General features: G+C 36.2%; 1 long non-coding RNA gene and 1 other non-coding gene across 3 annotated transcripts; one reads left to right on the top strand and one right to left on the bottom strand.

Moving 5' to 3' along the window:
- Window positions 1–40,060: 40,060 nt before the first annotated feature.
- On the bottom strand, window positions 40,061–118,232 carry LOC143665531 (uncharacterized). 2 transcript variants are annotated; one of them, XR_013167039.1, is made up of 3 exons: window positions 118,091–118,232; window positions 109,954–110,045; window positions 40,061–42,517 (listed from the first exon to the last, which is right to left on the bottom strand). It is a non-coding gene; the product is annotated as an uncharacterized LOC143665531 (long non-coding RNA). The 2 variants fall into 2 exon arrangements; XR_013167038.1 differs by lacking the exon at window positions 40,061–42,517 and adding an exon at window positions 74,498–75,415.
- On the top strand, window positions 46,440–46,546 carry LOC143665868 (U6 spliceosomal RNA). The gene has a single exon (XR_013167263.1). It is a non-coding gene; the product is annotated as a U6 spliceosomal RNA (small nuclear RNA).
- Window positions 118,233–125,774: the final 7,542 nt, after the last annotated feature.

The following is a 125,774-nucleotide window of genomic DNA, read 5'->3' as shown; positions in this document are numbered from 1 at the left end:
TCTAATCAAAAGCCACCACCCACAATTGGGTACATCACAACTCCATGGAAACAATCAGAAAGATCCCACTCAACAATATTGAAAGACGATTAAAGGACATGGCTTTTCTGGGGTACATAACAGCTTCAAACCGGCACAGTCACTAAGAAGATAAGTACACAATTAAAAAAAAAGATTGATGATAACAGCCCAAGAAAATTGTTGATATATGCTCCACTATCTGATAATACATATCAACTAGAGATCTAGGCTAGAAAGCGGGATTTTGGTTTGAAGCTCTTTTACAGTCCCTAAAATCCCTGCTTGTTTAAATAAGTGGTTAGGACCCCTTATTTAACAAAGAGGTTGAGTCAGCAAGCCCACATCAAAGAATTTAAGAAATAGTTGAATCTTAATTCTCATTCGAATATTCAAACTCTTCTCTATACCTAACCCCATCTCAAACTAATTGCTTCAACACTTTGTTACTTTTGTTCTTAAGTGATCTTTTACTATTTTGAATTACTTTCATATTTTCCCTGTTGGCAGAACATAGCTCATATTATAACAATGATAATTAATGAGATTTTATATATTTTGTGTACAGTGACACACTTTTACTGCCCATTTAAGATATATAATGCTCTGTTCTTGGCTTTGGATATAGAAGTGAAAAGTACAGGTAAAATTTCCACCATCACCATTATTACATTGTATTAGGGAAGCATGAAATAAGTTAACATTTGTAAATATATATTCAATAACAAGCCCATACTCAGAAACACACACACGTATATGTAATTTTTAGAAAGTGACAAAAGCTATGAAGGAAATATGTAAAAGGATAAAAATGGAAGGTTGACAGATGGAAAAAAGTGATACTTTAAATAAAAATGTCAGGAAGCCCTTTCTCATGACATATGCAGGGATCCAAACGTATGAAAAGCCAGTTATAGAAAGAAACAGAAGAAAGTGTTTTAGATAGATAAATTATCAACATAGAGACCCAGGGAAGGAGAAGACAGTATGGAGAAGCAAAGCCGAAAAAAAAAGGAAAAAATAAATAAATAAAACTTCTTGATCTTAGCTAAAAGATGGCATCTTGGAGTCAGGGCAGGATAAAAATCCATTTACTTATTATGAATGTAATGATAAATTTCAAATATGCATTTTCAGCAATTCCCACTACCAGATCCAGTTTGCAGTTCCAAGAGCTCCTAGATGCCACTTAACTTCCTGGGCCTCAGGGAGCAACCAGATAGATGCCTCCCCTAATTGGCTTTCCAGGCCTATTAATGAGAGATACCATAGCTTAATCAGAAATATCTAGGAGGTTTGGACTGACTTTCAGAAAGGAACAGTGACACAACTCAGAAATGTAGACTATTATTTCTGCTTGGGAGATATTGGTACAATGGGACATGGGATGGGATGGAATAGGAAGACAAAGGATTCTTTGCTCTTTGTCTAAGATCTGGTAGTTCTGCATAGTCTATCTTTATGAGTTCCTACTTTATCTAGTAACTTATTGGGTGTTCTTTGGAAACTGAAGGCAGCTCAATTATGATTAACCTTACATTTGTTTTCTCTTTTTTAATACTCCATTTCATTTTTATATCCACTATTGTTACCATAAAATCTCCCCTAATTTCAAGATGGAATATTAGATTGGATTCCATGCCTCTATCAAAGTATTAAGGATCTCGTTGTTGAAAGTAAGTGGTGTGGTTTTAAGCCCTGATTTATCGTGACAGAACGGTTGAACCATTACTAAAATTTTCATCTTCATTGATTGGGATGGGGTAAAGATTCAAGGCAAAGTATAGGTCGAGTGACTATTGCCTAATATCTACATCACAATAGTAAGAAATATATGGACTGGGACATTTAGTATTCACTTTTAATGACATGGCAGGATTTGCAGAAAGAAAGTGATAGTTTGATTTCTGCTTTAGGCTATGAGGAAGTGACACGTGAAAGAGCAACATTTCAGGAAAGAGTTAAAATGGGTTAAATATAATAATAATAATAACAACAACAAAATCATCACCACCACCATCATCATTATCATTAACAACAACATCATCATTTGTTGAGGGATTCAGAAAGCTTCTTAGCAAGAATAGAAGAACGGATAAATGTTGAAGAGAAGAGAAACCCAATGATGCGAGCCAAATTTTCTGCATGTTGCTTTTCCTCTTGGCATTCATTAATTTCCATCTTGGGACAAGAAGCTAATAAGCCTAAAAAGGAGTGGCTACTGAGAAGCCAAGAATCCAGTAAAGCTTCAGGAAATATCCTTAGGCTGTCACAGAATTTATAATTTGAGAACCCTAGAAATTGAAGCAGCCCAGGGTTTGATACATAAAGTTTCCAGAGGGGAAATAAACATAGAAAAGTGAAACTAGCATTTAGATTAAATTTCCTCTTGAGTCATTTATGGCAGAATGGTCTGAAAAGCAAAGCAAAGTGTTCAACCATCTCCATGGTGCAGCTAAGACAAAAATTGAAATTGAGGAAATACCAATCAGGAGGGACCTAGTAATACTCTCCAGGCTTTCTGTTGCGACCTAGGAAGGTATGGGGAGAAGGAGTATGTACCAATGGTAAACCAAGCCTTAAAGAAACTAAATAAGCCTTGAGTCAGCTAAGTCCCATAATTGGTTGAGGAGATCTAAAGCTATAAAGCCTGCTAGAGGAAGGAGAAATATTTTCTATAGGAAGATGACATAAGCCAAAGTAACTAAAAATGTCCATACACAATGTTTACATCCAATAATCAAATCAAACAAAATATAGCAAGCATATTAATAAAAGTAACACAAAAAGGTGAAGAAAGAAAAAATTATACCCAAATCTAGAAATTGGGTATATCAGACAATGATTTAAAATATGTGTGCATAAAGGAATCAGATGAGATGATGAAGAATTTTGGCAGTTTTGGAATCTATTGGTAAAAATCAATAGTGCAAAAGAAAGCAAGATGGTAATAAAGCTAAAGTGTTTTAAGATATTATTTCTTAAAATTTAGGAGAAGCTGAATCACTTGGAGTAGTGTTAATATGCATATTCCAATTCAGCGCATCTCAGGTGATACTTATGAATCTGTACTTTTAATTAGTTCACCATGATGGCAGTACTGCTCATCCAGGGACCCTCATTTGAATAGCAAGATTCTAAGACATTTGGGAAGAATTAGAAGTGCTAATTGATATTAATCTCGAACAGGTGAAGAATACATGTTTAATCTCCAAAGTAACTATAAACAATAGGCCAGCAGTGAAAATAGGAAGAATGATTTAAAAGATCTTCATCACTTCAAAGGAATAAAAGAAAGGAAAGAAAAAAAGCATAAAACAAGTGAAATGATAATTTAAAAAATGGAAGAAAAAATATAGACCAAGACATATTAGTAATTACATAAAATGTTAATAATATACTGTGCCAAGTAAAAGGCAAATAGTATCATTATAACTTTTCTTTAGAAAAGGCAATTTGAATATAAGGACACAAAAAGATAAACCTTAAAGGGATGGAAAAGTTATTCCAAGGATACAGTAATCAAAAAGAAGCTTATATAACTATAAAGAGAGCAAAGTTAACTGTAAGACAAAAATAGCTATCAAAGAATGAGTTATTTTTCATAATGATGAAAAGTTTAACCCATCAAAAAGATATAATTGTACTAATTTTGTATGAGCCTAATATCATAACTTCAAAATATTAAACTAATACTGACAAATTAATAATAATAATGTTTAATATTTATAATTATATGAATTATATAAACAATAATAATATTAATAAAAATTTAAAAACTAATAGATCTACCAGCATTTTCTATCATCTGCAGTCTTGTGTTGCAGAAGTGCTATTATTGGCAGTCATTTTGGTCAGGTAGATAGGGGTTCCCCTTTTGTATCTAGATCCCATTCATAAGAGGAGAGCTGTGCTCCAGTTAGGACAAGCAAAAAAAATACATGATCCCCAAATTACCCCAATGTCAGCAGACCTGTAGGGTGAAAGTTCTATGCCTGGAGTGGCAAGTCAAGAATACCAGAGGCTAGATTCCCCCAGTACCCACTCTTATAGCAGAGGTAACACTGTAGGACAAGTGGGGCAATTCTATCCCCCTCTTCCCAGCTTTAGTGCAGTGGAGTAGAGCTTATGAGAAACAGGCTGATCCTAAGGATAGACACATCCACAGCTCTACTTCAGGTGACTGACTTTATGTGGAATAGGGCCTGAACAAGGTCATACATGATGGTATTGCCAAACATCAAGGATATTTTGTTGTCATGCATTTAAGGGAGTTGGTAGATCCTTTAATATGGTAGAAACAACCAACATAGCAGAGCAACTATAGAGATCCAGTTAAAGAAGCAATCAATAAGAAACTTTCTGGTTTCACACTATTCTTTAGCAGTCTGGAAAGTCATTTTTATGAGCTAGACTATACCTACTCAAATGCAATCAGGGCTCCCAATTAAGGAAAGCTAAAAAGTATTTCCCAAGCCGCACACAGATCCAATGACAAAGGATCATCTCTTTACTGGCTCAAAATCATTCATAAAACACTGGCTGTACGATAAGTTACTCTGACTCAAAGACATAATCTAGGAATTCAGGCTTAAAAATGAAATCTCACTAATTACTGGTGGTCTAGAAGACTGTGAAGATGCCCAAGGCTGCACATTTCCAGGAACTACTGGTGAGAGAAACTTTGAGCTACTATTGCCTGGATGAACATGGGGTATTATTGTATACACAAAGAACTGTGAAAACAGTCTGTAAGTCATACACACATCCAAAGGTAAAGGGTGAAAATATAACTGACTAAAGGGCCTTCAGCACAGTATTGACTAATAAATGGTTTATGTGGGCCCTAGGAATTCATACTCAAAGACAAAAACAAGGAAAAATATCTGAATAGAGACATTAAAGGCTGAAAACTATGGGGAAAATAGAATTCACAAAACAAAATTTGGCTAGCCATATCACTAAACAAATAAAAAATAATAAGCAAAAAAAATAGGCTCAGAGAATGGGGTAGGTTAGTATTCAGAGTTGATGCACTATATTATCTAGAATTCCCAACTTTCAACGAAAATTGTAAAAAATGAAGAGGAACAGAAAATTTGTGATCCATACATGGTGGGTGGGGAAATCCAGCAGTGGAACTGTCTTTGAGGGTACCCAGATGCTGGACCTGAATGACACTGAGTTAAATATGCACAAAGAAGTAAAGTAAATGATTTTTGAAGAAATAAAGAAAGATATAGTAACAATGATTCATCAATAGGGACCATAAAGAAAGGGAAATAAATTATATATAGATGCAAAAATAACAGTACAAAGTCTAGAGGTGAAAACTCAATGATTAAAATGAAAAATTCACTAAAGTGACTGAATAGTATATTTACGTTGGCCAAACAGTAGACTTGGTTTGAAGGTTGATAATGCATTCTAAGCAAGGAAAGGAAAAGGGACGAAAAATAATGACCAAGATTCAGAGGAATGTGGGACACTATTTAGCACATCAATATACATGTAATGGGAATACCAGAAAATGAAAAGATGGAGAAAAAAGCAGAAAGAACATTTAAGAAATAATGGCTAAAACTTCCCAAATTTGATGAAAAATACTAATATATAAATCCAAGAATCTAAACAAACTCCAAGTAAAATAAACACAAAGAGACCCACACAGGGACTACGTAATATTCAACATGTCAGAAGCCAGAGATAAGGGGAAATCTTGAAGACAGCAAGAGGAAAATACTTCAGTGCATACAAGGGAACCCCAATAAGATTAACAACTAACTTTTCACCCAAAACGATGAAGGCCATAAGGCAATGGGATGACATATTCAAAGTAGTGCAAGAAAAATGAAATCAACCCAATCATACTGTTTAGGAAAGTTAGATTTAATAATTGAAGGTGAATTAATGACATTTTCAGATAAATAAAAATGGACAGACGCCATTGATGGTTCACTTGTCTTATAAGAAATACCCAACAAATTTCTCCAGGCTGAAAGCTATGACACCAGACAGTAATTCAATCTGCAAGAGCAAACAAAGAGCTACTGTAAATAATCAAAAGGATTGGCCATTTTTGGAAAGTAATTTATTTCCTTTAGATCACTCATATAATATTCAAGGAAACTAGAAAAACAAAGTTTTAGAGGAAATAGTCTTCATATATTTAGTTGTGAAAAAAATATTAGCCTGTGTACAATTATGGATTAAAAAATACCAATGGGGGATCAACTGAAATATTTCTTGTAAAAATGAAAAACAATCTAAGGATTAAATTTAACTTATTAGTACAAATATTGTTGATAGGTGCTTTGCTAGGCAATTTCTTATATGATATCTCTCAATGTTGGATAATCTTTTAAGGAAAGTGTCAGAATTCCCCATTATTAATTGTTTTAAACAGTTCTTTCCTAAGAAAGCATACCATGTGCAATAATTATGGGGTGAAAGAAAATTTGACAAATTATGTGATTAGTTTTAATATCTCAATTCCATGCTTTTCTCTACCAAATTTTATGGACCCTGGTACAGTCCCTATTGCAATACTAATGTTAAAAGAGAGTAATTAAATTAAGGATATTGTACCCATATATTGAAAAGCCATAATATTATTGATTTAATGAAGTCTCCTGATAATACTACAATATTTGACAACATATCATTTCCATAGACTATGCCTTATAAATCTGCTCATGAAAGACGGTCATACTCTTTAATACGAAGATATGCTTTTTGTTATTTTGTTTTAGTCTGGTTTTGGTTTCTTCTTTTGCTAGTTAAAAATTACTTCAATTGCCTTGCAGTTCACTTCCCCAGACAAAACCAATACCATCCATAAGTGTTCTGATGGCACAGCAGCTAGAATGAATGTGCCATAGTTTGATTGGCAGTTCTTTAAGTTGAAAAATGATTATGCTTACTAACCTGAAATGGCTTATCTCTTAAGATTTATTTCATTACATAGAAAGGTTTTTTAATTTTGTATTTGGTTTCCCTAAAACCTTGTACTATATTTAATGTCAGGTGAAATGTAAGTCACAGTACCTGCTAGACATGACACATAAAGGCATATTGTGTGTTTAATTGGCTAGAATTTTGTAATAGATTACAGGAACTTAAGATCACTTTTAAGGTTTGTTTTAAATGCAGCAGTTTGCTTTTGTTCACATGGGTGTGCGTAAAGATCTCTGTAAAATCTTTCTAAATTGGCAATTACTCCCACATGAGGCTCATTGACATGATAAAAAGAGGCCACCTGCAACTGGAAATCCACAATAAAGACAATGATTAAAGTCCTTGGGCATTGTTTAGCTGCCAATGAATATAGTTACCCTAAACAAAAGGAAAAGGAACCATCTTCAAAAAATGTGTTCAGCATTAATATTACAATGACAGGACAACTTTTCTTAAACATGCCAGTGTTTGTATACTATAAGCATGATCTTTCAGAATTGCAATGCAGGCATGATGAGTATTAATGTCCCTTGCTTGGTGGTCATGTCCTCATTGAGATGGTCCCCCTACAAAGTGTTATTTTTTAGTGCAGAGCTTTATATGCATGTGTATTGAAAATGTTTTCTAAACATGAAAATCTTACCTTTAAATCCATGTGTATTGAAACTGTTTTGGAAACCCGAAAATGTTATTTCTTTCTTCATGTTTTCAGCCTTACTGTTAATTTTCCCATTGTCCTATCCTCAGTCAAAATTATAGCAATGCTTATTTAATTAGAAGTGTATTTTTCAGTGCTTTTTAAGGCTTGCTTCCTTATGAAATGAGTAAGTTCTGAGTCAATTGTGAAGATAGAATACCAGACAGATAAAATCAACAGCCCGAAGCAGCTTTAATTGTTCATAAGGTTTCAATCTACTAGGCAAGTTTTTCACTTTAGTTCCATATAATAATCCAGGAGAACAAACGGCAAGGAAGTAGCCAGAGATAATCAGTTCCCAGGGAATCTTCCAGTGCTTCATTATAATTTACATTAGTTGCTAATGAAAACGACAAAAACAGAAAATACTCATTGAAAAACTTGCTGACATGCTGTCATCCTCTGCCATCAATTGCTTTTAACCTAATTTATGTGCATCAAATTGTCCCCCTTAAAATTTTAGAGGGCCCACTATGGTAAATTGGAAGTTTTTTTGTTTAATAAAAATATTGTCAGATAGCAACAGCCAGTTAGAAAATTGGATTTGGAATTTCCCTTTGTGAGTAATTAGCTATTAGCATCTCTGTTCTCTTTATGCATATAATTAACTCTTCTAATCAAATATTTCTTCTTTGGCATTAAGATAATACTATGAGCTTTGTCATCAAATATTATACTTCCTTTTCATGACAAACCAACAGGTGAAATAAATTGTTTACTCATGGGATTTTTACCTATAATGGGAAACAATCAGAAAAAACTGACTGTAAAGAATTTCTAATGGTAAGGTTTCTTTGTAAAAGCATTTTAGTTCTAAATTTCAAATTTGAATATGCTATTGAGATTCTGAAATTGCAATCATGTGTTTGAAAATTTGTATATGAACAAACTTTTGACTGCTTAGCTCTATGCTATGCCTTCATGTCATTTATCAAAATGATTCAACTAGTCTGGTTCATTGCCCATCATTCAGGGCTACAACTCAGAGGTATATTTATATAATTAAAAGTAACTGTTTTTAGAAAGTGGAACATCTAGCTACACTGCTTAATTTTGGAACATATAATTTAAAATGGAAATTGAATATTTAACTGAACTTATAAATTTAATTTTGAGTAGGCATGATCTTTTAAACAAAAAATTAATTAAATGTTTATTTCTGAATCAACAATATAATCATTCTTTTTTAAATGCAATTTTATTGAGATAAATATTTGCATACCATATAATTATACGAAGTGTACAAGAAGTGGTTCACAGTATCATTATATAGCTGTGCATTCATCGCAATCAATTTTTGAACATTTTCATTACTCGAAAAATAATAAAAATAAGAATAAAATAAAAAGGAACACCAAAAATAATCATACTCCCAATCCCCTCCTATTATTTATATATTTTTGCCTTTTTTTTCCTTACTCATCTGTTCATACACTGGATAAAGGAAGTGCCAGCCACAAGGTTTCAACAATCACATGGTATACCTTAAAAGTTCTATAGTTATTCAGTCATCTTCAATAATCAAGACTATTGGATTACAGTTCAATATTTTCTGATACTTCCCTGTAGCTACTCCAATACACCAAAAACTGAAAAGGGATATCTCTATACTGCACAATAATAATCTTCAGAATAATCTCTTGACTCTATTTGAAATCACTCAAATCTATTTGAAATCTCTCAGCCACTGAAACTTTGTTTTGCTTCATTTCTTTACCCTCTTTTAGTCAAGAAAGCTTTCTCACTCCCACAATGTCATGGCCAGGCCCATCTCCTGGATTCATGTCCTGCATTGGCAAGGAGATGTACATCCCTGAGAATCATGTCCCTCATAGGGGTAAGGGCAGTGAATTCACCAGCAGAGTTGGCTTAGTGAGAGAGAGGCCATATCTGAGAAACAAAAGAAGTTCTATGCAGGTGACTCAGGCATAGTCATAAGTAGGCTTAGCTTCTCCTTTGCGGGAATAAACTTCATAGGGATGAATCCCAAGACTGAGGGTCTGCCCCATCAGATTAGCAGTCCCTAATGATTGTGAGAATATCAAGACTTTCACAGGTGGGGAAGATTAATATTTCCAACTTTTTCCGCAGTCTCTCAAGGGAACTTTGCAAATACTTTTTAGTTTTCTGCTCATATTACTCTGGGCTGTATCAGGGCATTACATCAACCTGCACAAACCAACAAGGTTTCACTCCCTATTCAATTTATGGTGTTCAAACAAGCTGACCATACAAGTTAAAATAGATAGTGTACTACAAAAAATATATAAATTTTGCACCAAATAAACATCTCTTCCTTTGGGCTCACACAGAAGTTGAAGTTTCACAATACAGTCAATATTATCCTTTACTCTTCAGTCTGTTTTACCTTAGTCCTAAGCAGATCAACTTCATTCCTATCCCTAATTGAAGTCTGATCACATTTTCAGTGTTTTTAACAGTTGCTGTATGGGGTAATGCTGACTTTCATAGCTGTTGAACTCTAGCTCTGAGTCTCAGGTGTCACATAGATACCCAAAATTCCAGGGAGTGACCAGTTATACACAAAAATCTCAACATCTTGGAATTCAGAAATAACAATTACAACTTTGGAACAAATGTGACTGCTGTAAGAGCTTACCATCTAGAAACTTTTACAATAGGCTCTTGACCTGAAGTCTCAGAGTTTACAAATTATGCTTAGTCTATATTAGTGAGGCATTTTAGTATTTGTCCTTTCATTTCTGGCTTATTTCATTCAGCATACTGTCCTCAAGATCCATTCACCTAGTTGCATGCCTCACTACTTCATTCCTTCTTGCAGCAACTCAGTAGTCTGTTGTATGTATATACCACAGTTCCCCCTTCCATTCCTCAATCAATGTAGCCTTAGGCTACTTCCATCCATTGCAAAACATAACTATAATCGCTTAAATGGTGGAGGTTTGCAATGTATATTAGTGACTCCCAAGTGACCTTAAAGAATTATATGAAATAGTATACGACTATTATATTTGATACTGGAAGCAAGAAAATGTTAAAACATCTTTAAAAATAATAGTGCATCAGAAAAATGTTGATCCTATTAATAATTCATGTATACATTTTGTTCAACTAAAGCAAATCACTGTTATCCCAGACAACAATGTGGAAAGGGCAGGGATTATTGTAGCAAATCCAAGCATTTGGCCCATGCCTCCCTAAATAATTATAAATCTTATAAGAAGTTACTCTTGTCAAGACCGCTAGTTGATTATGGCTGTCAGCTATATATATAGTACAAAAGGACATTTTTAAGAGAATAATTCGCCTTGCAGAGTTTCTAACTTAACCTGAAGCAAAGCATATCAAAAATCTGTCTTTAATACTGGTAGAATAAAGTAGGAAATTTCACTTTCTCTTTAGAATAAGGATAAGAAAAATTCTGACTTTCCCTGAAAAAAATTTAAATTCTATAAAACTCAAGAAGAGATACTTTAGCATATCAAAAACATTTTACCCAGTATTATTTGGTCACTTACCTCAGCATATTATTTATTTTTTGGTTATACAATAGAAGCTTAAGGTACTAACACGTAGTCCATTCTCAAAATAAAAGATCAATTTACTCATATGATTTGATTAGTCAATAAATCAGATTCTGTGAATCTTTAAAATTAAATTATACATTAATTTTTATGGATTTGCATATCAAATGCGAGAAAAAAAATTTTTTCTCTAAATTGACATTTTTTTCCTTTCACAATATAAGTTGTTTACTGTGCCATCCAATACATTCTGTGGATGTGTACTTAGGGAAAATAAATTCATTTTAATATTAGTGTTAGAAAACCATAATTAGTAAATCAAATCTTTTCTGGTAAGGCTGAGAGTATATTCCAAAGCCAAACAGAAATTACTCTTGTATTTTCAGATATGGCTCCCTTCCAATACCGCAGATAATTCAGAATTGACTCTGAGTGTATGTGTGAAAAAATCATTCTTGACAAATTATAATTAACCCCTTTTATTATTCCAATTAAAGGAAACTAACAAGCAACAAATAACATAATTTCAAGTTTTCTTTAAAAATCAGTGCCTTCATATGTAGCATGACAAATATCTGAGCAAACAGAAGAAATTTGATTTTAAACAGGTAGTATTACAATGCACCAATAGAAAGGGATAAGATTTGCTACCATTAACAAAGAAATTACTCCAAATGCATCTTTAATATACAACAATGGAAGAAATATGACTTCATACTAGTGAATTAACAATTTTAATTGTTTTGAAATATTTAATAGTCATATCAAAACACTAATTTAGAATTAAATGACTGTTTTTAAGCTTCACTTTCACAAGTAAAGAAAAGCAATATAAAGGTCAATGTTGATACTCAATGAATCGTGGGCCTTTCAACAATAATTGACAGTATGCAGAATAGTCATTTCTTTTATATAACTCTTTTAATCTAGTTTTCTTAGTCATTTACTGACAGTGTCCATATTCTCCTAAAGCCAGTTACAGGAATGAGAACTGCATAGCTGTAAATTGTGATCTGTTTTTATAAATTGTGCCATGATGTATTCCCACATCCTGTATAAACAATAGGAGATTCAGGGAAAGACCTTAGCCAAAATTGAATTTTAAAATTATTTGTCCTCACAGATAAAACAAAATCATATCACTTGTATGTTCAACTGTTTAGCCTATACATGCCCTTCCAATTTACTAAGCACTTATTGAGTATCAAACAGGTATCAAAAATATTGAGAGGTATAGGTGGTATAAAAAGGACTTCTGATTTAGAGGAATTTATAAACTTGGTGGGATATAATATATTCACAAAAACAAAGTGGTAGAAGGCTGTGGACATTATGACAAATAGAAAGTTTGTGTGTTACATTACTGTAGTTATCGTAAAAATGAGAAAGGAATGGTCTTAACATTTTAAGAAAAAACTTATCTAATACTTGAGAATGAAATTAGCCTTAAAGGGAGAATAAAAGGACTTAATGAATTAGAAAGAAAAATGAAAAGTATCCCAGAAAGTACAACAGAGAAGAAGCAAATCTAAGAAATCAGGATTTAATATGGCATGTGGGTCTAGCAGTAAAGGAATTTCCTTGTTGGGGAGTGGTGATAGATAAAGTCATATCCAGATTAAGAAGATTCTGAATAGTCATTTTCAAAAGCTGAAAATGAGGATTCCTCATCATTCTGCTGCAGGAAGACAGTGATGGACTGTCTTTGAGGTCTGTGTTTGGGGAAATTAAATTCTGCCCCAGCAAGTAAGCAGAATCTCCAAAATAAGCTTATATCTGTACCAAGCATGTAGAGAGTTTGTATTTAAGCAGTTTTTGTTCCTGCAACTTATTCATTTCTAGAATTTTTATTTCTCTTTTTCTTCTACATGCACACAGTTCAACACATTATCATTAGCTCTCATTTACCTGAACTATTTTTGACTAATGAAGTTCTAAGCAATTGAAAATCCCAAAAGAATTTGTTTTGGCTTTAGCACGTTTAGTAAGATTTATAAAACCATATTTATTTCAGGAAATATTTTTGTTGCACTGATTTGAAGTGCATTTATAACATAGATTGGCTTATGTTGTAACCACATCAGGGTTATTTTTTTCCTCCCCGAACACATCAAATTTCTGCTTCTTTCTACACCTGGGTCCAAGCCAGACCCATACCAGGAATGTTAGCTTTCACTATTATCACATTCTTATAATTTGCCAAATATTGTGCCAATTTCTTTTCATTGATTAGTTCATTCACTCTTTGCAACAATCCTATGATGTTGACTTGATACCCAGAGAGACCCGTAACTAATTAATTCTAGGTCATGAATAATCTATATATTCATCTTTCTTCTACCAATGAAAAAATTGATGCTCACTGAAATCTGGTTGAATAAATAATTGATGAAGAGGAAGACAAAAAGAACACAAAAGACCCAAAGTAGGTAAAAGGAAGCAGCAAGAATGTACACTGAAAAATTTACTATGAATGCTTGAAATAAGCTGAGACTTATACAGAAATGGCCATGTCTGAACAGTTGCTATAATTAGTCACGTGTTTACATTGTGTTTTATGAAGAAACGATGCAATACTAACTTTTTCAGGATTTAGTTTTAAAGAATTATCAGAATATCTTAGCCCATTAGAGGTGATGTAAAGCATTTCTTGCAGAGAGACATGACTTATGAGGTGTAGGGCAAAATAGTTGGCTACTAACCTAACATTTCTGTTGAAATAACTGGCCACAGAAATCCTGAAAATAATCAGAACTCTCTCTTAATTGGAAATGGATGATTTGCACAAGATGTTGATATAAGTTAGCAAGGATACATACAGTTTTTTTTTTTTTTTTTTTTGCATGGGCAGGTACGGGGAATCAAAGTGGGTCTCCTGCAAGGCAGGCAAGAACTCTGCCACTACTACTGTTACACGTCCCATACAGCTATTTTAAAACCTGTTTCATTGGTTTTAATTTGGGAGGAAGGGAATTGTAAATACAGTCCCTCCAATCCTGTCTGAGATAATATTGTTTACACTTTCATAAATTTTATTCCTTCTTATTCTCCGAGAAAGACAAGATTATTTTAATGTCTTATATGAGGATGTGTATGCTCAGAGGAGTTATAGGCAAAAGATCAAGTGTTTATTAGGTAGTAGAATGGGAATCCAAATAGTAATTTGCTTGATTAAATACCGTATGAGGTAGGGCGGGTCATGATGGCTCGGCAGGGAGAGTTCTTGCTTACCATGCCAGAGACCTGGGTTCGATTCCCAGTGCCTGCTCTTGCCAAACAACAACAACTACAAAAAACCGTTTGGGGTAGTTGGCAGTTGACCAGTACGGCAGTGTGAGGCACTCCAAGATTCCATTATCCCACAGAATTTTTGAACAATTAGCAAAAACAAACAAAGCCAATTTCCTCAAAATTCTAGAAAACAGTTACAGGTTTTCTAGACAGTTAGCAGTTAATGACAGGGTAATTGCCAACTCAAGACAATGCAACTTAAAAAAAATGGTAGGAGAGCTGGCCACGGTGGCGTTGTGGCAGAGTTCTAACCTGCCATTCCAGAGACCCAGGTATCTACCAGCATTGGAGAAGATGTGAGAAAATAGCAATGCAATAGATTCATGGTTGATGGGACTGTAACATGGTGCAGCAGCTATGGAATACAATTTGGAAGTTCCTCAGAATGTTAAGTATAGAATTACCACCCAACAGCAGCTGTCGCACATCTAATTACATATCCAAAATATTGAAACAGGGACTTGAAGAATATGTACTATCCTCATAGTAACAGTATTTGCAATTGCCAAAAGGTGGAAGCAACCCAAGTGTTCATTAATAGATGAATGGATAAAATATTTTTTATACACATACAATAAAATAGTATTCAGCTGTAAATAAAAATGAAGTTCTGATACATTGTACAATATGAATGAAACATGACGGCATCATTTTTGAGTGAAAAAACACACACAAAAAGACAAATATTATGTGATCTCACCAATATGAAACAATTAGAACAAATAAATTCACAGGGTCATAAAATAGAATACAGGTTACTAGGGGGCTAAAGTGGTAGTATGGGATGGAGAAATAACACTTAATCAGTACAGAATTTCTGTGTGGAGTGATTAAAAAGTTTCAGTAGTAGATGCCGGTGATGGTAGATGGTGTGAATATAATTAGCACCACTTATTTTATGCTTGAATGTGATTAAGAGAGGAAATTTTAGCTATATATGACCTAAAAAAGCATAGTACTATACAGTACAAGCAGTGAACCCTAATGTATACCATGGAATATAGCAACTAGTATAATCATAGTGATGTTTCATCTATTATAACAGACTTCACACTAAATCAAAGTGTTAATAATAGAGAAAAGTGTGTGTGTGAAGGGAGGTATATGGGAAATCTATACTTTCTGCATGATTTTTCCGTAAACCTATAAATTCTCTAATTTAAAACAAACAAAACATATTACCTCCTTCCATTATGCCATACTGACTAAGAAAGGATTTGATAGTTTCTTGGGTGTGGATTAAAAACAGGATTTGGAAATTTAGTAAGACTGCTTAGGAGGTACTTTATTTTTGTTCAATGCAAATCCATTAAATAGCATTTTCTTCTAAATGATCATAGGAGAAAGGATGAGTTGCTATTTAGGTTTAAGGAGAACCAAAGTTCAAAGGCCTTATTTAATGGGTGCAGCTATTTTTAGTTTCCACTTATTTTTGTGACCTTCTTTAAGTCTTGGTCAAAATAACATTTCTTTTTACATTTGTTATGCTAACTTTGGTAATTGATATTTACCCAAGTATTTATGTTGTATTAACATAAATAAACAATTTACATTTTATTTAAATACATAAATTTATTTATTTATTTGAAACCTGCTGATCGTTGGTTGAGGATTCAGGTCCTGAAAAGAAATTTCAAGGTCTATTTCACCATCTTCATATCCTTCATTCATTTTTTTCGAAAGGTGAAATATAGTAAAATGGGCACCATTGGTAGAATTTTGAAGGAAGGACAAGGAAATGGATGTCACAACAGGATTGTATAACTTAAGGTGATAATTCTTAATTAACATTTCTGTTTTATTTTACCTTGAAATTTGTACTTTATGCTAATTACATGTTCCCAATCACTTTAAAAATAAAACTAACATTACTTGTTCATACTATACCACTTCTTCCACTATTTCTTCCTTTAATGAAGCTGAAAATATAGCTCCTAAGACTATTTCAAACCTTTGAATATTTTTCCCCAGGGTTACACTGTTCCAAGTTAGAACTGCCATTAGCAGGTATGCATATGGTGACATTACATAATGCTGTCTCACGCTCAGGAGGAAATATTTATTTCAAAGATGAAACTATCGATTGCTGCAAACATTATGTACCTACTTTGATAATTCTGTTTGCTTGGCAATGAATTAAATAGTAACTATTTGAATTCTCCTTAATTAACAAAACCAATTAATTCTATGTGACTATTGAACATCTATGCTTGACAAAGAAAAATTGTTAATCATTCTACCCAAGCTATATTAAGCAAAGTAGTGGGTCTGAAGAAGAAGTGAAGAAGCAAAGTAGAGTAGAACAAACCTTAAAGAAATAATATAAACTAAAACAACAATGAGCCAGGAATTATAGAAATTTTATGTCAGGAACAACAGATGCAAATGATTCCTAAAGATGTGGAAATTTTGGGTAAAGAGTGAAATATTGAAAAAGGACTATTTTATAAGGTCTTATGATGATTAATATAATTAGTAAAGCTTTGCCATACTAATCACAGAGTTTACTCTAGAGGTATTTACATATTTGTGTGCGTGTGTGTGCATGTGTGTGTGAATTAATAGTGACTGAAAGTTATATAGGAGCATATCTGTCTTACATGTTTACATTGTGCTTCTTTTATTAAAATTGTGATACCTTTCAGATTTGAATCTTAACAAGTACAATAGACTTAGTATTCACAAATTAACATGATGTTTCAAATATTCATATTCAACCTCAACATTACATGACAAAATGTAATTGGAAATTTTACTAATATAGTAATTTGAATCATCCTTAATTTCAGACTTGTGTTGACAAAGTTGGTGGTCTACCTAATACTTCATCTCAGTTCCACTTTCTGGTTCTTTTCTTGTCATATGCAGATTTTATGCTTATTTTAGTTAGGAAAGATCTCAGTAAACAGAAATTACACTAGATATTGTACATCGAAATTAATGTAATATGTGTAATCACGAGTATATATAAATATTGGAAAGACAACAAGGGTGAGTTTCATATTAGATTCCAGGAGTGTCCCAAGACCCCAGAACTGACCCACTGAGGAATCTACTAATTATGTCATTGTCAGAAAGGCAGGGAATCAAGAAACCTACTCTAGTACAATTTACTTCAAGATGACACCACCATAGCTGTAATGCAGAAATCTGGTTAAGAATCTACATCCCATCTCTCAACACCCATGAAGACTGGAGGTTGGAGTCTGTTGTGGAAAAAAAAAACATCAGTGAGATGGTATCTACCATACCTATTTCCTTTAATTCATGTGGAATTCTAATAATTGTCAAAACCTAATTTGCATTCAGAATTGTAGCCACAAGGGATTCTTGGGAAAATGGATTACTAAGCTCTGCAATACAAGGCAGCACACTATAAAGAGGTGGGAATGGATGCTGAGAGTTAATGGGTCATATGCTACACAAATCCTGGAATCATATTTGAAAATTTAAGAACCTGTAAAGATTTTAGGATGATTCTGCTCAATTGTAGAGGATATTCTAAGTGCATACTTATTTGGTGTAGTTAAGCTCATTTAAAGAGAAAGTAAAGACTGGAAGAAGATAAAAAAAAAAAAAAAAACTCTTCTTTTTATTGCTTTTGTGGAAAAATGCATAGTCTTACAGCAAACCAGAATACTGAAGGCCTTTAAAGTAGGTTGTAAACATCCCTGGCAATATTCGAGATTATTTAGGGGAATGTAAGAACATGAATATATGTTCATGTTTTAATCTCATCTTTTACATTTATATATGTTAAATATGATATACAACATACATAATTTATGATTACCGCATATGCATTTATTTAAAATCATATATTGAAGGCACATGCTCAAAAATGTTGCAGTAATGGTGATGTTTGATCAAAAGTATTTGGAGATCACTGGGCTAAAACAACCTTGTTTAGCCATTTGTGTCATTGAATGATTATGCTAACCCTCAACAGCATATCCTCTTTAAAGAGATTCAGTACATGTTCTAGAGAAGGTATAACTTAAAAATTTTCAGACAAGAGGATTACTCTTACCCCATATTATTGAAACATAGTCTTTATTTGGTGAGATGCTGCATTTTATTGCCTTCACAGGGTCTTATAGTAATGGAAACTGGTATAAAGCACCTTGCATGTCTTATGCCTGAAAAACAGCAGAGGAAAAAAAAATAAAGAAAAAGAAAATGCTCTTCAGGCTCGTTTTATTTTCACACAAAAGTGACAAAAAAACAGTCTCCACTGCCTGATTTCTCAAGCACACTTTCCACCTCTCAAACAAACAAGAGTTTAGAGGCTATTCAGAGCTTCCATTCTTTGGCAAAATGCGCACTCATTCCTTCCTCATCAGGCTGCAGGTATAATCTGCCGTACACAACTAGATGTATAATGGCATTTTTGCAACCTTGGACTGTTCTCTAGACCCTGGCCACCTACACTGAGCAATAAGAGGACAAAATTGAAGAAGCTTTTTAGCTTTTATAGCTTATTGATTTTTATGTTTTCTGATGTATTAGAGCCATTTTTCAAAAATATCCTCCTTACCTTGATATCTTGAGTGTGGAGAGAGGATTTCACATTTATTAGCTTTGCCTCGGTTATAAATCTAGTGTTGCCTTGGTGTGTGTGAATGCACGCCTGCGCGCGCGCGTGTGTGTGTGTAATCTCAATGTTATCTCAGAGATATAAATGGCTTGATATAAAAAAAATCAAATTCTCAGAGTAAAATTGAAAGACTGGTGTGCAAGTGTCACATAAAAAGCAGACAACAAGGAATATACCCTTTCCAACCAAGTAACAAAGATGGTTTAAAAAAGTACAGTTTTTGGACTGCAGCTGAACTCACAGATGCTCAATACTTTTCAAATAGAAAAGTTCTATCATAGGGCGGGCCGCGGTGGCTCAGCGGGCAAAGTGCTTGCCTGCTATGCCGGAGGACCTCGGTTCGATTCCCGGCCCCACCCCATGTAACAAAAACGGAGAAACAGAATACAATAAAACAAGAAAATGTTTAAAAATGTTTCCCTTTCCTCCTTCCTTCCTTCCTTCTATCCTTCCTTCCTTCTCTCTGTCTTTCCTTTTAAAAAAAAAAAAAAAAAAAAAAAAAAAAAAAGAAAAGTTCTATCATAATGGAAAGCATATAATGTGGTAAATACTTTTTTATTATCTCTGATCATCCATGACAGCATTAAATAAAGAAGTACAACAGAATCTCCAGTGGGAGTTGCCTTTTCTCAGAACTCAGACATCAAGAAAAGGTGTGAAGCATTTCATGGTAAAGGCACTTTGAAGTTTTGCATTTTTAAAATAATTGGTGCAGAAAAAATTATTTTGCGGTAGCATAGCTCACTGTCTCGTACAAAAGAATTAATATTTCTCTCTTTTAGAGAAAGTTTATTGATTCATAGTCAAGAGTTTAACTTGAATGTATACATGCAACCTTTAAAATGGATTAGGAGCACATTGAAATGCCTCCCCGCTTTTATTTTTTATAAAAGTACATTTTATCACGTATTAATACTCAAAAATCTTAACAATATACACTCATATTTAAATACAGAAGAAAACTAAGTATACCAAAGGATTTTTAGAAATCCCAAGTCTTCCTCACCTCCCCAAATCTTTTCTATTACTCTGACACAATGACTAGACTTATTGAATTTTATTTTTTTAGTGGGGGTCATAACTGTTTTCTCCAAAAGTTAGCTATTAAAATACATAGCTAAAATTAAGTTAAATATGTATTTCTGCTTTAAAATATTCCAATATTAGATTTGTTTCCTACTTACCATTGTTCTTGTTTGCAAGTTGCCGGAATGTGATGTATTAGAAAGGTAATGAATTTTAAAAAAGGGAATTTAGTAAGTCACAAGTTTACATGTTCTAGGACTGTGAAAATGTCCAAATTAAAGTAAGGCTATAAACTGTCCAATCTAAGGCATTCAGGAAAAGATACCTTGGTTCAAAAAGGCTGATGACATTCAGGGCTTCACTATCAACTAGAAAGCCACACTGCAAACATGGCAACCTCTGTTAGCTTTCTCTCCAAGTCTCTTGTCTCATGAAGCTTCTCCAGTGGCAGTGGTGTTTTCCTTCTTCATCTTCAAAGGTCTCTGGATACCTGGGTTCTAAAGCCTTTTCCAAAATGGTCAGCTTTTAAAGGGCTCCAGTAAGCAATCCCACCTTAAATGGGTGGAGACACATCTAATCAAAAGTTACCACCCACAATTGGGTGGGTCACATCTCTAAGGAATAAAAAAAAAAAAAAAAAAAACTTCCATCCAGCGATATTGAATGAGGATTAAAAGACATGGCTTTTCTGGGGTACTCAACAGATTCAAACTCACACTCCAGTGATTTAAATAAATCAACAAAGATCTGCTAAACTTTCTTTGATAAAGGGAGTGGGAAAGATAAACTAAAGTAACAGTACCAAGTCAACTACTACATGACTTTGGTAAGATACCAAACCTCTTCAAGGATTAGATAGTTCATCTATAAATTGAGAATGATGATATTTAAACATAGGGCTGTTTTGAGATTACTAATGTGATTTAGGTGAAACACAAAGAACCCCATCAGGGGCAAAGTGTGTGCACTAAAAAAACAACAAAAAAGGACAGCACTTTTTCTTGATTGTTCCATCTCATTTCTTAGGAACACACTTGATTCATCAGATACTACATTTGGAAAATGGGTCTGCTGGCTGCTAGGTATGATTGAGATGAAGGAAAGTAGAAGGAAGGGTGTGGAACTTATATAAGGAAATTAATTGAAACTATATGAAACAGAGGAGAATAAGAGACTTGGAGAGAAATGTGGTAAGTACACTTGGACAATTTCAATTGCCTTCAAATCTCATCTAGGACTTACCATGAGCTTTATTTTCACATGTTTAGACTTTTTGATAAAAGCTGTACAGTTTGGAGTTGCTGTGACAATGGTTTATAAACATCTCTTTTAATCATAATGTGACTCCCGCTATCTTCAGGTATTCAATAACAATGGGTCTCTTTACATTATTTCCTTAGCATCAGAAGTTATTGAAAATTGTCCACTTTAATTATCTCAGTAATATCTTCTGGGAAAGAACAGTCTGCTGGAGTAGAATATGCCCCCTCTGGTCTGCTTCAATGAACCAAGGTAGGGGTCAGGCATGATGTGTAGAAAACTGTCACTAGAATACTTAGCAACTGTGTTAAGGCTCTGCATAAAGAGTAGGCACCTTTAGACTCCTTATATAATGGGAGGAAATCTCCATATGGTCTCTACCTTTCTTCCAATCCCATATCTTCTTTTATTCCTTTAAAGCAACTGCAAAGCATTGCTCTCAGTTCTGCTTTAGGAGCAGAGAACAAAGATGATCTGACAGCCCCTTCTGTGATCATCCAACAACAGGTTTCTGGAGTCCAGCCCAGTCTTTGGAATTCTCACTGAAGTTCTGAGCAGTAGTAAAATCCCCTTTGCCTGACCCTGATGGCTTTGACTTTAATTTTTTGACAAGTAAGTTTGTTTTGAACAAAAGACTGAGAGAAGAGGATTGGACTTGAAGGGAGTGAACTTTCTAATACATTGATTGAAGGTAATACAGCCTTGGGTAAACATTGACCTACTGTTCTCTCAGCTCACTAGCTGAATGGATTATCTGCCAGATGTACACTGGTTGTATAAACTAGGGCTTTTCAAGTATGGTTTAGCTTGAATTTTCTTAAAGAGTCTGTAAATCATCACTGTTTCTTCTACTGCTTATGTTTACCTTACCTTATATCATTTGCTTGATGTAAATACCCTCCTTTCCATTTTTCTCAGCAAACATTCCATTGTACAATATTAAGTGTCATATAGCTATGGACCAAGCTAGTCCAGTGAAAGAGGATGAGGCAAATAATATGCAAATCAGAGCTCTGGGACAATAGGAGACACAGACATAAACTGGGACATTCTGGACATACTGAGACGTATGGTCACCTTAAATTATAACCCATTTTTCTTTTTTGTATGCTGTATGGTGGGGTCATGTTTCATTATTTTTCTGTGTGAGTATCCCATTATTATAACACCTATTCATAATCAATTTTTTTATGTTATCTATTAGGAAAGTTTAATGATTTTGGCAATAATGAGTATGAATATAATTATTTAGATATAATTTCATTTAAAAGATCTGCTGTAGTGGTGAGCTGGAGCAAGAAGGGCTCACAGCCTGAGGCCAAAAGAATTGGCTTCTGCTCTGATTCTAACCATGGCCTAATAGAAGTTATGGGTTAAATATATTTAATAACACCTTCTCTGACTGCACAACATTTAAATTCATGGGAATTAAATGAGATAATATATTGGGAAACGTTTTATAAGCTGCACAGCATCATCAACATTTTTAAAATATTATCCATGAACTAAGTATGCTTAAGCAGAGAACGTGGATTGGTGTCACAATACAAAACCCCACATATTTGAAGAATGTAATCCCTAATAAAGGAGAAATTTTGTTCCTGTAAGACCTGAAATTCACATTACCAATCATAATTCTGTTTTTGGTAAAATATTCTTTGCTTATTCTCTAGAATCTGTTATAAAGAGAGAAGGAACTTACAGCTCTTAAAGATTTGTGGATCATCAACCTACCTCAAACTAAATCTAGAAAGCAAGGAAATTGCCAGCTTGCAGGAAATTGTGAAGTGGTTTTGTTATTTTTATATAATTTCTAACTATCTCCAGGAAGTATCCCACAGTTACCTATATAATTATGTGTTTTTAAATAGCAACTTTTGTGGTTTGAAGTGATATAAACCCCATGTTCTTAAATCCAATCCATTTCTGTGGTGTAAGCCATTGTAAGCAGGGCTTTTTGATGAGCTTACTTCAGTTAATGTGGGACCCACCTCTGTCAGAATGGGTCTTAATCCTCTTACTGGTGTTATTTATAAAAGAATGAAATTCAGACAAAGAGAAAAAGCTATGGAATCAAGAAGTTGAATCAATGAAACCCAGAAGAGAAGGGAAAGAGCAAGAGATACTATCATGTACTTTGCTTTGTGGCAGAAGAGCCAAGGATTGCCAACAGCTGGTCTTTGGGAAGGAAGCATCACCTTGATGATACTTTGATTTGGACATTTTCTTTTTTTTTTTTTTTTTTTTTTTTTTTTAAAGGAAAGACAGAGAGAAGGAAGGAAGGACAGAAGGAAGGAAGGAAGGAAGAAAGGGAAACATCCCCAAACATCTTCTTGTTCTATTGTATTTTGCTTTTCCGTTCCTTGTTACATGGGCTGGGGCCGGGAACCGAACCGAGGTCCTCCGGCATAGCAGGCAAGCACCCTGCCCGCTGAGCCACCGCGGCCCGCCCCTGGACATTTTCTTAGTCTCAAAACTGTAAGCTAATAAATCTCCATTGTTTAAGCCAACCCATTTCATGGTATTTGCTCAGAACAGCATAGGAATCTAAAACACCAACATACAGCTAAACCTTACTATAGCTAGATAGTTAATAAGTTACTTATTGAAATTTCCAAATTCCCACTATGCATGGAAGTGGAATAAACTACAGAGGAATGAGTTGGACATTTTGGATTCCTGTTTCATCAAGGCCCACAGTTGCATGAAACACTTTTATAAATCTCATATTTACAGGTAGCTCCTGTTGGTCCTATTTCTGTGAGGACTCTAACTAATACAGGGTGGGGGCCAGAGAAAACTTAATATATTCCATGGGACATAATAAGGAAATACAAGGTCCTGCTCCCAAATAGCTTGCATTCTAATGCAGATTAATAGGCAGTAAACATGTACCAAATAAATAAACATATTGCTTTTGGTTTTGTTAAAAGGAAAGACAAAAGTAAAAAAGACATGTTACAGAGCTTGCCCATGTCAAAAAAAAAGATGCAACACAGAGGCTGAGGGCGAGTTTAAGGAGGATCAGGATCAGGGAAAGGTTTTCTGAAGATATAGCATTTTAGCTTAGTCTTAAAGAATAGATATGAACCTCCAATGTGAAAAGCACCATAAAATATATTTTTAAAAAAATCTCATGACATGAAATACTTTGGTGCATGAGGAATTAAAAAAAAAACGGAGTAAGGAAAGCAAGACGTAGAATATAGGAGTTGAAATTAGAGAGAAAGACCAGGGTTGTGCAGTACTGTGCTAATTTGAAACTGTTGTGTACCCAAGAAAAGCCATGTTTTAATCCTGATCCAATCTTGTGGGGCCAGAATATTGTTCAGGGTGGGGAACTTTGATTGGAGATGTGGTGTGGCCAGTTGTGGGCTGGATCCTTTGATTAGATTATTCCCATGGCGATATAATCTGCTCAGTTGTAGGTATGTCCTTTTGATTAAATGGAGAAGTGACCCCACCCATTCAGGTGGGTCTTGGTTAGTTTGCAAGAGTCTTTTAAAAAGGGAACATTTTGGAGAAACTGAGATGCAGATGCTTGGAGAACAGTTGCTTCAGAGCTGACAGAGACATGGAAGTGTGAAGATGCTTGGAGTACCAACAGAGACAGCAGCTGCCTAGACATGGGCATAGCTCAGCAGATGTCACCATGTGCCTTTCCATGAGAAGCTAAGGAAGCCAGAACCCAGAATTGTGTCCAGGAGGAGCTAAGTGAAGGCTCACAGACACTTAGAGAGGAAACCACAGGTTTCAGAAGCTGGAAGCAAAAGAAGCAGGAACAAGGACCTACACATGCCAACCACATGTCTTCCCATGAGTCAAGCTTTCTTTTCCTGGATACCTTGGTTTGGACATTTTTCTGACTTTAGAAATGTAAACTTCTAACATAACAAATTCCTTTTATGAAAGTCATCCCATTTCTGGTATACTGCATTCCAGCAGCTTTAGCAAACCAAAACAAGCACCATGCCACTTTCCGGACATTTGGAAATTATCATTGAATGAGGGTGGGGTCTACTGGCATTTAGTGTCTAGGATCCACTGATACTAACCACCTGGTGTGTGAGGACAATCTCTCACAATGCAGAACTGTCCTACCCAAAATGACAACAGAACCTTCAACAACCCTATCCTACTGAAGAATAATCATGGGCTTTTAGTTCATGGGAAGGGGCTAAATGCAGTGAGCATAAGTATAACTGTTTAATCATTGGAGTGACATATTTTGAATTTCATTTTAAAAATAGACTGCTAGCTATATGTGAAATGGATGGCAGAATAACAATAGTAGCAGTGTTTTGGGAGGAAAATTGTTTAATTTTATGACTGAAATAGCACTATGTACTGTGTTTCTTCATATGAAATGGATTGCCACTTTTTTCTGATCTCCCCAGTTGAATATGTGCATTAACTGAAATTTGAAAGATTATTTGTAAATAATGAAATGTTATTTTAGTTCTTATTTTATCATCTTTGGGATTTCCTTGTCACCATTGCCCTAAATGCAAATCAAATATTGAATTAGATAGCCTCAATCTCTAACTCTTCACAAACTAAAAGGAAAATGCTAATAATCTGTGTAAACCTCAGTGACTAAATTATAGTTTTCATTAGTATTTTAAAAGCCAACACTAAATTTTCAATCAAGCAGCACATACACTTTAACCCTGTGATTCATAATAACATTCCTGACAGATAAAAGTCTGGCTTGAAGCACGTGACTGAGCTGAAACTTCTATCACAATAGACTGCCTCCTGCCCTTGCTAAAGTGGTCCCATTACCTTGCTTTTTACATTCAGATATTGCATAGGTTAAATGTTAGACTGTGGGTGATGATCCTCTCCTTGTCTTCTGGCCCCACTGCCTGCTGTATCTATTAATCCAAGATCTCATGTCATTACTCATTCATTACCAGAACCAAACTACTTCTTGCCTAGTCCCAATAAAATATGTTCAAATCCAGTTAATACTTTTTTCTCTGTTTGAAAAATTTCCTAGTAGAAACTATAAAGGATTCAACCTGGAGTAACATATACCAGCTGTGTGATCTGCTAAAATAGGGAGTCATTGTAGAATCACACAAAAATTACATGATAAAATAAAATCAAAAAATTCACATCAGGATGGGACCATAGAAATTGGTTAGTCAATATGCAGTAAACACAAATATATTTAGGGGAAGGAAAGTTATCAAAACAAGTGAAGTGTGGGCCCCAATTCAGTCTAGAGAATCTAGGGTTCTGTTAACAGAAAAGGGCTGCCCGTTCTGAAGGTAAACCATATTCAGCACAGTACAATGTTGAATGAGCAGAAAGAATGGGAACCCAGGGACGTAGCATCTGCTGATTAATTTTCAAACAAAGCTAGAAATCCAGACTCCTTTATGAGTAATTATTCAATTTTGAACAAAAACAAAAACAATTTCAGGTTAAAATCTCTGAGAGTTAGAACTCCTGACTTCAGAGAGATGTGAAGCATGCTCCTCAAGTACAGAGAGAATTGCTGAGAAAACCAGAACTAAAATGAGAAATGTCCTTAATTTCAATCCAGTCCTGTTTATGTGTGAATGATTTTCCCTTTTTGTTGCCCTTAAAATGTGGCCACTTAGGTCTTGGTCAGTTTTTCCAAGCATGCATTTTTTGTTGTTCATCAGGACAGATTTGTATAGCAAATGCTAACATGATGTGATCATTAGTTTTTATTCTTCTGGCAAGCTAAAGATTCACTGGGATAGTGAGAAGAGTAGATGAAAAGGTTTGAGGTTGAAACATTGTTTAATGTTCATGGAGCTGCAAGAAATGGCAAGAAGTCCATTTAGGCTGGAAAGCATTTGGGAAGGGAAGAAAGTCTTGAAGAGATTATGTATGAAAGCTTTAGGACTGAAACTGCCAATTATGAAGAAACATAGAGGTTATTAGGAAGACTGGGTTTGACTCAATGATAGGGAGAAGACATCAGATGGTTAATGTATTCGTATTCTACTGCTACTTCAACAAATAGCCTCAGATTTAGTTGCTTAATGCAAAGTTACTTGTTCACAATTCTATAGATTGGAAGTCCAAACATTTCGTGACTCTCTGCTCAGGGTATTACAGAACTGTTATCAATGTCTTGGCAGGGGTATATGAAACAATTCTAAGGCCATTTGATTGCTAGTTAAATTCAGCTTCCTGCTGTAGTAGGAGTGAAGTCCCTTTTTTATTCTAGTTGTCAGCTGGGGGCTGCTTTCAGGTCAGAGAGGCTGCCCACATTCCTTGCCACATGGTCCCCCTTAATCTTCAAAGCCAGAAATGGAGAATCTTTCTCTTATCAAGTTCCTTTCCTGCTTCAAATATTTTATTGAGGAAGAGCCCGGTCCTTTTCAAGTGCTGATGCAATTAAGCAGGTCCATACAGGATAATTTCAAGTTCCACTGATTTGGGACTTTAATTACATCTGCAATTCCCTTCACACCATCACCTAGATTCATGTTTGATTGAACAACTGGGAAAAGGTATGTGTGTGTCAGGAACTGAGAATATTAGGGTCTACCTCAGAATTCTACCTACAAAAGTTAAGGTGACATTATTTGATGTATGGTTTAACTCTGTCTGCAGAGTTAAGACTATTCAAATAAGGACTCTGTGGAGAAGCAGAGAGAAGAGTAAGCAATTTCAATTTTCTAGAGGAAGAAAGGTGGTCTAGAACAAGGTGGGAACCAAGGATTTAATCAGAAATCATATTTTTAATAATTTTTTGAATGTATAAATGATAAAATCGTGTGATTCAGTATGGGGTGAAAAAGGAAGACAATTTTTAATGATGACATTAAGGTTTGGGACTTCAGCAGGTAGTGGAACATAAATGCCATTAAGTGAGATTGGAGTGGGTTTGGGGGCTATGGAAGAGTAGACTTGAGCTGGAAGATCAAAAACTCATTTATGTATATGTTAAATTGAAGATATCAATTAGACATCCAAGTGTAGATTTCAAATAGACAGATGGATGTATCTGGAATTCAGGGGAATGGTATAGATTCAAGACATAAATTTGGAACTTCCGAGAGTAGATAACGTTTCAGTCAAGAGGGGTGAGATCAGTAAGAGATATTCTGTTTTCCCTTTCAGATTCATTATTCATCCTTTTCTGCTCTAGCAAATGATATTTCAGGGAGCAATGTTGAGACTTGCAATTGAATTTGGCAACTGGAATAATTGGCAGGACATAGAGGGCTTGAGGAAAGAAAATTTAAGGTAATGATTCTCCTGCCATCCTTGCTCTATCCCTATGTCACCGTGGTTCTGGGTAGAGCTAAATTTCTTTATGCCACAACTCCTACTTATTGACCCCAATTTATTAGTGTGCTGTTAATTGTTGAACAACTAGCTCTCTTGGGAAAAAACCCTGATTTATTGTATTTACCAATTTCTATGTTATAAATAATCACACCATGGCTGAGTAGGGATTTGTACAGTAGCAAACTTCATACAGATATTTATGTCTGTGTTATATTTGTTAACACAGATGCAACTTAAGGGCATTGATAGTAGGAAAATACAGCAAACTAATTAGGAAGTACTACGTTTTGGAAATTTTTCTTTGATTTTAATAGAATCCTTTTAATTGCAAATTTATATACTTTAATTTTTATTAATAGCTGTGTTTATCAAGCAGCTTGCAAAATTTCTGAGACATTAACCATGCACTTTTGTTAGCCAATATCAGCTGGTTCCAGCACACCATTACCCCATTTTCACAGGCCTAGCACTCTATGGAATCTATTAACACCATTCTGTGCCATATCCCTTCAAGCATATGAGGTCTTCCTGCTATAAAGAGGACGTGTGTGCTTCATCATCTGATGGTGATTACATTCATCCTACCTCTGTAAATAATCCCTTCTTTGAAATATTCTTCAATCAACCCTTTGAACATGCCTGCCAAAAGCCTGAATGATCCAAAGATGGCACAAAGACAAGAGAAGCATTCCAAGGACTGAGCCCTGGAAAATTTTAAATTTACAAGCTTGGAGAGATGAGGAGGATCTAGCAGAGGAAACTGATAATGAGCAACAAGGAGATAGGAGAAAAATAAAAAAATAAAGATATATGGTATTCTGGAAACCAAACAAAGAAAGTGTGCAAAGGGCAAGAGGGTTATTGACTCTGTCATTTGCTCCTATTGTATCAAGAAAGATGGGGAATGAGAATTGACCATAGAGTTTTTCAATGTAGAGGGAATGGAGTAATTGATATATTCAATTTTGTTAAGGGCAGGGGAACAATAAAAAAAAGGAAGAGAAGTATGTTAATATCTAGAAAGGAAATCTTCATACACATACTGTCTATCCACAGTACACAATCAATGGATCACAGTATCATCACATAGTTGTGTATTCATCTCCATGATCATTCTTTGAATTTTTGTATCACTTCAGAAAAAGAAATGAAAAGGAAAACACTCCAACACTCCATACCACTCACCCCTTTCTTTCATTGACCACCAGCATTTCACTCTACCCAATTTTTTCTACCCCAATCTCCTGCATTATTTGTTTATTTATACCTATTTACCTTTTTGCTCAACTTTCCATACCCTGGACAAAAGGAGTGTCAGACACAAGGTTTTCACAATCACACAGTCACACTGTGAAGTTATATAGTTACACAATCATCTTCAAGAATCAAGGCTACTGGAACACAATTCAACAGTTTCAAGTACTTCCCTCTAGCCACTCCAATGCACCATAAACTAAAAAGGGATATTTATACAATGCATAAGAATAACCTCCAGGATAACCTCTCAACTCAGTTTGAAATCTCTCAGCAACTGAAAATTTATTTGTCTCATTTCTCTCTACCCCTTTTTGGTCAAGGAGGCTTTCTCAATATCATGAGGCCAAGTCTGGACTCATCCTGAGAGTTCTGTACCATGTTGCCAGGGAGATTTACACCCTTAGGAGTCATGTCCTGTGTAAGGGGACAGTAGCAAATGCACTTGTTGAATTGGCTTAAAGAGAGAAAGGCCACATCTGAGCAACAAAAGAGGTTCTGGGGGTGACTCTTAGGCATAATTATAAGTAGGCTTAGCTTCTCCTTTACAGGAATAAGTTTCATAGAGTCGATTTCAGATTGAGGGCTCAGTCTATTGAATTGTTGTCCCCACTCCTTGCAAGAATATCAGGAATTCCCCAGATGGGAAAGTTTAATATTTCATCCTTTCTCTACAATCTCTAAGAGAACTTTGAAAATATATTTTTTATTGTCTGCCTAAATTACTCATATATATCAGGGCATCATAGTAACCTGTAAATCCCAACAAGATCCCTAATCAAGATTCCATGTAACTATGGTGTTCAAATAACTGTATCATACATGTTAAATTAAATAGTGCACAACATTATATATAATATACAAATATAAATGTACCAAATGAACATCTCTCCCTTTGGTCTCATGCAGAAGTTGAAGTTTCAAAATATGAGCTTTATTTTCCTTTACTCTGTATTCTTATCCAAAGTTTGATCCCTTTTTCAATTTTTTTTTTTTTGCATGGGCAGGCACTGGGAATCGAACCCCAGTCTCCAGCATGGCAGGCGAGAACTCTGCTTGCTGAGTCACTGTAGCCTAACCCCTTTTACAACTTTCTTTTACAATTGTTGTATGGGGTAATGCTGACTTTCATAGCTTCAGAGCTCTAACTCTGAGTCTCCGGTGTAATATAAATACCCAAAGTTTCTGGGAATGACCAGGTTATACACAAATAGCTCAGTATCTCAGAATTTAGAAATAAAAGTTACAACTCCTGAATATATGTGACTGCTGTAAATGCTTGCAATCTATGATCCCTTACAATAGGCCCCACACTGATAACCCATGCTCTCAACTTCAGTTTTACCAGTTTGTATATCATAGTTAGTCCATATGAGTAAGGCATTATAATATTTGTCTTTTTGTTTCTGACATCTCATTCAACATACTGTCCTCAAGGCTCACACCTAGTTGCATGCTTCACAACTTCATTCCTTCCTGCAGCAGCTCAGTAGTCCATTGTTAGTGAACCCCACAGTTACCCCTCCCATTCCTCAGTCGTTGCACCCTTAGGACATTTGTACCCTTAGGCCACTTCCATCCATTGCAAATCAGGAACACTGGTGCCATAAACACCAGTGTGAAAATATCCAGTCATGTTCCCACTCTCAGTTCCTCCATGAATATACCTAGGGTTGCAGGATATAAGTGACAATCCCATCCCTTGCCTCTTGTGGGACCACCACCCAGCCTTCTGGAGGTGCTGCACCTCTCAGGTTACCTACCAACAGTGAATAGGTGCATCTCTTTCTCCACACTTCCTCTACCACTTGTTTCTCTCTGTTCATTTTTAAAGAGTTTTTTTCACATATCATACAATCCAACCTTAGTAAATAGCCATGCCTTCACTATCTTTTTTATCTATATGAAGACATTTCCTTTTCTCCTGTAAAGAATCCATACCCCTCCCCAATATCCCTTGCTTGTTGACATTTAGTTTGGGTATAAACTTCATTATTTTTAATGCTGAATAATATTCCAATGTATGTATACATATATCACATTTTATTTACCTGTTCACCTTTTGATGAAAATTGTGTTGCTTCCATCTTTGGACAACTGTGAATAAAACCACTATGAATATCAGTGTGCAAATATTTATTTGAGTCCCTGTTGTAAAGTCTTTTGGATTCATACCCAGTAGAGGGATTTCTGGATCATATGGCAATTCTATACTTATCTTTCTGAGGACTAGCCAAACAGTTTTCCACAGTGACTGCACCATTTTACATTCCCACCAGCAATGAATGCATGTCCTTATTTCTGTATATCCTCTCCAAAACTTGCTAATTTTCTGTTTTTTTTTTTCAATAGTCAGCATTCTAGTTAGTATGAAATGTTATCTCATTGCAGTTTAATTTGCATTTCCCTAATGGCTAATGATGTTGAGCCTTTTTCATGTGCTTGCTTTTTAACCATTTATATATCCACTTTAGAGAAATGTCTATTCAAGCCTTTAGCCCCTCCTTTAAATTGGGTTGTCTTTTTATTGTAAAATTCTAGGATTAATTTATATATTCTAAATATTAATTCCTATCAGTTATGTGATTTCCAACTGTTTTCACATTGAGTAAGCTGTTTTGATTTTTTTTTTTTTTTTAGTTTCATAATTGAAGTCCTTAAGGCACAAAATATTTAATTTTGATGAGGTCCTATTTACCTATTTCTTCTTCTGTTGCTTGTGCTTTTGTTGAAAAGTTTAGGTGTATCAGTATTTATCAATGTTATTTTGTCTTGGTGGAATGACCTTTTTATTAATATATAGTATCTTTCTTTGTCTCTTTTAACAGCTTTTGACTTAAAGTCTATTTTGTCTGATAGTAGTATAGCTAACCCAGCTTTTTTTTTTCTCTCTTACAGTTTGCATGGGGTATCTTTTCCTTTCCTTTCACTTTCAAGCTATATGTGTCTGTGGGTCTCGGTGAGTCTTTGTAAACAACATATAGTTGGTCATGCTTTTTTATGCCATTCTGCCAATCTGCTTTATTTATTAGAGGATTTAATCCATTAGCATGCAGTGTTATTAATGTAAAGGCAGTATTTACTTCAGCCTTTTTGTTCTTTGCTCTTTATAAGTTATAGCTTACTTTTTGTCTCTCTTTTCCTTTATTGGTACCTCCTTTTCTGTATAGTTGCATTTTGCAACGCATTTGATCTGTTTCCCATTTCTGATTCTATATATTTTCAAAAACTTTCTTTGTCGTTTCCCTAGGGTTTGTATTACACAACCTACAATTATAATTTGCTAACTTGAAAATATATTTAGTTTCTATAGTGGACATATTCTCTTCTCTTTATTCCTGTTTCCCTTTTTATGATGTATTTTGTCCTTTACTACCCTTTTATATTTTGCACGTCCATTATTAGGAAATATGCCTTTTTCTTCCAGTTTATTCTGATTCTTACAGGGATAAAAGAGTAAACTTGTATATTGAGGATACAGTACTATAGAATTTTGCATTTACCCTTTTAGTTACCCTTACTGAAGACCTTCATTTCTTTACATTACTCCAGTCCACTCTATTCTACCTACCTTTCAACAGAACTACCTTTAATAATTCTTGTAGGGCAAGTCTGTTGTTGACACACTCCCTCAGTTTCCATTTATCAGTGAGTATTTTAAACTCTCTTTCATTATGTGCCCTTGTGTCTCAAATGATTCACTTTTAAGCAGCATATAGCAGGATTATATTTCTTAATCCATTCTGCCAATCTCTACCTTTCATCTGGTAAATTTAGCCCATTAACATTCAAAGTTATTCCTGAAAAGGTATTTGTTGAATTCACCACCTTATCTTTCGGATTTTATTTGTCCGATCTGCATACCCTTTTCCCTCTTTCTCTTCTTATCATTTAGGTTACTGGGACTCTTCAGTCCTGTGCCCTTCTCCAAGGAGGACCTTATTCTACCTGAAGTCCCACCGTTAAGATGGATGCAGGAGAGGAAATGTTAACTAATTGTGTGGGCCACAAGAGAGGACATGGCCTCAAGAGAGAGTCACAATCCAGTTATGACAAAAAGAAACAGGAACATTCAGAGAACTGTTTGAATATATGTAGGGAATTATGCCATTAGAAGAATGTGGAGCATCAATGGAAGGGCACTAGAAGTATGCCTGTAGTGGGGCAGAAGGTCAGAAAAAGGAAGTCAGAGATCAGACAGCCATGTGGAAGTTGGCATCTGCAGGACGGTAGGTGACCTGGAGTAGCTGGGCCTCATGCCGTGGATCAAGTAGGTAATGGGAATAATGGGATTAGTTCTAAAGCACCTAATGCTGATGGTGGTGGCAGGGCTATGAGTATTGAAGGCAGGATAAGAGAAGAGAGGGCTATGGTTGGGGTAGTTTGTGTTATCAATTATGTGTCTTCAATTTTTGTTCTTCCAGAAGGATCAGAGAGTTGTGAACTTTTTATTTCAAGCCTGGCCTTCTGGCATGTGGTCCCTTCCCACACCCATTGCAGGGCGATTTGACTTTTCCATCTTCAGATCTCAGCCATGTTCATATGACATTCTTTGGAAAATAAAATGTGGGCGTAGGTATGTGTGAGTCACATATGAACAAAATCTTTGAGTTGTTTTTGGTTGTCACAGTCCTGTTACTTCTATCAATGTGCTGGCAATTTACAGGATAGGCTGCACAGGCAGCCTGGTTACCAGAAACAAGATGAAATTGAGCAGAGACACAGCCATCCATGATGGATGTGTAGCATCACCAAGATATTAACCTTTGTTTTCTATGAAGTTTTGAAATTTTAGTTTTGCAGTATATTTGCTCTGAGTAATTCAGTGGTCTTGCCTTTTTCCCAAAGAGTGTTCTGATTGAGATATGAAGGTCAGCAAAGTTTTTAAAGGCAATCTGGTAGGGATTCCATTCAAAGTGGACTCCCTTGCCTCATCAGTATCATTTTATATTTTGATTTTAACAAACCAATTAATTATTAATTTATTTTTAATACTTGTGACACCCACATATTTGTTCTTTAAGTCCTGCTCCACACATATATCAAGTAACCCCTAATAGAGATTAATTTTTGTACACTTTTAGCATTTTACATTAGTTCAGCTAAAGCTTTCTGTCAAGTGTTTTACCCAATAAGCAGGTTATTTTATATGTTACTCTACTATGTGTGAGAAATGTTGTAAAAGAATAGATTAAGTATTATTAATCAATTATCATAGTGCAGAAATAATTTTATTCATAAACAGCAAAAATCACAAGTTTCAAGCAACGAAAAACTTGACTTAAGTACCGAAAACTTCCTTTTGTTTCCATCACTGCAGATTCTAGAAGAAGAATTGGCTTCAAGCGTGCTTTGAAAGTATATTTTCCTTGTCTTTCAGCAATTCTGAGAATGCCCCTTCTAGGTGTGGTCTCCATGTTTAGGCTGTCTCATCAAGTACCTTTCCTCCAGAAGTCCCCAGCAAACATTTCTGTATAGGAGTTTTGGTGTCACTGTCTTCAATGACTAACTGTGGACAGGAGAATGCCATACTTGATTGGTTTTGCTTGTGTTCCTATATCCATTAAGTTATGGGGGAAGGATTACTTTTTTAAAAAATCAGGCTTACTCTTGGATACCTCGATGAAGTCAACTTATCCTGAAGACAAACAGTTGGTGGAAGAAACATAGACAGGTGAATGAAAACTGGAGTATTGCTTAAACAGAGAAAGAGGGGATATCTATAAAATGTGAAAGAATAACCTCCAGGATAACCTGTCAATTCTATTTGGAATCTCTCAGCCACTGACACTTTATTTTGCCTCATTTTGTTTCTCCCCCCTTGTTTGAGAAGGTTTTATCAGTCCTTTGATGTTGAGTCCCAGCTCATTCTAGGATTTCTGTCCCATGTTGTCAAGAAGGTTTACACCCCTAGGAGTCATGTCCCTCGTAGAGAGGGGGAGGACAGTGAGTTTGCTTGTGATGATATTGTGAGCCATTGATTGAAAACCATGCACAGAATGTTTGTATGTTATTTTGATTTGATAATAAAAAATAAATATAAAAAAAGAGAAAGAGGGGAATGGCTGCCTACTGCATATGCTGCAATTTGTTTGTCTAAACAGTTAAGCACCTCGTACAGTGTTTCTTAGTGAAGACAATGAGTATTAACGAAAATTTCCTGCATTGATTTTGAGGTAAGGCAATGAATATAGGATAATGCAATGCTAGGTTTTTTTCCCCTATTGAGTGATATTTTTGAAGACCCACTCAAATCAAGATACCACAAGTAATAGATAAAACAACATCCACAAACTTAAGGCGATATATTATTTTAACGGAGTAGAATCATATAGGCATTATTATATTGCAGTGGTAATTACTACTGCTATTGTTATGCATTTTATTTAAAAGGCCTCTAGATTGCGGGGAGTTTAACTTTCTGTCCAATTTGTAAATACGCGTCTCTTTTCACTTACATGAGGGTAAACATTATAGTCAATCGTATACAATATTCAGAGAAGTTTTCATCTTGTCTTTGTCTGATGCTTTCTTTTTTTTTTACATTTTCTTATTTCCTTAGTAAAACCTATTTCTAAGCTTCTTAGTGCTTTGGTAGAGTTGAAATGGCATATAAAACACAAATATACTTTTTACTAATGTCTTAGAAAAGTGATTATCATTGACATATTTTGAAGTCATTCTAGGTACTTATTAATTAAACCTGTTCATTGGTTTGATATGTATGATTGGAAGAAGTCTCTGAATGCACTTTTAACTCCTTTAGCAATTTATGCTATTTTTTTCCCTGAGCTCAGTACTTCTTTTATGTTGTTAATTCAAGAAGAATAAAAGAATATATATATTTTTTAGGAAATATGCTTCATGAAAACAAGTAATTTATGCATTTAGGGAATGTTTTCAATATTCAGCTTAGGAGAACCATCACATATTATTTGTTGGTGCATAGGTTAATCCATATTTTATGTACTTTGGAGAGAAGGAGTAGTTGTTGCCCTTGGAAACACTGCCTACTGACTTGGCAATAGTCTAATCCACTTGGCCTGAATCATGGCGTTAGTCCAGGCCTGAAGATATTAAATCATTCAGAATTGTAAAATGTAATAAGAATAGCATTTTCCCTAAACACTTATTTCATACACATCACTCAGAGTAGTTTCAAGTTGTGTAACCTATTTAAAATCACATTCATCAGCACTATTAATATGAAATCCAGGCATGTTCTTATTTGCTGCTATTGTTTTTGCTGTTTTGTTTTAATTCATATAATTGGTATTACAGAGCAATTAACATATTTAATATTCATTGTGTTTAGTCAACACAGGGAGAGCTAGAATATGAGTAATTGGCAGGTACTCTTTCTCTTATTACATTGACATTTTCACATTTTGCATACAGATTGAATGCCCATCTGTCCCCATTTCCCATCTCCAAATTTAAGTATGTGTAATATGAATTTGAAAAAATGTAAACTATTTCCTAAGATATAATAGGGCATTGCTTGTTTTGCCAGGGCTGCTATGACACATATCACACATTGATTGGCTTAAACTACAAAAAATTTTTGGAGGCTAAGCATCCATAATTAAGCTACTGTTAAGGCTAAGCTTTCTCCAAAATCTGTAACCTTCTGATGATGGGAGCACACCATATCACATGGTGGCCTCTTCAGTGGCTTCCCTTACTTCCGGGTTCTACTGACTTCTGTTTTCTTCTGGTTTTCACTGGCTTCTGGCTTACTAGATTGGCTTCTACTGACTTACTGAATCTGAATTGCCTTTCCTCATAAGGACTTCAGTCATAAGGATCAAGGTCCAATCTTATTCAAACTTCAAAGATCCTACTCACACCTTAACTAATAATAGCATCTTCACAGGTCCAGTTGACAAATAGGTTCATCCCCCAGGAACGTGGATTAAGACTTGAACATATCTTTTGCAGGGTTCATGTTTCAATCCCTAACAGATGCCTTAGAATAACAGTGCATTAATGACATGTAAATTACTTTCAAAGACTTAAATGACTCTTTTAACATCTGATCTTTTACGGCATATTAAATGAATTTCTTCCCCAAATTTTGGTCTATGAATTCATCATTCTCTTGGCTATTTGATCTTTACCAAAGAACCAAGTGTGAGCATAAGTGCAGAGTTTTGATGTACCAGAAGTTGCCTCACCATCAGTCATAATATAGCTGCCTTATAATAGAAAAAATCAGCTGGTCAATGTAATGACCCAAATGTAGGTGCAGCTAGATTCCTTTTACTATGTCTATCAAACTGTGAAGTCAAGTTAGATCATCAGTGTATGCTCATTTATGTTGTCTTGTGAAGAATCAAGGGCTTTGAGCCACCAGAGGAGGATTATTTAGACAGTGAGGAATTAGTTAGTGGAAGAAATGAGTGATAAGCGAATCCCCAAATATTTAAGGTTCCATTCTTTGATACTCCATTGATCATCTTAAATTTAATTGCAGTGACATTATTAGAGTCTTTATTCAGTTGTAGCTAGTTCTGAGAAGACATTAGAAAAGAGAAGAGAAAAAAAAAGAAGATCAACAAATAATAAACTTAAATAAATTAAAACTTGTAAGGATTTTTCCTTAAAACATAACTAGAACTGAGCTCTGGGGAAAAAAAAACTTCTTAAGTTTTTGTTCATCTTCCAAATACCTAAGATCTGGTTTGTATTGTGAGGTGATCAATTTTATAATCGATATTAAATGAAAATTGTTTTAAATGAAATATAATAGCTAGTAGAAATATATTTTGTTTTCTATAATTTTGCAATCTAAGTAATGAAACATTTGCTTCTTTATTAGAACTTCTGGAATAATATAAGACAGATGTTATATATCCAATAAATCTGTTTTATTTGCAGCATTCCTTTGACAAAACTGAATTCAAAAATTGCACTTTGACTATTATAAATGGAAGTTCAATATTGAATATGTAGTTCAATAATTTTCACTGAACTTCTTTCAGTCAAATAGCTAGCATTCATTTCTACAAGACTTTGAATGCATTTTCTCCTTAAAGGACTGCATAGTGATTTTCAGTTCCTTGCCAACAATATCTCAAATCAGTCTTTGATTGATTTCACTGATTATTGAATTGGCATACTAGTTTATTGGAATAATAAATCAATTCAATTAACAGGCTCAACCAATTTTGCCTGCAAAACAAAGATTGCATAGCCATATGGTTTATTGGAAATATTTACCATGAAATAAAAATAAACTAAAAACAACATAATATTAAATTGCTAAATTTAGTTTATCATGCTTAGAGCTGGGAAGAAGATAAACTTTTTTTCAATCACAACATAGATTTATTTCATAATAGCATCTTAATTCATGCTGCCATTTGAGTTCTATAGCTCATATCTAAATTCAATTTGTTTTTGAAATATGTCATATAGTAAAATATGAGCACTTGTATATTTTTATAGCCTCTTTTAAAATATTCATTAATGAAGAAATAATAACTAAATCTACTTAAAATGATGTCACATTATAAGAAGAGAAAATACATACAAATTCACTTCATTTGTGCCCAGGTATGCATTTTTGTACAGTAAAAATTTCCAATGATAAGATGGCTGGTTGAGGTTTTCCTTCTTTTTTTTGTCATTTTGTCAAAACATTATTTTAGATATATCTATGGTCCTAAATTCATAAATAGGTTCCTGAATGGACTGGCAAATTGGGCAAAGGTATTATTAGCAGTATTTTATTTTTGTGCAAGGAAGCATTTTTTAAATTGATTAAAAGTACTAGATTATGATCAGGAAAACACTGCTAAAATAACATTCCAACTTTTATATTCTTTTTTTGGCGCAGTTAATTTTGAACTTTTTATGACTTCAGAATTAGGTGTTTTCTTCAGCACTCTTAAGAGAGATCTTTAAAATCTGTGTGTAATTTGGTGAAAGATAGAACCATCAATGCTCTTTAATAGGTACTTAAGCTGATGTATTAATATAGCAAATGACAGCATTCTTACTTTTAGTCATGGATTCATTTTCGTTTTTGACTATGAGAGTTAAATGCTAACATATTTCTAGCTCTAAAAAAAATGAATACTATTCCAGAAATACTGGATATTAATAAGGATTGTGTCCCTTATTTTGGACTAATTTCATGTTAACCGACTTGGTTTGTTTTTGGCATCATGTAATATATATACAGTTGATTCTCATTTTTTTGCAGTGGTTGTATTCTATAAAATGACTGAGAACACTAAATTAGTGGATACTGAACCATTGTTCTAAGGGGAAATGTAGGAATATGTTCCCTAGTGAACATAGCTCACAATATTTTCATCAATTGATTAATAAATAACTGTATTTTATGTATGTTTCTGTTTAAAGATAACTTATTTAATTATACTGTTGATTCATCACCATTAAACTCAAGTCAACAGCTCTGTAATTCCTGCCTGAACAAAGTTTATCTAACACACACGCTTTCTCCATAAGCTTATCATAGCCTTCTTACACTTAGGAACATTAGATATTACTTCAGCAATATACTTGGGATCATTTTAAAAAGCAAAATGACCAAGAAAAAGCACTAAAACATTAAAAACATGACACTAAATTTATCACAACAAGGATACTTATTTAGAGTATGGAAACTGAAATGAAAAGGCGAAACATGGCCTTGTTAGACCTCAGTGAGAAAGTGCCCACTGGAATCAAAATTTTTGTCGCTCTGTGCACGTCATCAAATTACCATGAAAGCACAAATACTGAACATGCAAATAATAAGTATTAACTAAATTCATGCCACCCTCCCTGAAAACGTAGGTACACAAATATCTGCACATGTACACACACACACACACATATATCCCATCTTTCTTCACTCACTTTCCTATACATGCCACTTGTAAATATTTATCAAGCATCTGCTATTTGTGAGTGATGATGCTATGCATCTGGAATATAGCAGTAAGCAAATCAAATGAGGCTCAGCTGTCATTGAATTCATGTCTTCAAAGTGTATTGAGTGTATGGTGAGGAGCAAATTATAAATAAACACATGCAATAAGTAACAAGAAAACTTCAATCGCTACTTGATGTGTGCTATGAATAAAATTATACAAGATTTTGAGACAGTAACTAAAAAGCTACTTTACATTAGGTCATAAGGGAGATAATGAAAATGTTTATGCTGAAACCTAAGACTTTTAAAGGAGGTTCCTGGGTAAACATCCACTGAAAGTGTTTATCAGGACAAGGGAACAGCCTGTTTCTAGGCCAAAGGCAGAAGTGAGATTAGTGGGGTCAAGGACTAGAAGGGGAAAGACTGCTGAACTGGAGAGTGATCAGTGGGATGAGAGAGACAGCAGGCAAATCCACTTCATGTGAGGTTATATAGGATATGGTGGTGGTTTGTTTTCTATTGTAAATGTAATGGGAAGTCATTCCAATATGTAAGCAGGGAAGTCATATGAAATAATTTATTTAAAAGATTATTCTGTCTGCATGTTCATGATGAATTTTAAGCAATGAAGGGGCAAAAACAATAGCAAGAAAATGAATCAATAAGCTTCATATTACAGACAAGGGAGGGTGGAGATAAGGACTAGGCTGGTAGCAGCAGTGATGGTAAGAAATGGACTGATTTAAAATATGATTTAAGGGTAATGTGGACAGTACTGCAATGCTAATAATGCATAGTAGTTTCTTCAGCTTCTGACCTTCCTTTCTGCCCAGTTGTCTGTTTGCATCCTTTTATATAATTAGCATACATAATCACAAATCCTTGCCTTAAGCCCAACTACAATATTTGCCTTAGTTTTATATGCATAACTATTCTTTCTTTAACCTTTTTTTTAAGTATGTTGTATGGTGGGAGTCACATGTTATTCTTTCTCCATGTGACTTTCCTTTTATTGCAGCACCATTTATTGAATTTTTCTATTTTTGGGGGGGAGTGCATGGGCCAGGAATCAAACCTGGGTCTCTCACATGGCAGGAAAGAATTCTACCACTGAACTACCCTTATACCTCAAACTATTCTTTCTTTGTGGTAGTTCAGTGTAACTCAAAAAATCAAGATCAGCTCTGGCAAAGCATGTGCTGTTTAAGAATCATATATAATTGGAGCTAGGATGGAACAAAAGTATAATTAAATTTAAGCCCCTTATTTTGGACATGAGGAAATGTAGTCTCCATAAGGGAGTACACGTATGGTGTTTAACATCCTATCCCCAGGATTTATCACTTTACTGTGGAGCAATACTTCTAGATGCTCAACAAATATGTTTCCCAGAGGCCGAGATAGTGTGTCTTATTAAGTGGCAAGGCTGGGACTATAATGCAAGTCTCTGATTTCCAAGAAAATGTCTTAATACCTTTTTTTTTTTTGGTGAAACCGAGAAGATTGAATTCCTTCAAGTCTGGGAATTCCAGGCACTTATGTCATCCTGAATCAGGCTATAGATGTCCAATAGAAGACAAATTTTGATGAATGTTTTGTCACCATCTTTCATTTAAAGAATAATCTTTACCATTTTAAGCACCTAGTTATCTCTTTTATATTCCGTAAGATCCCAAAAAGTAGAACTAATGCCACATCTCACAGATGAAGAGTCAGAGATTCAATAGGTTTTGTCAATTGATCTAGAAGATAGAAATAGGAGGTGTCAACAAGAAATTTAATTATAGGGCAGTGCAACACCAAATCTTGTGCCTGTAAACACTAGGCCATAATATAACGATGGTACCCAAGCTTCTGATTGAAAATAGTTAGAAAACCACCATTTTAGTTTTCATTGTATTTGAAACTTTTGCTGGTAAAACAAATATGTCAAACTATTAAATGCAATAACAGCTCTGCCTTTTCTCCTTTATCTCCTCTATTATTGTTAACTTGTTCCCTTCTTTCTTTTCTAAGCTTTAAAAAGAAACTGAAGTATTTTAGAGATATAATAAGGCAAAAAGAATATTAAATAAGCAATATATACCCAACATCCAGTTTAAGAATTGAGATGTTACCAAACTATTGAGTCTGCCTAAATATTTCTTTTGAATGTACTACCTACCCCTTCCTTGACCAGACAGCCATCATTCTTAATACAGTGGCTATCATTCCCATGGCATTTAGCATAAAATAAAAATGTGTATACACAGGATTTATGATCAGTGAATATGAAATTATATAGCCATAAAATATTTTTTTGTTTTATTTTGCATAATATTCTACACATGTCAAGTTTTTAAAAAACTTAGGTAAGGAGATATTTTATAAAAAGACTGCTGCAATAAGGAAAATAGGATCCTCAAGCATCTCAAAATCAAAGAATTTTCATTTATATGGAGTTTTAGGTACAGTTAAAATGAGCTTTGAGGAGAAACTGGGAAGTGTGTAGAGTAAGTGGACTTCATGATTGTGGTGTTTAAAAGAAAATATCCAAGGCTATGGTAAACATTCTCAGAATGAAGTGTTAAGAGGAGATGCTCTGCCCGTTTGTGCTTGCTGAAACTTGGGTATGCAGCAAATTTCAGGAGACTGGGAGGAGAGAAGCCTGACTAACATTTGGTTAAGACAAGTTAGAGGGTAAGTAATGGGTAATTGTGTGAACATGATTAGTCCCTTTGTTGTTTAAGATGAAAAAAAGTCTGTCCTTAGATATTATTAGGGATGGATTAAGTGTCATTGTAATGCTGAATTGATAGTTTTCAGGGGTGGGCTGAACTTTGCTTTCTTGTTAGTCTTGAAGGACTAGTTGTAACATCTGATGAGCATGTTGTTGGACTGACAGTTTTTAAAGGTCTGAGATCAGGCACTTGACAAGAGGTATGCCCAAGGATATACTGCAATGAACAATTACTAAGGGTAAGTAAGAGAGCAAAAAAAAGATTTGAGGTTTGAAGAGAGCCAGTCAAGATTCCAAGACATAGGGTTTGAAGTGACTTTCTGCTGGTGAAGTAAAAATGCCAAGGAAGATTCAACAAGTTTCCTGATTTTCAGTCTAAATGGAGATAACATAGACATCAGAGAGTTTTCAGTAGTCAGTTCAAACTACTGCACAATTGCTCTCTTGGGAAGATAGAATCATATTCAATGCCAGACAATTGTAAAGGATCACTTGCTGGAGTTCCTGGAATTCTCTGGTGATAGTAGCTGTTTTGGCAAAATTATCTAAATCTTGGTTATTTTCTAGAGCAGAGTATGGAAAATTCAAGAGTTCTCCTTGAGATGATTAGGGATAATAAAGATAATGTGATTTCAGGGATAAGGGAAAAAAAATAATCATTGGTTGCACAGCTTTATCCATGAAATGGGTCCCTCTGTTACATGAAAGAATCAGTGGAATTCCCCATGTGTTGAATACTAGCTCTAACAAAAGTTTAGCAACCATAGTGACAGTGGTCTTTTTTAATAGAAAGCTTCAAGCCAGCAATTATGTCATGCTAGTATCTATGCATATGTTAGTAACAATAAATTCATATTGACGGGATTTAGAAAGCTGAATAAATCTAATTGCCAGTGAAGAATTTTGTTCTCTTCATCGCCCCACCTTTAATACTTTGGGTTATATTTTTGATATATGGAACATGAAAACACTTATTCCAAGTAGAGAATGAAATTTCTTTACCAATTTTGGCACAGTAATCGATTTAGTTTCTCCCTTCCATGAAAAGTGATCATGTGATTGACAAAAGCTAAATTTTAAGCAAGGGACTAGAAAGGGACCAAGGGGCTACCTGGGTGTCTCTAGCTTCCAGTTGACCTTCTCATGTTCAAGGTCTTTAAATTGGAAGACTTTGAGCTCCTCCACTAGGGGATCAGGATGTAAGCAGAGTAGAGTTAAGATCTTGTCTGGGATGAGAGTGAAACAGCTTAACATATTTGTCAGTCTGTGAATTTCCTTTTGCTTTGACGGGTTTTGCCACTGTAAGAGCTTCTATATTAAATATAGTTACCTCCTTTGACAAAGTTAATCAAGGATATAAAGGAGCATGTTTTGAATGTGGGAACTGTCAAGAACTTGGGGGAACTGTAAAGGGAGAAAAAAAGCTGAAGTGATCTATGTGCGCTGTCAGAGGGCAAAGATGAATGAGTATGGAACTTCAAGGGTTAGTTCCCAAGGCTAACATGAAATATTAGCATTACAATTAAAAATTAAACCTCAGTTTAATAGATTTACAGGATTTGCAGGACTTAATAAAATGCTATTTTGGCATCAAGGAGTTCAAAAGATGCAAAAAGGGAATTATAAAGGGGCAAATCATGTGGTAAATGATCTAGCCCCACCATTGTGTAATTCAAGGGATTATGGGTGAAGAATTGGGAGGTGTTGAGGCTGAAATAGGTGGAACTTGTGTCTACCAGGAAGATGGCAGGTGTTTATGGACAAGATTGCTATTTTCCCCAGCGTGTTTAAGTGGTATTTGGGGACAAAAAGGAACAGATTCCTCAGAGGGCAATCACTGAGAATCTTGTGATTGTGGTTTCATTTGTTTCTTCAAAACTGGGCAAACTTTATCCTATTTGCCCTTTACTTTGCAGTATTTGTTAGTGTCCTCAGATATTAAATATTTTGATGCAGTCAAAGTTGGCCCCAAGGCCTTGGGGCAATTTCCTCAGAGTTGAAATAGAAGACCCATAAATATGTGTTGTGTGGGTAGAATTTTCTTAGCTTGTCCATTTTTATGGTGTTGTGCTGAAGCATATTTAAGAGAAAGGGGCATCCTGCCAATTGATATGCTTTTGAATAGCCTTTCTCAATTCAGTATGAAGGTCAGAAACAAAGCTGGTAACTAAAGCAGATGAACTGTGATCATCAAGGGATAGATGTATATAGTACTTCCTGATGTTTTCTAAGTGGTGCATGGAGTAAGAGATGGATTCATCACCTTGTTGTCTGCTGACGTGAATACTTGACCAGTCTATTTTGGATGAGAAAACCATAGGGATAGAGTCTAAAAGAGTTTCTCCAAACTCCTTAGCTCTATGATAGCTTCAGGTATATTTTTATTTAATTGTAAGTCTCGTCTGACTTTGCTCCATTTCATGTTTTCAGAATATGAAACATCTCCAGGGCCCACAAGAAATTGGACTAGTTGGTACATTTTTGGAAGCCCTGGAGAATACACTCTAAGAGTAATCTGAATGGTACAGAAAATTCCTCTCTGATTCATCCTGCATCAGAGAAGTCCTTTATTATAAGATATAAGTCAGTTAGATATTAAAGCTTAAAAAAATCTCATTGAGGAAAAAGTAATTGAGTTCCAAGAACTAAGGAAGCAGCCCCACAGTCTTGAGTAACTATAGGAAACTGGGGAGACTGCAAAAGAGGGACAGGTTTGGGGAGGAACTGGTAAACACTAGAAAGGCCAGGATATGGTAGCTGGGGGGACAGGAGTGACTTTGGAGGCCGAGAAGGATAAAGAAAAGAAAGGTGGTGAGGTGTCTTTGAAGTTGTAGTGAAAGAGACAGTAACAGTTGAGGAGGACAAGTCGATCTTGAGATATCAAGTAGCCTCCAAAAGATATATAGACTGAGGTTTCAGATAGGTTGATTAAGATTAAACTCAGAGTGCTTGCTTCGGCAACACATATACTAAAATTGGAATGATACAGAGAAGATTAGCATGGCCTCTGCACAAGGATGACACACAAATTCATGAAGTGGTCCATATTTTTATAATATAAAAAAAAAAGTTTGAACTCAGAAAGCCATTTTTCAGCTTCTTCATGCCAGGAGAAATATGCATACCATTCTTTCGAGTGGAGTTTGAGTCCCTAGAATTCAAACCCCCTGGACATGAGCAATTTGTAAAAATTCTGAGAACCTCTACTCTTATGAGCAATGATGCCTTAAGTGTTCTATGTTTATGACTTTTCTCAAGGTATCTGTAGTAGAATTTCAGAGTCATGGGAACTGGGACCTTCAACTTTACTAGATATTTCAGATACATCTTAAAAATGATTGGAACAGTTTCACTTCTACAGTAATAAGATTTGTACTTGTTCCACATCCTCTCAATATTTAGTATTGGGGAAATTTTGCATTTTTTCAAAAACAGGAGGGAGGCTTGTTCCAGTTTGTAAAAGTTGCTGGAATGTAATATAAGAGAAATGGAAAGACTTTTAAAAAAGGGAATTTATTAAGTTGCAAGTTCACAGTTTGAAGTTTGTGAAAACGTCCAAATTAAGGCACGGAACAAGAGGCTACCTTCACTCAAGAAAGGCTGATGAAATTCACAGTTTCTCTTTCAGCTGGGAGGGCACATGGTACGTCTACTAGCTTTCTTTCCAGGGTTCTTCAATGACATCCCCAGGACTTGGTCAGTTTTGTTGGCTCTATTAGTTCTGGTGGCTCTGCCAGTTCTGGTGGCTCTAAAGCTTTTTCCAAAATGGTTTCCTTTTGAAGGGCTCCGGTAAGCAACTTCCATCTTTTGATTAGATAGTTTCCATCTCCATGGAAATCATCTAATCAAAAGTTACCACCCAGAATTGGGTAGGTCACATCTCCATGGAAACAATCAGAAAGATCTCACCCAGCAATATTGACTGAGGATTAAAGAACATGGCTGTTCTAATAGCTTCAAACCAGCACAGAGCTGTAATATGATCTGTCATTGTGTATGGTTATACTTGTTTCCCACAGAGGTTGAGATTTTTTTTCTTAGATACCCTGTTATGTGTATTGCTTATTCATACTTCTTTCTTTTCTTCTATGGGGTTATTTTCCATTCCTTTATAGTTTTGTAGGAGTTCCTTAAATATTCTAGATGCGAATACTCTCTTGGATATAAATATTGCAAATGTCTTCTTCCCAGCTTAGAAACTGTCTTCTTACTTGGATATTTGTCTATTCTTGTTATAGAACTAATTTTCTCAAATTAAAAAACAAAAACATCATGCTAAGGTCTTAAAATATTTTGAAGTGGTTTTATAAGCAAGAATACTCCCTCTATTGGAATGTAACTTCCCATCAGCAATATTTATTAAGGGCCTGAACTCATCATACACTAACAAGACTTCCCCAACTCTATCTTCATTCAACATCTGCAGCCTTGGGAACCTCAGTATTTACTCCATCATTTCTTTTGCTCCAGGGTGACAGGAAGCTGAGGATCTTAGGTCATACTTTATCCCCCTTACTTTAATCCTCATATGATCCTATACTGCCCTCTTTAACCCCACCTGTCACACCTCTTCATTTCTTTAACTTACAGTGTGCTATGTTAAACTCAAGGTCTATAATCAATAAAATCTTTCTTAATCTGTAATTTCAGGTTAATATTCAGTTCATTTTCTTATTCTACCATGTTATAAGCTTTCTAAAATCCATACCCCACCTTGTCATAGTCACCCATACACCAAGGTCTCCTCCTTTCTTGAATATTTTAGTATGCGGATCATAATCTTCTCTTCAATAATACAGTTTTTATCATTTTTGGTGATTTCAATATCCATGTAAATTTTTCTTCCAATACTCTACATGCTTTAAATTGCCCTATGACCTTGCCCTCTATCCTATCTAGACACTCCATTATTATAGTAATGCATTTCTAAGTCTTTCTTACTCCATTCACAACAGCTCTTTAAGGGTAGTTTAAACCCATTGACGCAAACACTTATTTTTTTCTATCCCTCACTTCCTTCCCCAGGGAGTTTATTCTTAGACAACTTAATTCTATGGCCAATCATTTTCCCTTATTTTACTACATACACCCTTCACTTCTTTTCCCCTAATCCCTTTGTAGTACTTGTTTATGCCACCCAAGCAAGTTAAGTAGGGCTGTCTACCTCATTTTCCTACCACTGAGCTGTATTCTGTCCCCCCAAATTCACAACATGGTCTTGGTATCACTTGAAATCAATAATCAATTACCCAAAGAGGATATTTATATTAATTTTATATATGTATAAATAATTTCTATATTAATTTTATATTAAGTCCATTCATTTTTTGTTACATAAGAAAAACGACTTTATATTTTCTGTTTTCCTCTTGAATTGGTTTGTTAAAGCTGCAAGAATGCAACACACCAGAAATGGAATGGCATTTAAAAAGGGAATTAATTAAGTTGGAAGTTTACAATTCTAAGGCCATAAAAAACGTCCAAACTAAAGCATCTAGAGAAAGATACCATGACTCAAAAAAGAGTCAATATCTTTTGGGGTTTCTCTCTCAGGTTGGAAGATGATGACCTCTGTTAACTCTGTCTCCCAGCTTCTTCAAACAGCTTCTCCAGGGGTATTTTCTTTAGGCATCTCCAAAAGTCTCTGGCTGTGTGGGCTCTGACAGCTCTGAAGTTTCTTCCAAAATGGTTCCCTCTTAAAGGACTCTAGTAAGTGACCCACCTTGAATGTGTGGCAACATCTCTCCTTGGAAACTACATAATCAAAAAGGCCCACCCACAATTAAGTGGGGCACATCTCTATGGAAACAACTTAATAAAAGATCCCACCCAACATACTGAATGAGGATTAAAGAACATGGGTTTTCTGAGGTACACAAAAGTTTCAAACTGTCAAACCTCTGAAACCTGATATCTCCTTCCTCACTCTCATGTCAAACTGATAATATTTCATTCTACTTCACAAAGAAAAATGGAAACAATTATAGGAGAATTTCCACTTTCACAAGCTCCTCCCACTACATCTAAACAGTAGTCATCTGGAACCATTGTTAAGACTTGTCTTCAGTTTACTGAGCCTGTATTCTCTAGCTCATTCTTGGATCATCTCTATCAGCAAACTAACATATCCTAATTTTTCACAACCAATTTACAATAAATTATTTTGAACATATTTTACTCTATAGCTACCGCTCCATTTCTATTTATCTTCAATTTCTCTCTTCTGTTATCTATAGAAACCCCTTCAGTAAAATAGATCCTCATGATACCTTGCCTCAATTATAGCAATAGTATTTGAAGTAGTTGTCTATTTTCAGGGCATTTCCCCCAATCACATTAATCTGTTTTCAATATTTCCTTCTCCTCTTTGTGCCCCAATAAAATTTTGACATTTTTCACATGGGTCACTGTGCCATTTATTTTAATATGATAACTCTGTAGGCCAATATCAGGCTAAGTCTTAAATAAGTCATCAAGAAAACAGAGCTTAATACTGAAGTTCTGTGAATTGTACCAATCAAGTTATTATCTTATCTATTTTTTTCTAACATGGTATTTGGATGAACTATGGTAGATTATAGGAGTTAAGCAGAAATGACAAGCTTGATCTTAATGTTCAGGAGTCAGGAAATGACATATATATGACTAGTGGAAGCTCTGGACAGTGTTAGGTATGGCTGTTTTTAGGAAGTTGGGAGCCAGTGGTATGACATTAGTCTTAATTCTAGTGATGAGGTAAAAGCTTAATAACAAATAATTTTGAAAGTGCATAGTTACAAACAGATATATTCAAAAAAGTAATAACAATCTATTCTCTACTTGCAGTTCTATTATTTCTGTCCCAACTAGAAATCATGGAGATCTTAGATTTCATATATGTGGAATAGTGGCACTTTTTTCCTTTTCATCTATCCATATTGGGACAATGCAGTATTTTATTTTTAGCTCATTCCTGGGAGTCATCTCCCACACCACCAGGGAGATTTTCAGCCCTGGAGGTCATGTCCCATGTAGGGGGGAGGATATGGATCAGCTTTTGATTTCATCTTAGAACCTGATGAGAACCAGGACAATGCTTCTCAAACTTTAACGTACATAGGAATTGCTTAGTTTTCCAGGGCAGTTATGACAAATAACACACACTGCTTGGCTTAGACAATAGGAATTTATTGTCTCACTTTTTTGGAGACTAGAAGTTTTCCGTAATACCATGCTTTCTCCAAATCTGTAGCATTTCAATGATGGCAGTACTCCATGACATGGTGATCTCACCTTCTGGCTTTTATTTCTGTGTTCTACTTCCACGTCCAATTCCCTTTGCTCATAAAGACATCAGCCATTTTAGTTTAAGATACACCCACATTCTGTTTGGCTACACCTTCACTAACAGGAGCATCTTTAAAGGCCTTATTTACAAATAGGATCATACTTATAATACCAAAGCTGAGGACTTGAACATGTCTTCTGTGGGGGATAGATTCAACCTTGAACGAAGAAAGAATTAACCTGGGATCTTATTAAAATGTAAATTCTGATCCACTAGGTCAAGGGTGGGCCCTGAGCTTCTTTATTTCTTATAAGCTACCAAAAGGATGTCAACACAGACTACATTGAGTATCAAGAATTTTTGATAACCTCCTTGCATTATGTTTTACATCTTTATCTTTTTCTTTCTACTTGATTACATGAGGGGAGTAAGATGGTCCTTCATAACTATGTGTATATGTTTTCTTTACCTCTGCATCTTCTAAACTCTTAGTAAGTATTTCACTTTTAGTAGCTCCTCATTAAATATTTTCCGATTGAATGGGTGGTCCAGTAGTGTGAGAAAATGGAGAAGCTACAAATTATTTTGTATTTGTAGGTTTTATATGGCTTTGTGTGAGTAGGTGAAAGCAGGACTTTATGTTTGTAGGAAAAGGAAGTAACTAAAGTAAATATTACTTTGAAAAGTTGAATATAATGTGCCTGAGAGAAAAACAACTCAAGGAAAAGAGAATAGACAGTGCATGTAAAGAAGTATGCCATTATAATAGGGATTAGACCATATGAAAACAAAGTAAATGAGAAAAATAAGAAAACAAAAAATCTTGGTTTTAATTTCTCCAGATTCTTAATGAAATTAGAATGCTTTTAAAAGCAATCAGATGTGGCCAACCCAATCTTGAACAAAGAAGACAGTGTGGCCCTGCCCAGAAAATCATTCTAGGGAGACTCTTTTTACTATCCTAAGTAAGCATCTATCCTATAGATGCAGTAATTTAAAACAAAGCATGTAGATACAGTGAATTAATGGTGTAAAAATTAACTTGAATGCAAACAACGTAAGTGTACTAAACATCTTAATAGCTGTTTAACCTTAAAGATAACTGAAGCAAAATGATTTCTAAAATTGAGTAGGATCTGCTAAGATTATTCATTTATTTTTTCATGCACTGTTGGTGTCAGAACATAAATACTGAGATCATCACAACCTGTCTAGGGCCTCTGTATGCCATGCCTATGCTTGAGCTTCTATCAGAAGGCTGGGAACTTGCCAAGTCTCATATAAAAGCGCAATGACTTCGAAGGCCACTCAGGCCATTTCATCTACTGAAAAATGAAATTAGGTTTCTTTTTATAGGCTCAAAGCCACCTAAACTTGACCTCCATCCAGAACATTTTTATCCATCAAAATTATCAATACTTTGTATAAAGGGTAGAAATTTTATAGTCAGTCACCAGAGCATATCATTTGTAAAGTCTTTTATCAAGACTTCTCGGCTAAGTTGATTTTGTAAATGGATTGGGAGAGAAATAATTATTACTGAGGGCCAGAAGAGAAGAGGATATATAGGTAGGGAATATAACATCTTTTCTTTCACTGTCATCATTGAAAAAAAATATTATCGCTAACTATATATGGAGAGAGGGTCTTTCATAAGATAAGTAAAGATACAGGTATTTTGTTATAATTAGTCAAAAATATGCTCTGAGAATTTATAAATACTACCTGGGGTAAAACAATATTTTCTTGCAGGTAGGTGTTCTATTCTGAGGATTCTGATAGTCTTAAATATCATCCAGCAGGACATGGAGTCTTATAGATCAGGTGCTGTTTGTATGGTAGGCCTTGAGAGAAGGCAGAGGAGTAGAAAAGGAAAGAATACTTCCTGGAGAATAAAATAATTTAAGAGATCAGAGAAAGAGGAAAATTTCTTTGGGCATTTCCATATGTACTTGATGGGTTAAAATAAAGAAATGTTTTAAACATGATATATTGGATGCCCTATGCATATGCAATCATATCAGTAATTTGTCACTGGTGAGCATGTATTTAATGCTTCTTTCCAGACCCTATGAGCATAAATAAAGGTTATATTCATATTGGAAGCAATAGCAACAAATATGCTAAATTATTTCCCCAAATGGACCACTGAGAAGTAGCTATGCCATCAATCTTTTGAAGGTCAACTTTCTGAATTTTGAAAGATTTTAGTGCAGCAACTGCCTTACAGTTTTCTATTCTCCTTTCCTTTTTCTCTCTAATTGGGACAGTCCCAAAATGAAGTGTAAGGCAGGATAGGTGAGTGGCCAAGTAGCAATCCCTAATGGACACTCTTCTTTCCTTAGAATAGTGTCTTGGATCTCCGTGTGTGTCGTGGGAACTTAGTGAAATACCAGGACAGGCCTCTATTCAAGCAGTTCCCTGGATTTTTAAGCATCTCCAAAATTAGGGCAGTCATTCTCTACATAATTTGAGAATAAATCTAAATTCAAACAGACAATAAAGGAAAAAAAGATTTAAAAAAGAGGAAAAAACTATAAGAGCATAGTAATTCTGTTACCTTCCTAAATAATGTTAAAAATGCTAAATTTTACTACATGTATAAACAACAAAAGAGAAGTGAATTACTTGAAAGTATAGTATTAATATGATCAATATTGATTGCATGATATTGAAATAATCAATTATAGGAAAATTACTTTGGAGTGTCAGTATCATATTTTCTTGCATATATGATAAAGTCTACTAAGTGTTTTCTGGTACATTTTCTCATGTGCGGACTTAGCCTGAGTTTTCTATTGACTTTCATGGCATACATTTTTGAAACTACTCATTTCTTCTAATAAATGTTGCTAGTAATACTTTGACCTAAAGATCGATTCTATCCAAGACTCTTCTCCATGATTTTCATCCTCTTCCTTCCTCAGACCCTGCAGACAGATCTTGTAAGTTTTATGTCATTAAATGAAAGTGCCCACATAGATGTCTTTGGTAGAGTCTCTGGGAAAATAAATTTCACCAGAACTGAGGCATCTCAACCAAATACTTCTTTGTACCAGGAAATTCGTTTGTCAATCATGAGTCATGAAAAGTTTTGTAGTTTTCTGTGTACAAGTCGTACACACCCTTGCTTAATTTTACTGCTGGATATTTGACTCTTTTAATTTCTGTAAATGGGACTTTTTTTCCATTCCTCCTCACTAACTATTCTAGCGACGTTCTTGAACAATGTTGAATACCAGTGGTGACATTTGGGCATCCTTTTCCTCAAGGTCTTATAGAGAAGGTTTCAGTATTTTGTTATTGACTATGATGTTAGCTGTGGGCTTTTCATATGTGACCTTTTTCATGTTCTGGGAGTTTCCTCCTATTCCTATTAATCAAGTTCTTTTTATCAAGAGAGGATGCTGGATTTTGTTAAATGCCTTTTCTGCATCAATCGAAACAGTTATGTGTTTTTTTTCCCCTTCAGTTTGTTGATGTGGTTTATTATGTTAATTTATTTTCTTATGTTGAACCACTTTTGCATACTTGTGATAGCCCCGCCCCTTGATAATGGTGTATATAATTATTTTCATGTTTATTTGATTCAATTTGCAAGTATTTTATTGAGGATTTTTACATCTATATTAGTAAGAGAAATTGGTCTGTAGTTTTATTTTCTTGAAGTAGCTTTATCTGGCTGTGGTTTTAGACTGTTGTTGGGCTCCTAGAATGAATTAGGTAGTATTCCCACATTTTCAATTTTTCGGAAGAATTTGATCAGGATTGGTATTAACTTTTCTTGGACTGACTGGTAGGATTCACCAGTGAAGACATCAGGTCATCGGCATTTCTTTGCTGTGAGGTTTTGATGACTGATTCAATCTCTTTACTTGTAATTGGTGTGTTGAGGTTTTCCATTTTTTCTATAGTCAGTATAGGTTATTTGTGTGTATCTGAGAATTTGTCTGTTTTATCTAAGTTATCTAATTTTTTGGCATACAATTGTTCATACTTCTCTTCTTATGATCCTTCTTATTTCTGTGGGGTAATTAGTAATATCTTCCCTTTCATTCCTGATTGTATTTGCATATTGTCTCCTTTTTCTTTGTCAGTCTAGCTAAGGATTTGTCAATTTTATTGATCTCAAAGAGCTAACTTTTGGTTTTCTTATTACTACTGTTTCTTCACTTTCAGTTATTTCTGCTCTAATCTTTGTTCTTTCCTTCTGTTTGCTTTGGATTAGTTTTCTATTATTTTTTTCTAGTTCCTTCAGTGCGGGACCAGCTCTGGGCGCTTTTGCCGGAGCTCCCGCTTGGGGTCTACCTCGTAGCGAACGGGGGAACCGAAACAGTCGCGATCTGCCTTCCGTTCCGGGGGCTCGAAGGTGTGGAGGGCGCGCGAGATGAAGAACGAGTCGCGGGAACTGATGGGGCTGGCAAGGCGTCGCGCACCAGAACGTTTATTAGGGGAAGTACAGAGGTTTATATAGTGGTGAGGCGGAAATGGGGGGGGGCCAGGGGAGGTGCGCTGCGTGATTGGTGAGGAGGCTAAGGGTGGAAGCGAGGGATTGGGTGTGCTGAGAGCAGAAAGGTCCAATGGAATGGCTTGAATATGTTGCTAGGCAGAGAGCTAGAGGAACGGGCCGAAATTACATCCGGCAATTCCTCCCTTTTTTATTTTAAAGGAGGGATAAGGTTAGAGGAGAAGTGAAGAAAAGAGGGCACGCAGCCAGGCATTGAGCAACCAGAGGACCAGGCGGGTAGCAGGCTCCCTTGGAGTCTCGCGAAGGGCAATACCGACCCATACTCACGGACTTCCCCTGGGGACCTTCGCTGGCCGGGCGATTAGGTCCCAGGGTGGGCAACACTGGCTAACCAGACCTGAGCCTGGCGGTGCTCCTCCGGGCAGGCGGTGCCCCTCATTAGTTGTAGGGTAGCAAGAGCGAGTAGTTGGGTTTTTTGCCGGTCGGCGGAAACACGCCGGGCTAAACACACTATAATTAGGATGAGTAAAATTAGAAGAAGGAGTAGAATACTATAGAAAATTAGGTTCGAAGGGTGAAAGAGTGAGGAAAATTTTGCTGCTAACTCGGAGAGAATGGTGGTTGAGAGTACAGGATGAATGGTGAAATTGGGGAAAGAAGGGGCTATTGGGAGTGAGAAATAGGACACTAAGGGGGGTTTTGGATGGCAGCCCAGAGCTCCACGGCTTGCCCTGTGGAGGCAAGGGAGAGCATGGCAACAAGGATTTGAATGAGGGTGGGGGAGATTTGGGGGAGAGTAGGACGGGCTGTCGCATAGAGGCGGAGAAGCTGTTTAGGTAATTTGGTGTCTTCTGGCGCCTTTTGCAGTGGTTTCCCGTCCAAGGACATCCGAGCAGCTTGGTGTGTCAGATTCCTCATTCTGCTACGGAATTGCCTGCTCGGCCGTTGCGGCGGGTTTGATGTTTTTTCCGGGGGTTGAGGCTGGTTATGGTGCATTTCCTGTAGAGATAAGCAAACTCGCGTTCTCAGGCGAGGAGGGAGGGTTGGCCCTCCCAGGTGTTGTTAAGTAGGTCATGCTAGCGGACTAGCGGACCTGGGTGAGCCTGTGCGAGGGTCCCCAGTGTTTGTGCAGGGGAGAATTGGGGGGGGCTGCGTAGTGATGCTAGCCCCTGCTGCTGTAAGAATGTCTCGGCCCCATAGGATTTGATTGATTGTGGTTAGGAAGAGGGGCCTGAAGGTGCCCGATCGGCCTTCCCCATCTTCCCATTTTAGGGGAAGGACGGAGCGCAAGGAGGGGCCAGAACCTGTGGCTCCGGAGACGGAGGGTCCCTCCTCCACTTTCCATTTTATTTTTAAAGAGGCTGGTAGACATGATATTTCTGCACCAGAGTCGAGGGTGCCCGTATACCAGCACTTGTCTATTTTAAGCGAGAGGGTAGGTTTGTTGGGTGTTATAGGGATTGTCCACATTATGGCTGGGGGCGTGATTTGAGCTTGTGCCTCTTGGGCATGGGGCTGAGGCGTGCCCCTTCTGGAGTTTAAATGCTGCTGTGTGGTAGATGAATGGCAGTCTCGGGCCCAGTGGTAGCCCTTATTACAGCGAGGGCAGGGTGTGGGAGGCTTGTGCTGAGGCCTGTCAGTAGGGGGATTGGCTGACGGACAATCTTTTGCGAAGTGGCCAGTTTTTCCGCATTTAAAGCAGCCCGATGTGAGGGACAAGGTGGTGGCGAGGGCCTGGGCTAGTGAGGTGGCAGCGGCATCTATATTACTACAAGCTAGGACCCAGTCCTGCAAGCCCTTTTCTTTAACTGGGATGATTGCTTGTTTACAAGCAGGGTTTGCTCCTTCAAAAATGAGCTCTTTGGCGAGGGCCAGCTGAGCTTGTTCGCTGGCAACCTTGCGCTTGCAGGTGTCGGTGACCCGCGAGACAAAGGTGGCGAAATCCTCCTCGCGGCCTTGGGTGAATTTGGCAAACTTTTCTGGTTTAGAGGCTGAACATGTGCGGAAGGCACGTAGGGCAACTTCCCTTAGCTGGAGCCAGAAACCTGGCGGGGCCCACGTGTAGTGCGCGGGAAGGGTGAATTGGCCTGTTCCGGTGAGAGCCTCAGCTGGGTAGCCAATGCCGGAGGCCTGGTTAGTGATAACCTGCTTTTCTGCCTCAGAGTGAAAATGAGCTCGCCAGTCGATGTACTGACCGGGGGTGAGGATGGCTCGAGCTAGAGAAATCCAGTCAAAGGGAGTGCATAATTGTTGAGACAGTTCCTCAAGAAGGTGGGTGGCATAGGGGCTGTTAAGGCCATCCTCCTTAACCACTTTGCGAAGGCGTTTAACCTCGTCAGCATTAAATGGGTACCATGGGAGAGGGCACTGAGGAGTGGGGTGAATGTTCATAGGGAAACAGGAGACCGCCGGCGGGAGTATGGGAGCCGATGGGGTGTGCATGGGCGGCGGATGAGTGAAAGGGTTGTTGTGGTTGGGGGGCTTGGGCCAAGGGTCCCATGCTGTAGTCTGGGAGGATACCCAGGGGTTGGCAGCATTTGCGGCCTGAGCGGCTTGCGGCCAAGGGGATGGGTTATGGGGGGAGGTGTTAGGACAAAATGGCGGACAGGGCGGGGCAGGGGCACTAAATGGCTGCTGGGCGCCCTTTTTGGTGAGGGCGGGGGAAGTGCACTTCCTGTTTTCAGAAGAAGAAGAAGGAGGAAGTGAGTTACTTGATGGCGGGAGGGGGGGGGATAGAGGCAGTTCCTGTTTTTACCCAAGGAAGGAGGCGGAAGTTCGCCATCTTGTTCGGCCTCGAGGTTACTTAGTTTGGGGGGATCGTTTTCAAGTGCATTATTTAATTGCTGAAATAGGGGCTCGGTGTCAGGATCCGAGTCATCATGAGAGTCCTTTGGCCAAGACAATGGTTGCTGATAGGGCCTCTCGTGGGGAGGCGCAGGATGGAGGCCGAGAGCCTTGAAGGCAAGATTGGATAGTAATTAAGGTGGGTAAGAGTCCGGGGGGAAAACGGTTATTCTCGTGCTCTATGGCATGGGCGACCCGATCGATCAGTCGATTATAGGTAGCAGGGTCCCACAGGTGGCATGTGATGAGCCACGGGTTAAACGGTACTAGAAAGTCCCAATAAACCTGGAGCTGGCGGACAGAAGAGCCAGTAGGTCATGTAGTGCTAGTATTGGGGTAAAGGCGATATTGGGATTATTTTAAGAAGGGAGGTTGCCGGGCTTATGAGGCGGGGCCCTTACCTTGCGAGCGAGGTGCCGGCGAGCGGGGCTGAAGAGAGGACGAGCGGCGGGGAGGTCCCTGTTCGGGCGCCAACTGCGGGAGCCGTTTCTTGTCCTGGTTTTTGTGACTCCCGCTTGGGGTCTGTCTCTTAGCGAATGGGGGGACTCAGGCAGTCCGGATTTGCTTTCGGTCCTGGGGGCTCGCAAGGCGTGGAGGGCGCGCGAGACAAGAACTGACTCGCGGGAACGAGTGGAGGTGCGCACATTGAACGTTTATTACAGGAAGTACAGAGGTTTATATAGTGGTGAGGCGGAAATGGGGGGGGCAGGGGAGGTGCGCTGCGTGATTGGTGAGGAGGCTAAGGGTGGCAGCGAGGGATTGGGTGTGCTGAGAGCAAAAAGGTCCAATGGAATGGCTTGAATATGTTGCTAGGCAGAGAGCTAGAGGAACGGGGCCAAAATTACATCCGGCACTTCAGGTGTGTAGTTAGGGCTTTGATTTTAGCTGTTTTTTCTTTTTTAATATAAACATTTACAGCTATACATTTCCCTCTCAGCACTGTCTGTGCTGCATCCCATTAGTTTTGACATGTTTTCTCTTTGTCATTCATCTCGATATTTACTCATTCCCCTTGCAAGTTCTTATTTGACCCACTGATGGTTTAAGAATGTGTTGTTTAATTTCCATGTAATCAGTGAATTTTCCAGTTTTCCACCTGTTACTGATTTCCAGCTTCATTTCATTGTGGTCAGAGAAATTGCTATGTATATTTTCAATCCCTTTACATTTTTGAAACTTGTTTTGTGACCCAACATGTGGTCTATCCTGGAGAATGACCCACATATACACATACTAGAAGACTGTTTTCTACTTTTGGGTGTGCAATGTACTGTATATGTCTGTTAAATCTCATGAACTTATCATGTTATTCACGTCTTCTGTTTCTTTATTGATATTGTCTCAATGTTCTATCTTTGATGAGTATACTGAAATTGAGTCTTCAGCTATTATTGTAGTGGTGTCTATCTCTCTCACTAGTTTTCTAGGGTTTTCCTCATGTATTCTGAAGCATTATAGTAGGTGCATAAATATTTTTGATTCTTATTTTTTTATTTTGGTAAACTGACTCTTTCAATAATATATAATGCAGTTTTGCATTTGGACTATTTTTTCCAATATTATATTTGTGTCTTTGATTTAAGCTGAGTCTCTTGTTAACATCATATAATTGGATCATACTTTTTATCCATTCTGCCAATCTGTATCTTTACATCAATGTTATTACTGTAAATGCAGTACTTCAGGTATTTTATCCTTTGATTATTATGTAACATATATTTTTATCTTTATTTTTATACTTTAAATTATGCTTACTGATATCTATTTCTTCACTCTGCCTCAAGCTTCTCTCTCTTATCTTTAATTTCATCCTGCTGAATTCCCTTTAATATAACATCAGCAAGTTTCTTGCTGATGAACTCAGTTTCAGTTTATCTGTGAATACTTTAACTTTCTCTCATTTTTGAAAGTCAGTTGTGCTGGATAACGTTTTGATTGTCACTTCTTCTTTTAGTATGTTAAATATATCCTACCACTGCCTTCTTGCCTTCGTGGTTACTGATGAGAGATTGGCACTTAGTCTTATTGTGGATCCCTTGTATATGATGAATTGCTTATTTCTTGCTATTTGCAAGGTTCTTTATCTTTGACATTTGATATTCTAATTAGCATTTGTTTCACAACAGGTCTATTAGGATTTATTCTGTTCGGAGTATGTTCAGCATATTTATATGTTTTATAGGAATAGGGAAATTTGGGCTGTTATTTCCTTAAATATTTCTGCCTCTGGTCCCTTCTCTTCTCTTTCAGGGACATCTATGCATTTTATTCTGACATTTGTGTATTTCATGCTGTCATTAAAATCTCAATTTTTTTCATTCTTTACTCTGTCTGTCCTTCTATCTGTAACATTTAGTTTGCCATGTTTTCTAGTTCACTGAATCTTTCTTCTGCCTGTTCAAATTTGCTATTGTAGGCCTCTAGTATGTTTTAAGTATTTTCTATTGTACCTTTCATTCCTATCATTTTCATTATGTTTCTTTTTATATCGTCAAATTTTTATTTATGTTCACACAGTGCTATCTTGATCCCTTTATCTCTTTCCCCATATTTCCCTTCAGTACTTTAATTGATTTAGGAGATTTGTTGGACATCTTTGATTAGTTGTTACAAATTCTGTGTCTCCTCTGAAGTTTTAATATGCTCCCTTTATGGAGCCATATCATCCTGTTTCTTGGAATAGCTTGCAATTTTTTGCTGATATCCAGACATCCAATTATCAAGTAAAAGTATGTGCTTACTCTAAAAGTCAGTTTCTCTTTTTGTCTTGAGTTTTACTGTTGATCGTATTTGTGTTGTCTCTTTGATACTTTGTTCAACTTATTCTAGACCTTTAGCACAACCTGTGTTTAACTGATAACCTTTTTCACATCTTCTTCATTCATTTATGGAATAGGAAGTACAATTTTTATTTTTAACTTTTTGTACAATTGTCTCACTCCCAGGAGAAGCTTCCTTTTCTCTGTTCATTCTAAGAGGAAACTTCCTTCCTTCTTTATCTGTTCTGTTTGTTTTTGTTTTGCCTCTATGGTTTTTTACACTCTTTTCAATGTCTCTAGCTGCTTTTGCCTGCAGAGAAAATTCTGGAAGGAGGGTCACCTCAGAGAGGACTTTCTCAAATCAGTATTACCCGGTGAAAACAGAGCCAGGAACCCACTAAGGGGGCATAGATTAGCCCTAAATTGCCCTGAGGAGGGAATCAGGATGAACACCAAAAGCCTTTTTGATGGGAGCTATGCTTTCCTGGTCTGTCTCACATATGACACCCTTCAGTAAACTTTTCCCTGCAGTCCTGAAGAGGCCCTCAATCTTTATATCTCCATCATCTCTGCTGAAACAATGGCTACCATCACCTTCAGGCAGGGTGGCTTGCAACAGCACATCAGAGCTGGGAACCAGCAATTTATAAATATAAAGAGAGATTTGAGGGGAAGAGGATTTTTATATCTCTTACTGCCAGCAGCAACTAACAAGTGACAGGATACCAAGACGGTGTGGGGAATGAGCAATGTCAACCAGCATGCAAAGAGAGCTAACCACGACTCTTTAAAATATAAAACTCTTTCTTCCCCTTTTTCCTGGATGCTGTACAATGTTCTTCTTTCCTGCAGAGCCTCAGAACAGTTGTTTCAGACAGTTCCTACCTGTTCACTAGCTGTTTTGGAGGAAGGACCGAGTCCTGGAACTCCCTACCCCATGGAATTCTCATCATGGATTTCTTGGGGTATACGGATTTCAAAATAATTATAGCCTCTTACATCCAATGCAAGCATGCATCTTCTGGAGTGGTGAAAAATGATAAATTTTAACTCCTCTCTTTAAACCAGAGATTCTATCCTTTCTTTCTTGAAGCATTTCAGAAAAATAGAGAGCAATCAAGTTTATTTGTCTTTTACACCTTATACATTTGTGTCTTTTTGAAAATGTTCTTTCCTTAGAGGACATGTTTCTAGATTTACTTGGAAGTAAAATTTGCAATAGTACAATATGTTTTGCTGCCTTCAGATATGGAAATTAAGCTTCATATTTAAAATATTCCTGCAGAGTTTCCCAAGAAAAAAATTATTTTTAATCAAATATTTATTGTGTACCTGATGTTTTATGAGGGAAACTGTACAAGGCTTAGGGACACAGAAATGAACCAAATGGACACGGATCCTGATCCTCTTGCATCTTACAGTCAAGGTAAGAAGACATGCATTAAACAAATAGCTGTACTAAAAAACATAAAAATATCATCTGTAGTATGAAGTTAAATTAAAAGAGATCATGATGTTTAACAGGATAACCTAATTTAGATTGGGGAAGATCAGAGAAATGTTCATTGAAAATGTTTATATTTCAGTTGAAAATTAAATGATCAATGTAATTTAATCAGTCAAGTAATTATGGCAAGAATACTCTACGCCTGCTGGACACAAGTAGCTAGTGAGGGAAATCAGTGTGACTCAGGTAAAGCTGTAGAAACAGACAGCTGATAATTTTTATAGGGCATTTTAGTCCATCTTCAGAATTCTGGACTATATCATAAGTGTAGTGGAAACTATTGAAAGTTTTAAGGAGAGATTTCATTTGCATTTTTCAAGATTAACATTTTTGGTGTACTAAGAAGAATGGATTGGATGGGAGCAAACAAAAAGCAAAAGGTTAGCTTAGAAGCTGTCAAGATAAAAGGTGATTGTGGATCAGGATTGCATTTGGTGTGTAACAGAGATGGAGAGACCTAGAAAGACTCTAGAAACATTTTGGAAGGAGAGAAATACCAAGGCTCTGGTTTGAGTAGCTGAATCTTTGAAAGTTTAATTTCTTTGGCTATGACACATTGAACAGGGACATTTTTTGGTGAATATGCCTATAAGCTTCAGGTAAAAAAATCACATACTCAAAGAGACCTTGCTCAGCAACACTTGTTAAAGTAGATTTTCTTAAAAAAAAAAAAAAACAGTCAGTTTAATATAGAGTTTTTGTTTTCAACTGCTTTAGAGAGGTGAATTAAATTTATGATAGCTCTGCTTTATTTTCAGTGTTATTTCTTGGAAGCTCACAGCTGGTTTGTGGCAATGTTGATGATTTAAATTGAAACAAAGATACAGGTTAGTAAATAATATACAAGATAGCTGTTTTCATCTGAGTGGAATTGAAAAAAACTCTTCTGTGTCAAGATAATCAAAGAATAATTACTATAGGTAATATAAACACTCATATTGATAATATCAGAGTTGTTAAAAATATCCAAATGACTCTAAATCCCCAATCCGTAAAAACTTGACAATTTATCTTAAAAAAAGACAAAAGATCTGGGGTGCAAAAAAGCAAGAAAATACTTTTCCACCTAGAAATGGAGTACCTGTGAGAAGCTAAAGTATAAATAACAAAATGTTTACTTGTTTACAAGGAACTGAAGCTCAGAAGAAAGATATGTGACAAAGATACAATTTCGGTATATGAACTAAATTTGCAGTCACTAGAGTGGAGTTATTGCCTATGGAAGGGCTTAAAGTAGTGGTCAACAAACTTTGTTTTTCTGTAAAGAGACTTACATTAAATATTTTAATCTTTGAGGGCCATAAATACTCTGTTGCAACTAATAAATGTATCATTGTAGTGCAGAATCTGTCATATATAATATAGAAACAAATGTGTGTGGGCGTTTCAAAAAATATATTTACCAAAAAAAACAGGGTTTCTTATTTGTTCCATGGACTGTAGTTTGTTGACTTTTGACTTAAAACATTGGAATAATCACTGAATTAAAAAAAAAAAAAGAGAGAGGCGAGAGAGAGAGAAAGAACTAATATAATATTTGGGGTTCCAAAGGATAATAGTCTGGAATGCCAGTTTGGCATTGTGACTTTTTTTTTTTAAAACTTTTTTTTTATTAATTAATGGAAAAAAAGAAATTAACCCAACATTTAGAAATCATACCATTCTACATATGCAATCAGTAATTCTTAACATCATCACATAGATGCATGATCATCATTTCTTAGTACATTTGCATCGGTTTAGAAGAACTAGCAACACAACCGAAAAAGATATAGAATGTTAATATAGAGAAAAAAATAAAAGTAATAATAGTAAAAACAAAACAAAACAAAAACCTATAGCTCAGATGCAGCTTCATTCAGTGTTTTAACATGATTACTTTACAATTAGGTATTATTGTGCTGTCCATTTTTGAGTTTTTGTATCTAGTCCTGTTGCACAGTCTGTATCCCTTCAGCTCCAATTACCCATTATCTTACCCTGTTTCTACCTCCTGCTGGACTCTGTTACCAATGACATATTCCAAGTTTATTCTCGAATGTCCGTTCACATCAGTGGGACCATACAGTATTTGTCCTTTAGTTTTTGGCTAAACTCACTCAGCATGATGTTCTCTAGGTCCATCCATGTTATTACATGCTTCATAAGTTTATCCCGTCTTAAAGCTGCATAATATTCCATTGTATGTATATACCACAGTTTGTTTAGCCATTCTTCTGTTGATGGACATTTTGGCTGTTTCCATCTCTTTGCAATTGTAAATAACGCTGCTATAAACATTGGTGTGCAAATGTCCGTTTGTGTCTTTGCCCTTAAGTCCTTTGAGTAGATACCCAGCAATGGTATTGTTGGGTCATATGGCAATTCTATATTCAGCTTTTTGAGGAACCGCCAAACTGCCTTCCATAGTGTTTGCACCCTTTGACATTCCCACCAACAGTGGATAAGTGTGCCTCTTTCTCCGCATCCTCTCCAGCACTTGTCATTTTCTGTTTTGTTGATAATGGCCATTCTGCTGGGTGTGAGATGATATCTCATTGTGGTTTTGATTTGCATTTCTCTAATGGCCAGGGACATTGAGCATCTCTTCATGTGCCTTTTGGCCATTTGTATTTCCTCTTCTGAGAGGTGTCTGTTCATGTCTTTTTCCCATTTTGTAATTGGGTTGGCTATCTTTTTGTTGTTGAGTTGAACAATCTCTTTATAAATTCTGGATACTAGACCTTTATCTGATATGTCGTTTCCAAATATTGTCTCCCATTGTGTAGGCTGTCTTTCTACTTTCTTGATGAAGTTCTTTGATGCACAAAAGTGTTTAATTTTGAGGAGCTCCCATTTATTTATTTCCTTCTTCAGTGCTCTTGCTTTAGGTTTAAGGTCCATAAAACCACCACCAATTGTAAGTTTCATAAGATATCTCTCTACATTTTCCTCTAACTGTTTTATGGTCTTAGACCTAATGTTTAGATCTTTGATCCATTTTGAGTTAACTTTTGCATAGGGTGTGAGAGATGGGTCTTCTTTCATTCTTTTGCATATGGATATCCAGTTCTCTAGGCACCATTTATTGAAGAGACTGTTCTGTCCCAGGTGAGTTGGCTTGACTGCCTTATCAAAGATCAAATGTCCATAGATGAGAGGGTCTATATCTGAGCACTCTATTCGATTCCATTGGTCGATATATCTATCTTTATGCCAATACCATGCTGTTTTGACCACTGTGGCTTCATAATATGCCTTAAAGTCAAGCAGCGCAAGACCTCCAGCTTCGTTTTTTTTCCTCAAGATGTTTTTTGCAATTCGGGGCACCCTGCCCTTCCAGATAAATTTGCTTATTGGTTTTTCTGTTTCTGAAAAATAAGTTGTTGGGATTTTGATTGGTATTGCATTGAATCTGTAAGTCAATTTAGGTAGGATTGACATCTTAACTACATTTAGTCTTCCAATCCATGAACACAGTATGCCCTTCCATCTATTTAGGTCTTCTATGATTTCCTTTAGCAGTTTTTTGTAGTTTTCTTTATATAGGTTTTTTGTCTCTTTAGTTAAATTTATTCCTAGGTATTTTATTCTTTTAGTTGCAATTGTAAATGGGATTCGTTTCTTGATTTCCCCCTCGCATTGTGACTTTTTAAAACTTCATAGGTGATTCTAATATGAAGGGAAGAGAAATTTTTATTTAAAGTGAGAAGAGAAGAGACCTAGGAACAAATCAGGTAGAAAAGGTTGAAGATTAAAAGAGAAGGGGAAAATATAGATTGTGTTTCTGTGTTTTTAGGGATAGTAGAAGAGAGGATAATGATTGTAATATTAAGAGCTAATCCATACATTTACGATGTGCTTGTATTGTCTTATCTGTGTTACATATATTGACCTATACAATCCACATCAACGATCTTAGGTAAGTATTTTTATCTCCATTTCTGAATGAGTAAATTGACATACAAATAGATTCACTAATTTGCCATATATCACACTGAATGTAAGGGATTTGAACCAAAGCTGGAATATGAACCCAAACCATCCAGCTTTGAACTATTGATATTTGCTTCTGAGAATTCAAGTGTATTAATAACTATTACTATACACACACACACACATCCGTGGTTATTAGAAGTATGAGAGTCAATAATACTTTTAGCAAGATCAGTTTCAATGAGAGTAGAGATCACAAAGCCAAAAGGTGTGTGCACGTTAAGGTGAGGAAGGTGAGATAGCATGTTAGGTAACTCTTGAAAGAAATTCAATTGAGAAGTAGAATAGAGAAATAGAGAACTGTCTGGGTGTTAATATGCTGTAAACAGAAGTTTGCCTATTTTTAATTTAAAATGAACATACCTACGCTTTTATTTTTTTGAGCCTCTGATGCTATATTCAAATTCTTAGAGGCTCTAATAGAATAAAAATTTGGAGGCCCTGGAGAAATAAGTTACAATACACAGAACAAAAGGTCTCAGGAGGTTGGGGAAGATGGGACTCAGAGCACCAAAAAGGAATCTTTCACTCAGTGTTACAAGAAAAACAAATAGACATAGATGCAATTTTTTATTTAGATTGGTTGGTATAAATATTAATTTATTTACATCTGAGAACTTCTATTTTCTCTACTACTTATTTTACAAGGTAAGATTCTGAAAGAGAGCATTTCATATACCATTTCATATACTATTTCATCATAGGAAGTGGTTAGAGTTGAGTAAAATGGCAAAGATATGAAATCATCACTACAAATATTTGGCAGAAACCTAGTTGAGAAATGTGACATGATTGCTTAGCATTATTGAGGGTGTGTTTGAGATGGTTGATCATGACTTTTCAGTGGCCTATTAGTTAGGGGATGGAGTTTCTTAATAATAGCAGGTTGGAGAACATATATTTGGCTTGATTGAGAGCTTGGATTTTGCCAGAATGATGCTATGGACAAACTAGGGTACATTAGCTAAATATGGTTAATGATGTGGGTTCTATCATCAAGTATCTATTATAAACAGTTAGAAGACAGATATTTCTACCATGTTCTTAAAATATCTCCCACACAATGCCCTCACTAAGTTTTCTAAATTTCTTAACCATGAAATTCCCTAGCCATAATAAAGCAGGTATTTAAGAATTTGTATTGTTACTTAAAAAGTTTTGCATGCTAAATAAATACCAAAAATTAGGAAATCTGAAAATGATTTTAATTTTGACAACCAGAGAAAACAGATGCTATAGAATTTTATTATTTGAATTTCTTAGAATGAATGTTAAAAGCATGCCTTTTAAGCATATAAATCAAATTTCTTTTAAATAATTATGAAGTCATTTTTGAATATCAAAGAAAATTTAGATACCAAATTAGCTACCAAAAACTTATATTTACTGTTTCATTTCTGTAACTTATTAAGCATTGTAGTACATTATTAGCTATAATAAAATGTAGAGAAACCTTTTAACATATATCCACATTAATATTATTTTAAATAAAACTTTAATAAAAAAGACAAAATAATGCATTTTAAACATATTTAGTTCAGGTTGTCTAAGGCCACCACTGTTCCCTGGGTGACTGACCTGTGCAGTCAAGATATCATATTCAAATTACACATTTTGTCATGTTGCTTTCCTGGAGCGCTTATAACCCAAGCCCATCCAGAGCAATATTAAGATTTTTGTAGATTTACTGAATTTGAAGCTATAAGGCTGGACCTAACAGGGGCCACAAGAGATTCACAGCCAAGTCTAAGGCAGAGTCAAATCAGAAGCAAGCACAGCTAGTAAATGGAGTGAAACCAGGTCCAGATTACATTATGTAAGCTCTTGGGAGACTTTTTTTTTTTTTTTAATGTGCTGTTCTAGTTTTCTAGCTGCTGGCATGCAATATACCAGAAATGGAATGTCTTTTTAAAAAGGAGAATTTAATAAGTTGCAAATTTACAGTTCTAAGGCCATGAAAAATGTCCCAATTAAAACAAGGATATAGAAATGTCCAATCTAAGGGATCCAGGGAAAAATACCTTGGTTCAAGAAGGCCGATGATGTTCAGGGTTTCTCTCTCATCTGGAAAGGCGCATGGAGAACATCATGATATCTGCTAGCTTCCTCTCCAGGCTTCTTTTTTCTTGAAGCTTCCCCAGGGACATTTTTCCTTCTTTGGCTCCAAAGGTCTCAGCATGGGCTCTCAGCTCTCAGGTATCTCTCATGGCTCACTGTGTCTCTCTCCAAAATGTTTCCCCTTTTAAAGGATTTCAGTAAGTTAATCAAGACCCATTTGAAATGGGTGGAGTCACATCTCCATCTAAACAAGGTTAATATCCACAATTGGGCAAATCACATCTCCATGAAGATAATCTAATCAAGTTTCCAACCTATAGTGCTGAAAAGGGATTAAAAGAAACAGCTGCCTCCACAAGATGGATCAGGATTGAAACATGGGTTTTCTAGGAAACATAATCCTTTCAAACCAGCACATGTGCCAATACATTTCTTTTCTTCTTTCACAATTTCTCTCACTTGTAACCAGAATTGTTCTAACAAACAATTTCAAGCCTTTAAATATTTTGGCATTATCATGAAAGAGGAGAGAAATATTTTTTAAAGGAACATTGAAAAGATGCAAAAAGCAGCACGTTTAAATGATGAAAGACAAGTGGTTATAGACATCAGGTGTCAACTAAGGCAGGAACCCAGAAGTGCTCTGTGAGGTGAAATTTGAAAGGCTGTTTCTTACTATGGAATATACAGTAACAATGTGTGGAAGAGCAGAGTTTAGTGGCTAGTAGGGCATGCTAACATGGGATAAAGAGATGACGAGATTATTTATGCAAAAATTTATTTGGGGAAATACTTCTGAAGGAAATGGGCAGTGAGCCAAAGGTGACCAAGAAAATAGACTATGAAACAGAACCATTGCAGGGGATATGAGAGACTTAGGAAACAAAGACTAAAAGCCTCTGAATGGAGTGAAGTTTTTAGAAAGTTTGACAAGGTCAGCATGGTGTCTTTCAGTCAAAGTTGCCTATCAGAGGAGACTTTGTTTCCCAGGAATGGTCTGTTTTAGGATACCTACTGCACTCAGTCATTGGTTGGGCCAACCTACTGATAATGTACCTCAGAACAAATGTAATCATTGATTTAAAGTATAGCAACTGAAGTTCTTGGTCAGTTATAATCCTGGTAGTAGGAAACTTAAGATATTCATGGCCATGGCTGCTGCAACCCACCCATTGTTTTATACAGATCTAAGTCTTTACACAGGTTTGAGAAGCATCTCCATCACGGTTCTTGTCATAGAATGATACATGTCCTCCACAAAATATATGTTCAAATTTAATCCATGTCCCTGTGAATGTGAACACTTTGTAAATAGAACCCATTAAAGATGTTATTATTAGTAAAGATGTGGACTCGTTTGTGACTAGGATCTTTGAAGATCTTTTTTAGGTAAGACCAAATTGAATCAGGGTGGTCCTTAATCATTATGACTGGAGGCTTTATAAACAGAAGACAGTCAGACTCAACCATAAGAAGAAGCCAGAAGTCAGTAGAAATCAGAAGAGCAGACACAAGAGATTGCCTTGTGTTGCGAGGCAGTGACGCAAGGATTTCAGCAAACCAGCTGATCTAAGAGGAATGCTAGAATAAAATGCCACAGATTCAGTGGAGAATGCATAGCATCACCAATATGTTGATTTTAGACTTCTTTCAAAACCATGAGTCAGTAAATTCCTGTTCTTAAGCAAAACTTGTGTGGAATTTGTCACAGCAGCTCTAGCATATTAAGACAGCATCCTTGGGTTTCTCATCTTGAGGGGAAGATTAGAAGTGGGAAGAGAATGGCAGGTACAACAGCTTGGCTTCACAGTGATCTTGGGGCAGCAACTGATAACCCCTACTCTGTTATCCATTTTGAATTCTTCCCACCCAGCTATCTTGGCAGGATTTGGTGGCTTACCTGGAGGTATAACAAAAATCCTCATTTCTGAAGGAGCCTAATCCATGTTATTCATGCCCTTCTCAAGCCACAACTTCCTTATATATGTCCTTTCAGAGTTACAGTGTGGTAAGAAAGTACCAGGAGACACCCAAGTGGATCACCTGCATTTCACATATAGTTACATTCTTTCTTTATTGTGGAAAAGCAGCCCACCATCTCCTGCTGATGATCATAGCCAATGACTTCTGCCAGTGTGAATGTTTCCTTCTTGCTGGCTGAGCCCTGGGCATAAGTTGTTAAACAACCGTAATTTGTAGTTCAGTGGGACCCATCAGAATTTCATGGCTGGAGTGTGGAACATAGGAATTATGACATCCAACCCAGCAGAACCTTGAGTTTCTGGGACATAATACATAAACTATCTCAGTGGGTCCTTTGGGAGTGATGGTGTTTCAGTTTGCTAAAGCTGCAGGAATGCAATATACCAGAAACAAGCTGGCTTTTATGATGGGAATTATTAATTTACAAATTTACAATTCATGAAAATGTCCAGATTAAGGCATCAAGAGGAATAAATTTTCTCTGAGGAAAGGCTCTTGACATCTAGTTTCCTCTATCACATAGGAAGGCACATGGCTGGCATCTTCTGGTCCTTCACCCCAGGTTCCATTGTTTTCAACTTCTGATTACAGTGGCTTGCTCTCTAATCCCTCTCTCTTTTCTGTCTTTCATTCTCTCATAAAGGACTCCTGTAAAGGATTAAGACCCACCTTGAATGGGCTGGGTCATTTCAATTGAAACAACCTAATCAACAGTCCTATTCAAAATAGGTCTGATCCCACAAAGATGGATTAAAAGAGCATGGCCTTCTCTGGGGTCCATAAAAGCTCTGAAACAGCACAGATGGTAAGAAGGACCACTTACCCATCTACCTCTTTGTTGCCAGATTTACGCATTCTTCCTTATGGTTATACAATACGGTGGAGAGTCTTCTGATTTAATATATATACTACAGCCTGAAGGGTGGTACACACCCTCTCAAAGTGCTTCCACTAAGCAAGCAGTTCAACTGTGCCTTTTGAAGGTTATTTCAGAATTTTATGAGATTGATGTTTCTCTACGCTATGTCATGTGATACAGCCAGTGGATCCCATGGTTATGGGTCCAGTTCTGCATTATATTCACTGTGAAGTTGGATCCCCTGATGGACAGCATATGATGTGGGATTCTATGCATGTGGATCAGGCATTAGAAAACAACCCCAAAGAATGGTGCTGATTAAGACCCTGAGTATAAGAGAAGCAAAGCCACACTTAAAATATGTATCCATTATATTGACTATTTGCCATTCAAGAATGAAAGGGACTTATTGTAGTCAATGGGCCACCAAGTGACCACTTGATCTCTTTGAAGAGTTGGAGGGCTCATTTTTCATCACTGTTGCTGATAGGTTGGATTTTCAGGGAAAGCAGAGCTAGATAGGCCTTGCTGAGTGAGGACTTAATGTTATGCAGCTTATAAAAAACTTTAATCTTTTCCTTCATGGTCATGGCATTCATAGACCTGTTCAGCCAAGGTTAGCTAATGACACATGATGGCCAACCTCAACTATTCTGTAATATTTTCTACTTGTTTATTCAGTGAATTTTCTGCTGTGGTAGATTTCTTGTGGATATTAATGTATTTTACAAAAAAATCTACAGGCTTTGAAGCTACTCACTACATGAAACTACCCCATAACTCCTTGACAGTGATCTTCTACTCCTTTCCTTCCAGACTTCTGGCAGGATGAACTGTGCATTGCCTACTGGCTGATAATCTGTATATGTTTCCCTCTTTGGGCCACTTTTGTTCAGAGTAGAAGACCATGTGCACCTCTTACATCCCATTTTTTAAGAAGTTTTAATTCTTCTAGTCTCTTTCCCAGCCACCCACAAATGTAACTGTAATGCAATTGATATCCATTTTAAAAATTGAAACCATATCCTGAGCCAGCTCAAAATGAAAATCAAGTCTAGAACCTCTTCTTCCTTCAGCTGTCTTTATGGGACCCCCTATATAGCCAGATGGGCAAACTGAGGGAGGGACACTGGTACCACTGTTGTGGGTGATGTAGAATTCCTGTCTGCCTGTTCATGCAGATTACTGATACCCACTGTTCTGATAAGACCTTACATGGAATATTTAATTTTCATCCTATAATTAGCTGCTACTGGACTTATTTGATTTACTGACTTGTCGGGTCCAACAATTGTCGGAAACCATCCAATTATGGGCAACTCTAAATTCATGGTCTCTTGGTACTCCATGATCATTTTGTTTCTACCAGAGCCCAGTCAGGAGGAGTCTCTCAAAATGTGCATAATTTTCTGCTATGAATGACATGGAGTCACTCTGTTACTAGGCTCTGCACTTTACTATCTAGAACCTAGGGACTAGCATTGTGATTTCCCTGCTGGAACTTGCCATAAGTTCCATAGTGAACATTTTCTGACCACTACCACTTTTGACACCATAAAGTTTGCTAAATTGTATGGTCCAAGTCGACCTGAGCAATGTTATTGCCAGCAGCTCCAGCGTGGGCCACAACAACCTAATTCCTTTAGGGTCCTCGGGTGCCTCTTGCATCATATCTTGGGCATGATTCACAATGTTTATATGTTTTGGACCACACTCAGAGTTAGCAAATTCCATATCACCTAGTGGGCTGCATAGAATACACTGTCTTTAGAGCCCAAAGAGACTTACTGCCATTGTGCTTCCTTTTCATGATTATGTAGGGGATGAAAGAAACAGCAATTTATTTACATGGAGGGTGTGCTGGTTTGAAATTGCTGTGTAGCTCAGAAAAGCCATCCCCTTTAATACTGATTCAATATTGTAAGGTGGAAATCCCAGTGATAGGGCCCCATGTGAGGATATAAACAAACATGTAAGAAGCCAGCCATTATAAGGACACATGAGAACTGCAGATGGAGTCATCTGGAAAGTATTTGTAGAAAGTGCTATTGTCTGATGGCTTTGATTTTCGCATACTAATGGAAAATCAACAATTTTTTCATGAGATTTGTATGAACAGAACCACATCAGTGAACCCATAAACCTTTACCAAAAAGGCAGTTCCCCTAATTGTCCTAGGATTTTATCTCTCACCCTCTGAACCACATGTGTCCTACATAGGTTGCCAGGGTAGTTGCTGTCTTTTGTTCATTTAGCCCAATCAGAATGATGTCATTTATATAATAGATCAGTGACATGTTCTCTGGTGTTCCTTGAGATGTCCAGGCTTTCTAAATTTCTTCATACTGTATTATGACAGTGAGAAAATTAACATAGCCTTGAGGCAAACTATAAATATATATTGCTATATTGCTGTCCATCTCATGCAAGTATGAATAATTTTTTAAACTAATTTGTAATTGAAATGGAAAAAGAATGCACTCAAAAATTAATGTCTGAACACCATGTACCTGAGGCCTTATTAGTCTAGAATTGATGCCACCACAAGCACAGCAGCTATTAGCAGGGCTACTACACGTTTATGTCTGTGACAGTGTACAGTCATTCTGCAAAATTCATCTGATTTATTTAGAGACAAGACTGGTTAACTAAAAGGAGATATACAGCACCACCAGCCCTACATCCTCTAGCCACTAATTTCTGCTTTCCCCCATTCCCCAGGATGCTACATAAGTTTTAATTAATAAACTGGAATTGTGTGTGGTGCAAAGGGATGTTAGAGATCACCTATATCTCCCTCACTATAATCCCCCATAGTCTAAGGATATAATTTGGGAATTAATCTAACCGACAAGCATATAAATTCAAATATCACACTCAGGGAGTGGAAATTGATCACTGGGTGAGTCTGTGAGCCTGTTGGGCCCACTATGAAGCAGAATTTATCTATGACACAATTTATTACATGGCTCTTGCAAGCCACTCTGAGTGGGGTAAGCAAGATGATATTTTGGGACTCAAGGTATTAATGTCAACGAAGACCTGAACAAATAGCCCTGAGTATCCATTCCTCCCTTTACTCCGGTGTACAGTCACTTGAGTAAATAGGCATAGGCTGCTTTAGGAAGAACTAGGAGAAACATTACAGTATATTCTCACTACGGTATCGCACAGCCTTTCTTCTTTGAGACATGACCACCACTTCACATTTGGAAACTAAGCAAGAAGCTGGTTGCCCCTAAGGGCACTATATATATATATATATTTTTTTTTTTTTGGCACTATATTTTATTAGCCATCTTCACAACTTGCTATAAGTCAAGCCCCACTTGGCTACCCTTCCAAATTTCCAGGTCATTACAGTAATTTAGGCATCCTGGTTTCTGGCTGATAAGCACAACCACCTGGACTTTATTATGCCAGGACCAGATCATCCTTATAGATATTAATGAGCCTAGTCTGTGATCACCCCTCCCATCATCAATCTAGGCTTGCAGATGAGACTCACCATTGAATTTATGAATAAATTTGGTGCATCTGTAACCATGCCTTTCTTCTGGCTCTGGGAACTTCATATAAGACATAATGTTGCCATGGTGCTTCTGGTCTCATGTCATATATTTGCAGTCCTACTCATTTCAGCCACTTTCTTCCTAACTCTACCATGTCCCAAACCAACTCAAACATTTCTACTTCACTTAAAATAGCCATTTCATAATTTTGGCTTCTAGCAGCTATACTAACAATGACTTAGCCATATCCACTAAGAAAATACCGTTATCCTGAGAAAGTACCCCCAAGTTCATTAATTCTTATTAATTATAGAGTTGTACTTCAGGTACCTCAAAGAAGAAACCCATAGTTCATTCCCAGAGCACTTCCCTGTCTGCTGTCCGTAAATGCCAGGCAATTCTTGAAACTTTTTCAATGTATAGACTTCCTATTCTCTTACTTGGCCTGGACTTCCTCAACTGGTTTACCTTGGGATATTTACCCAGTTATTGATTGAGCTTCCAGGGGGCTTGTTTCCATGCAGGAGTAATGCCTCTGTAGTATCATTTATCCTGGAAGAAGTGATGACACTTATTGGGGAACACCTCTACAACCCCAAAATGTTCAGAGGGGTTTGTATCCTCAGGAGCATCCATACAAATTTCTTCATCTAATGACAATTCCCAGTTTCCCATGATGCAGGTCTGACCTTTGTAAAGGAGAAAAGGAAAGACAGAAGGAAATTTTAGAGTGCACTGCAGTTCTAAGTAAGTTTCATCAATGCTGAAGAGGAGTCCTCACCTGCACAGTCAGCCATCTTCACTGTGGCACATCTCCAGGAATATGTGACCTTAATTATTCCAGGAATATTCCATTGTTGCTCAGTCATTGCCATTCAAATTATGGCTTCCAAAAATTTGATGACATATTTCAGAATACAGTCACTGTACCAGTTGGTCAACTGAGCTCTTCAAGGTGCTATGAAAGGTGGATTTTCATGGCCACCACATGTGAACAAAGAGGTGTACATCTGAATAAAGTTAGAGCTTCATGAGAAAAGTAAGAAGACTGTTGAAGAATTTATATGCAATGGTGGATTTGGCTGGTGCAAAATTTCATAACAAAATCAGCAATCCAAGCAGCAATAACAAGAACTTAAACTTACTTTCATACGTGTGTGGTGCTCAGAGACTGAGATGTATTAGAGGTAGCTGCAGTGGGATGCCTGATTTGTACCCTGAGATTTTGGCAGGGGTTTGAGTCTCAAATGTATCATTTTTTAAAATATATTTTTAAAGAACTGATCTGTTTTCACTTTTAGCGGTTTCAAACTACAAGGCAAGAGGCTGCTACACTCCTGGGTTTTCTAATGCTTTTGTTTATTTGAATTACATTTGATTTATAGAACGTGAGTAAGAATTGGGTAATCATATTTATTAGAATGTGATATTTACTCCCATATGAAAAATAATTTTAAGGCTTAGTTATAATGTTTTTGTATATAATCTGTTTGTGGATATTATTGACTAACTCTCTTTAGACAACTCTGTGTTGCCTACTAAGAGATACTGAACTTTGTGTCCAACCTGACCTTGAGTTTAGCATTAAAATAAATGCCATATTCTTCCAAACACAAGTAACATTATGAGAAATCACATAGCTTTTTAATCTTGTTCCATATAGGTTTTTGGTAAAATGCCTTAGTTCAGCATCTTCAGAGGTATGGCTAAGTAAATCTATACTTTTAATAATGATTAACACCAAAATAGTGATAAGCCCTGAAATTTACCATTGTCTCTTCTTCTAGTTATATTCCTGACTCAAGTGCTATAAAAAGAAACATTTTACATCAATGTTTCACACTCAAAGAAAAAGTGCTGAGTACATCCACCCTCTTAAGTAAGCACATTGGATGAAAGGTCCTGCCATTTTCTCCACCCCTTAACTTGACACAACCACCCAGTAGATTTAGTGATAAGAATGACTGCTGAAAGTTTGACATGTATAGAATTATTTTTGAGGAGATGCACAGTAAAAAACTTACCGATCGTCAGTCTTTCAGCTCTTGACTGTCATATCTCCCTACCAAACACCTACATCTAACCCAAGCTATGATTCTATTGCATGGATTCACAAAAATTTTCCCTTCAGCATTTCGATCATTTCTAGTTTGCTTAGCCATGTATGGAACATTGTGGAAACATGAGCGTCTGAAATCCAAGAGGAAAGGTGAACTCCTACTTTCATAATTTCCTTATGATAGGGTAAGAAGCAGAATTACCCTCTCATTATGTTAACTGGAACACCAGAAGAAATACGTGAAAACTATTTTCAGACATTGGAAAACATACAGCTTAGGACTGTGAACTTAGAGAGAAGGGATACATAGAACTGATTTGAAAATCACTTCATTTTACTGTCCAGAGGAGTGTCCAGGTTTCAGTATAGGAATGGATAATACAAATATTACCCAGTATCTTGCTCAGTTGAAGAGACAGAGATTGCAGCTGAGAAAATCTGAGGCATCTAGAATATGTGAGGCATAGTGTCAAGGAGGAAATAGCTTACAGAGAAACCCCTGGAAATGGGAAGGAGAATCCAGTAAGTCTTTGGCTAAATATTGATCTGCATATGTGTAGAGTAAAATTCTATAAAGCTAAGGAAAATGCCACAAGAAATAGTAGTCAAAGAATTATAAGAAATAAGTAGGTATGGAAACAGTTCACATTCCTTTAACTGAGAAATCAGGACTTAAAGGATGTTCTAATTGCTGAATCATTATATAGATATTTCTTTTGCTTTCTGGTATATTGGAGTAGACAGAGGGAAATTCTCGAAATCTCTAAATTGTATTCCAGCTGCCTTGATCTCAGATAATGATTGCATAGGCCTTATCTTTTGCCCTTGTGATTGTAAAAACCTTGTGACTAACCTTTCTTTGTACCCAGTTATCCAGTTTTTCAACTTTAAAGTCTTGTAATCACTAAAGACAGCTCCTAATGTTCATTAGTGAAGGGTTCAAGTCAGCCCAGAACTAACCCACCACATGATCCATGTAAAGTTGATAATTAAGGCTGGTTCTACCAAAGTGGGCCCACCTAACATGCACAGTAGCTTAGACTTTAACCTGCATGTCACCTATATCTCATTGCACCATTTCCTTACAGATATTCTCTAAGCCTGTAATCAGTCTGAGTGAGTGAAAACCCAGTGTCTCAGGAATTGGTTATTACGTATGTAGGGCAAAAGAACACATGGCCTTTGTCCAGTAACATTCCTATTAGCCAGAATGGAGACATTTCACAGTATATGGAGCAGCATAAAAGTTCCTTAAGAGGTTCTAACCTTAGTGACTAGAGTCAGAATAAAGGCTTCTCTTGTTTCAGTTTAATGAGCTTAAAAGTGAGGCTCAAATGAGTCAAATGGATAATCAAACAGATATGTGATTTAATTTTGTGCCAGAGAGAGATCAAACATTGTTCAAAGGATTACAGCAAAATCCTGCATGCAAATGAAAAATTTACAATGGTCAGCATTTAATGAAAAATATCCAAGCATTTTTGGAAGAAACTATAATCCATAACTAAGATAAAAAATCAAAGAAAAAGAGCCAGAAATGACACAGATAGTGGAATTGTAACAAGGAGTATAAATAGCCATTATAAATATGCTCCATATACTTAAGAATGTAGAGGAACACATGCTTTAAAGAGGGGAGACATAGAAGTTACCAAAAAAGACCAATGCATTGGTTCTAGAAATTAAACAGTATTTGAAATAAAAAATGAAATGTATTCACACATACACATGGAGAAAAGAAATATGACTGAACTTGAAGGAACAGAAACAGAAGCTACCCAAAATAAGTATACAGAGTAAACAAGACTAAAAAATAGTGAACAGAGAATAAATTGTGTAGCCTTAAAATATAGTCTATCATCTGGGTGATTGGATATGCAGAAAAACAAGGGAGAGTCAGAAAAATATTTGAGAATGCAATGGCAAAAATATACACATTGACAAAAACTACACATCTATAGTTCAAGAGTCTTAATAAAACACAAGTAGAAGAAATATAAAGAAAACTACAAGCATGGCTTAGGTATGAGCTGCCAAAAATCAGTAGTAAAATCTTAAAAGATCAAGGAAAAAAGATACACAGTCCTCATTATTCACAGATACTTCATTTGTGAAGTCACCTACTTGTTAAAATTCACTTATACCTCCCAAAGCAATACATGGGGCACTTCTACCATCATTTACAGACATGTGCAGAAGGATGAAAAACTGTGAAGTTGAAGATAAGAGCCTTCCCCAAATCTGGTTTCTTTACTTTGCTCAGCTTAATGCACAGGCACCGAATGGGCTGTGGAGGAAAAGAAAGTTTATTTATGCTGGCAGAAGGGCAGGGTAAATGTCCCAAACCTACCTCCCTGTAGTGATTTTTCGCTTGGCTTTTATACAAGTTAGAGAAAAAGAAAGATAATCATTAGGGTAACAAGTAACAGGGGTCTGGAGAACCTCATCAGTTCCTTATCTCAGTTATTTACTACTTCCTTCAGGATTCACGTTGTCCTAGATACTTGGGGCATGGTGCCTCCAAGTCTGGGTACATACTTTTCCTACTGCTCCTCTGTGAGCCTAATACTCAAATTCACAGATAATTTACAGCTTTAAGCTTACATTTAAAATGCTAACACTACAGAGTCACTCAAGAGGCACATACTTCTAGCTTAAGGTTGAACAAAACAATGCTCTGCGTTCTTGTTTAGCTCTCACACTGTAAACAGCTTCCTTTTAGCGCTATATTTAATGTCACATTTTGGATTCTTTGTGTTGGTTATTTTACCATTTAAAATAACCCTTCAGTATAAAGCCAAAGTGGAAAACAGGAAGGTTGTGATGTACCTTACAGAAAAAATATGTGGGTTAGGTAAGCCGTGTTCAGGCATGAATTTTAGTGCTGTTGGCCATGCAATCAACAATAATGCATCAGCAACATATATTAAATAAGATGTCTTTAAATTAAAAAAAAAAAAACACTTAAAACAAGATTATGCATTGATTGGTTGATGTAAATTTTGTGACCAGAGGCTTTTAGCAATCTAACTCTGCAATTTCCCTGTATTAGTCAAAGTTCTCCAGGGAAATATCAGGAGATTTATTATAAGAATTGGCTCATGTGACTGTGGGGATTATCAAGTTGGAATTCCATAGGGCAGGCAACAAACCAGGAACTCTGATGAAGGTTTATATGGAATCCCCAGGAAAAGTGAAGTAGAGATAGAAATTCTTCTGTCTGCTTAAATCATCAGTGATCCCTTTAAGGCCTTCAACTGACTGGATGAGACTTCCCTCATTGTTGAAAGCGATCTCAGTTGTTTGTAGATGTAATCACTCATAGGTACCATCAACTGACTGATGATTTAAATCCACAAAATACCCCCATGGCATCTCTCAGGCCAGTTTTTGCTTGAGTAAGCAGACACCATAACATAGCTATGCTTCCACTTGAACTTAACCATCACATTATACTAGGACAGTGGTTCAGTATATGCTAATCCAGTGTTTGAGTTGATTTAATAGAACATAACTATTGTGCACAATGAGAATTGACTGTATTGTATATGAAAAAATAACAGTAAACTTCTTGGCAGGAACTATATATGCAATAAGACAATGAAGAGGCATCTTTTAAAAGCTGGGGGGAGAAAAACTGTCCACCTAGAATTCAACAAGTGAATATATGTTTCAAAACTGAAGGTGAAGTAATTTTTCTCCAGAAATCTCCAAACAAAAGCTGAGATAATTTCTCCAGCAAATTTTCACTACAATAAATGCTAAAGTAATTTCTTCAGAAATAAGGGGAATGATACCAGGTAGAAATTTGGATCCAGAAAAGAAATTGAGAGTGCTAAGAATGATAAAATGTGGTTGCTTTCAAAAGATTATTTTGAACACCTTTTTAAAAGATCATTGACTATTAAAAAATAATAGCAATGTAGTGATGGATTTATAACAAATGTACAATAACACTGTATAACATTAGCATGGAAAAATGGAGTATTCTGTTTCTTGTTCTGAAATCATACGTGAAGTTGTATATTATTTGAAGATAGAGTGTGATAAGCTATATATTACAAATCCTAGGGATACCAAAAATAGCTATTAAATGAGTAACACAAATATAATTATTATAATAAATTTTAGTCTAAAAGAATTCAGGGGAAGGATAAAATAAAACAACGATGGGATTGTAACCAAGAAATTAGGATTTAAGGGAGTATTTTGATTACTGAATCAATATATTCCATTTTGCTTTCTAGCATATTGGACCAGAAGAGGGAAATACCTGAAATCCCTAAAGTGTAATTCAGCTGCCCTAATATCTGAAATGATTGTAAATGCCCTTAGCTTGTGCCTTTGACTGTAAGAGCTGTTACTCCCTTTATTTGATAATTTTCTAGTAGGGCAAGGCACTGAACCGAATGAAGAATTTGAAGTCAGCCATTAAGTAGTTTCGGTTCCTGACTTTCATAGATCACATCTACCAGACTCTGCTATTAAAAAATAACTTGTCGGGCGGGCCGCGGTGGCTCAGCGGGCAAAGTGCTTGCCTGCTATGCCGGAGGACCTCGGTTCGATTCCCGGCCCCACCCCATGTAACAAAAACGGAGAAACAGAATACAATAAAACAAGAAAATGTTTAAAAATGTTTCCCTTTCCTCCTTCCTTCCTTCCTTCTATCCTTCCTTCCTTCTCTCTGTCTTTGAAAAAAAAAAAAAAAAAAAAAAAAAAAAAAAAAAAAAAAATAACTTGTCTCCCTTCCTTTTGGCAAACACCTTTAGTATTGAAATGGTAGCTCTGCCTCCCTTCCTTTCAGTTTATGCTCTCCTATTGAAATGATAATACTGTCTCCTTTTCTGCTTTAAACTTGCTATTTGAAATGACTACATCTCCACTGATAAAAATCCTTAAAAACCTTCAACCCCTTGAACTTGGGGAAACAGATTTTGGGCTGCTAGGCCATCTGCTCTCCTACTATGTGCCTAGTCATAAACTCTTTCTCTCCTTGAAACATTAGTGCCTCAGGAATTGATTATTGAGTGCATCAAAAAGAATCCATGGCCTTTTCCCAGTAACAATTTGGCAACCTATGTGGGACAAATGCCTGAGGCTCTGGAGGCCCAGCAGATCAGGTAAGCCAGGTAACCCAGCCTTTTATGGCTGCTGGACTTAATTTAGTCTAGAGGCATGGCAACTGGGATTCTCTGTTCTGTCAGTACTCCACACACTTTTGGTGCCTTAAAAAGCTTCAAAAAGAGAAATGGTTTCCAGTTCTATGTCCACACACCTGATTGAGTGAGTGGGTCCTCAGAGTAAAAAGTAGATAGGGGAGTAAATACGCAGTTCATTTCCCTTGACCTGGGCCAGGGTCAGGTTTCCAGAATGATTCCCCTTGCTCTGAACTCTACATTGTTCTTGTGGTACAGGGTTTGAAGTTCTGATCTAAATTTGTCTGTTGAGTACATTTCTAGAAAATGAGTAATCCAACACTCAATTGGTATTTAATGCAATTAAATAGGACTGTTTAAGTGCTGGTTGGTGTTGTTACCTAGGTATAGTAAGTGTCTAATGCTTTTTTAATTGTTAATTAGTGTGTAAATCAGTAAATTCTTGTTTAATTGCTAGTTGGTATGTTTGACCTAGTTATTATTTGGTGTGTTACTCAAATATAATAAGCATTAAGTGTCTGTTTGAATTTATCAGTTGGTATGTTCTTGCATTTGTATTTGTTGAATGTTACTAATTAGTTACTATGGAAATTCTTTAATAAGAGAAGCTTTGGGCTGTATTGAACATTGAAAATATTTTAATTATGAATATAAAAAATGTGTATATTTCTGTAACATAATCTGACCTCAAAATGATCTAAAATGAAATATAATAATTACAGTTAGACATATTACAGTTAAAATTGCTTTGTAAAAAGGTAGAAAGAGGATGAAATAATATATTCAAATCTTGATCTGTCCCTCTCAAAAATATTTCTAATTCTATGTGTAATTAACTTTTTATTTGCATCTGTCTGTTTAATGTATATTCTCATGCCTGTGGATGATGATAATAAGGTAACAAAAATTTTTAAAGAGCGCTATTGGAATTGCTTGAGAAACAAATAAGTGGTTTTACATAAATTTTTTATAAATTGGTACTTCTGAACTAAAAAAGTAAAAATAGAGAAAAAAACTCTGAACTGCAAGGTTTAAAACCTTAGTTCTGTAATTACTGTAAACAACCTTAGGCATTAGAAATAAACCAACCCTGCAGTTTCCCCAAGGCAGCAGAAAACTGCCAAAGAGCTGCCTCTGGGAAAAGCAAAGACTTTTCCAGTAGTCTTGATCACAGCTTTCAGCATAATAAATCTAATAATTAGAAGTAGTTAAAGAAGGAAATAGGAACTCTGAAAATTCCACAGCCCTCACCTAAAATTTCCAACAAACCAGGCTTTGTTCTGCTCCAAGGCCTAACCACCTAAAGCAGTATGGGAAGGTCTAGACAAAGAAGGGGGAGTGGGGTTTAGAATTTTTTTTCTGTTGGGCCTAGAAATTAGAAATGGTAAGCATAAAAATGTTACAGAATAGACTATGTTTGTTAATGCTATTTTTTCCAATAATACCTTTTGAATGGTAATTGCAGTAATCAAATAATTATTATAATATGAATAGCTTTCAACAGGAGTAACTGAATAAAATCTAATTTTCAAATTTCACTAAGTAAAGTGAAAGATCTTTGAGAAAATGGAAAAGTTTTCTTGAATTCAGACTTGGAACAAATTAAACAATTGTGACATATTTTCCAGAACTTGATAGTCAATGTACTTTTAAAATTGTTTGTAATTTTAAGATACTAGAAAAACAAAGAATTTTATTTTCAACCTCTGATAAAAGGGATTTATGATTGATTTTGAATTGAACAAATCTGATTTTATTCTGCTTAGCTATGTTCTCCCTAAATCTATATAATCTAAATTGATAAAATAAACTAGTTATATAAACACATTCTTAAAATTCCTCTTAAATAGTTTAACTAGATAGGTTAAGTTACATGAACTAAGCAATATAACTGGTAACAATAATACTTTTATAAAGTATAATAAAATAAGAATATGCTAATGCTTTAAGCATTCTATTTTAGAAATCAGTTCAGTTTAGCAAGAAATAAAAATGAATTTTTTTATAACCTGAATTACCTGGATTTCAAAGTGTATGGCTTTCAGTTACTTGGCCATTTGTTAGCTCAGTATGTGGAAGGATTTGAATTTGTAGTGGCTTTGTCAATGTCAATCATTATATTGTTATTAGTAAATGCTATCCTAAATAGAAAAGACATAACTATTAGCTTCACAGAGTTTGTATTCTAGTTAGAATATACTTTTACTAGGGTACAATGTAAGACAGTAAAAATGGTGGAATAAAAATGCTAGAAGAATTTAAAAAGCAGAAAGATAAAAAATGACCTAAAAAGTCCTCATAGAAGAGATGGTACTTATAAGACCTTTAAATAATAAATTAACATTAAAGTAACTGGAATTCTGAACTGTTTTTTTTTTTTTAGGAGATATAATTTCATTTCATAAATTAACATATTCTTGGTATTGTTACCACTTGAGAATAATATTGTGGAAAAGTTGAGGGTATTTTTCTGGATATGAATCCTTTAAATATTTGAAAAGCTAATTATGCTTTAAATTTGGCTTTTCTGACCTTTGAAGTCAGGGCTGGATTGAACTGAGAGATTTTAATTACATTGTGAAGTAATCATTTATGTGTTCTATATAATTTATAATGTCTGGGTATGTTCCAAGACCAAGCATAAATTTCTTCCTTCTTCCATTATTTTGTAGTATTACTGTCTCTTCTTCCCATTCATAAATATTGTAATTGGAAGGAAGTATAGAAGTTTAAAAGCTTCGTGATTTATTATCAAATGTGTTTCTGTTTATACAGTCTGGAAAAATAAAAAAACTGTACGTAGAATGGATATGGAAGGTGATAGAAAGTTTAATAAAATGTATTTTGTTTGCTATAGCCAATGTTGGGTATAAGCTTTGAATGAATGTAAAGTTGTAAAAAACGACTTAATGAAAGTGAATTCTGTCTGTCATAGTCAGTGCTGCCCAAGTTTAATAAATTTGTGTATCATACACTTGCAGAAAAGAAATATTTTCTGTCCAACCTGGTATTTATACAAAACCAAAGTTTAGTTTTATTCCTGTTAAAATAATGTGGATGGTTAATCTACTATTAATTAAAAAAAGTTCTTCTTAAACATCCATGTACTCTATCTAGAAAAACAAAGATTTTGCATAAGAATAATAGCCTTGCTAATGTTTATGTTGGCCTTATCCTTAATTTCAGGAGACAAGCTTTCTGACTGGTAAGGGCAAAACTGTTCCAAATAATTTGTTCTTTCACCTTGTATAAGTAAGGTACTAAAATAGTTTAATCTATTGGGTAGGAGGTGTTTCAGAAGCATTACACTGGTTAAAAGGGATTTTTTTATCCTGTGGTTTATTAAATTTATATAGGTAAAATATTAGTCATATATTTGGAGATTACATAAAATTTATAAAACTTGACAATGTTCTCATTGTCTATGTCATATCCTGATACTAATCTGTATAATATTAAATAGTTATATGGGGCTGTTAGCCACAGTTTTATTTGTGACTTTAAAAAGCTACATATCACAGAAACAGTCAAATTGTTAGTTGCACTGCTTTGCTTTCATACCTCTCTAAAAGCATATGTGGTCAACTACTGGTCAGAGCTTAATGTGTTAACAAGGGTGCTAGGCCATCTGCTCTTCTACTATGTGCTTAGTAATAAATTCTCTCTTTGAAACCTCAGTGTCTCAGTAATTGGTTATTGAGTGCATCAGGCAAAAGAATCCATGGCCTTTTTCCAGTAAAGGATGAATGGACCAAACCAGCCAAATTAAAGAAGAACTATCAGTTTGCATAAAAAAGGAAGATCATGTGATGTGCTATTTACAAGAGACTCACTTTAAATATAGGTCAGTGTGTGGGTTTGAAAGGACGTGTGCTCCCTAGAAAAGCCATGTTTTACTCCTAATCCTATTTTGTAAAGGCCACTGTTTCTTCTAATCCCTATTCAGCATTGTATGCTTGAAAGTGTAATTAGATCATCTCCCTGGAGGTGTGATGTAATCAAGAGTGATTGTTAAGATGGATTAGTTGACGACATGTCTCCACCCATTCGGGTAGGTCTTGGTTAGTTTCTGAAGTCCTATAAAAGAGGAAACATTTTGGAGATTGGAGATTTGGAAAGATTCAGAGAAAGCAGCACCACAAAGCCGAGACTCCACGAGCCAGCGACCTTTGGAGATGAAGAAGGAAAATGCCTCCCGGGCAGCTTCATGAAACCAGAAGCCAGGAAAGAAAGCTGGCAGATGATGCCGTGTTCACCACATGCCCTTCCAGCTGAGAGAGAAACCATGACTTTGTTCACCATGTGCCTTCTCACTTGAGAGAAAGACCCTGAACTTCATTGGCCTTCTTGAACCAAGGTGTCTTTCCCTGGATGGATGCCTTTGATTGGTCATTTCTATAGACTTCTTTTAATTGGGATATTTCCTCAGCTTTAGAACTGTGAACTAGCAACGTATTAAATTTCCCTTTTTAAAAGTCATTCCATTTCTGGTATATTGCATTCCAGCAGCTAGCAAACTAGAACAGTCAGATATGAAGATAGAAGAAATAACATGTAAAACTTTTTATTCAATTTTACTAAGATATATTCTCACATCATATAATCCATCCAAAATATATAATTATTGGCTCACAAGAGTCATGCATTCATTGCCACAATCAATTTTAGAACATCTTCATTACTCCAAAAAAAAAAAGATAAAAATAAAAAGGAAAACCAAAAAACATCTCATACCCCTTATCTTCCCCAATGTTTCTTAACAGTTTTATTAATGCACCATATAATCCACCCTTACTATACATCAATGACTCTCTTCATATAATCACATGGTTATGCATTCACTACTACAGTTAATATGAGAACATCCTTATTTCTTCTGAAGGAAAGCATCCTATACCCCTTATATCCCCTTATTTTTTACTTTTAGCTTTTGTACAATACTGTAAGTGTAATAATAAAGCTGAGTATGAGTACAGTTGGAAGAGGAAGGCTAGAGTTGTATGTCACGAGAAGGAAAGCTAGAGGATAAAAATTGAGACTACATAACTTAGCAAAGCCTAGAGTGAACAAAGATAGTGGTTAATTTATAAATATAAGAAAGCTCTTAAATGAACTAGAAAAAGTATATGCCACTTTATATATTCTGGATATTCAACCTTTATCAGATATTTGGTTTCCAAATATTGTCTCCCATTAAGCAAATGGCCTTCTACTTTCTTTATAAAGTTCTTTGATGTGCAAAATGATCAATTCTGAGGAGATCCCATTTATATTTTTCTTCTTCCATTGCTTGTGCTTTAGGTGTAAGGTCTTGGAAACCATGTCTTATCACAAGATCTTTAAAATGCTTCCCTATATTTTCTTCTAGGAGTTTTATGTTCTTAGCTCTAATGTTTTGGTCTTTGAAAAATATTGAGTCAATTTTGTATAAGGAGTGAGACTATTGTATTAATCATGGCTCTCTAGAGAAACAGAACCCACAGGAGATATCTGTAAATATGAGATTTATAAAAGTATCTCACTCCAACATGGGGATGCAAGTGTCCAAAAGCCATAGGACAAGCAGTGAAGCTGGAAAGTCCAATGAAGTTCCATGATGAACTCTACGGGAGAGGCTTGCCAGCTGAAGAGAAAGTGAAAAAATCTCTTCTCTACCTTAAAAATCTTCAACTAATTGGCTCAAATCCAACTGACTGGATTCTCTCCTTTGTGGAAGAAACACCCTTATTTGATTGTAAATCCAATCAGCCACAGAGGCAATCAACTGACGGATTTAATAAACCAGTCTTCTGCTTTATCAATCAGTCATGAAATATCCTCACTGTAATGGTTAGGCCAGTAGTTGTCAGACCAGACAACTGGGCACCATCATCTGGCCAAGTTCACAACTTGACCGAACCTCACTTGTCACCTTTCATTCTTTTTGGATAATGATATCTTCACTAACCACACATTTTTAAAGAGATTGTTCTGTCCCAGTTGAGTGGACTTGGATGCCTGATCAAAAATCAGTCATCCAGGGTGGGCCATGGTGGCTCACTGGCAGAATTCTTACCTGCCATGCTGGAGACCTGGGTTTGATTCCTGGTGCCTGCACATGTTAAAAAAAAAAAAAAAAAAAATCAATCATCCATAAATGAGAGGGTCTGTTTCTGAACTCTGAGCCCACATATCCAGAGACCTTTGGAGTTGAGAAAAGAAAATGCTCCAGGGAAGGCCTTTGAAATGAGAAGCCAGAGACCCCAGAAGATAACAGCCATGTGCCTTCTTAGCTGACAGAGGTGTTCCAGATTCATTGACATTTCTTGAACCAAGGTCTCTTTCTTTGAATGCTCTAGTTTGTACATTTCGTACCCATAGAACTGTAAAGTTGCTATTCAATAAATTCCATTTTTAAAAGCCATTCCATTTATTGCATATTGCATTCTGGCAAGTTTAATAAACTAAAACAGAGTTTGGTACTGGAGTGATGGGTTGCTACAGTTTGAAAATACCAAACGTGTTGGAACAGCTTTTTAAATGGGTAAGAGGATGATTCTGGAAGAACTGTGAGTTGCCATACAGAGAAAACCTACAATGCTTTGAAGAGACTGTTGGTAGAAATGTGGACTCTAAAGAAATTTCTGATAAGGTCTTAGACAGAAATGATGCATGTGTTATTGCAAACTGGGAGGAAGGCAATTCTTGTTTTAAAGTGGCAGAGAATCTAGCAAAATTGACTGTTGGTTTTGGATGAAAGGCAGATTTTAAATGTCATCAACTTGGATATTTAGCAGAAGAGATTTCTGAATTAAATGTGGAAAGTGTGGCTTTGTTTCTCCTTGCAGCATATAGTGAAATGGAACAGGAAAGAGATAAGTTGAGAATTTAACTCATGGGTACAAAGAAACAAGAAATTGATGGTCTGGAAAATTCTGATCTTCCAGAAAGGGACATCCCAGAGAAGAGTGCTCAATGTGAGGATTAACCAAACATGGAAACAGTCAGCCATTTCAGAAGATGTCAGGATTTGAAATGGAGTTACACAGGAAATATTTCTGGAAAGTCCTATTTTCTGATGCCTATGATCCTTGCCCACTGCATAAAAAAACCAACAAGAATGTTGTGGCATCTGTATAAATGAAACCACTGCCTCTCTGGACTAAAAGGGACAAAAAAGGAACAAATTGAGGGAAAAACATCTTCAAGGGTAGAACCATGGAAGCTAAGATCTGAAGCCAAGAATCCTTGGGCCAGGAGAGTGGGCCACCAATGTACTTGGAGAGGGTAAGTGCCTCAAAGGCAGAGGGCAGGATTTTCAGTTCTCCAGGCCTTGGAGAGGATGGATCACATTCCTTGGAGGTTGAAGAGAGCCTTGCTCCTGTCACATTGTTCTGAGAGGGTTGAGCATGTGCCCTGGAGATGACAGATAGTCAGGAATTGTCCTGATGCTTAGAGAGTGGAGATGAGAAAAAGGTGGTTTTCCCAATGTCCTCAAAGGTTGCAATTCTCACTCGAGCTTTAGGGGGAGCTGGTCCACCTTGTAGGCCCGTGGAAAGGGTAGGACTGCCACTTTCTAAATCCCCAAGGATAAATGACGCTCATATGTTAAAATCCAATGGCATTTGCCCTGCAGGTTATCAGAACTGCTTGGGTCTAGTGTTCCCTGTGTTCCTTCCAATTTCTCTCTATGGAAATGGGAATATGTATCTATAATTGTCCTTTCTTTGTATATTGGGAACTGATAACTTGTTCCAAGATTGACAGGTCCAGAGCAGGAAGAGAATTTTACCTTAGGACAGATCATGCTTATAGCTGAGTTTGTTGAGATTTTGTACTGTTTCTGACTTTGTATTGCATTTGCATTTTTACTGAAATGGATTAAGGCTTTGTGATATTATGACAGAATGAATGTGGTTTGCATTTGGAAAGAATATGTCTTTTTGAGGTCTAAAGGGTTAAATGTACTAGCTTGAAATTGTTGTGTACCCCAGAAAAGCTGCATTATTTAATCCACATTCAATAATGTTGGGTGAGAATTTTTTTAAATTGTTTCCATGGGCATGTGACCCAACCACTTCTTAGTGGGAACTTTTGATTTGATGAAAAGTGTGTCTCCACCCATTCAAGGTGGGGTTGCTTATGGAATTCTGTAAGAAGGAACCATTTCAGGAAAAGCTTTAGTGGTGACAGCTCACACAGCCAGAAATCTTGGGAGGTGCAGACAGAAAATGCCTAGGGCAAGTCCTTTGAGATGAGAAGGCAGATAACCCAGCATGTGCTAACCACATGCCTTTACAGCTGACAGTGTTGTTCCAGATCCATGGGCCTTTCTTGAACAAAGGTATTTCTCTCTGAATGCCTTAGTTTGATCATTTTTATAACCTTAGAACTGTAAATTTGCAACTTAATAAATTCCATTTTAAAAAGCCATTCCATTTCTGGCATAGTGCATCCTGGCAACTTTAGCAAACAAAAACAATTGGTATGTCTATCTTTATGCCAGAACCATGTTGCTTTGACCACTTTAACTTTGCACTATGCTTTAAAGACAGGTTGTGTGAAACCTCCTATTTCATTTTTCTTTCTTAAGGTGTTTGTAGCTATTCAGTGCAGCCTGCCCTTCCAAACAAATTTGATTATTTGTTTTTATATTTCTGTAAAGTAAGTTGTTGGAACTTTGACACTGCATTGAAACTATAAAACATTTTGCATAGAACTGACATCTTAACTATATTTAGTCTTCTAAGCCATTAGCATGGTATATCTTTCCATTTATTTAGGTCTTCTTTGATTTATTTTGGAAATGTTTTCTAGTTTTCTGTGTTAGATCCTTTATGCCCTTGGTTAAATTTATTCCTAGATGACTATTTTGTTTGCTATTGCAAATGAATTTTTTTTTCTTGATGTCCTCATCAGATTACTTATTACTAATGCATTGGAACACTACTGATTTTTGCATGTTGATCTTGTTTTCTAGGCCTTTGTTGAATTTGTGTATTAGCTGGAGTAGCTTTGTTGTAGTTTTTTTGGACTTTCCACATATAAGATCATGTCATCTGCAAAGAGTGAAAGTTTAACTGCTTTCTTTCCAATTATTATACCTTTTATTTCTTTTTCTTGACTAATTCTATAGCTAGAACTTCCAGCACAATATTGAACAACAGTGATGATAGTGAGTATCCTTGTCTTATTCTAGATCTTAGAAGGAAAACTTTCAGTCTTTGACCACTGAGTATGACATCAGCTGTGGTTTTTTCCTATATGCCCTTTGTCATGCTGATGAAGTTTCCTTTTATGTGTAATTTTAAAATTATTTTTATCAAGGGATACTGAATTTTGTTGATGCCTTTTCTGCATCAATTGAGATCTTGAGCTTTTTTTTCTCTTTGATTTGTTGATATGGTGTATTATATTAACTGATTTTCTTATATTAAACCACCCTTGCATAACTGGAATAAAACCCACTTGGTCATGGTGTATAATTCTTTTAATGTGGTGCTGGAATCTATTTGTAAGTATTTTGTTGAAGATTTTTCCATTTATCTTCATTCTACAGATTGGTCTGTAATTTTCTCATCTTCTAGTATTTTTGTTTGGCTTTAATATTAGGGTGATGCTGACTGCATAGAATGAGTTAGATTTCCCTCCTCTTCATTCTTTTTCTTTTTGAAGAGTTTGAGCACGACTGGTATGAATTCTTCCTGTATCACTTGGTAGAATTCACACGCGAAGCCATCTGGCCCTGGACCTTCCTTTCTTGGGAGGTTTTTGATGACTGCTTAAATCTCTTTACTTTTGATGGTTGTGGTTTGTGGAATACTTTTTTCCAACCTTTCATTTTCAACCTATTTTTGTCCTTCAGTCTAAAATTAATCTTTTATGAATAGTATATACATATGTGCTGATTTGAAATGATGTATGTACCCTAGAAAAGCCATGTTTTAATCTTAATCCCATTGTGTAAAGGCAGCCATTTCTTTTAAGCCCTATTCAGTATTATGTGTTTGAAATTGTAATTAGATCATCTCCCTGGAGATGTGATTTAATCAAGAGTGGTTGTTAAGCTGGGCCAGATGGAGGTGTGTCTCCACCCATTTGGGTGAGTCTTGATTAGTTTCTGAAGTCCTATAAAAGAGGAAACATTTTGGGGAATGAGAGATTCAGAGAGAGCAGAGAATGCTGCAGCACCACGAAGGAAAGACCCCACGAGGCAGCGACCTTTGGAGATGAAGAAGGAAAATGCCTCCCGGGGGGCTTCATGAAACAAGAAACCAGGAGAAGAAGCTAGCAGATGATGTCATGCTCACCATGTGCTCTTCCATATGAGAGAGAAACCCTGACCATGTTCACCATGTGCCCTTCCACTTGAGAGAGAAAACCTGAACTTCACTGGCCTTCTTGAACCAAAGTATCTTTCCCTGGATGCCTTTGATTGGACATTTCTATAGACTGCTATGGGCATTTTCTTGGCCTTAGAACTGTAAACTAGCAACTCATTAAATTCTCCTTTTTTAAAAACCATTCCATTGCTGGTACATTGCATTCTGGCAGCTAGCAAACTGGAACAATATGCATCCTGTTTTTATCTATCTGCCAGTCTATGCTTTTTGATTGGGTAGTTTAATCCATTAACATTCAATGTTATTACTCTAAAGGCAGTACTTCATTCAATCATCTTTACCTTTGTATTTTATATGTCATATCTTATTTTTCTCTTTTTGCCCTTTTATTTATCCTTAATGATGATCTTCATTTCTACACTCTCCTCCAAACCTCTCTCTCTTTTTTCTCTATCAGCCTGTAGTACTCTCTTTAGCATTTCTTGTAGAGCAGGTTTCTTGTTCATAAACTGTCTCAGTGTATGTTTGTATGTAAATATTTTAACTCTCCACCATTTTTGAAACAAAGTTTTTATCTTTCAGTTTCTTAACTATATCATACCACTGACTTCTCACCTCCATGGTTTCTGCTGAAAAATCCACATATAGTGGATCTTATCACATTCAAGAGCTTCTTACAAAATTCTTGCTGTGTACAGAATTCTGTGTCTTTTACATTTGATGATCTGATCAGTAGGTGTCTTGGAGTGGGTCTATTTGAATCTATTCTCTTTTGGATATGTTGCCCTTCTTGGATCTGTAATTTGATGTCTTCCATAAGAGTTGGGAAATTTTCAGTGATTATTTCTTCAATAATTCTTTCCGACCCTCTTCCCTTCTTTTCTCCTTCTGGAACACTAACAATATATATATTCATGCACTTCATGTTGTTGATCAATTCCTTGAAACCCTGCTTAAATTTTTCCAGTTTTTCCCTATCTGTTTGTGTGTGTGTAAGACTTCAGATGTTTTGGGTGGGCTTTGGTGGCTCAGCAGGCAGAGTTCTTGCCTGCCATGCCAGAGGTCCAGGTTCACTTCCCAGTGCCTGTCCATGTGAAAAAAAAAAAAAGAAAGAAAAGGTTCAGAAGTCTTGTCCTCTAGTTCACTATTTTTTCTTCTGTCTCTTCAAATCTGCCATTGTATTTTTCATCTTTTATATTGTGCCTTTCATTCTCATAAGTTCTGTTAATTTTTATTTCACAAGTATCCTTCTTTATCTTCTTTATGTCCTTTACATCTTTTTGCCAAAATTTCCTTCACCTTATTGAATTCATTTAGAAGTTTTGCTTGAACATCTTTACTTTGTTATTTCAACTCCTGTGTCTCATCTTTTACTTGGCCATATCTTTACACTTCCTACTATGACTTGTGATTTTTTATTAGTATTTAGGTCTCTGATTTTCTTGATTAGTTTATTCTGAGATCATTTTCTCTTATTGAGGGTTTTCTTCTTGATTGACTTTGTTTCTAACTGTTCTTTGATATTTGGCTCAAGTTATTCTAGACCTCCAGTCTAGCTTGTGTTTAGCTGATCAGAATCTTTTCAGCTCCTACTTTTCTGATTCTTTCCCAGCATATATAGAATGATTTTTGAGACTGCCCTTTTTAAAAGTTTTCTCTACCCTCTTCCTCTTCAGGGAAGTTGATCTGCTGGGATTTTTTTGCTAGTTTGTATTGTTTTGTTATTTGCCTCAAAGTGGTTTTGTTTGGTTTTTGTTGATTCTTTTTCTTTTTCTCTAAATATTTTTAACACTCCTTTCATTATCTCAATCAATTTTTACTTGGGGGAAGATGATTCTGATAGAAGGGTCCCTCCAGGGAGGATCTACCCCAGTCAGTTTTACCAGACAAGTGCCTAGGACTCACAAAGGGGGTGTACTTCAGTATCAAGTTTCCCTGGACTGGACATGAGACCAGCAGGGTACTTGTCTGTCTTCTGAAGACTCCTGATTTTGTTCTTTTCATGCCCTGCCCAGAAGATGACACATTTCAAACCCCTGATCCCCACAGGCCTAAAGTGGTACTGTGCCCTTCATTTTCAGCTAACCCTGCCCCTGCTGGTGGTGTGGCTATGACATAGGCTGTGGGCAGGAGGGAGCAGTGGAGCTATCTGAAACCATTTCTGTTTTCTCAGCTCCTGGTGTCTGAGTTTTTTTAGTAACAACCACCCCCAGAGCTGAATCTTGCTCTCCCCTACTCTTCTTGTTGAGGACCCACTCTCTAGTCCCTTGTTCCCTGCAGGATGGAAAATTTATAGGACTCTCAAATGCCCCACTTTCACCCCTGTCAGTGGGTATTTTAGACAGAGGTTGGACTCCACATTTGTAGAGTGAAACTGTTGCTTACATCCTAGCTCGTGGGATCTAAAGTCTCTGAATATAACTGTCACTTGTGCTGGGCCATGCCCCCCTTCATATTCTTTAGGAAGATTATCTTTTAGGGAACTCTCTCCTCTACCTGATTAATTTACTTTGTCTTCCACTCCTACCTGAGGTAGGGCTGAAAATAAAGATTGCCAACTACTTTCCTTGATGGCCTCTTTAAAAAGTAGCTGTTTACAGAGCTGGAACCTTGCACCCCAGACTTGCTAGAGTAGGTACCTGGTTCTATGTGCCCCTTTTCTTGGGGCATGGCTCTTTTCCAGCAATCTGCTCTCAGTCGACTCTAGAAGCCTATTATTTTCTGTGAGCTCTGCTTCCTCCATGCTAGGAGTGGGGCTGAAACAGAACTCCCAATTTATTTCTGGATTGCATTGTAAATTTATCTGTGCTTTGGGCTGATATGCAGCAGTCAAATTCATTAAACAAATTTGCAAATGTTGCATGCCTGAGATCCCATCCTTGCTAGGATCAAGGGCTTCTGTTTCCCACCAGGAAGTAATTCTGAGTTATTCTGTTGTGCCAGTGGGGGAGGGGCACCAGCCTCCATGGTGTGGAAAGATTTACTTACAGTTCTATGTTGCAATTTATCAGTCTAGCATTTCCACTCATTCCTGTATGGTGTACAATGTATGTCTGACCTCTGAAGTCCCACAACATTTGCTTCAGAGAGTTTTTGGCTATTGACTAGCTGCCCTATAGGATAGATTAAACCCTACAACTCTCTATGATACCATCTGAAGCCAGTACTCCATGTAAACTTTAATTTAAAAAAGCTAGAGTAGCTTTATAAATATCAGACTAGGTAAATGAGAATAAAAGGAGTATCACTAGGTCAAAAGAAAATTATTTCATAATAATGAAGAGGGTCAAGAAATGAAGAGGTCAAACCAATACTAAATCAGTAAGTACCTACTAACAGAGCTTCAAAATACATTAAAGAAATTATTACTTTAATTAAAAGAGGTACCCAAATCTGCTCTTTCAATTGGAGATTCAACACATTTCTCTCAGAAATTGATAAGCTATAAGAAAAATTATATAGAAAATTTGAACAATGCTTTTAACCAATTTACTTACTGGCATTTATAAGTGGATATGGAATATTCACCAATATGGACCACATTCAAATACCATACACAGTTTCACCAAATTTCAGAGGATCAATAAAAAGAAATAGCTATCTGACTAAAACAGAGTTAAACTAGAAATCAGTAACAATGATATGCACAAAATTCCAGTACTTCAAAGTTAAACATAATTCTAAATGACCCATGGGTCAAAGAAGAAATCACAAAGGGAATTAGAAAATATTTTTTAATTATTGATAATGAAAATGCAGCATATTGATATCTGTGGCATGCAGCTAAAGCAGCACTGACCCCCAAATTTATACAATATATCTTCTATTAAAAAGCAATACAAGTTTTAATCAGTGATCAAAATTTCTACCCAGAAGAAACTATAAATACAGAGTGAATTAAGTACAAGGCAAGAAGAAAGAGGAAATAATAAAAGCAAGAACTAAAAGAAATAGAGACATGAACACACCCTGAAGCCAATTCTTTGAAAAAGTTAATGTGATAATCCTCTGGCTGGATTTATTGCCAGGGTGGGGGTGGGGGGGAGAAAAGAGTAATCAGGTGAGGAACGATTCTCTAAGGTTCCTTCACATTTCTGTCTGTCTTCTGAGTAAAGGCTTTAACAGATTTTGTTCTGGAATAGCTTTACAAGGATGTTTGTATAGCAAACAACCCTGGAAGATGGGAGATAGTGTCCCCTTCCAGAACAGAGGACAGATTTGTTTGCTGGCAAGGATAATAAATATAATATCTCCCTCTTGGGCAAATGCTAGGCAGGTTTTCTTGTAGCCTTCTTTTAAAAGAGAAGGGATTCCTAAGCTTAGGTTTCCTCAGCTGTGATATAAACTTACTACATTCATGGCAAGCACTTCAGTAACACTGCATTGCCCCCAAGGGTTATGAGGTGAAAGTGGAACTGAAAAGATCATGAAGCTCATTATACCTACTGAGTTGTGGGTAATAAAGAGGTCTGTCTCTGAAATAAAAGTTCCTAGTTTCTGTCAGCATCTATGAAACTGTATGTATTAGGGTTCTCTAGGGAAACAGAACCAACAGGAGATATCTGTAAATATTATGAGATTTTTATAGGAATTGTCTTACATGACTGTTAGGATGCACAAGTCCAAATTCCCCAAAAGAAATTGGTTGGCTGATGTTGAGTGAAAATTCTCTCTTCTGCCTGCTGAATGTCAGGTATCAGAAAATAAAACTTAACATACAAAATGGATTCCGTGGCATGGGGGTTCTTTAAGCTTCTCTCCCTCAACAGCTCTTCTGACAGGACCTGATGTGGCAGTGAGATATTGAGCATAAGCATGTCAACACCCCACCTGCCAGAGGCCAGACCAGATAACCATAAGTATGAAGTTATGATCTGCACCAGCCTGATATCTCCCAGTGATGCTTGTGACCACATGTCACCCCCACCTCTCTTGGTGCAGTTTTTCCTTTAAAACCACAAGCTGTCAGGAAGAAAGTTGGAGCCATTTTTCCTTTTTCTTTTGCTATTAGGTTTCACTGGCTCCCACATGCCTGTTCTCCTTTTGCTCTCAATCTGTTTCCCTCTTTCTCAATAAACCATTAAGCTTTAACTTGCCGTCTCATGTGGAATCCTTTAATGACCCTGTGCCTAACATAAATGTTGCTGAAAACCCAGGGTGGAGGTCTGAATAAAGGCTTAGCTTTCTGATCACTTGGGGCTATGGGACTACCTTCCAGTCAATCCAATTTGGAGGTGGGATTGATTCTTGAATTTTCAGCCCCTTGGGGCTACAGGAGCAGCCTTCTGATCACTCCATTCCCCAGCATGGTCACTATGGTTTCCATGTGATTGATGGCTTGAGTTTCCAGCTCAGACCATCTTAACATGATGCCAGCTCACATCCATGGCATTCAAATGACCACAACTAATTTGGCCCTAGGTAAGTGATGTCTTTCTGCCCAGATCTCCCCATGAGAATTTTATTTGGTGTCGCGGCGACACCTTGGCCTGCCTCAGTGCACCTGGCCCAAAGCCTGAGCTCGGTCTAAACTTTCCAGCTCTATGAGCATTTTCCTGTGTAGCAGTAAAAAAAAAGAACAAAAACAACTTGGGGGATGCCCTGAGTGAAAAACTGCACACTTCCTAATCCTCACCAACAAACTGGAGACGCCTGCTCAGTTACTGTGATTGGATCTTGGATCTGGGTAAATTAGCCTCACTTAATGCTACACAGGTCCATAAACTGCCAATGGAGCTGGTAAGTTCCATAAGCCCCCTGTTTGCAGGGCCCTAAGAATCCTCAGAACGTCCCAGACGCAACTCCCTAAGGAGTCCATAAGCCTTCAGAGAAACTGGTAACTGTCAGCCTCCAAAGGAGCAGTTAAACTTAAGTCTCCATGAGCAGATTCCATAAGCCCCTAGCACATAGCAAACCTCCCCCTCCATATTAAAAGTTAGCAAATTATCATGGGTAACACCCTAACAATTCTGGATTCTACCCCTCTCAGATGTTTATTTTTGTAATCTCAGTAGACTGCAATTAAAAAAGAAAACAAATAAAAAATAACTCTGGTAAATGTGTAAAAATATAATAGAACAAAACCTCTGCTATAATTTCTTAATGTAAAACAACTGTTTAATGTTATTATTTCTAAAAAAGTTTCATTTAAAAATACTTATAAATATTAAAGCTCAAATTACAAGCATTAACTACTACCATTAAATTTTGAAATATATTTCTCTTTATATAACCCTCAAACTCCAATTAAAGGTGTAATGAAACTGATACAGTTAAAACAAAGATAAATTGATATATAAGATAAAAATTAATATTACCTGTATTTTAAAACTTTAACTTTTATGTAAGATGAAAGAAAAATGTTCATTTTGTCAAAAATTTGCACTATCTAATTTAATCTGTCTAGTAAATTAAACAACCTAATTCAACTTTATTTAATATAACACCTGGAATAAGGAATAAAATCTTGATGTTTTGCACAAGTTAATATTTTATACTCTACATTTCAGAATGTTTGAAGCAAAAGATAAAAAAGGGGTCTGCAAAATCCCTTAAGAAACTGGGAAAAATAAAATTATTAGGAATTCCCCAGGAACCCAAGGCCTCAATTTTAATGCTTGCCCTTATGAAACTTATTTCTATAGTAGCAAACTAAACCTACTTAGAATTAGTGCCTACAAGCCATCTCCAGAAGATCTCTGATGTTGCTCAAGTGTTGTCTCTCTCTAAGCCAGACTCTGAACTTCCCCACAACATGGGGAATAATGTCCAGGAATATAAACCTGGCAACTAACTGCATGAAATACAACTGACCTTATCATCACAGAATATGGCTGGCCATGTCACTGTGAGACATAAGCTCCAAAGAGAAGTCTGGCCCTAATATGGATGAACTGACCAAAAGGGGGGAAAGAAATAGACTTTCAATGGCTAAGAGATTTCAAATTGAGTTGAGAGGTTAATCTGGAGGTTACTCTTGTGCAAACTTCAGCGAGATATTACAAACTGCCACAATACAGCAACCCCCAACTGATAATGTTCCTAGAAACCCTAAAAAAAACTAATGCTCCATAAAATTTTACTTATTTTGTTTTTCAGAAACTTAAAACCTCCAAATTGTTTCAATGCCAAAGAAGCTCTAAAATCTGAAAATGCTCACCTCTCCAAAAATAACAACTAATTTAATCAATTCATCCCTTTGCCTCTTAAATCTTATTAACAACTCACTCTTCTTTAATTATCCTTCTATTAATTTTCCTCCTAAACCCCTGCTTCTTACAATGTCTAAGTTTGTTCAGAGGTCAACAGCAGCCATAATCAACCAGAAAAATTCTGAAAATATACTCCTGCTACAACAAAAAATTAAAACCTGCTCTTGTCACAGCCCAATTAATGATGCCTCTGCCTGGCTCAAAGCAATTTTTCCTTCCCCAGCTTCACTAGAGCAGGAAGTAGCTAAAATGAGAACACAATGTCTCTGCTCCCTTGCTTCAAGATAAGCTAAGACATCCCCACAAATCTAATCATATCTCTGGTCAATTTTATTAAAATAAAAAGGCAGGAGTGTTAGGTATCAGAAAATAAAACTTAACATATAAAATGGATTCTGTGGCATGGGGACCCCTTCTGTTTCTCTCTCTTAGCAGCTCTTCTGACAGTACCTGATGTAGCAGCAAGATATTGAGCATAAACATGCCAACACCTTACCTGCCAGAGCCAGACCAGATAACCATGAGTATGAAGTCATGACCTGCACCCACCTATCTCCTGGTGATGCCTGCGGCCACATGTCATCCCCACCCTTTTTGGCACAGTTTTTCCTTTAAAACCACAATCTGTCAGGAAGAAAGTTGGTGCCATTTTCCCTTCTCTTTTGCTGGCAGGTTTCACTGGCTCTCACCTGCCTGTTCTCCCGTTGCTCTCAATCTGTTTCTCTCTTTCTCAATAAACTATTAAGTTTTAACTTGCTGTCTCATGTGGAATCATTTAATGACCCCGAGACTAACACTGAAATCATTACTTCTTTTTTTAAAGCCTTCAACTGATTAGATGAGACCCCTTTTATTTTTGAAAGCAATCTCCTTATTTGATTGTAGATGCAATCAGCCATAGATGCAATCAAATTACAACTTATTCAAGTCCACAAAATGTCCTCAGATTAATAATAAAGTGTGGTTGCTGGATCAAACAACTGCACACCCAAACCTGGACAACTTGAAACATGATGTTAACCATTGCACTGTGTCATGCTAATCAGTATACAGAATAAAAGTGTGAATATACTGTCTATTATACAAACATCAATATATTATAAGAGGGCATATATACTATATGGTCCCTCTAATACAATATGAGTGAACTTGGAGAATTTAAGTTAGAACACAGATTATAAGGAGATAGAAATAGGTTAAAGATTAGGCAATTCATGCTGAAGGAATATAGATTGTGTAACAGGACTGCTGGTAAAAAATCAGACATGGATAGCACAATACCACCGAATTGTAACATAATAAAATAATTACATTGAATGAAGTTGAATGTGAGTATGATAGAGATAGAAGGATTGGGGTCATGTATGAAACCAGAAGGAAAGTGAGAGGATAAAGACTGAGATGGTGTAATTTAGGAATGCCTAGCGTGGACGATGATGGTAATTAAATGGGTGTTGAAAATAGGTAGTATATGGAAAAAAAAATACAATCAATGCAAGCTAGGGTCTATAGTCACCAGTAACATTGTAATATGCTTCCACTGAATGTAACAAAGACATTACGCCAAAACTAAATGTCAGTAGGCACGGAGCATGGGAAAGGGATATAGATTCTTTGTGAAAGAAGGGAAATATCTTCAGATAGAGTATGGTGGCAAATGTTGAATTGTATGATGTGTGAACAAAACTATTTAAAAATGAGCATAGAGAAATAAGTGCTAGAGAAAATGTGGAGAAAGAGAGGTACCTATTCACTGTTGGCAGGGAAACTGAGAGGTGCAGCCCCCTGAACGGCAGTGTGGTGGTTCCACAGAATGTTAGGGGTGGGTTTACCAGTGGATTCTGAAACCCCGTTGCTCAGTATATATCTAGAGGAACTGAGGGTGGGGATTTGGACCCTGGAGTTTACGGCTGCAATGTCCCTGATCCACAACGAATGGAGTTGGCTTAAGGGTACAATGACTCAGGAATGAAAGGGGAGACTATGGTGTAGACATACAGTGGACTACCTATGGCTATAAGGAAGAATGAAGTTGTAAGGCATGCAACTAGGTGAATGAACCTTAAGAACTGTATGTTGAATGAAATGTCAGAAAGAAAAACACAAATATCATGATGCCTCAGTCATATGGACCAACTATAATATAAAAGCTCAGTGAATTAAAGTTGAGAGCATTGGGTGCACTTGGGCCTCGGCTCCTCATGCACCACTTTCATAGCTTGGGATCTCATGCTGTCTGCAAGCCAAGGCAACAGTGGGAGTCAAGAGGGTTAGAAGCTGAGCTGACAGAGAAACCCTGAACATCACCGGCCCTTTCTTGAGTCAAGGGAAGCCCTGGTTGCAGAAGCTGAGAAACTGAGGGGCAGAAAACTGAAGCCCAACACGGAAGCCTGGAGCCCACAGGAGTGCATGGAAAGGGAGACAGGAACTAGGGAGTAAGACAAGACTTGTTCCTTGAACAAGCTACTCTCACTAGTGCAACCCTGTGACCCGCAAATCACCCCATACCCCATGCACCTGAACCCTGTCACTTGCCTGCACTCATGCTCCGAGCGCCCCCTGCCCACCAACCCCCAGTGTGCATATCTACTCCAAACCCCCACCCCAAATGCAGCCCAACCCACCTCTTCTGCACCCCTACCAAACACAATCTCCCCCTCCCTGCTCCCTGCATGGCTGTTCCAACGCAAAAAGGCTGCAGGGGCTTTACCTCCACACCCAGGCTACACCCATCCCCCCTATCCAGACTGTCGCACAGCCTCACCCGGCCCCATGCTGAAGTCTGCACATCAGTTTATGGCACTCCTAGACTCGTGCATGTGCTTGGTCCCCAGTCATACCCTTCAGCTCTGGAGACATCAGTTTATGAAACTTCTAGATCCATGGATGCGCATGACCCTCAGTCATGCTTCCCAGCTCTGAGAAAGCACTGACCTGCACAGCTGGGTCACATCTGCCACCAGCTAATGAAGGCATAATGCTAACTTGCTGCCATAGCTGTGGGCATATGCACAAAGGGACCCACGCCTTACACCAGCACACACCAGAGTTACAAGCCACAGACCTGAGTACCCATACAGCTATGTCTTCCCTGGCCATGGGGTGCCCATGTTCACAAGCACCAGCCTAACATCCCCAACCTGTACCTATGCCTGCACTGCAACACATCACCACACTGTTGTGCCCCACTCCATACCCTGCACCCTGCTACACATCCACCCTGCAAACACAGGCTTTAGACTACTGAAGGAAATCAACAATTTCATCCTGACCAAAAGGGGGAGAAAGTGTAACTAATAAAGTATCAGTGGCAAAGAGAGTTCAAATAGAGACAAGAGACTACTCTGGAGGTTGCTCTTATGAAAGCTTCAGTTAGACATTGCTACCTATCATAACCTGCCAAACTTCAACCAGGACTATTTCAGTGAATCCTAAAGAACACCAAGGGTGATATATAAGATTCCACAAGGGTTCTATGCACTAGTGTAACTGTCTAGAAACTTACAACCTCCAGATGGCTCCCTGGACCAGATAAGTCCTTAAACCTAGAGGGCCCAGCATCTCCAGAATATCAGATAGTTACATCTCCCTAGCCTGTATTATTGACAGAGATTTCTCACATGAGAAAGTTAGAATGGCCATAGCCCAAACACCCCTAAAGAGTAGAATAAAAAGATCAAAGGTGATGGTGGAGTTATTCAGAGAAGATAGGATTTAATGCTGAATCATTAAATTGGCATCTCTTTCAGTCTCCAGTATCTTAGAGCAGCCAGAAGTAAAAACCTAAAATTGTGGAATTATAGCCTATGTCAAACTCTGAAATACGTTCTACAACCAATTGTGGTGCTGTGATTTGAAATTTATTGCTTTTTTGTATATATGCTATTTTTCACAAAAAAAAGGAAAAAAATCAACTGTGATGATAAATATTTAAGACTTCTAACCTCCTATATTCTGGAGCAGCTAGAAAGTAAAATCTGAGAGGACAATATGGAACCCATGACAAATTCTTGGATCTACCTTGCAACTACTGGTTGAAGAGTGCTTTGAAAACTATTGCTTTTTATTTCTTTGCCTTGTATATATGTTATATTATACAATAAAGATGGAATAAAAAAAGTTGAGAGCATGAGTTATCAGGTTACGTCTATTGTAAAGGGTCCTAGATTGTAAGCTCTTACATATATTCAAGAGGTGTAACTGTTAATTATAAATTCTGAAATTCTTAGCTGTTTGTATATAATATGGTAATTCCCAGAGACTTTGGGTGTTTATGTGACACCTTAGACTCCCAGTTAGAATTCTGAAGCTATGAATGTCAGCAGTACCCCATAATGGAAATTTTTAAAAAGTTGAAAAAGTGATCAGACTTCCCATAGGGACACGAATCAAGCTAATTTGGATAGGACTAAGATAGATCAGAATACAGGGCAAAGGGTGATATAATTCATATTTTAAAACTTCAACTTCTGTTTGAGACTGAAGGGTGAGATGTTTATTGGGTGCAAAATATAAAATTTTGGGTTGTGTATTCTCTAACTTGTATGGTCATTTCGGTTGAAGATCATAAGTACATGGAATCTTGAAATGAGCGTGAGATTTTGTTGGTTTGTCTAGTTTAGTGTGATGCTCTGATACATCCCAGAGTAATTTAGGTAGTGAATAAAAAAGCATTTGCAAAGTTCCATTTGGGGACTGGGGAGAAAGAAGGAAATATACAACTTCCCCATTTGGAGAATTTTTTATATTCTTTCAAGCAGTGGGGTCAGCCTCATCACTCGGCCAAGCCCTTGATCTTGGGGTTTGACCCTATGAAACTTATTTCTGCAAAGACTAGGCTAAGCATACTTAAAACCAGGCCTAAGACTCACCCCCAGACAACTTCTTTTGTTGCGCAGATGTTGCCGCTCTCTCTAAGCTAACTCACTGCCCTCCCACATGATTCCCAAGGGATTTAATTCTCCCTGGCAATGTGGAATCAAAATCCTGGGATGAGATAAAACCAAGCTTCATGGGACTGAGAGAGCCTTCTTGACCAAAATGGGGAAGAGAGAAATAAGACAACATAAAGTTTCAGTGACTGAGAGATTTCAAACATATTTTGAAACATATTCAAACAATATTTCAAACATGTTCTTATGCATTATGTAGATATCTCTTTTTAGTTTATGGTGTATTGGAGTGGCCGGAGGGAAATGCCTGAAACTGTCGAGCTGTGTACCAGTAGCCTTGGATTCTTGAAGACGACTGTATAAAGATATAATATTTACAATGTGACTATATGATTCTTAAAACCTTGTGTCTGATGATCCTTTTATCTAGGGTATGCACAGATGAGTAAAAAAATAAGGATTAAAAGATAAGCAATGGGGGGGCCAAAAAATAAGATAAATTGGGTAGGTGGAAATACTAATGAGAGGGAGAGGTAAGATGTATGGCATGTATGATTTTTTTTTTCATTTTATTTCTTTTCTGAAGTGAAGCTAATATTCTAAAAAATTATCATAGTGATTGTCATGGTCCAGTTCATGTTGTCAACTCGGCCAGGTGGTGATGCACAGTCATCTGGTCAGGCAAGCACTGGTCTGTCTGTTGCTATGAGGACATTTCATGGACTTAAATCATGATAACACTGGCTGTATCCACAGCTAATTGTATTTGTAATCAGTTTAGAGGAGTGTCTTCTGCAATGAGTGATGCTTAATTTAATCACCCGAAGGCTTTTATCAGCCACTGAGCCTCTCCTGTGGAGTTCATCCAGAACCTTCATTGGAGTCACCAGCTTCATGGCCTGTCCCATGGATTTTGGACTCCTCCATCCCTACAGTTACCCAGCTACCTCTCCTCAGAGTTCACTGAGGAACTTCATCAGAATTACCAGCCTGCAGCCTGCCCTACAGAACTTGGACTCTACATTCCCATAGTTACATGAGACACTTTTATAAATTTTATACACATGGATATCTTCTGCTGATTCTGTTTCTCTACAGTAACCTAGCTAACATAGTTATGAATACACAACTATGTGATGGTATTACAAGTTATTGGTTGTACACCATGTATGGAATATATGTGTGTGAAGATTTCTCAATGAAAATATTTCTTTTAAAGAGGGCATTATAATCAATTTTTGGCCAAAGATTCAAAAACTCACATAAAATGGATCAATTCACTGAAAGATGCGTTGAATGACAGTGGTGAGAGTGAGCATTGTCTTGTTCCTGATCTTAGAGAAAAAGCATTCAGCCTTTCACCATTAAGTAGGAGGTTAGCTGTGGGCTTCTCACATGTGCCCTTTATCATGTGGAGGAAGTTTCCTTCTCTTCCTAGTGTGCTAAGGGTTTTTATCATGAAGGGGTGCTGGATTTTCTCAAATCTTTTCTGCATCAACTGAAATGATCATGTGTTTTTTTTTTTCACTTCATTCTGTTAATGTTTTCATTCTGTAAATAAATAGATATGCTTTCATTTTCCATGATAGATAATCTAACGGAAAATAGTAGTTCCATCACACCAGTAAGTAAGCAAGACCATTACACAAAAATGGATTTTGCTCATTTACTCTGACTAGTGTCACAGCTTAAATGATTTATAATCCTATTCTAAATGGGTTTACTAAATGCCTTATAGTGTATTTAATAAGTTTAGTAGAGTCCTAGTAACTTATTTAATAATTAAATTTATAAATTACAATCCTTACCAAAGCCTTTGAGCATGTAATTAATGCATTTATTTAAATATCTAATGATTCAGAAGATATTATATTTTAGAAAAAGCCAAAGTATAGATTTGAAATAGTAATAATAGATTAGGAAGGAGACTATGAAATTAAGGATGTACTTTGAAAGTTCTCCCAGTGGTGGTGGAAGGTAGTTGTGCTTTTAAGGCTTTCTCCACCTCCCTTCAGGAAAGATGTGGTCATGACACCAGGGCACCTAAATGGAATAATCAACACTGTGTCGACACTGAGACTTACTCCTAACCCATGGCCAGTCTTGTAAATTATTATAAGGATAGCTAATATCTTTTGAGATCAACACAGGGATAGGAAAGCACTGGCACAGGGTACCACAAGTAGAGACCATACTAATTTATTTAAAGAAAAAGATTTTGATTTCCAACCCGCCTGCACCAAAGTGAAGACACGGGAAGAACTTTTATGAAAAGTGAATGCTATTCAATTTTATTCCCACTCTTCTCCGCATCTTTCATATGATATGCTGTCAGAAGATTTGAACTCCCTGCAATACAGAAGGCCTGAGATAAGAAGAAATGAATGACAACAGGTGTCACATGCTTGGGTATCAGATCTGTTACAGATAGTGGCAGAGGCGGAAGAGTACTGGAATCAGGGCATTCTTGAGTTTCTAGCTCTTTAGAAATCATTTCTAGCTGAATAAAATTTAGACAGCATTTTTTCTTCTTTGGAAATAAGTTTACTACTTAGCTCACAGGACACCAGCAATAACAGTAGGAGATAATTCAGAACCAGCAAATATTTCCCTCTAGCATGGAATATGAAGTAGAATTCTGTCAGGAACTGGAGAAAAGTGAGGAAGAAAAGAAGGTATTTACTAGTTGGTTTTCAGTCACCAAGTCCAGGCAAAGAGCTCCTCATGTTTAATTTTTTTAATCCTATGACCACCTTATCTTACTTCAAAAAGTAGAAGTAACCAACATCTTTTAAAAAGATTACACTCGATGATTCATATATGTCCTATAAACCATTAATGCTTACTCTTTTAAGCAGACCTCCAATAACGTAATCTCCCAAGTGGCATGACAGACAGGATTGTACAATGCAAAGAACAAACTACTTTGGAGTTAGGCAGTAATGGATTGGTATTCTGGCCTTGTCACTGAATCCAAGGGGGTTTTTTGGACAAGATGGTTAAACTCTATAAGCTTAATTTTCCTCATTTGTAAAATGCAGATAATAATACCTACATCAAAGATCTAAATATTGTGGAGATGCAAAGAAGGAAAATATATCAGAGGTAATATATTTAAAATAGCTAATAGACTCCTTCACTCAAAGGAACACAATAAATGTTCTTAACTCTAAAATACATAATTTTTGTTTTATAATAATTATTTCTATCTATAATTCATGTGAAATTCCTTTGCCCTAGGCCTTTTTATGTTACTTTTGTTAATATTCTTTGGCACTGTCTTTGCTGACCTTTAGAGCTAGAGAAAACTTGAGCTTTTAAAAGCAATTAAGTCAGACTTAGGGGGAGATACAATGAATGAGTAAGTTAGAATAAAGAAAAATAGATTGTCCATCTGTTTCCTCTTTGGTTTTTCTCTTTCACATGTATAGTATTCATGTTTTTGTAAGATTAGATATTGTTTAGGGATTTCTTAAAGTTTTGTTTATAATTTCTCACCTTGTGAAGTGAGGAAAGCAGAGCAGGCATCAGCCTATGAATGGGACTTTACTGCTGAAAAAAGTTTATTGCACTTAGAAGTAGAGGTCAAACTGAATATGTTTATGGCTGCATCAATGATTCCAAACTCTGGCTGCATATTAAAATACTTGTGGAACTTCTTTAAAAGACAGATGTCTGTAATTCTAATTTAATTAGTTTGAAGTGGAGCCCAGCCATCTTAATTCTCTTAAAATCTCTCCATGTAATTCTAATTTGCAGCCAGGTTGGAGAACCTCTGGTCTTGATAGCTGTATTTCTTTGTTTAAGTGTGAACTGTATCAGCTGTATCTTTGTCCTAATCATTAATTACTTGTTAGAAAAAAACTTTTCACCCCTCAATAAATTAATGCCATGGTGGTGGATAAGCAACTTTCTCATATAAATGAGTGTTAGGAGAAAGAAAAAGTGAGATTAAATCCTTGTTCGACTATTTTTATAGCATAAAAGAAAGTCACAGAATTGTTTTATATGTATTTACGAGAAGTGATGATATGAAAATAACACATCAAACTTAGAACTCAGCATAAATAAGAATTAGGCTTACAGAGGACTATATCACTCAGTGTGCGATGACTTCTTCCTTCCACATATACCATATGTATAGAGGCTAACTAGGTTAATGCATGTAAAACATTTAGAAACAACTTAAATTGCTTTTGGACACATTCTCATTTCATTGTCAATTAGAAAAGAATAAGCTATCTTTAGCTAATGATCACTTTAAAAATCACAGATCATTGCAGGGTATCATTTTAAAATTTAAAGTTACTCTGTTTTCTATATTCCTTCTTGATAGGAATAAAGTAAGAAATGGCTGTTTGGTCTGTATTTAGCCTGTCTATGGGAAAAATGTACCAATCATATTCTATAGCAATGGGAAACAGCTAGATTGCTGCTATACAAGAATGTTAATATGGCATGATAAATAAGCCAGCATCTCTTTCCATCTCACAATATTATAATTCTTTCCATTTTACAGTCATTTGATGAGCAATAAAACTTTGCAAAATCAGGAATTTATCCAAAAGCCATTTTTAATAGAAAGAGGGAATTTTAAAGAATTAGACTCCTCTAGTACATTCTTCAGATCAAAAACCCTTGCCTCAAATCACCTCCTCTGGTGACAAAGTGCTGATTGCATTTTCTCTTGCCCATAGGCAGTGACAAGGGATATACCGTAGGAGAAGAGGGAGAGTTACAGATTTATTTAATGGAAAGATGAGAGATGAGGCACTGACAGTGAAAATTTGTGAGGAATTTGGAGTCAGACCATGAGGAAGGTATACTGTGGAAATTGAAGTAAAATAAATCTCAAGAACACTGGCTAGAATGATATCTTAAGTGTTGCTTTCCTCATCACTCCTGGGCCCAAAAAGAAAACTAGAACTAGAAATAGAAAAACAGAAATACGAAGAATCTCACTAAACTCGAAGTTGTTACCTTGAAAAGAAAAAATGATAACTTATAGTATTTCCCATATACAGAGTAAAATGACAGTAGGGCTATACACCCATGACAGAAAGAAATGGATTATTGATCTATTTTGTGGACCCTCTAAATGAGGATTAGATCAACACACAAATGATTGTGAAGTTGGTTTGCCTGGAGACAACCTGTAGCATAGATATCTGGTCCCGGAACAGCAAGATGGAAAAAATTATGACTCGGATCACAGAATGAGAGGGAGGTAAAGAATGCATAATGTTCAGGATATACTATTACTATATATCTTGTACGGTGCCAAAGCTTGATCTCTGTTAAACTGGGTATAAAAAGCATATGCATTGGTAATTTTTTTACTTCAAGGTACAAACTATTGCACCAGCTTCCTGTACCCAGTCCACACACATGATTTAACACATAGCAGAAGATTAATTTCTGGGGACAATTCAGAAAGAATTTCATTTCATTGGCAGAAAATGAGCCTTAAGCCAGAAAACACTAGAAACCTGATATTGGTGTCTGTTTATAGTCAGTTCATGGAATTGGTCTTGCATAATGCACATTTTCAGCTGAAAGCTTACTTATTTCCACCTCAACTGTTTACCTCTCAGTCGTGTTCCTGTACTCTGTATTAGGGAAATCTTCACACTGTGCATCATCAGTCATTCTGATTTCCTGCCAAGTATAACCATTACCCTAAAGTAAGCAAAAATAATACATCATACATGACATATTCAAATTTAAACTAGTTGAAAGAACTCATACAATGGCTCAATTAACCTGTGAATGTTTACATCAGGTATGTATTTTTGTTAGATGATATATATAAACCATAGTGTTTGAGCTAAAGAATCATTTAAAGCAGATCAAGTCTGCAAACTTTATTGCTTTTCTTTACCATTGAAAAGGCAAAATATTTTCCCATTAATTTCACATGTTCTGATCTGATTTATGTTATTTGCAGTAAAAAATATATGACTATTTTTAGATGCATTTAATTAAAGTCCTAATGGGACAGTTTCCTTCTCTTCAAAATGATTGCAATATTAATGACTGTTCTATATGCTGAAATTAATCAATTATTGAACCTTTTGTTTACCATATATGCAAGACTCTGACCTTTCATAACTAGCTTCCACTGGGCTCATGAACCTCTGGGCAATCCAGCTTTTACAACCTAAGCTTACACAAAATTTAGTTTAGAACAGAAAACTAATTGGCTGGTTCACACAAAGAAAGATCAGTACTAAGGTAATCAAAATACATACATTAGTCACTGTAGTATCATCCCAGGTGAGAAAACTACTTAGAAATCAACTTGAAAATCAATCCTTTTTTCCCACAATGGACATATTATGAGAGCTGGATGATTCTAAAATGCATTTCAAGTAAAATTCAAGGCAGAGTAGTTTCTTGGATCACCAATCTTCTCTAAAGGACTTAACAGGACAACCGGGAAATTTTTGTCCACCAGTAAGTGAAAGTCTTTCTTCTAAAATGTGTTAATGCCACCATGATGGCGTAATTTATGAGAAATGGCTCCCAGATTACCCCATATACTTGCCCTATTATCATGTATTTTACACACTTTCCCCACTTTATTTCAGTATTTTTTATAACGTGACAATTTTGCACACTAGGTCACGTTTTAATTTATTACATTGCAGGTCGACACCTTTCCAATAGCATTTTGGGGGAAGAGATGGTGCAACTGATTTCAGAATGAAAATTAATTGTGCTTCCATATATCTTTTGTTGGGACACATTGCTACTAAAATGATGTAACTATTATTGTTGACCGTAAGCTTCGTCTTTTAACTAAATAATACCTCTTTGGCCTTTTTCTCCTGTCTTTTGCATTTTTTTTTTTTTTTTGCACCTGACTTCACTCATTTTTCTTGTGCTGTGCTTCTCCATTCTTATTCACTCATTTTCAAAAATTATCTCAATCAACAGCATATTTATTCAGCTTTCCATACACAGGAATCTTTACACTTGTATCACCAAATATTTTAGACCTTAAAACGTTATTCAGTCTTCATTCTTTAAGGATGTAGGTGTGACTATACACACATTGAATATAACTTCAGCCATGATTAATTCCCAATTTTTGATGCCAAGATAAAGAAACTTTACCAGGTAGATTGTGCTATATTAACTCCCAAACCATTAATACTGCAGAGAATACAAGGACTGTGATTTAGATTAACTTTCTGGGGGTGTCAAACTCCTATTGCTTAGTGGGAAACATGAGGTAATCAAAACTCTGTTCTTACAGACAAAGTTGGCATTTGGAATTTTATTAAGAAACAGTCAAATAGAATTAATTTTTATAGAAATAGCATAAAGGTAATAGAAGATTCTGATGACTCATAATATCCCTTTTGCTATTCTTGGTTTCTAGAATAAGCTCCACTAATAAAAGCTCCTTCTTAGGCCCAAACTTGAGGCTTTAATCCAACTTCAGGTTGATAAAAATTGTACTAAGGTAAGAGTCTTGGGCCTCACTTTTGCTTTTCTCATTGACAAAAGTTGTGTTCCTTGGCTAAATAGATTGAACTTCCTACTTATTGTTAAGGTCTTGAAATATCTTCTTCTGACCCAATCAGCAACATCACTTTTATTGGATCAACAAAAAATCCAAGCAATGGTTTTAACTTTAGTGGTGCTAAAAAATTGGAATAAAACTCTGAGATCTCTCATAAGAAGAAAAATCATGTATGCATGCACATACCATGCTTTGTTACAATTTGAGGGTGGCAGTGAATGATTGGAGAATACTTGGGGCCTCATCATATGGACTCTGGCTTAAGAGTTCCTGTCCCCACACTGTTAAAATTCAGTCCACTTATGGGGGACAAATGTATGGCTATATATACAGATAGCATACCATTTTCTTTGAAACTCAGCCTAAAATTCTTAACCTTAAAGAGGCTATTTTGGTTTCTAACAATCCATGGCAATGATCCATCTTCCTCAGCCATCCTAAATGTTCTAGGCTTTTGTTTCAGAGCTTTGTATCTAGTGGTTCATCTGCCATTTTTATCTGAAAGACCCATAGGTACTTTTACTAGGAATGGTCTATTGTACATAGCATCTATTCCAAGCCTGTCTATTTTTCTGCCTGTATTATAAAGGATAAAAAGTTCAAAGTACGCTTTGAGAATTGTTTTGCAAATAAGGTTTTACATTTAATTTTGGATCCCCCAAAGGTAGCCTGGCACATTATTTGAAAGATATAGTTAAGGTAAAGGCTATCTGACTTCCATTATGGTGACTGGTAGACAGGTGAGGCAGAAGAGAGTGTTTGCATCACTGGACACCGACATTCCAGCACCAAATGATAGACCACATGGATGTGAGAGGTTTGAAGTGCAGACGGTGAGGAAAGAAGTAGTGGTAGCTTCCTGATATCTGGACTACAGGTACAAAATAGTCACCTCAAAACCAATAAATAATGATTTCCTATAACCTGGCTATTTGCAGCCCACTCCCTGACTTTGTAAGCACATAATTCTGAATGAAATTCCATTTAATTTCAGCCACTTGGAGTGATTTCTGTCCCCTTTTTCTTGAACTGAACCTGAAATCTAAAGGGATAAAGTGAACTCATCTCTTTTTCTATCCTACTCCCTCATCCTCTCCATGTCTCTCTCTCTTTCTCTCTCCTTGCCTCCCTTCTTTTTTTTTAATCTTTGTTTCACCCATCTCAGGGTTCATTCAGTATTCCCAACTGAATGGCACTTCCACACTTCTGCACAAACAAAAAACCCAAGGCTCATTATTTACCCTCTCCTTTTCATCACCATTCCTTTCTCCACATGAACTAAATACTAAGTGGTTATCATTACGTTCTTTAATCGTTAATGACAAAGCATTAATTGATATCTACTGTTACTTAATTGGTTCAGAAGTTCATTAGATTGGGTGATGGATGGTGTTGACTCCACTCATAGCAGATAATTATTATTTTCCTTTTTGCTGCTACAAGATGGCTGTCAGGAGTTCCTGAAACCACAAACTTGAACGGTAAAATCCACTAAGAAAGAGAATTTTCTCTTCTCAAATAGAAAAAATTCCCCAAATAGGGTGTCCTTTAATATGACCTGACTTGGGCCATGTCCCTACTTAAGAAGTAATAATATCCAGGAGGACAGGATACAGTCATTAGTATAAATGAATCTGGTCAACCCATAATCTGTGATGGGATCAATATAAAGCAAATCATGGAATATGGGGCACTTCCACAAACAGTTAATGAAGGAAAAAAAATTCCCAGTGTAGCTTCTTCATTTGACCTGCTTATTAGTACTCCAGTGGTGTTTACAAAATAAAAATAGAATCATCGCTCACATTTTTAAACTCCATCAATACATACTTAATCAAAGAATTATGTCCAAATATCTCGGTAAGGCTGGTCCTTGCCTGCTTTGTCATTCACATATAATTAGTTATTGATTATGTAATAAATAGAATAATTAGAATTCTATTAGATTTTATTGCATGTCCCTGGGACTGTACTAAGTACTGTACATGCGTAATTATATTTAATCTTCCCGAAATGTTTGAAAAGTTTTTTCAAAAAGTGTCTTCACAAGTGAAGAAACTGAAGCTCAGTTAGATCAGGGTCACATGCAAAACATGGCAGAGCAACTCCCTAGGCTTTCCACTATACTCTCATGTCCAACAACTACTCCTCCCCAGTAGTACTCTAAGGATATGCAAGAAATCTTGGCAACAGTTTACTCTAATTTCATCGATTTGTATATGAGGAAATAATTTTACCGATATTAATTGGCCCAGGAAATAGTTTATTAAGCTAGTTTAAGCAAAACATCAGTCTTTCTAGGACTTTGAAGGTATTAAAGGAGATAAATACAACTGTCACTTACTTGAAAAATGTTTGTAAATAGAACTAAGTAGTGTATATATTTCATAGAATGTTTAGAAAAATGAAGGAAGCAACGTAATTAAATGCTTATTATCATGTTGCTTTTTGTAGGTATTTAATATACTATGTTTAAAATTATTACTATTAGAATTTAATAAATAAACTATACTAATTATGACACTCAAAGAGCCAAATTATTAATTTTGTAGATGAAAACATGTTAATGATTCTATGGCTGGATATTTTCACTGAATAAATTTATTTAGCTATATATACATTTACTTCTGAAAAATTTAAGTAAGACCAAGACTTTATTAAAATACAGCATATCCTTTGTTAGTCTTAAATCTCGCAGAGTACCAGTCTTCAGGTAATTAGAAAAAAGTACATTCTTCTGAGTAATTTCTTGAATTCAGGTCAGATGAAATTTTGAATTTATCTCAGAATGTCATCTGGTAATCTAGTAATGTGAAGATGCATGGCTATTTCTTTTCTTATTTCTTTTCTGGCTTTTAGTAGTTACACTTGAATGCTCTTTTCCTGGAAGCTGATAGTTTTCTTTACTTTTCTAAATAAGATGAAAAGAACAGACGGAGCTTTTCCCAGAGGTGGTTATATTCATGATTTCCAATTTTAGCATCTTGAATCTTCCCAGACCAGAAGGTACTGTGACACTTGTCCAGTTTTGATTACATCAAGCTAAGTTCCCAAATTAACTGTATTTCCTTATTTGTAAAACTGTAAATCTCTTAGGAGAACAAACTTGTCATGCAATAAGGAATAAAATATACATATTACATTTCACTTTATTTCTTTGGTAACATTTTAAATTTTGTTTACAAATATTCTCTGTTTTGGCTCACATTGCAAAGTTCAGTGCCAATTTAGGGGAAAAAACTGTTAATCATAATCATACCTTTTGGTATATTATGTAGCAATTAGAATATTCTTAGGAGACTGGCATAATAAATTTCAATTATTACAGAGATTTATTTTAGAGATAATGACCCATCCCATTAGGAAACTACAGTCAAGTGGACTAGCTACCACATATTTTATGTTACTGCATTTGCTGCAATATTAAATCATTTTTGCAGAAACATATCTCCTATGTCTGTGTACGAAATGACAAGAACCAAGAACTAAGGAACTTCCAATAATTTGATTCAATGTAGAACTGAACACACCCCACACGAAAATGATAATCTAAAAGTGGTACCAAAATTCATGTCTCTGATCTTAAAATACAATATTTTCTTTCCATAACAAAATGCAATGCTGTGAAATATAGCAAAAAAAAAAAAAATGCCGTTAAATAATTCAGCCCCAAATAGTACTATAGTCTGCTTTTCTTAAGTATAGTAAAAGAATGATAATTTTTCAGATCCAAACTTCTTGGTCCCTTCAACAAACAGAAAAATGTTTGCTGGAAGACAAATCTCCATCTATTTTGCATTTTTACACATCTGCTTAGCAGAGGCACTCTCTTATTCTACAATATCTTCTCAAGGATGTTTTGATAGGGAACAGTCTTCAAAACTAGAACCAACATCTTCCTTTAGCCGCAATCATGCATGTTTACTGCCCTATCTAAAAAGCGTTGAGCTCTCCAAGCTCATGGTACCTCTCCAGTATTGCAATCTGCCCAAGCAGGTGTCATCTGGACACATCACCCTAAAGGAATTGAGGCTTACAAAATCCATGAAAGAAAATGAAAATATTCTGGCTTCTGCTATTGCTGCGAATAATAAAGTTACTTTATGTCTGAACCAGGAGAATCTTCTGCTAGCATCCATGAATATGGCAGTTTTGTTAACTTGCAAATAGGGTGGTATTTCTTGCACTTCACAGTTCTGGACAATCTATATTAGTACATTAAAAAGTACATATGTGCTAGTTTGAAGCAGTCGTGTATCCCAGAAAAGCCATGTCTTTTAATCCTCATTCAGTATTGCTGGGTGGGTTCACTTTGATTGTTTCCATGGAGATGTGACCCACACAATGATGGGTAGTAGCTTTTGTTAGCTGTTTTCCATGGAGACGTGTCTCCACCCATTCAAGGCTGGGTTACTTACTGGAGCCCTTTAAAGAGGGAAACCATTTTGGAAAAAACTCAGAACCAGTAGAGCCCACACAGCCAGAGATTTGGAGATACAAAAGGAAAATGCTCCCAGAGAATCTTTATGGAATGAGGAGAGAAAGCTAGCAGATGTTGTCATGTGCCTCCCAGCTAAGAGAGAAACCCTAAATTTCATAGGCCCTTTCTTTGGAATTAAGGTATCTTTCTCTGGATACCTTAATTTGAACATTTTTATGGCCTTAGAGCTGTAAACTTACAACTTAAATTCCCTTTTAAAAAGTCATTCCATTTCTGGTGTATTACATTTCACAATTTTTTACAAACTAAAACATATATTTTAAAAGTAAGTTTTATTAATTCAAAGAGGTTGCACATGCCAAAAAGAAAAAAAAGTAAGTTTTTAATAAATTCATAAATCATGATAATACTCTGGAGAGGGAGAGAGGAATTGGAAACAGAAGGAATTGTTAATAAGCAATGGTATCTATAACGTTTTATCTCTTTCCAAATGAAACGGTTAAATGATAAATTAACTTTGTGATGGGCAAATCGTTTTTATATTGTTTCCTACATTTTTAGATATATATTTTAATATATCATAGTGAAAAACCAGGAATATGATCAAATCCCAAATAACTATAAAATGGTGTGGTTGAGTGGAAGATTCCAGTTACCTAATATTGCATTCAATTATTATTTTACTTAACTGTTTTTAAACTTATATTTAAGCAAGTGGAATTACAAAGGAACAAAAACCCTTTTTTTTTTTTCCCCCCCTGAGAAATCCCAATTTGTCTTTAGGCAATACTCATCATTATTAAAAAGACCCTTCTTATTTTTTCCATGGTCTCTCTCCTTTAAGCTCCCATACATTACACGTTATTTTGTTCCTGGGATGACATGGTAAAAACAGCATGCATTTTTTACAGAGGGGACTGTAACACACACACACACACACACACACACACACACACACACACACACACACCAGATACAAAAGTAGAATTAATTAGGAAGACTCGGTTCAAACGCAGAATTTTTCCATGTTACAGTTGTATGATATTGTCTAAAAATCAAAACGTTTGTGACTTTTAGTTGCTTCAATTATAATACTTGCCCTTTGCGACCCCTGCATTGGTTTGAAAATTGAGTTCAGTTACATGAAGACTCTTCATGAGTGTTAAAATGCTACAAAATATGTTTATAAAGACAGCAGTCATGCTCCCTTGCTTTCCAATTCTCCCGATTTTTAAATCTACACAAAGTAAACAGATTCACTAACCATTCAGTATAAAACGTGCCTTAGGGTCCTCTCCCAGCTTGATGTTTTCCCCTGATTATGCTGAGCAAAGAACTACATCTTTCCTAATCCTTAAAATACTTAACTTACAAACTCAAAACAATTCAAGGACAGAATGAAACATTATAGGAATAACTAACTTTAAAACTATGAACATCAGTCATAAAGGGACAAATGCATTCTACAGCTCCTTTCCCATTACAAAAAATAAAATATTACTGATAAAACATATACCAAAATGGTTTTGTTTCTGAGTTAAAGCCAAAAGAAACCAAGATTAAAGTCCAGGAGACGCAAAGATTTAGAAAATTTTAAATTTAGGATAAAGATGAAATGCGAACTCTGAATATAAGTAGAAGTAAGAAAAGAAGAGTGAAAGGTTTAGGAGGCGAAAGGGTGAGAAAGAAGTAAGGTACACCAGGAAATTTAAAGTGGGCGGGTTTATTTCTGCGCTCCACAGCAAAGCTTACCAAACCCAAGATCGAGAAAACTAAGTTTGCGCAACGGCTTCCCTTCCGGCAGCTTTTAAACATAGAAGTCAGGTAATGTCGGGAAGGAGCGGTTCCGGAAGTCATGTTGTCCGGAAGGGGCAGTTCCGGAAGTCAGGTTGTCCGGAAGGGGCGGTCCCGGAAGTCGTGTTAGGAGGGGCGCACAGCCTCCACAGCTCCAGACGCAGTGCCAGTCCAGGTTTCCCCGACCTAATAAAGAGTACAGTTGAGAATCATGGTTTAGAAGTCAGACCTAGGTTCACTTCTGACTCAGCCGCTGACCCATTCTAAACCTTTGTTTTTTCCTCTCTTAAGGAATTCTTGGATATTTTAATGATTACATGAGATATTTTCAAACTGTTAAGCCAGTGCCTTCTAAATAAGCAAGTCAATACATAATGATATTGTTAGAAATTAATTCACACGTGTGCCCTCACAGAGACATTTCAAAGTTGCACAACCTGTGAAGAATCCTATATAAATGCCAATTAACTGATTCGGTATCTTAATATTGAAAAAATAACGGAGAACTTTTAATTTACTCACCAAAATTAGCTTTCAACTCTCTCATATTCCTACAATTTCATTTTAAACAGCTGTAAAATCGTGTTTCAAAATTCCTAGTATTGTGGGATGCGAGGGGAGTTTAGTGGTAAAATTCTTGCCTGCCAGGCAGGAGATAGGGGGTGATTCCTGGTCCATGCACATCCTAACAAACAAATAAGCAAAAGAAACAAACAAACAAAAATCAACAATTGGTGCTGCAATAATGGGATACTCACATGGAAAAAGCATGAAATGTGACCTTGCCATAGAGCATAAAAAAAAAAAAAAAATTCCCAGTATTGTGAAAATTTAGCGCTTTTTTTCTAAAGCTCTTCATTCTTTCCACAATAGCCAGCCCTCAGTCATCAAACAGACTTTCAACTTCTAGGGTATAATTTAGTAGGCATCTCCTATTGGATTTTTTTTTTAAGTATGAGCAAGAATTTCAGGTTGGATTTTTAAAAATATTTTTTATGATATTTATCTAGTGAAGTTTGGGGAACATACCATTTCTCTAAATAAAGGCCTTGAGCATAAAACATTTTTCCTTGAATCATTTGATGTCTATTTTGTGTGCTCCATAGAACACGTTTCAAATATAATACTTCCATCAGTAGCAATCAGTTTTATAGTACAGCATAGAAGTGAACACTACATTTCTGCATCACATATTTGGCTAAATGTAATCTAGATTTAAGAATTCTTAAGACCTGCCTCTTTTATTGTTTATTTATTTCACCATGCAATTTTCCCTTCTTCTTTTTGGGAATAGTTCAAATATTATTGATTCCTTTTATGGAAAGAAGATACCTGAGTCCTATATACTGATAAAAATTTAATTGCCTAATAGGGTTAGAATGAGAATCCAAGGAACAATATTCTCTATAACAAAAAACTTGGTGTGATATTGATGTGTATTTAATTTTTAAAACAATTGGGGCTGGATCATGGTATTGGGTAAACCCTTCTTTCAGGGGCTCCAATTTCCTATATTTCAAATGAAGGTGTTGAACTAAATGGGTGTTTTCCACACTTAAATTATTCATGCGCTACCCTCATAATTGGCACAGGCACAAATTATGTTTTATTTACTTAATATTTCAATTAAATCATTAACCTTCTTTTTATTACCTACATGTCTCCTGAATATTAACTGTGATATTCTATGATAAATGGAAACTATCATTTTTATAAATAGAAGGTAACATAAAATTGTAATTAACATAGAGCTGGATTGTCTTAACCAGGCAAGATTTCATTCATTTGATGTCTCTTTGGGGAAAAAAGAGATTAGCTCCTTTTAGAGCAGTGTCAAAGACAACTTGAACCAAATTATCTATTTCCTAAACATAATCCCAATACATGAAAGGGAGTTAAAAGTGGAATAACCTCTTTGTTGACATTTATTTCATGTAGTGTCTATCGGGGCCGGCCTCTCACCTGGCTCAATGATTTCTCATGTTTACTCTCTCTAAGGGCCTATGCTCCTAGGATTTTTTAATTGCAGAGAAAGATGAGGTGTACTAAAGAAAATGATGTTAGTGCTGATAATTATTTAGCTAAATATATTGCATTCTTATTATGTGCCAGATAATGATCAAGTACTTCATATATGTTTCCCATTTAACTCTCATAACAACTCTCAGACAGGTGCTATCGTATTCCATATTATAGACAAAGAAAGGAAGAGAAACTGAGGTTGAAAATCCATTACTAGAGATGAAGAGGGAGAGTGAGAGAAAGAGTGAAATAAAAAATAAAATTAAAATTCAAGAAAATGTGTGGGGATCTCAAATATACAATTATGCAAGTAAAACTATTCATTAATGGGTCATGGCAAAACCCCTGAAAAAGTTCTTAAATGACTTTAGAATTAAGATTTTGTATTTTTTATGAATACATAAAAGGCATGTACATAACTATTTCACCAGTGCCTAGCATAATACATAATGCACAGTCATGCTGAGGAAGTCACGACCACACTTAGCAGCTTTCTCCCAGACCTCAACCACATCTCTCCTTTTTTGAATGTGCAGATGATTCAATATGTGTTCACTTACAGCATGCATGACCTGAACATACCTTGACACAAAACAAGGAACAAGCAGCCAGGTCTGGTTGCCAAGCTTATTTTCTTGATACATGCTTTTTGCTCAGCGGTAGGGCCCCTCACCCTTGCGTGTTCAAATATCCCTCCTTCTGCAGTATAGTATCTCTCGTCTCCAGTGTGAAGTCGGGCATGTAGAACTGTCATCCACTGACCTTGCCCTGAGCAGTTGGCCTCTCCAGGAGACAGGCCATGATGGGATCTCTTCCCTTACTCTTTTGGAAGCTTTGTGAGGATTAAATAATAAAGGAGTCATTTGCTGCAAGTTTCTGTTGTGCTTGAGCCCATTTTCCCATGACATACCACGTAGCAACTCACTCCACAAGTAGGGACTGAGAAATATCCTGCTGAGGGAAGGTAAGTAAGAGGAGGAAGGAAAGAAGCATGAAATTGACATGAACAAAAAACAAAGGACTGAGTGAATAAGAAAAACAGCATGAACTATACAATTTATGTCAGGATATTTAGCACTCAGAATCGAGATAATATCTGGATTGCGGTAATATTAAGATCCTGGATGATGAGTTTGCCAAACTTTCTAAATCTTTACCCTGAGCATTGGGTCTGCCAAGCCAATGGGAGTGCTTTTTATCAAGTAGTATAAAGTGAAAATTCTGGATAGTGCTGGTGAGGGATGCACAAATCAGCAGACTATAATAATCTTCTATTTTGGATTGCATGCCCATTATTATCTTTGTAATGAGCTAAATTATAATCTGAATTTATGTTATACATTGTGGCTGAGTTGTGAACATGATCTTGAGATGAAGTTGATTTTATTCTCAAATAAGAATACTATAACAACAATGAAAATAGGGTTTCTGTGTCTTAGCTAAGCAATAAAACAAATTGAGGCAAATTTATTTTTTCATTCAGTTTTGACTTCCCTTATATTGACATAAATGTAGGTACAGATTTCTGTGAATACAGTAACTGTAATTCAGTACAAGGCTGTTTGATCTGAGAACAAAAGTTAAAGCACAGATGAATGAGTTTTGGAATCCTAAACTGCTTTTTTTTCTTTTCTTTTTTGTTCCTCCAAATTGCTTTTTTTTTTTTTTTTTGCCTGGGCAGGCACCAGGAATCGAACCCAGGTCTCCGGCATGGCAGGTGTGAATTCTGCCACTGAGCCACTGTCGCACCACCAAATTGCCTTTTTCAGAGGACTTCTTCAGTTTGTCAATAATTTTAAAATGGCATTACACGTAAAGGAAGGAGAATGTAAAGTTTCTTCAACTCGAAACCATGAATTATTAGACCAAGGAATAAAATGCACTCCTATTCTTTTAATTAACTTGAGTTTCCGGCCAAATTGTGCTAATTATTGTTGCTTCAAAACTAGTTAGACCTAATTTTTTTAGATATCACTTATCCGTCATCAAATATCTGGGATATAGACAGAAACCAAGAGATAAGAATTAGAGGCTTGCATGAATAGAAAAGAAGTAAGGAATGCAATCATTCAAGTGCCCTACACATTCCCCTTTTTCACAGTCTATTTTATTTTGAACATGAATCTAATAAGACTGTTCATTTGGTTTCTTAAGGCACAACAAAAAAGCAATAAATTAGAAAGGATGATTTTTCAAGAAACTGGCAAATTGACAGTTGTAAGACATGGCAGCTAGAAAACTAGCAAAGACAATAACCCAGAAATACTGCTTAAAGCTTAATTGAGACATCAAAACATGACAATCCAGTATACTTATAGACAAATATTTTCGGACCTTGCAAAAATCAGGGAAGAATGTTGTTCCCAATTAATTATATTTTTGACAGCATGAGGCAATAAAGTGCTTTATAATTGCTTAAATACTCTCTACCCTAATCATATTAACTAACATTTGAGTAGTACTCACAGTGAGATATCTGCTGATGAAATAATTTTTTACAAAACCCTGATCATATCTGGAGCCTACATTCTAGGGATACCATTTTGGGACAGATACTGGGTTTTATCCACAACCATAGGCCACTTCAATGGCATGGAGACCTTCTTATTCTTATTAATTTATTTGCAGCAGAAATAATGCATCATGCTTCTGTATATAATTTTATTAGCTCCTTTGAGGAAAAGTCAACAGGCAGGTCCCTTTCTTTTTCCTTATAGAAACTCTACATAAGCATTGCATGTTTGAATTCTTGCAATGGGTGTGCATTGTCATTGTTAAACCTTGTTACATAAAGTGTTTTCCTTATACCAAAAGCATAAACTGTTTGGAGTTTGCTCAAAATGCAGAATCTCAGGCCATATAGACCAAAACTCTTAGATGAGGATCATTTAACAATAGTTTGATGAGCTTCTCAGCTGATTTATATGTGAGTTAAAGTTAAAGGGACATTGTTCTAAGAAGTAGCAGAACTGAGTTGGGGAAATTTGCTTCATTGCTTTATTTCACCATTTTCCCAAGGGATAAATTGTATGACGCCTCATACAGATCTTCAAGCCTATAAAGCAGAACTTAACAATGAGTATTTTAGAAGGAAAGCAAATATATTTATAACTAAAAGGATAGTCCTGTCAAAACACAGCAAAACAATTAATATTTACAGAGACTATGCTGAGTCACATGAATAAATCTTAAAAGTTAACTTTAAGATGGTTGGAATGTTTGTACTGAAATATTGCAATAGTTCTATTTAAAATGCTTAAATAATAACCTTTTGCAATACATTGTTGTAGTACACTTTATCTTTTTTTTTTTTTGATTTGCCAAATAAATAAGGTGGCAATTTACATCATCTGGCTTCTGGACATCACAAGAGAAGTGAAGCTCTGTTCTTCTATTACCTGGGGAGGTGAGCTTACCTCTAGATACAATTTCTATTTCTGGATATGATGCCTATCGTTAAGCTTCTTAAGTTGAAAACATAGTGGAGAAAACCAAGCAAACGCAAAGGAAAGGGGAGTTATTAGAATTGAGTTATTGAGAAATTTAGCTGTAGGATTCCCAAAGAACTAGAACCAAGCTGCATAGATCTATGTTCACACTTTTTTGCTTTGTAAATATTTATAGCCAACAAGAGTTTTAACACTAGAAACATCTGATGCATGTATTTAGGTATTAATTTTTAGGTCTACACCTGTATAGAATAATTTTTCAATGCCACTAAAAGCTATTTGTGAAAAATGCAATCAGAATTTTATTACAGAGTTATGCATCAACTTCTACTAATTCAACTCAATGTTGAGGAGTTTACATTTCTTTGCCATTCTGTGAAGCTCTCTGAACATAGAGAATTAACCAATGAGGCAGTATTTATTGGGTACTTGTTTTATTTGGATACTCTGCTAGATACTGAACTGTTAGACAAATTTTACAAGACACATATTCCCAGTTGTGTTTTCTTGTTTCATGCCAAACTCTCTGGAGTTTATTTGCACTTCTGAAATCAGCAATAAGTTTATTCACTTATAAAATGACATTAATGGTATTTCATTTAATAGATGACTGGAAAGTTCACATGCAAAGGAACCAAACATCTCTCTGTATTGAGAACTCAATGATATTTCAACACAAATCCATTGAGCTCTTGTTAATGTACAAGATTAACAGTTACTGTACAAAAATTGGGAAAAAGAAGAATGTATGATATTTGTATGGTCAGTGAAGTATTATTATATTCAATACTATAGGAGATTGTAAACAAGTATTATATTTCATCACACCATTAGATCTAATCTATTAAGAATCACACCGTTAACAGATAATAAGACCCTCAGCTTTATATAATCTACTATTTTAAGTTCTTAGGCTGTCAATTAGATAGCTTTTTTGCAATTAAGTTCCATGATTGGTTAAATTGTAATTATTAAATTGCACTTCTCATTAAAAGTATACTAATTTCTGATGAGATGTAGTTTAGATTTGGTTTCACTTGATAGGATTTAATTCAAAAACACTCATTGGTAATTAAAGACATTGCTTTCTATATCAAATAGAACATTGCAATTGAAGGCTTTCTGTCTTCTTTAATTTTCTCATTTCTTCTCTTCTCCTTATAGGGAATTGTTTTATACTTATCTAAATTAGAACCACATGAAAATGTTTGGAGATCTTGCTTGAAATAAGACTGTATCACACAGAAAATAAACATGTCGGCAACTTTTGCACCACATCTAAAATAATACGTCAGTCACTTTTTTTTCTTAAGTTACTGTTTGCTTTTTTCTTTCCAGCAGCACTGTGATTCTACACATGAGGTGCCCAAGTGTTTGAGAAACATTATTTGGAAGAATAGAAGATCTAAGCATGATCTAGCATTGACTGATTTTAACGCTATAAACTTCCATTCTTACGGAAGGCATTTGGGGAAAGTTTAAGAGAGTCAACAACCGCGCTAAAATGTGTTTAGCCTTATACTATTGTCATTCACTGTATCATAGTTTGCAGTTTTCAGGTACACACTTTAATTACTAAAGTTGCTCATTGCAAAGAGTCCGAAGAATGCTTCTTTGTGTTAAGTGATCATTATCCTAATGACAGATTAATAGCTATAACTGCTAAATCCAGTCATAAAAATATCAAGGAAATAGGCACCCTTAAATATACTGTAAGAATCTAACATATTTATAAATACTGATTATAGACAAGAATGCTCTTTTGGGAGCAAAACACACTTATTCTTCACAAAATGTAAAATGTGTGCCAATCAATATCGTTTGTAAGATAATGCTAATTATTTTAGATATTTGAGCACTTCCTTCAAGTGTTTATTCAATAAACACCTAAATGAGATCTGACTGGGTCACTGCACTAAAAATAACAGTTATCATCTTCCCCAGCACTCTTTCATCCTCTTCCCTTTTGCACATTTTCTCCTTAGTATTTCTCTGTGTGTGTGTGTGTCTTGTTTATTATCTTTCCTCCACCAATAGAATGCAAGCTAAATGAAAGCATGGGGTTTATCTGTTGCTCACAACTGTAGAAAAACCTCTGGAAATTAAAAAGTACTCAATAAATATTTGTCAAACAAGGAAATTTTAGCCGTATGCTAAAACTGAATTTTGAC

This window comes from Tamandua tetradactyla, chromosome 21 (genome assembly GCF_023851605.1).
Source record: "Tamandua tetradactyla isolate mTamTet1 chromosome 21, mTamTet1.pri, whole genome shotgun sequence".
NCBI lineage: Eukaryota > Metazoa > Chordata > Mammalia > Pilosa > Myrmecophagidae > Tamandua > Tamandua tetradactyla.
Note: the sequence above shows the minus strand (reverse complement) of the source record. Positions and strands in the feature narration are given on the sequence as shown.